Here is a 144,179-nt window from a genome sequence, read left to right as displayed (position 1 = left end):
GTATCCTGTTGAGGTATGCAGGTGTAGAGTGATTCCACATCTAAACTGACCAACAGGTCAGTCTCTACATTATATTCCACTGTTGCTAGAAGCCTCAAAACATCCGCTGTATCCTCTAGATAGGTCGGCATTTTCTTGACCAAAGGTCTAAGAAAAAAGTCCACAAAGGTGGAAAGCGGTTCCAAAAGGGAACCAATCCCTGAAATTATGGGACGTCCTGGTGGTGGTCTAGTGGCTTTGTGTATCTTGGGTAGACGGTAGAAACCAGGGGTGATGGGTTTCTCTGTCACCAAGAATCTGGCTTCCTGTGGTGTAATCCACCCTTCAGTGTTACCCTCATCTATCAGAGTCTTGATCTCGATGAGTAGATGTGGGGTGGGATCTTCAGTCAGACGTTGATAGAACTTATCATTGTCCAATTGTCTCAGGCATTCCTGTCGGTATTGAGCCAAATCCATAATAACAGTGGCTCCCCCTTTATCCGCGGGTTTAATAATGATAGACGGATCTTGCGAGAGATTTTTGAGGGCCTGTTGTTCTGATTTGGAGAAGTTGTGAAAAATTCGCCGATCAGTATCCTGCAAAAGTGACATATCATGTCTGACTGCCTGTTCAAAAGTGGTGACATGGGATGGAACCTGATGACTCAAAGGGGTGAAAGTGGACATCGGACGTAAACCTGTATTAGTAGGTATGACGTCTCCAGATTGGGAGTCCTCCGTTCTCTCTTTAAAAAAGAAATGAAGGCGCACTTTCCGGAAAAATTTCTCGAGTTCGGTTCTCATCAAAAATGGATCTCCTTGATTAGTAGGAACAAAGCCTAAGCCCTTTTCCAGGACTGAATGTTCGACAGTTGTCAGGGCACGAGAACTTAAGTTGACTATCAAATCTCGTTTGTCTCTGTGCTGTTGCTCTGTTGAGCTGCTTTCCTGCTCCGGGTGTTGGGGAACGTCTGGTCGGCCTCCCAATGGACACTCTGTGGTCCCTTTCTTCTGCCTCTGTTTTGTCCCCGGCCACGCCCTAAAAAAGGCTGGTCAGGAAAAAACTGAGGATACTGATATGGATTGGGTTGTTGTGCAAATGGTGGTGGTGGTTGAAAACCCCATGGACCTGGTGGCCACCAAGGACCTGGGTTTTGGTAATTGCCTGGATGTAGGTTAAACATGCCACCTCTCTGGCGTCCACCTCTTTTATATGGTCGTTGTTGTTGTCCACCCCTGTTAGGATATGTTCCAGTGCGACTGGATATCTCCGAATCGCTGGAGTTTGAGTCAGAGCCAGAGGATGAATAATTAGACCCATAATTTCTCCCTTTGCTGTTAAAGCTTGGAGCTACATAATTGTCGCTAGTATATGGATAAACCTTTTCCAGAGAGAATCGCTCTAAATCTTTCTTAAATTTATCCATTTTACTAGTTAGGATATTGTCTTTATAATCCTTATTGGCTTTATTTGTTTCATCAAGGCGTTTCTTGAATAAAGTGCTACAAGTAGCCTTGATCTGGCCTTCAAGTATCTGAATGTCTACGAGGATGGCATCAGCTATTCTTTTGGCCGTGCTGATGATTAATATTAGCCAATCCCGCGTGCAGCGCCACGCGATAAGGGACCAGTCACGTAAAAAAACTTTGTCGGTCAGAAAAAGTCTGGGTGTGTTTGTGACAATAAGGCCCGTAGGGGCGCACTTTCCTCTAAGATACTGTGCCATTATGGTGCCATGGATAGAGGTGCGTGTATGCGATTTCTTCAAATTTAGTAATGTGGGCCAGTCATCCTTAGCTATGCTGGAAGTCTCAGGCAGTGAATCTAGAAGACATGGGTTTTCATCTAGAACAGTTTTGAGCATTTCATCATCAAAAGCCAGCCCTGCAAAGTCAGCCATAGTTCAACAAGGGAGTCTCCAAAATAAATCAACTAAATGAGCAAAGAGAAGGAATATGACCTTCTAACAAGCTGATTCTTAATATTCTGGCCATTAATTTGTAAACAGAAATTACCTCGATGAGGTACAGTCCAAATTGGCGGAGAGCTCCTTAGTTTAGCCTTTTCTGTGAGGCTAGTAACATATCGGGTTATATTCCATCCATCATACGCTCTCTTCTCAGCTATAGGAATCTTACTAATCTGAGCAATCTTAGCCATAGTCACTATTCCCTTAATGAAAGTACTGTGACTAAAGTCTGCTCCACCACCATATGGACTGCCAGGAGGATATCGTAGCTAGTTTTGATAAAGGTTAGAGAACATAGCCAAAAATGCCCAGGCGGGACCTTCATAGGAGAATGGAAAAACGAAATACGGCATGCCTCTCTCTGTATTATGAGGCATGAGCCCACAAACCCAACAATCAGTAGTATTCATCACTAGTTGGTGTTGATGCAATAACTGGATAAATGAATTATTGAAGTATTCGGTTCTTCTAATCTGTTCATGTTCTGAAAGTGTATAAAACCGATGTGGGGAGGCAGTAGTAGGAAAAGATAAAAAGATAGACGTAGGGACAGGTGATGGCTGTAGAGCATAAACAACCCAACTTCCACACGCTAATAAAGTACATAAACATATCAGAATACATAGGGTTATTCCACATGGACTAACCATTAGTTTCTTGAATCTATCTTTCATATTTACAGTCTGATCATTAATTTCCACTTTAATATCCATTACTCTAAAAGTGTTGCTCACGATAATCTTCCTAGATCACTTAGCTGTGATTGTTAGCCATCCTATGACACTGCAAGTCCTGCAGACCCTAGGTCACTACTCAGGTCACAGCCTAAGACTCCTACCGTGACCATGCAACTTGATGGATAGTGGACGAAAACACATTAGAATGTATTTCAAAACAAAAAGGTATAATCAGAAAAATCGTTAAAAAAAGGAAAAGTTCAATTGTCTTTGGTCATTCTCGATCTTAAATTATATCGAGTCTTATTAGGGATTGTCTGGTCCTTAAACAAGGGTTCTGGATCAACCGTGTTCAACCGCTGATGTATTGGGACGGCCTCCTGTAACACGTCGTTGTCTTCTTTCTCAGAGTTTGTGTGGTCCAGGCGTGCACTACTAAACGGTACAAATCTAGGCACTTTTTCACTTTTGTTATCACCTATGCCCTCACGAATCCACTGGTCAAAAGGAAAAGGCAAAGGTACCCTCTTACAGTGCACGCCATGGACCCAGTTCTTTTTCCCAACAACCTTCACTGCCGTACGTGTAGTCAGTAGCACTTGACGCGGTGGGCCCAATGAGGTTCCAAATTCTTTTTTCGCTGAAAGTTTTTCACGCAGACCCAGTCGCCAGGTTGGATGGAATGACCTGGGTCTGCGGAGGCTTCTGGCAAAGCGTTTTGAACCAGTTGATGAAGAACACGTAATTTAGTGGTGAGGTCATGCAAGTAGTCAGTCAGCATTGGGTATGGAATATCAGAATACTTTTTAGTTCGAGGGACTCCCCAGACATTTGCCGGGCGCCCAAAAACGACCTCATACGGACTCAGACCTAAACGGGAATGCACAGTAGTTCTTGTAGACAGAAGTGCTAATGGTAGGGCATCAGGCCAGACGAGACCTGTGCTCGCCTGAATCTTTGCCAATTTGAGCTTGAGAGTACCATTATAGCACTCTACCAATCCTGCTGACTGAGGGTGGTTTGCCGCATGAAATTTCTGTTTAATACCAAGTCCTGCACATACTTTCTGCATAATTTGGACTACGAATTCACTCCCATTGTCAGACCAGACAATGCGCGGCAAACCAAACCTCGGGAAAAACTCCTTCAAAAGGACTTTGGCAGTAGACAAAGCAGTATTGTCCTTTAGGGGGTAGGCCTCTATCCATCTGGAAAAGGCACAAACCACCACCAGAACATACTTGAGATTATTACAACGATCCATATGAATATAATCAATTTGCAATACCTCAAAAGGATACGTAGTGGGAGCAAAATTACCTGCTGGAGTTGGGGTTCCCTTTCCTGGATTATGCATTAAACAAACAATGCAGTGCTTCACCACGTTTTCTGCACATTTAGGAATTCCTTCGTTCTGCCATACTGGAGCCAAGATTTTACAGATGCCCTTTGCACTAATATGGGCTGGACCATGCGCCATAGTAACTACAGGTAGTACATAAGCGTCTGGTAACAGCCATCGTTGATGCTCTGACAATTCCGTCCAACACCTAGTCGCGTCCAACATTCCCGTACTCTCTCTCCACTTACTCAGCTCTTTCTCAGTAGCCTATTCTTGAATCATTCTCACACTTTGTATTGTGTCCTCACACATTCCTCCTTCTCTGACCCATCTTGCAGGGCCCGCAACATACATATGACTCGTAACATCTCTCGCTGTCTCTTTTGCTACTTCATCAGCAAAAGCATTCCCACGGCCTACATTATCAGTAATCTTTTTGTGCGCGCTACACTTGATTATTGCTATTTGTGTAGGCAAAGCAAGTGAGTCGAGAAGATCAGTCACCAACTGGCCATGCTGTATTTTAGTCCCATGGGAAGTAAAGAATCCTCTTTCCTTCCACAAGCGACCAAAACTATGAGCCACACCAAAAGCATATTGGCTATCAGTGTAGACGTTCACTCTCCTTCCTTTTGCCAAGACACATGCTCTCGTTAAAGCAATTAATTCAGCTGCTTGGGCTGAATTCTGTGCAATATGTGCTGTCTCTACTATCGTATGCAAAGTAGTAACAGCATAAGCTGCAGTTGTCTCGCCATTTGGAAGCTTAAAGCAAGATCCATCTACCCATAGGATCCCGTCCGGATCCACAAGTGGTGTATCTTTTAGATCTATTCTACCTTTCGTTTCCTCCTCTGTTCGGAGAAAACAATCATGCTGTTCTTGAATGTCTTTCTCATCCGGTATGGGCAACAATGTTGCTGGGTTCCGAGTATTGCACCGCTTGATATGTATATGGCTAGCCAAAAGCGTTAGCTCATATCCAGACAACCGAGCACTTGTGAAGTGTTGTGTTTTAGTCCTATTCAAAAGAGTATCCACTGTATGTGGTACCATAACAACAAGGGTGTTGTCCAATACCAATCCAGCAGACTGACGAATAGAAATTGCTGCCGCTACTGTAGCTCTTAGACAACTAGGCAGTGCCTTGGCTACTGGATCCAATGTATCCGAAAAATAGGCACATGGCCGTTGTTTGTCTCCAAATTGTTGCATTAAAACTGACAACGCACAACCTTCTCTTTCATGCACATAGAGTGTAAAAGGCTTACTGTAATCCGGAGTACCTAGCACAGGTGCAGAACACAAAGCATTACGTAAATCAGAAAAACTCTTTTGGCATTCATCGGTCCAAGGAAGAGGTTGTGGCGTATCTTTCAACGTAAGTGCCAGCAAAGGTTTAGCTAACAAAGAAAAATTCGGAATCCATTGCCTACAATATGAGGTAATGCCCAGAAAGGCACATACCTCTCTCTGTGTGGTTGGCTCAGACATTTGTGCGATTGCTTGAATTCGTTCTGGGGTCAATCGTCTTCCCTCCTTTGACAAGAGATGACCTAAATAGTTTACATTACATCGGGCGTATTTTTCCCCCAAAAAGCTTTCTAAGTTTCAACCGGGGAAATGCTGTAGTAAATGTTCCCTGCCAGCTGCCTCAGATCTACATATGTTTTGGGAATGCCCGACTGTTACTAATTTTTGGCAGGAAGTAAATACATCGCTTGAGTCAATCCTTAAAATCTCTATCCCCTTCTCTTGGTCCTTGATAATATTTGGACTGAGTGATAACATCAAAGGATTAGAAAGAGAGTTCCTATATTACGCTATATTATTAACAAGAAGCCAAATCTGCAAAAATTGGGTTAACATCAACCCACCAACTCATGCAGAGTGGTTGTCTTCACTTTACATTACATCAAAAGCAGATTTGGCCAGAACAGGTAGTCCCCGTTCAGTGAGATTTTGGAATTTCTTAATTGAGTAGAGTCGGAACAGTTAGGACCTCGGGTTTTTTTTTTTTGGTTTTTTTTTTCCCCGGGTCTGATGATTAAGCCTCTGTCTCCAAGTCCAATGGGAGGCACCCGAAGCCATAGATATATTGGATGATCAGCCCATATCGGGTGTGTACTGGAGTTAGATAGTGTGGGGCTTTACTCCTCAGCTCAGACACCAGACCAGCCTTCCAGGAGAAATTGATGGAACCTCAAAAAAGGCTTCTGGGTCCTGTGGTAGGGATGCCCCTGGATCGATTAAGTGGCATATGAGGACAATTTTTTTTTTTTTTTTAAAAGAGATGACCTAAATAGGTAACCTCTTGGCGGCAATATTGCAACTTAGAAGGGGATGCTTTATGATGTAGATCAGACAAATGCAACAAAGAAACCGTCACATCCTTACAGACATCCTCCGAATCAGCAGCAATCAACAAATCATCAACATATTGGATCAAAGTAGCACCTGGAGGCAAAATGAACGCGTCAAGCTGAGATTTCAAAGCCTGACTGTAAATGGAGGGACTCTCACAATAACATTGAGAAGCACGCTTGAACCAAAAACTTCGGCCTCTGAGAGAGAAGCCAAAAATATCTCTACTCTCCTCAGCAATAGGAATACTAAAGAAAGCATTCTTCAAATCAATAACAGAAAACCATGCCGCCGAGGTGGGTATCATAGTAAGTAAAGCAGTGATATCTGGAACAACAGGAAACTGGGGGACAACAATCTTGTTGACCTCCCGAAGGTCAATCACAAAGCGATACACAGGTGGTTGAGAAGGATCGCTGCGTTTAAGAACGGGGATAACAGGACTGTTACAAACATTGCCTCTAGTTTCTTCGACCACACCCTTCTGGACCAAATCATAGATAATAGCCATCAAAGCTCGTTCACCATCATTAGAGATCTTGTACTGTGGAATGCGTGGCAACTTAACATCAGGCTTAATGGTAACCACATAAGGAGGAATCTGTAACAAACCAACATCGTTCGGACCTGTAGCCCAAAGTGTAGCAGGAAGAGATTGCAACTCAGGCGGAAAACTATCCTTCGATAGATATATAGAAGAAACCAATTTCTCACCCAAAGTAAGACGCACACCAGAGGGGGAACAATACAATGTTGCATGAAGACATTTCAACAGATCCAAACCCAACAAATTCTCTCCGCAACCAGTCGTTAAAATAAGTGGAGCTTCCAGATCGTAAGGACCAATTGAAAGAGGCAAAGGACACGAAACTGGGTTAGCAACTGGGGCGCCGAAAAATCCTACAGAAACGTTCGTTAAGCCAGACAAAGGTGCCCCAGGGAGTTTTGAATGGATCATAGAACTTCTCATTGCACCAGTATCCAAAAGAAATGGCTCTGCAACACCCAAAGCAACTACCTCAACATAAGGCTCATTCTGATCCACTGGAACTGATACGACCCCCTTAATTTTCCATGGCTGTCCTAACTAGAATGAAAATCCTGAACTTCACATTCAACACAATAATCGTCATTGTAATATTGCGCAGACTGAGTATTCTGCTGATCAAAATAATTCGAAGAATTCTGAGGGGGAAAGGGACGCTGCCCCTGAGGCAACGCACCTCACTCTCTACCCCTAGGTGCTGATTGAAAACCACCACGGCCTCTCGGTCCTTGAAATCCACCATTACGCTGCAATAAAATCGGACAGCTATTCTTAAAATGGCCTTCTTCTTTACAATAGGCGCACTGATTAGGACCAAGAAAAGGTCGCGGAACAAAAGGTTCGGGTTTCTGTAGCAATCTTTGAGACTGACTAGGTTGCTGGAACTGACGCTGACCAGAACGAGGAGGATCAGCCTGCTGAAGAAGAACTTTCGTCTTTAAATCCTTAGTCTTCTTCTCAGCCTTATCTTTTTCCTCTTTGTCCCTATTCTCATAATATTGAGCAGTAGCTAATATTTGGGCAGATGAAGAAACAGCCCAAGAACTTTCTGAATCTTTCAACTTATGGGACAATTCAGGAAGCAGATTAAAGACAAATTTATCCACAAATAATCGCTGTCTACCTTCAGGACTCAAATCCTGACCACTATGATCAATAAATGTCTCCTCAAACCGAGTAAAGAAATCAGAAACACTCTCATATTTCTTCTGCTTACACGCAGCTAACTTATCCCAGTTAACGCGTAAGGCAGGCATCATCGTCTTCATTAAAGTTATTATTCTACCAGGCAACTGTGTAATCAAATCATCTGATTTAGCACCACCCACTTGTGCTGTATCTGCGGCAACTATATCAGCCCAAGTACCACCCAAAGCCTGATCATGATCCTCTCTACGAATCCGAGCCCACAATGCTTGTGGAACTACATTCCCCATCAGCATATCAATATCAGCCAAATTCATAATACACGCATCAACAGTCTGGGACAACTCTTTATAATGACCAGCAGGATTTTTACGAGGGTCCGACAAAGATTGCTTAAGGGCTAAAACTTCAGCTTGTTTCCAAGGGACATGTACCCATATACGCTGGAAATTAGCAGGGACAGCTGGAACAACGCCCACTTGCGGAACCTCTTAACTCCATACTGGAGTAACTTCTCTCATAGGATAATTCTTTATTTTCTGTCGAACTGCAGGATCAGGTTCGGGAATAGTCAAGGAAGAATATAAGGACCTAAAGGTAACAAGTGTCTGTATAGCACCCTCAACGTCAGGACCCACAATAAGTCCTTTATCAAACCTGTCCTGTATATCTAATAAACCCTGAGGAGTTAGATCCAACTCCATATTCTCCCATCCTTTAATAAGTGCGTCACACATAACATTAAAAACTTATCTCTGCGTAGGCGCATTACACTGGAGAAAGGTACTCAATATGTCGGGTACACTATACAGCGAACCATTCATCATCCATTTATGAGCAAGGGAGTCAAATACAACTCGTTTCTCAGAATCTGGGATTTGGCTACGGGATTGCCTTCAGGAAAAAGCAGGAGTCCTATTAAACGGGCCAAAGATGGGGGAGAAAAGTCCAGAGACAGTATCAACTAACCGATTACGAATCGGAGAAGAAGTAGGAAGTAAAACTGGAGACGCGGTATTAAGCAAAGGAAGAGAAGGGCTACTCGTTGCAAGAGACACAAAACGCAAAGGAGAGTGAGATACAGAAGTTTGTGGCAAAGGAGGTGCAGGCAGTAATACTGGAAGAGGCAATTGTAAGGGAGCCGGAGCTCCTGGCTGAACAACAGGTTGCTGCACAGGTGGCAATAATACAGGTGCATTAGCACCTGGCGCGTAAGACGGAGGTAATTTCAACAGATGAGACATTAAGGGATCTTCATCAAGATTTTTGCGTTGTGGAGGTAACACAGGATAGCACCTATCAATTGCCATTTGATGCTGTCTATCCAAGACCTCAATCACACAATCAGTCTCATCGTCTTTAAATTGTTGGGCAGCCTGTATAACCGTCATATCTTTCATTTTCCAATTTCTTTTCGCTTGTTTAATTTCTCTCTGCTTGGCTTCCTTACGCCAAAGGCGCAAAGAGTCAAACATTGCCGGCCGGGCTTTTCTTTTAAACAGAATTGCTTCCAAATTATCTAATATGTCAGGCTCAAAGCTACCATTTTGTGGCCACCGTAAGACACCATCTTTCTTCGTGTATCGGATCCATGCGTCATTAAAAGCAATGGGACCAACACCATGCTTAGAATAGAGCTCATAAGTGGGAGTTCCAACCAGAGGAATCGGACATGAATCCTCAAGCCGGAAATCCCTAGTACAACAAAAACAACAAAATTTCCTGAATCCGCTTAGACCAGGCATCTTTAGGCACACGGATCTGTTTACTTACTTCAAGGAGTGAAAGCAAAGAACACAGTACAAAAGTACTCACCCCTCGGCTTCGACTATTGCAACAGACGAATAACAAAAATCAAAAACAAAACAAAGAAGTGGGCGCTACCCACAAATACTTAACTAAATGGTCTTATCACGCCAATGGAGGTCCGTCTAACGTCTCGCGATACCAATCATCACCAGAGGGTCCAAGGCAGGGCGGTAGTCAGGGCAGCAGTTATCAGCAGCCGTTGGAAAGGAGTAGCCGCGCTGTAAAAGACCTTCGGTCCACTTCGACATACAGGGGTCGCTTGACGTGGCTCGCGAATCCTCCAGAATTTTCTTGCGGGGCTTCTCACGACCCTCGGGCTGAACCGCTACCACTGAAACCGCCCCACGTTGGGCGCCAGTTGGAGAACCGGGCCTTATGGGCCGGGCGGCCCAGGGCACGCCTAAATCCCCGAGTTCACCTGCCTTGTAACTAACAGAGACACGAGACACTCCGTTGAGGGTGGAAGCCAGGTTTATTAGCTGCAGCTAAGCACAGTTGTCCCAGAAGTTACACACAGGGTGGATTCTAAGGAGACTGCCACTTCAATCCGTGGCGCACAGTCTTTTATAGGAAACACATTTACAAAATCCCACTCTTTGCACATACAAAACGAACCAATGAGAAAAGTTGAAAAACAAGCTATCAGGTGTCTCAAATACGCCCCTTTCTCAGACCCAGTGTGCTACCCCTCCCGACAAATTAATCAGTCATGGTGTCCACAATCCCCTCTTGCAGGTGACAGGACGTATTTGTGTGCCTCAAAGGATGGTTGTGTAATAGGAGCATACAAGGAGAGAATAGCGAAGGCCAATCGGATAAGATAGTATAAGGAAAGAATAAGAGAGGGCAAATAGTTGGCCGAGGCAGGGATCAATCGAACCAGACATGGATTAACGAACTTAGCCAGACCCTGACATTGGGTTTCATGAACAAGGACAATGGAGTTACTTTTTAATTGAAAAGACACGTAACAGCTGGAAAGCAAAAGCACATCGTTCGCCGTGCTGACTGAGTGAGGGCAACACAAAAATGGCGACAGGACACAAAATGGGGGCTAGATACGAGACGAAATCCGAAATCATAGAACCTCAGATACATGTGTCTTCCTCCTGTTTGCTGGCTGGATGGTAGTCAGAGTTCCATGCAGACTCTGGAGGGGACTCCGAGAAGGGTCAGGATGAGGTTAACGGAGCTTCCTTGAACCAGGACATGTTACGGGAGACTTCTTCTGTCCCTCGTCGGGCCATTACCATGGTGCGGCTCTTGACCACGACTGTCCAGGTCCCTGGTTCATGGGTGGTTTTGACCTTGCCTCCTGGGCGTCGATTCCTGATAGGCACGTTGCACCAGGTTGGAGCGATTGTTGCACGGCCTAACGGCGCATGCTAGCTCGGTCATTCCTATGCTTCCTCCTTTCTTGTGTACTTCGTGTGTCATGAGGCGGAGGTTTCCAACCCGGACAGGCGGGCAGTAGGTCTCTCCGGGCTCCATTTAACATCATCTCCCAGGGGGACTGTAACGTTGTGCTATGGGGAGTGCTCCTGTACTCACGGAGGAACAGGTTTAGGCGTTGTTCTAAGGTGACCAACCGTCCGTAAATTTCACGGACAGTCCGTAAATTGGGCCTCACGTTCGTTGTCCATGAGGAAACCTTTTACGGACGCCTTTTGTCCGTAATTTTGGCAATCACAGGGAGCAGCACTGCTCCCCTGTGAGAGGCCTCACCTTCCTGATGGGGCGCCTCGCGCTTCTCCTCGAGCACAAGAGCAGCCCCTCCCCACCCATTGTCATTCTGTATGGGGCTGATTGCCACATACAGAATGTCAATGGGGCAGTCTGGGCTGGTAAATCATGTGGCGGCCTCCTCCTGCCTCAGTGTACAGCAGGGCATTCTGTAAAATAAAAGGCAAAACACTAATGCTGCTACTTTCGCAACGTGAGAAAACAGTGTATATAAAGAAGCCTGTAAAAAAGGTAAAAAGAACGGGTTATTGTTCTTTCACTGTCATCATTTTTTAACTGAAGTATTTTCAATATTATATCCAACAAAGCCGTGGTTGCTGCTTTTTTTTATTTTAAGCAACTAACAACTATTGACAAAGCCAATAGTCCTAGTTTTTGTTGGTGTAATGATACTTGCTATATTCTAAATATATATATCTGGATGCAAAGACATAAACAACATAATACCAGTCGGGAGGAACACTACGCTAGCGCTGATTTTTAGCCTAGGTGTTTTAAACTACGCCCTTAATTACATCAAACACCCCCTTTGAAGAGACCCCCCAGTTTTTTTTACACCACTTAAAGCCCTGGAAACAACACCATGTCACAGTCATCTCACATCCTGGCACTGTGCATCATGCATGACTCATGACTTCTACGTTTTCAGACTGCCTATGTGCAGGGGCATAGTGAACTTTCCCCCACCCCACCCCACCCCTTGCTTTAGGAACTACAGCAAGGTGAAGTTCTTGATGGGCCTCTTCTGTCTGCAACTCTGTAGACAAAGGCTCAGCTCATAATGTGAAAAGGTGGGTGAGTAAATAAGTGAAGGAATGTGTGAATGGCTGGATGGATGACTGAAAGGATGAATGAAAGGGTGAATGGATAGATAAAAGAAAGGATGGATGAGTGGAAGTATGGATGAGGGAAAAGGTAAATAGATGGATGTATGGGTGGAAGGGTAGATGGATGGGTAAAAGGGTGGATGGGTGTATGAAAGGATAGATGGATGAGTGAAAGCTTAGATGATGGGCGAGTGAATGGGTGGATAGATGAGTGAAAGGATGGATGGATTGAATTGATAAGTGAAAGGGTGAATGTATGGATGGATGAGTGAAAGGGGTAGATGGACAAAAGGATGAATAGATGAGTGAAGAAGTGAAAGGGTGGATGGATGAGAGAACGGACGGATGGATGAGTGAAAGGATGAATGAGTAATAGGATCAATGGATGGAATAAATGAATGGATGAGTAGATGGATGATGGATGGATGGATAAGTGAAAGGGGGATGGAGAGAGAAAGGGAGGATGAATGACTGAAAGGGTGAATGGGTGGAAGGATAAGTGACTGGGTGGATGCATGAGTAAGTGAATGAATGAATGGCTGGATGGGTGAAAGGGTAAATGGCTGGATGGATGAGGGAATAGATGGATGGGTGAAAGAGTGGATGGATTACTGTTCGGATGGATGGGGTGAAAGGATGGGTAGATGAATAATGGATGGATGACTGAAAGGGTGGATGGAGGGATGGATGAGTGTAATGATGGATAGAAGGATATATGGTGGATAGGTTTGCAAATGGTTGAGTATGTTTGGATATAAATGGGCACATAGATGAAAGGACAGAATGAATGGTGAAAGACTGAATAATAGATAAAAGAATGATTACACCTTGTAGCACCCATTATCTTAAGTAGCATTTCCTATACATTGACTTTCACGTAAATATGACTTATTGTCTCTATATAATGTGTGTGATGTAACGCACTCCGACACCCTGCCCTACATAATTGGGATGAGTAACACTATAAGAGAAATTAAATACACATGAGAGACTGTCTAAGTGAAGATGAGGGGCACCATTGAAGGGTGATAGCAAGGCAGGACGGCCGGACTGGGCATCGGGTGTTTCTCTGGGAGGCTGGAAAGGGGGGGGGGGGGGGTGGTTTTGTTACAGGGGGCTGGCACTCCAGAGTTCCTTATATATCCAGTAGTTTTCAATCAACAATAAAAGCGGCTTCACTTATATTCAGGTGTGGTTCACCATTGTCTGGTGATTAATGTACTTGCTGGAGTGAGATGCGAATTTTGAATTGTCTAAGGCAGCAAGCTGCAGCCATTCTGAAAAACCGTGAAGTGCACGATTGGCTCAACCTAATATAAACTTATTTTGACTTGTACTTAGATGGTTGTCTGTTTACTTACATATATACTATTGCACGACCACCTCTGACGTATCTGTAAAACTTACCTTTTGTCCCAAAGTTTTGTCCTGAATTTTGACCTTTTGTCCTGAATTTTTGTCCTGAATTTTGACCCTTTGTCCTGAATTTTTACACTCACCGTCCTGAATTTGCACCTTTGCCAGTTGGTCACCCTAGTTGTTCCAGATTGGCCTGTCTGGCGAGGGCAATGCGCAGCGGTTTGTTCAGCGTGTGCATTAACTGTTCTACGTCACCGTTCGCCTGGGGCCATTGCGGGGTAATCGGTGGTACCTGATTCCTCGCTGAGTAAGGAACTCCGCGAACTCCGCTCCATGAAATGGGGGCCCATTTTCGCTCCTGATCTCGGCTGGGAGGCTGAATGGTGCAAATACTTTCTCCAGGATGGGCGCCACGTGTATAAACGCTGTCGACGGAATCACCTCCACAATCTAGTACTTTGAGTAGGCATCTACCAGGACAAGTATGGTTTTTACCCCTGGGAAACTTCCAACGTCTATGCTCAGCTTTTCTACAGTCAGTGCAGAGTTCTTCCATCAATACTGGAGCCAGGTGCTCCTGCAGGCTGGATAGCCTGGCACTTGCGCACCAGCTCTTCTACCATTGACTCCAGTCGAGGAACCACACCTTCTACCACATCCGGGATTTCATCTTGGTGGTGCCTTGATGTCCACCATGTGCGAGCTGGGTGGCCTGTTGCCGAAGTTTCTGGGGGATCACTAGGCAGGAACCCAGCAGGATACCTCCTTCCTGTTTCACTGAGTTTGTTTCTTACTCTCCACATCTTGCTTAGTTTGTCCTTATTCTCCGAGGACCAGTCGTTTCACTGTCTGAGAAATTCTCTCCAAGACCCACTTTGTACAGCTTGGAGGGTCCTGGTATAAACGGAGTCAAGCTCAGCCGCCTACTGGATGTCATCTAAGGTCATGGCTTGAGGGCATGCCGCTCTTGAGATCATTCTGATGTAGTGCTCTGGTTCGTCGGGGTCCAGTTGCCTTGCCCTGTGTGGGGTGATGAGATAGAAAGTCAGAAGTGTTTTTAGCTCCTGGGCAGTACACCACTTCCATGTGGTAGTGTTGCAGCTGGACAGCCCAGCTCTCGATCCGCGGTGGTCGGTGCGGAGCCGATCCTTTAAACAGCGGGATCAGTGGCTGGTGGCCGGTCACCACAGTGAAGGGTTGGCCGCTCAGATACAGGTGGAAATAATTGCACGCCCATTTAATGGCGAGTGTTATGCGCTCGATTTGTGCATATCTGGATTCGGTTGGATTCAATGACTTACTGGCGAATGCTAGAGTGACCCATCATTCCCGCTCCTTTTCCTGGGTAAGCACCGCACCAAGGCCTACCGGACTTGCATCTACTAGCAGCTCTGTTCTATGGGCTGGATTGAAGAATGCTAGGGTATCCTCACTGAGGAGGGCATCTTTGATGCTCTGTTATGCCTTGTCTTCCCGAGTACCACAGGTCTATTTAGCTTCCGTTTTAGTGAGGACTCGCAGTGGTTTGGCCAGGGTAGCGAGGTCCGGGTTGAACCGCCCACAGTAGGTGGCCATGCAGAGGGAGCTCCTCAATTCCAATGGAGTGCTGGGGGCCGGCGAATTCCCGACGGCTTGTGATTTGCAGGGGTCCACCTGAATACCCTCTTGGTTGAACACATAGCCGAAGAACTCCAGGGAGGGGTGGAAGAATGAACACTTTTCCCGGTGTACTGGCACACCTTGCTCGCTGAGGCACCGTAGGGTGTCTTTCAGGTGTCTGTGGTGCTCTGCAGCGGTCGCTGTGTGGATCAGTATATCGTCACTGAAGTTTAGCACACCGGATACCCCTGACAGCATCTCTCGGATGGAGTGCTGAAAAACTTCATCCACTGATGATATTCCGAAGTTCAATTGTTTGTAGCACTGCAGTCCTAGGTGAGTGCTAAACATTGTTATATACCTGCTCTTTTCTGTTAAGGGTAATTAGTGATACCCGCATTGAGGTCCTACTTGGAGAACCATCAGGATCCGTTTACATCCGCGAGTATATCATCCATCGTTGGGGTGATGTGTCATTCTCATTTGATTGCCCGATTGGGGAGTCTCATGTCGATATACAGCCGTATTGTGCCTGGCTGATGGGCTTTTCGGCGATAACCATCCGCTACACCCACTGCGTTGGGCCAGACACTCTCTCGATCATGCCCTGCCTCTCAAGTTTCTCCAGTTCCTTTTCCATCAACGGCCGTAGGTCGAAGGAGACCCGTTGGTGTCTTAGTGCCACTGGGGTTATGGTCTTGTCAATATGCAGCTTGATGGGCGGGCAGTTGAGACGACCTAGCCCTTGAAATAGTTCTGGGAACTGGTTTAGGATATTTCAGCCTGGTGTGTTCGGACATTCCTTGCGAAGGACACCAGCCCCAGATATTCAGCAGTGTGGCTGCTGATCAGGGTGTCCACCTCGCGGTCTATGATGTGGATCGTCGTCATTACCTCTTGGCCTTACACTGTGACTGGTACGAGCATCTTCCCTCTTAGGGGTAATGGGACTTGGCTTCTGTAGGCGAATATTCTCATTATGGACGGTGTAAGTAGAGGGTTGGGCCTAAGCTGGTGGTACTGTTGGACGGCCATGACGTTCAATGAGGTCCCAGTGTCGATGATTGCCTTGACTTCGGGGCCTGTGATCTTGACCACGCATGTGGGTTGGGGCGTCCAGCGGCGCTTGAGCTCTTGCAGAAATGATATGAGGTAAGTTTCTACGTCATCCTCATCCGATGAGTCCTCTTGCCCTTGGCTTACCCAGCAGGCCCCTTTTGGCTCTTCATTTTGCAATATGTTCATGATTGACAACTGGCATACTCCTCTGGATGTGGCCTCTGCCCTCTGTTGTATCTTCCTCTGGCTTTCCTTATGGGACACACCACTGCAAAGTGGTTAGGGATGCCACAATTGGACAGGTCCGGCCTTGGGAAGGGCATTAACTTGCTTGGTGTTCTTCTCACCCACAATAACCGCACTTCCCTTTTGTCCCTGGTGGTTTTTTTTTCCGGTACGTGTTGTGTTTTGTCTTCACACGGAGGTTGTCGACCCTGTCCATCTTGATGCTTGCTGGTCTTTATTGGGCTCTCGTGAGAGCTTGGTCCATTTCTCTGGCCCATGCCGCAGATAGGTCATGCATCCTCGCTAGTATTAGTATGTTTTTTAGGCTTATATCTTGTTGGCGCAGTATGAGTCCTCTGAGCACTTTGTCCCGACACCCTTGGATGGTCGGCGCTCTGATTTCCTTTGGCTGATCCTCCGCCATGCAGGTGCTGGCCAGCTCCCCCAGGCGGGCGTACAACTCGTCAATTGACTCACCCTTCCATTGGCGTGCTGGCGCAGCTTAAACCTCTCAAAGTCTGGGTTAAGCTGTTGGTCAAAGGTGTGCATTCAATGCTCAAACAGCTGTGTCGTAGTCTGTAGCAATGCCGGTGTTCGGCAGATGCTTGAAGATCTCATCTCCGGCATAATGGAGTAGAAGTGACCTTTTAAACGCTCCATCCGCCTCACTTGTTGCCACAAAGTAGTTGTTTAATCTCTCTATCCATATCTTCCATCGTGGGGACGTGGTCGCTAGGTATTCCAGCTCACTAAACGATGGTAGTACCCCAGTGGGGGCATGCTGTACGAAGGACCCTGGTTGAGGGAGTGCTGGGGCATCATCTATCATTTGGTATTGTTTGGCCACTTTCCCTTGCGCTGCTTGTGGGTGTTTTTCCTCATGTAAATTGTTATTTTTTTTCTATTGTCCTTCACTGGCCCTGCTGATGTGGCGTTGCTTGATAATGATGGTGCTCCCTGTGGCTGACTAATTTTTTCTGTTAATAGTGGTGTCAATTAGCTTCCTCCCTGTGTGAACCGGTGTTCACTTGAATTTGCCTGTGCTTGTTTCAGTAGCTGCTTTTACTAGCTGTTCATACCCTCGCTGCTGACCCGGGGCTTTCTGGTGGTTGGCTTCGTCAGTGAAGATGGTGCTGCTGAGCGCTCCAGCACTCGAGCTGCTTTACACTTTTCACTCTTCCTCGTGTGCAGGGTTGACCTCGGAGCACATGGGATGCTCCCTCGTGGCTCGGCAGGCTTGCTGCAGCCTTTCCCTCACGGCGCAGCAGCCAGTACTCACTGCGCTGCTGCTGCTGATTCTTCCTCCTCCTCAGCACCGGGTGGACACTGAACGCCACCTCCTGCTGTGCCAGCGATGTGGACACCGCATCTTCTCTGGAACGGTTGCAGTGCATGGGCACCGCAGGACATTGTCTGTCAGGCAACAGTCGGGCAGGTTAGTGAGGCACAGGTTACGACCCCCTCATCGCCAGTGTGATGGGGGCAATATATTTAATGGTATACTGGCTAGCGTGATACGCATCGCGGGAACACAACACACCACACAATTAGTGATAGCTCGGTAGATAAACCAAGTGCGGTTCCTTCCCTTTTATTGACCCATGTGAGCCACGCCTGGCCCACGGATGAGGTACTACACCAGTATCTGGCTACGTCACCGGACAACAGGACAGCTGACCTGTTACACTGAGGTGGGAGGGGCCCGCAGCAGTCACAGCACGAGCTGGTAAGTTTGTTTTTAACTGGCAACCTCCATTCCTCAGATTTGACTTAATACTGCCTCTCAGGGACCCAGTTCTCTGCTCTGTTGACACTGTATGGACAGCTTGGAAGACTGTCCCAAGACAGACAGGCCACAGGCAGGCTTTAGTAAACCCAAAACATGAGGCTACCGGGCAGTAGTGGCCAAGTATTTGGCGTCAGGACAGTCAGGAGACAGGGCTCATTATGAGAAAGACACTTGAGAAAGAAAAGGAGGGGAATGAAAAAGTGAAGCAGGCAAATGTACAAAGGACTTAGATGAGGAGAAGGGAAAGAATTTGGTGGAGGTCAGTGATTTAAATGGAGCAAATAAGTGCAGGTACTCACCAAATGGAGTCGTGGACTAGATGTGGAGTTTAGGGCTGGGGATAAGGTTGGGGCTAGGTTTTTAAACTTCCAAGTTATGAATACAAGAAATCTGCATGCTTTGATAGAATGTTAAATGAGATGTGGAAAAGAAAGAATCACCTCAGCAACTCTACCAAACAATAAATATGGGAGAAACCCCACATTCAGACACACAAATATAATATCTGGGCTTGGTGGGTATACCAAATCGATTTAAAGCATTATGAAAGTGATTGACAACCCATAATCAGTGGTGGCCACTCTGCTATGGCGGTGGAGCGTAGCACCCCCCCTGACAGCCTGATACTAGGAAAACGATTATTGTTTTATTTTTAAGGTTCTGAGGACTGGACGAGCCTTGGGGTCGGGTCATCACGAGGTCAGTGGCAGAGGGAGTGGTTGCACTGTTGTCAGTGTGCAAGTCGGTTGGGCCGGCTGTCTCAGGCCAGCCAAATCAACATGCACACTGAGCTGTCTCCAAACCAGTTGCGTTGCTGAGTTGGAGACAGAAAAGCACAGGCCACCATTCTCTCTGGGAGAACAAATTCCCAGCACACAGGACAATAATGATGCTGCTTTCAAACATGAAAGCAGCATCAGGATTGGCCGCTGTGGAGCCTGTGCTGCAGCGAGGACACGGAAAAGAGCGTTGAGCTGCATGCAAGTTTACATTTTTTAAAATATTTATTTATTGTCCGTTTCCCCTCCCTCCACCTCCTCTTCGACCCCTTCCAACCCAGCCCCACCACTCCGCCCGCACACCAGCCACCCCTGCCCAAAAGGAGGATGGAAGTTTAGAGTCACCAGATTCCTGAATTAAATAAATGCTACCATCCTAATGAATACTTACTCTCTAATTTTCCCTTTTTGACAATTTAGGGCAGAGTTTAAAAAATGAATTTATAAGTTGACTGACAGACTGTGCTCTTTGTGACTTAGTCCACTTTATGCACACAACTCTTAGTCCCAAATTATGAGGTCACAAAGTAATTTTCTTCCATTTCCAACACTATTTATGGACCTTCCCGTTTACCCAGCGGTTTAGTAGAGTGGGTGGGGCCGCATCAGCAACGGACGTTCGCAGCACTACGGAGGTATTGCTCACAACGGCCATTGGCCGACGAACGCACGCGAGGGGTTAATATAACTGGTGTTGGCCTCCAAAAGTGACAGTTTTTAAAATACATGTGACTCCACTATGAAAAACCTGCTGCATCATCTGCTCACAAAGCTGACGATATTTTGTTAATTAAATTTCCATAAAATGCAACAGTTCCCCAACAGTATATTCACTTTCCTCAGCCAAGAAAAGGGAAAAGTACTTTCTGCACCCAGGCTTAGAAATTTCTGGAATCTGAAATGCGGCTGCAAACACCGAATTTCTAATCGACACTGCTGAGGGTAATTACTTATGCTGAATACATAAGGATTGTAACTTGGTTGGTCTGGAAATGAAAGAGACGAACTGTTAAAGACCTGGCTGACCCTAACCAACCAATTGAAATAGTTGGAATACGTGGGTTGGCAGGCACAATAAGAATTATGAAGCAGGCGCTGCACTATCATAGCAGTTACCAACATATTTATACTACTCTCTGACTGGCTGAACACATGCTGCAGTTAATCACTCAGAAGATGCGTGATTCAGCTTGAGTTGGGAGGTGTATAGTCAATTTTCATGATGGTGCCGGCCGCAATGGTTGGAATACATGTTTAACAGAACAGCATCTGCGTTGATGCTGCAACTCATGAGTACCGGTACTCTCCTTGTCTGAGGAGAAATTTCAGCACTACAGAGATAAAAATGTAAAAGTCCAGGTACTTAGTACCGGTGAAATTCAGCCCATTTAAAGCATTGGTGAAGGTAAATAGAGGAGACCAACAGGATGGGGTAAAGGCAATACAGGTGAAAGAAAAGAGGTCAAGAGGTAGTATAAAGAGAAAGGAAGCTCAGGAGTCGATGGAGACATAAAGGAGGGGTCTAAAGGAGGAAGGGCATAATAACAGGAATAGCAAGTCCCCTTGATAAATGAGAATATACCAGGAATCGCAAATTCAAGTCTTGCTTCCCAGTAGCACATCAAAGTCTGCTGGTATTTCGCCAAATGACTCCACTGCGAGACGTGTCCAGTCCTGCTCCAACCCAAGTTACTGATAACACAGACCACCCAAGTTTCCTTGTTCCCCATCCATTGCAGGTACTTTCTTTGAAATTTGGGAGTTGTAGTCTTGATTTTATATTGGGTTAAACATGCCTCCAAATCCCAACATATAATGGAAAAACTTGGACTGGATAAGCTACTAACACAAGGAACTAGGAAACTTGTAAGTTCTGATACCTAGACCAAGAGTACCCTGCCCTCAGCCCTAAAGACAACCCTGACTCCCCCAGCCCTAAAAACGTCACCCCCTTCCCAGCCCTAAAGACAACCCAACGCCCGAGCCATCAAAACAACTCTGACCTGCCCATGAGCCCTAAAATGAACCCTGCACCCTAAAACCAACCCTAAACCCCCAGCCCTACAGACAACCCCTACCCTTCTCTGAGCCCTAAATACAACTCTGACCTCCCCTGAGCCCTAAAGACACCCCAACCCCGAGCCCTAATAACAACTCCCCCTAAAAACCAAAAGAAAAGCAATACTAGACCACATCCATGTCTCCCGATCCTTCCTATTCCTGTATCCACCCATCCACGCATCTAGACCACGCACTGCCTTAACCACGCATATGCGTGGTTAAGGCACGTGTGGTAAAGGCAAGCGTGGTTCCACTTGCGGGGAAACAGCATGCGTGGATCAGCTTGCGTTGTAAAGGTCTGTACCACGTTTCGATTTCAGTAACTAGTTCTATTGAATCTGGGTGATATAGTTACAGTCTGTTAAACTAGTGCATGACGTACAAGTAAACTCATGTTTTTGGTATGTGATTTTTCATATTAGTTGGATGTGGAGTGGATAGTTGAGATAATAAGGATGTAAGCCCTGGATTGCACTATTGATGTACTAGATATCTTTAGTTGTGAGGTGTTGGTATTGTGAGGGTTCAATGGAATCAATGAAGTTTATAACCTTTAATTTGAGTGGTATTTCCATACAGAGATATACAATATGAATAAGCCAAACTATTTATATAGAATGAGCATGCTCTATGTTTAATGCAATTGGTCCATGTTGTATAAGTTAATTTGATGTAACGTGATTGAGCCCCAATTCCATAGTAGTCAGATGGGATGTGAAGAATAGACAAGTCAATAAGGAAGGTGCCTTATATTGGCTATAATTAGGTGCTTAGTACTGCCACTGAAGTGGTTTAATACAATGAATGGAATTTATCATTTTTTGAATGGCATCATCATAGTGTCTGTAATAAGAGGACACGAGTGATAACAGTAACCTGACAAAAGTCTAATACAAAGTGTATTGAAGGTCAAGAAAGTTTAAGTGTGATTAAAACGACAGGCAAGTCTGAATGGATGCAGCCAGTAGACACACTTGCTTTTGAGGTGCTCCAGAAGAAGCAGCAGCTCTTTGCTGACCTTAACATGTTAGGATATTCAATCTGCGAAGCAGACACCTTAGAAGTTGTGTACCAACAAGATGTGCAGAATGAATTAGGCACAAGTTACCAATAATGCATGGTGAAATGGCGCACATGTTAAATTCTCTTGCATTTATAGAGTATGCTCCTGTCTCTTGAATTGCATCAGCATGGTTCTATCACAATCAGTTCCAATATTTTCAGCCGAGTCAGGAGCATTTGCTGAATGCAGGGATAAACTCTGTTTCTATTAGACATCATTTTTTTTATTTTGAGAAAGCATTGATAACCTCGTTTATCTTTGTTCTCACTCTCTTAGATCAGCAGTTTTGTTCTTGTATCTATCAACAGTGGTTTTTGCATTTATCTGTTTGACGGTACAAAAGGGGGTGGTAATGGACGGAGCATCTGAACCAATCAAACACTCACACCCAGTCAAAAGATCTGGGTTTAATCCATCGCCGTTCTTTAGCCCACTCTGCCACCCCAGTTCAGACATGGCTATATGCAAATCAGTCTGACCCTGTGCCTCATGGGAACAGTCTAGCCCAAACTGCCAAGCCATGCCTTCCCTGGACCGGAAACAAGCTTCCGAGGACCGGTTTCTGGCATTCCAGCCGTCTTCAGCCCGGCTTGCTTGAATCCAGTGGCAAAGTGAGCAAGGGACTCGCGTCTGAGCATACCCTGCCACAATTATGGCGGCCAAAAGCGGTACAAAAGGGGGTGGTAATGGACGGAGCATCTAAACAAATCAAACACTCACACCAAGGCAAAAGATCTGGGTTTAATCCATCACCGTTCTTTAGCCCACTCTGCCAAACCAGTTCAGACATGGCTATATGCAAATCAGTCTGACCCTGTGCCTCATGGGAACTGTCCAAGCCATGCCTTCCCTGGACCGGAAACAAGCTTCCGAGGACCGGTTTCTGGCATTTCAGCCGTCTTCAGCCGGCATGCTTGAATCCAGTGGCAAAGTGAGCAAGGGACTCACGTCTGAGCGTACCCTGCCACACTTCTGGCGGCCAAAAGGGGGTGGTAATGGACGGAGCATCTGAACCAATCAAACACTCACACCCAGTCAACAGTTCTGGGTTTAATCCATCACCGTTCTTTAGCCCACTCTGCCACCCCAGTTCAGACATGGCTATATGCAAATCAGTCTGACCCTGAGCCTCATGGGAACAGTCCAGCCCGAACTGCCAAGCCATGCCTTCCCTGGACCGGAAACAAGCTTCCGAGGACCGGTTTCTGGTTCTGGGTGTGAGTGTTTGATTGATTCAAATGCTCTGTCCATCACCACCCTCTTTTGTACCGTTTATCTGTTTGACAGCACAAAGTACCTTCGGTGGTCGTGTATTATTAAATAAATACCCATTACTATTACCATAAACACTTTCAGTCAGTGTTTGACACCATTTGCTGCATTCCGGGACCACACTGGCTCCCTGATTTTTCTCTTGAACTGCAAGTATTCAAGTTGTTATGTAAGCACTTGAAGTAGCACTGGTGCAGGAATTTAGAACATTTGCTTAAAAAGTTGTACAAGCAAAAACTGTCTTCGTATACAAAGTAAATGTTCTTGGAGAGTAGCAAGTACTTTCAAAATGGCGAATGTCTCAGCTAATACTACTAGAGATTTGTCAGTGTCTAAGAAATGGCTGAACCTCTTTGCTGTCAAACCCCAATGCTTCTTTAGCAAAATAATGTATTGATCTCTAAACTTTTTTACAGAATAAATACAGACAGTTTGGGAATATCTTCAATCTACCTCCCTCCGGTGCGTTTGCCTTGTTTGTCCCGTGACCTACCATTTATACTCAATACATTTACAAAGCTCTCTTGGGAATAGGTAGAGCAGGGCATAAATACCATTAAATACAGGTTTCCCTTGGCAATTTGTCCTCGATCCCAGCTGCAAAAGATCACTCCTATAGTGTCCCCATTGATTCACCACAGGGAATGATTCTCTCATATCAAGTATAGGACCACATAGGTTCAAACAAGCAATGTTGGTCCCTCTTTTAAAGAAACTTTCTGTGGACTTGTGTCCCATCGAATTTTCATGCAATTTCAATGCAAAATTGACATAAAAAATTATAGAGAAAGCAGTCAAAGCACGAGGGACAAACGTTTTGGAAGTTAACAAAATGTTAGAGCCAATACAGTCTTCCTTCCTGCAACAGCACAGCCAAGTCCCATACCCGCTATCGATTATCTGTGGAGCATTCTGGATCCTGGTAGCGGTAAACAGTCTTTACAACGAAACTTTTACAACGCACTACCATTACAACGCGGTCATTACAACGCAAACCATTACAACGCATTGCGCTGGGGGGCGCTCTAGGATAGGGAATGTTTAATTTTCTATCCAACACCTTCCCTAGTGTCCACGGGGACTGGAGTTGGAATAGAAAATTAAACTTTTCACTATCCAGCACCTCTAAGCGCTATGCGTTGTAAAGGTATGCGATGTAAAAACCGCGTTGTAAAGACAGGCGTTGTAATAGCCTGCGTTGTAACGTCATACATTCCCTGGTGGCATGCCATCCATGATCCTGCTTGATTTCTCTATAATACTCAATGTGGTAGTTAAATGGGGTCTTACTAACAAGGTATTTTTTGTTGGGGTTTTTTTTTTTGCAATAAGTTGTGTCCCTAGAATGGCTTAAACGTTCTTGTCTGAATTACTAGCAGTCTTTCTAACCCCACATTCAGCCTTCTTTCAGTCATCTAACTTGGAGTCCATCAGTACTATTTCCTCGGTTCTATTCTTTTCAATTTGTTATTCCCTTATCAAATTTTATTAGATTATTTAGGTTTTCATTTTGTACTCACAGCTTTTGATAATTGATGAGCCTGGCTTAATGTCTCCTCAGTCTTTCCACAAAGGTCTGTCAGCAACCTCATTATGGATGACACAATTTTATTAAGGATGAATTAACATAATCCATAGGTTCTTATCTTAGGTAAACGGCCTTCAACCTGGTCCTCTGTTTGGTGAATCTTGGTATGGGGAACAGCATCAATTCCACATTCTTGGGATCATTATATACGAGGATCTTTCATTCACTTCTTAGATTAAAAAGCTTAAAAACTCATTTTGCTCTACTGATAAATCAAGAGGATCTTTTCCTTTATCCGTTCAGAAAGTAAGGGACTAGGGATTCAAACAATGATCTCTTCTGAGACAGACTGCAGGAATGCTAGCTTGCTGCGCCTCACCTACCGATGCCAGTCTTCTACTAAATGTTACCTATTACCAGATAGCTATTAACTATTTGTTAGAACTGTACAGGCTTACAGTCCACAAGTGGACTACTTTTTAAACCACTGTGTACGAGTTCAGTACAGCCAATGATGTGGCCTCTGCTGTGTTCGCAATTTTTGTGATCATTCTTCTTCCAAATATCAAAGATACAACACATGTGACTAAGAAAAATAGTATTCCGGCTACTGTCTGGAACGAACACCCAGTTTAACTAAGCAGTATTGCTTGAAGGAAAAAAAACCTTTTTAAGGTTTCCTTTAGATAAACCATTGTCTGTAAATAAATGTTGTGTCAATGTAGAAATGTCTTCAAGTACTGCTACTTACAACCGCTCTGCTCATTCATTCTATCATTCTGGAACTCGATCTGAAGCAGATTACAGGTGGTCCTTCTTATTTGATTGCAGAGGTATTTGGCTATAGTATTTCCTGTGTGCGTAAAGTTGGGTATGGTGCATGAGATTGACACATAGTCGATCTTGGCCCAGTCACATCTCTGCTGGCATCCATGCCGGTTTACGGTACATATAAAATGTTACAGCGCATACTTCATGCAGCTCTGTCCCTACATACTTGATCAAAGAGACATTGCATAGAGGGTGATTTATCTCGACTCCTTTCTCTGTTACTCAGTGGCTGATATGCAATATCACACAGGTGGATCCAGAATTAAATCATTTGAGGGTCTGAACCTTAGAGACATGCTGATATGGCATTCCAGGATGGTGGTGGTGTGTTTTTATTATCACGGGTGTGGTGGAATTGATAATTGTTAGATTTGGCTAAGAAATAACCTCAAACTTATGATTTGTTGAAGCATGGCACTTTATGTTCTATGAATGAGTTACAAAGGAGGACACATCTAGGATGAAGAGACATATAGTTTTGTTGGAGAAGTCCCTACCCAGTTCCTTGCAGTGCGCAGTGATATGCAAAGGCAAAATACTGGATTTTCCAGGTTTAAGAGTAGACTGGTGGATGAGCTTGCACATGTAATTTCTTTAAAGAAAAATTTGGGCACACCTGTGTAAAGGCTGTTTGTATAATCCGGGTGACATATTGCAAGACAGGATACAGCTTTAACAATGTGGGCCAATTCTAGGTGGTCGAATAGCTGTCATTAAATTCTGATCATATTCATAGAAGATTTCAAAACAGAGGGTGCCAGCCCTACATCTGTGGGCCTAACAGAGATCTCTCATATCAGTGTCAAGTTTCCAGACCAGGGGATTTCAGTTTTGTCTAGGTTGAGATTTAGATGTTTATCAGCAATTATTTTTCACAGCGATACTTCAAGGTGCAAGCCTAGAGGCCAGGGTGTCATTCTGGTGCTGGACCATGAAGATGAGCTGTGTTTTATCGAAAATAAGAGCAAACAAACCAACCCAAGGAGATGGCCAAATTAGATTTGGAAGTGAGTGAGACAGTTGAGCACAACATAACACCAGCATCCAGGTAGGAATGTGTGAAGGTGAATGGTGGTTGTACGATAATGAGGTTAAGGTTTGAAAGGCAAGGGGAAAATCAATCCAAGGTTAAACCATAAACACCCACATTGTGGAGTCTGGTTAATAGTGTTGGGAAGAGATCAGCACTATACACAGTAGAAAGGACTCCAAGGATCAGCGAGACTGCCTCATTTGAATCCACCTGCATCCCAAGCCCATTTCTCGTAGGGAATAGGATTGATTTGATACTTTTCCAGGGGTCTAAGCCAAACTGTGCAATCAAAAGAATGTTGTTTTTTCTTAAATGTCAGCATCTAAGTGTGGGCAATCTCAGTTGTCTGTTGGACTGTAATTGGCAGGGTATTTTTGCATCCAGATATGGTTTCTTTAGAAGACAATTAACCAACAAACGTGTTAGTTAATTTGGCATAGAAACAATAACAATTATGGGGGGTGGTGTGGGGGGTTGGGTGTGGTGTGTGTGTCTGTCTGCCTGTACCCACCTCAAAGAACAATCAAAACTCTTGTCCGGGTGAACCCTCAAAGTCATTAAATTAACCTGAGCTCAACCTCCTCGTTGCTACGGCACAGAGCAGACAGGTTAAACCTAGGGTAAAACATTTATGCAGTACCAAAACAGTAATAAAGTCAACATGCAAAACAATAAAAAAAAATTTTTTTAAACCAAATTAGAAAAAAGGAGTACAATTTAATAAACAAAAAGTCAGCTAAGGGTAATGGATGACACAATAAGTGCTGCAATCCACTAATGTCATTTGATAACCCAGGCCCTGGGTGCTAGGTTCTTATAGGCAAGTTAAATATGCCCATTGGGAATATGCCAATTCAACCATATTTAAAGGGGGAGCACATGCACTTTATTGCTGGTTAGCAGAGGTAAAGTGCAGAGATTTCTAAAGACAGCACAAATCAAGTGTCCAGCAAAAGGTGAAAAACAACGCAAAAAATGCAGATTATCTACAATCATGGCATTCTTAACACCTTGGCTGCTAGGCGTTTTCCCCCTGGGTGCTGAAGATCCTTGAATCGTATAGGATCGTGACAAGGTCAACTCGTCATAATACAAAATGTTAGTGGTCATGCTTTCATTTGGGGTTGTCGGTCAGACTATTGTATACAAAATATCATCGGACATACACTTCTTATCCTAACTATAATTTACAGAAATACCCACCCATTAGGTGAGGATTTTCATTTACTAACTCCAATGGGGAGGTACTTTTGTAGACAACGTTAATGTCAGACGATATGCTGATATTAAATTCTGGCACCACACTGCCTAGCTTACCAGAATGGCAGGGGTCTGGTGTTGGTCAGTGCTGCCATAAATGGTCAGATGGCATGATGGACTCATTTCAGAGATATCATGATGTTTCCCTAAGTCAGGACAAAATGACAAATGACATGCTCGTGTTGGCTGGCACTATTAATTCATTTAAAATCCTGCTATTTCACTGAGCCAGTATGGAATGTCAACTGGTGAGGCAGAAAACAAGGTTCCTGATCGATTGAGCAACTGTGACAGAAAAGTTCAAACTGAATAAAAGAACAGGACCCTCTATACTATAATTTGGGACACCAAAGCAGCATAGGCACACAACAAATTATTAAGTATCACCTGTGTATCCACACAAAAACTGATCAAGCTCTGCTGAACACACCTGACAAAACGCAGAATATGCGCAGAAATCAGCCCTACAGACTCTGAAGAACTCACAAAAAAGTCTGAAAACAGAAAACATTTTGGTTAAATTGAAATCAATCGGTATGACCGAATAAAAAGAAACTGATGATGCGGGCATGACTGACGAATGCACTTGTACCGAAGGCATGGATATTTAACTCCGTTTTGCAGGCAAAAAACAATACTCAAAGAAACACTAGTGCACGTGGACAAATCTATAGGGAAAAATTCAGTATATACGTTTTCTTACAAAATCAAATGAAAGAACGGATGATTAAGAACCACTTTCAGTAAACAACTTTACTTTCAAACAGCTCCCTCCAGTCTTCTTTGGATTTGTGTTTTTGATGCGGATTTCAGGGTTCCCATTGAACAGCCAACATAACAGACTTACAAGTTGGACGGGCAAATGTGTCAGTATATAAATGCACATGAGGCAAGCAATACATTGAAAGCTCCACATTGGGCAAACAAAAGGTAGTGTCTGCATTCTAAAAACACTGCTGCCGATGGCAAGTGATTTGTGAGGAGTGTAGAGTTTCAAATAAAACAAATTTCTGCAGAGAAGATCAGCTAAACAGATTTACAGATAAGAATTTGATGTATGAAACACTTCTGTATTTCCAAGCTATGTGATTTTCAAAACCACAGTGTTTTCCCCTGCAATAGTGTTTTGTGATGCCTGAAACTCCTTTTGAGTGGTGTTGAAGAGTTTTTCTGACTCGCAAAAGGGTTTCTGCAATCCATTCAGAATCGAAATTAGTAGGGGCCGATGCAAAGGTATATATCAACAGAAAATGGCAGCGACCAATTGTTCAGTTACCAAGCGTCATCTTTGGGTGGTGACCAATTGCTTTCTCGTGGCTTCATGTGGAGCACAAATTGCTCCAGGGAACAACTACATGTTTACCCTGATGTCTTCCCTGCACACCAATATTTTTTGATGAAGCAGCACTTGTCTCGTTAAGGGGCACGGGCTGCTTAAAAAAAAAACCTGGAATGCAAAGGAACGACGTTCTGCCGTGTCTTGCAAAATGTGCCGTCTCATTAATATTCATGAGGGAGGAGTTTTTGCAACCATTAAGAAATATTAATTGTGCTATGCAACCGATTAGTACATCCGAAGCATTGCAAGGGCAGCTTGCAAACCAGTTGGTGTACAATTTGCATATCCTAGTTTGAGAACTTCCCACAGTATATCAAGAAGCAGTTCTTTGCATACATCGTTGGTGCGCAAAAATTTCCCACCAATTTTAAGTCTACCATAACCTAAAGGTTGTGTTCAACAACATACAGAAACAAGGCATAAAGTGTTCAAAGACCAAAAACACAAATACACTGTTGACCTGGTCTTGTTCTGGGGACCAGGATCAGCAATTGGCTTAGCCAAGATATTTATTTTACAAATACTTGGGGAGGTGGTACATTGACAAGCAGTCACATATTCTTATGTTAAAATGATTTGTTGACCCATATTATTTAGGTATCCACACCCATTGTTCTAGGTCTCAGAACGTCCTGTTTTCATCTGCTTTGTCTTAATCAGAGAAAATGCATGCACCTGGAAGGAATTACGCTGTGCATAGGGTTAAACAATAAACTGGGCAAATCAAAATCTTTTCAAAACAACTCTTGTGATTGAAAGCAACAACTCGACACAAGTAGAACTGCTTATTTCCTTCTAGCTTCCTAATTCAGTCTTTAGCTCTTCTCTGGAATATTGGAAATTAACTCTGAGTGGCACCAGCATCACTGGCATGGTGGTCGGGCACTTGAAGAGAGGAGTATAAACCTCCTTTTCACTTCCCCTCATCAGCTTCCATTTCCTCGATGTACTCGGGCTCTTCGTCATCAAAGTAACGCTCCTCTTCATCACGGGTCACAATCTCAAGGTTGTCAAAGTCCGGGTTATCATCCACTTCACTGTGGAGAAAAAACATCAAAGAAGTAATCCTCCACTTGTCAAAAAAGCATAATTTACCAGATAATACACCAAAAGAAGAGGGAAATTGATGTTGCACTCTTGCCTTGCCTCTGAAAAAAGTGATAGTCTAAACATACATGTTACAATTTATTAAAAAAGCTTAATGGACGTCCAATGGTTGTACATTACTTGAATTTGCAGGTGTGTAAATTACACAGGGAGAACTTTGGAAGGGAAACTAGTGCTTTACTCAGAGAAACATCGATTTCGTGGAGAGGCAAATGCAACGAAAATATGGTTTAGAACCACAAGTAGTAAGCACTGGAAATGAACCAAAAAGCTCTTTCCCACGCTTGACTGTCCACCAGATTTATATCCAACTTCGACAAGAGTGACAGGTGCATAAAACATACAACATTTCGCCAATGCAGGATATGGTAAGAAGGAGGGGCATGTAAAATAAAATATTTACAGTTAAGAAAATAAGGACCGTAAAAAACATAATGACATTTACTCATTCTTAAAAGTGTAACAAATGTGTTAAGTAAAGTGTACTTGTAACATTCTGAATATAGGAGCACACCTCCATAGAACTTTGATATAGCAAAACTGTTGAAAGTTACCCAAATTAGGACCAAACATTACACATTAAGTATTATACTCATCCTTTGAATCTTCCCCTTTAGTCAGAGTTCCTCCCTTTGCCCGTGACTAAGCTGCTTCTATTATCTCACTGGCATTGCCAGCATCTAGCTGCCTCTATACTAGAAACAGATCTTGACTTAGAGGGGCAAAAGCCATTATTTGTAAGGTGTCTAACGCAAGATTCCAATGTAAATTTATTTTGTGAAATTAATTTATATAACATACACATTAAATCATTACAATGAAATGTTAGGATGAAAATTCTAAACAAAGTCTTATCAAATAGATTCCCTCCATCAATGCTATTTGCTACACAAGTCTCAATTTGCAAAACGACATTTGTCACACAATTTTCACGAAATGTTCAATTTTCTAACGTGGCACATACACGGCATGTCCTTTTAAAAAACAATACAAGGAAATTGACATTGGCACTGGTCGTCCTTAGGTAATTAAAGATCATACAAATTGTAATCCAGAAAATGTGGTGTATATCATCGCATGTCCCTGTAAAGAACGCTATGTGAGGATGAAGACCTAGAAGATCAGTGAACATCGGAGAACTATCCGATGTAAGAAGAGTGCCACCCGCATGAAAAAATACTATCTGAAGAAACAACATACAAAGATATCACATGGGTAGTTCTGGAGATGGCATCCCCACGTCCCTTCTTCAATATAACACTCTGGACTGTTCCCATGAGGCACAGGGTCAAGACTGATTTGCATATGTCTGAACTGGTGTGATGAACTGAGATAAAGAACGATGATGGATTCAACAAAGATCTGAGACTGGGGGTGAGTGTCTGAAAAATTTCAGTGCTCCGTCCATCATCTCCTTTTGTTTGCATTGTAAATGACAATGCCTTTTATTTATGTGTTTAAAAAACCTGCAATAATAAAAGGCATTGCCACTTACAATACCAATAAGTTAGAGTTTCTAAAAGGCGAGACCTATTGCATTGCAAATGCTTGTTGTTTACAAGCGTACCATGCTTTGCATTAATTTTAATAGAGGCCACGCCCCTTTTTTTAGACGAGCCGTGTCTAAAGAAAGGCCCATGGCTGCTATTAAAGTTAAAGAGCTGTAGGGGGCACTTTCATAAAAAAAATGCAGTCAAGTTAATAAACACATGTTTTTTGTAAAAGCGTCTGTGAAAGTGCGCATGGTGCGCCGAGTGTTGCAGGAAAGCACGTCTTGCCTGCAGAAGGAGAAACGCATTAAAGAAAATAGTGCTTACAGACTAAATAAGACGTACTGTGTAACAGCCAAAGTTAAAGGGCCAGTACTCATGGGAGGTTACAAATGAAGACAAGGCGGTACTAAGGAGGGACTAACAAGCCTATTAAAGAATCAGAAGCCAGCATTTACGAAGGACAGTGACACAAGCCAATGACAAATATGGGCAGAGAGTGGGCAGGGCTTCAAGTCCATACTCCAATACAGCATGCCTCGCAGAGCAGCGCATGCGCTGCCCAGGCTCGGCCTAAAAACGACATCAAACTACCATCATGATTTGCCCAATAGGTGCACACGGGACCCCAATTCCCGGTGTGCTCATAGGAACGGCCGCATAATCACAAGCGACCGCCCGCTCGTCTATGTGTGTTTCCCTTGGGCCAGTTCTTAACTACCAGCAAGCCGCAATAGCAAGGCACCATCGGGAGTACCAAGACTCACGAATAGGTACTTTAATGAAGTAAGACAGAATGAGTGTGTGAACTTATTTAGCTGCAGTACTTGAAAGAGGATACTTGCAGATTGTTAGACGGACCGGGAGGGTCGGCCGAGTATAAGGGGAGAGGTCTCCGGGGAGAGCCGTCTCCAGCGATCGTACAGACAAGTAACTCCCCCCCCCACAGACGGACACCACACCAGGATAAGGTTCAACGATTCTTTATAAGCAATTCTTTAAGTACGGTAGAATGATACAAGGAGGTCTGGACTCAGGGATCCCCTCGGTTCTGGTCTCTGGATTGGGAAAAGGGGTAGCGGGACAGTCTTGTTACCAATAGATGAAGATAGCTCTCAATCCTCGAGCTCGGCGTTTCTAGATGATCGGGCCGCGGCGGAGCCAGCAGGTCCCGGGATGGACGAAGGAAGCGACGGTCCGCGGCAGAGCCAGCAGGTCCCGATGGAGATGGTAGTTACAAACGGTCCGCGGCCACGCCAGCAGGTCCCGACGACGATGAAGGCTTACGAAGGTTGCGGCAGCGCCAGCAGGCAGGACGATAGTTCGCAAGGCAGAGCTACGGCAGCGCCAATAGCCCGTCAAGGATGAGTTCTTCTCTGCGTCTCTCGACTCCAGGATACAACTGCCTTCCTGCTCGGGAGCTGCCCCAGTTATAGGGCTGGTGCCCTTTGATGTCCGGACCCTCGCACTTGGAGGTCGGGGGGTCCGGGATGAGGGAGTCCAGACACCCAGCAGGGGGGTGGAGCCAGCGCCCGGGGAGGTTGTGGGCGAGCGGTACCTGGCGGGGGAGAGCCATCGACACCTCTTTCTCCCATTGACCTGCCAAGTAGTCCGCTCACCTCCTGGGTGGATGGTGGTGCCGGGATGTCTGAGGCCTGGCCAGGCCCAGGGTTGGGGTCGATCGGGGGCCATGCGGCCTCGTGGTGGAGTGTCCAAGATGGCGCCCAGGCTGGGCGCGCGGGCTGGTAGTGGATCGGGCCCACGAGGTCGATATGTTCAGAGGCAAGGGTCCCGGAGGGGACGGAAAACGTGAAGTGGTGGTGTGTGACACTTGAGGGGCCGGGCTCGGGCCTGGTCGGGCAGAGGGGGAGCGGCCCTTCACGTGGCCTGTCCAACATGCGTCCCCCCCAGCTGAAGGCGGGGATAGTCACCCATCCGCTTGGGGACTCTCCTCGTCGAGGCGGAAAAAGCGGGACAGGCCATCCGCGTTGGCGTGATCTGGCCCAGGCCGGTGTTCAACAGTGAAGTCCATCCCTTGTAGGGAGATGGACCAACGTAGTAGTTTTGGGTTCTCCCCCCGCATCTGCATCAACCACTGCAGGGGTCGATGGTCGGTCTGCACCCGGAAGTGTGTGCCAAATAGGTAGGGCCGGAGCTTTTTGAGGGCCCATACCACAGCGAAGGCCTCCCTCTCGATGGTGCTCCAGCGTTGTTCTCGAGGTAGGAGTCGCCTGCTGATGAAGGCAACTGGCTGATCAAGGCCTTCGGTGTTCAATTGAGACAGGACCGCCCCAATGCCGTGGTCGGAGGCATCCGTCTGGACGACGAATTCCCGGCTGTAGTCGGGGGCCTGGAGCACAGGGGCGGAGCACATGGCGGCCTTCAGTTGTTCGAAGGCTGTTTGACAATCTGGGGTCCAGTTGACCTTCTTGGGTTGATTTTTGGACGTGAGTTCTGTGAGGGGCCCCACTATGGTACCATAGTCCTTCACGAACCGTCTGTAGTAGCCCGTGAGTCCCAGAAAGGCGCGTACCTCGGTCTGGGTGATGGGGGGCTGCCAGGACTGGATGGCGGCAATCTTGAGCTGCAGAGGGGCCACCAGGCCGCTTCCCACCTGGTGTCCAAGGTAGGTTACGGACCCCTGACCAATTTGGCATTTGCTGGCCTTGATCGTGAGGCCAGCTCGCTGAAGGGCCTGTAGTACCGCTCGGAGGTGGTGGAGGTGGTCGGACCAATGGTGGCTGTACACAGCGATGTCGTCTAGGTAGGCGGCGCTGAATCCTTCGAGCCCGGCCAAGACCTGATTGACGAGCCGCTGAAATGTTGCTGGAGCATTCTTCATGCCGAAGGGCATGACCTTGAAATGATAATGGCCATCAGGAGTGGAGAATGCAGATCGTTCTTGGGCCCTGGGTGTGAGGCCGATCTGCCAATAGCCCGCCGTCAGGTCGAAAATACTGAGGTAGCGGGCAGCTCCCATGCGGTCGATTAGCTCGTCTGCCCGGGGGATGGGGTGGGCGTCCGTTCTGGTGACCGCATTCAAGCCCCGGTAGTCGACGCAGAACCGGAGTTCCGGTGTGGTGCCGGGAGGGGCTGCTTTGGGGACCAGTACTACCGGGCTGGCCCAGGGGCTGTCTGAGGGCTCAATGACCCCGAGCGTGAGCATTTTGGTTACTTCTTCCTGGATGCAGGCCCGTACCCGATCTGGTACGCGGTAGGCCCGGTGGCGGATAGGGGGGCTGTCCCCCGTGTCCACGTCGTGCACACACCAGGAAGTGACACCTGGGGTGAGGGAAAACAGGCCGGCGAACTGCAACAGAAGGTCTCGACATTCTTGGCGTTGTTCCAGGGTGAGGGCCTCCGAGAGTCGGACCCCATCCACAGAGCCATCTTTCTCCCGAGTCCGTAGGAGGTCAGGGAGGGGTTCGGAGTCTTCTTCGGCTCCAATGTCTGTGGCCATCAGGAGGCTGAGTTCTGAACGTACAAAGTGGGGTTTCAGTCTATTAGCGTGGAGGACTCGGAGGGGGTTCCGTGAAGATTCCATGTCGATGAGATAGGTGACAGGACCCTTGCGCTCGACTACCTTGAAGGGCCCCGTCCACTTGTCTTGCAAGGCGCAGGGTTCGGTGGGGGACATCACCCATACCGGTTGTCCGGGTTCAAATTCGATGGAGGAGGCATTTTGGTCATACCACTTTTTCATGTCCTCTTGACTGGCCTCCAAGTTTGCTTTTGCCAGCTCTCTGAACCGTCGGGTCTGGCTGCGGAGGGTTAGGAGGTATTTGAAGACATCTGGAGGGTTCTTTAGAGGGGGCATTTCCCAGCCTTCCTTGACTAGACTGAGAGGCCCCCGTACGGGATGTCCATACAATAATTCAAATGGGCTGAAGCCGAGGGACTTCTGGGGGACCTCTCGATATGCGAAGAGGAGGCACGGCAGCAGCACATCCCACTGGCGACGGAGGGGCTCTTCCAACCCCCCAATCATCCCTTTGAGCGTGCGGTTGAACCGCTCAACGAGTCCGTTTCCTTGAGGGTGATAGGGGGTCGTGAATCGGTAGGTGACCCCACACTGTTGCCAGAGGGACTTCATATATTTAGAAATAAAGTTCGTGCCTCTGTCGCTGACGACTTCTCGGGGGAAGCCCACACGGGAGAAGATCCCCATCAGGGCCCGGCCGACTACCGGGGCTGTCACAGTTCGCAGGGGAACAGCCTCGGGGTAGCGGGTGGCGTGGTCCACCAGTACCAGGATGAACCGATGTCCTTGTTTTGTACGGGGGTCCAGGGGCCCCACAATGTCTATCCCGACCCTTTCGAACGGGGTGGTGACCACGGGAAATGGTTGCAGGGGGGCTTTTAGTTTGCGGCCGCTCTTTCCACTGGCTTGGCACGTGGGGCAAGATCGGCAATGCTGGAGTACATCATTCCTCATTTTGGGCCAGAAGAAGTGGGTCACTAGGCGGCTGTAGGTTTTATCCTGACCCAGGTGTCCAGCCAGGGGGACATCGTGGGCCAGGTTTAGCAAGAAGTCTCTAAAACGGAGGGGCACCACTAGCACTCGGCTGGCCCCCAGCTCCGCGATCCTTTGCTCACTGTATAGCAGATCATTGTCCCAGTAAATCCAATGTGTTCCGGAGGTATCCCCTGCGCTCTGGGCGAGGGCTTGTTGGCGGAGTCCCTCGAGGGAGGGACAGGTCTTCTGCTCTTGGCGAAATTGCTCCTGTGTGGGCCCCCCCTCTTGATGCCACTGGTCGAGGCCAGCGAGGTCCGGGGGTTGAGCTGGTTCTGGGGGGACGGCACGGTCGGTGTCTTCGACTGGGGTGACCGGGGGAGGAGGCGCCGGCCATTCGGGTTCCTCCGGTCGGGGATTGGCACGGGTGGCCATGGACCGGGTGGTGACGCACGCCCAGTCCGGGATGCCTAACATCCCCAGGTGTTCTCTTCGTTCTACGGCTGCCCACGGGGAGCTTTCAAGGTCATTTCCCAGGAGGCAGTCTACGGGGGCATCATCCCGGACCGTCACTTTCAACATGCCGGAGACCCCTCCCCATTCGAAAGGGACGCAGGCCATCCGGCATAGACTCTCCGAGTTATCGGCTGAACGGACAGGGCAGAGAATGTTTGGTAGGAACTGTTCTGGGGTCACCAGGTGACAGCGGACGGCTGTTACACTGGCCCCGGTGTCACGGAGGGCTTCGGCCTGGCGTCCATTGATGCTCACCCATTGGCTGTATTTCCGGGTGTTAGCGGGTAGGGGGACCCGCGGGACCATGTCTTTCCCCCCCTAAGCATGCTAGAGCCATGGCGGCTGGCTCCCATTCTTGATGCTCTTGTTCATATTCTTCCTGCTCCTCGGAGATCTGTTCTTCCCCCAGGGCAGCAGCGGCCACTTGGCGGGGTCTTGGGCTCTGGTACTGTGGGCAATTTGGGTCGTTTGCATAGTGGCCGACTCGTTGGCATCGGTGACACGTGACATTGGCTCTGTATCCCGGTCGCGCCGGGGTGCTGCCCCGGTTGGCCGGGGGGGTGGTGCTGGTAGCGGGGGCGACCGGAGCGTTGTCTCTTCCTCGTCCTTGGCCCCCTCCTCCTCCTCGGGGACGGTGCTGACCGTTGTTGTTCCGGTTCTGTTCATAGGATCCATTTCGTCCCACTCTGGTGATTTCCCACCGGTCAGCCTCGGCTGCGAGCTGCCGTGGATCAGTCAATTTGCTGTCGAGGAGGTGCTGCCGGAGCTCAATGAAGCAATTGTTTGATAGATGCTCCCACACCATGAGATTGAATAGTTGTTCGTAAGTTGTGACATTGCTTCCTTTGATCCAGCCCTCGAAGGCTCGGCTAAAATAGTTCACGTAGTCCACCCAAGTTGTACCCGGGATGCGGGTGCAGTCTCGGAACCTCTGACGGTACATCTCGGGTGTGAGCCCATAGCGGGTGAGGAGGGCAGCTTTCATGTGGTCATAGGAGGTCATCTGGTGGTCCGGGAGCTGTAGCAGGGCATCGCGGCCCTCATTGAGGAATCTCCCCCATAGACCGGCTCCCCAGTCGCTTCGATCGATCCGGTGGGCGGTCATAGCGATTTCGTAGGCCTTGAACCATTGCTGGATGTCGTCCTCTCGGAAGTATTCTCGAACGACATCCTTGGGGATGTGTACCTTCTTATCTGTTGTCCCTGGGGTGTGGGGTTGCTCGGGCACCCCTAATTCTTTATTCTGCTTGCGTAAGTCTAACTCAGCTAATTTGCACTCGTGTTCATATGCCAGTCTTTTTTCCTCGAGCTCCCTTTGTCTCTGTTTTTCCTCTCTTTCTTCTCGGAGACGCAGGTGTTCTAAGCTTAGTTTTTGTTCGGCCAACTTAAGTTCAACATCCATTTTGAGCCGGGCCATTTCTAGTTCATGTAGTCGTGTTTTTTCTCGTTCCTGGATCTCGTCTTGCGAGAGACCCGTTCTTCGCTCCTCGGGGGCCGTGGTGTTTTTTTCTACTGCTGCGATGTTTTGGTCGGTGGTTCCGACGGCCCCGGTTTCTGCCCAGGACTCTAGGGCATGCTTGAAATCCTCTTTGGTACTTAGACCGGTGGTAGCGATACCTAGTTCGATGCAGAATTGTTTTAATTCACGATGGTTGTACTCGTCCAATTTCTCCATCTGAAATTTCTCGGTGGATCCGCTTTCTTTCGTTGTTATCGTGATTTCGTCGTGGGGTGAGCTACCTTCTGTACGATTATGCGGTGATTCGGATCGCGCCGCTGGCCACCAATGTTAGACGGACCGGGAGGGTCGGCCGAGTATAAGGGGAGAGGTCTCCGGGGAGAGCCGTCTCCAGCGATCGTACAGACAAGTAACTTCCCCCCCCACAGACGGACACCACACCAGGATAAGGTTCAACGATTCTTTATAAGCAATTCTTTAAGTACGGTAGAATGATACAAGGAGGTCTGGACTCAGGGGTCCCCTCGGTTCTGGTCTCTGGATTGGGAAAAGGGGTAGCGGGACAGTCTTGTTACCAATAGATGAAGATAGCTCTCAATCCTCGAGCTCGGCGTTTCTAGATGATCGGGCCGCGGCGGAGCCAGCAGGTCCCGGGATGGACGAAGGAAGCGACGGTCCGCGGCGGAGCCAGCAGGTCCCGATGGAGATGGTAGTTACAAACGGTCCGCGGCCACGCCAGCAGGTCCCGACGACGATGAAGGCTTACGAAGGTTGCGGCAGCGCCAGCAGGCAGGACGATAGTTCGCAAGGCAGAGCTACGGCAGCGCCAATAGCCCGTCAAGGATGAGTTCTTCTCTGCGTCTCTCGACTCCAGGATACAACTGCCTTCCTGCTCGGGAGCTGCCCCAGTTATAGGGCTGGTGCCCTTTGATGTCCGGACCCTCGCACTTGGAGGTCGGGGGGTCCGGGATGAGGGAGTCCAGACACCCAGCAGGGGGGTGGAGCCAGCGCCCGGGGAGGTTGTGGGCGAGCGGTACCTGGCGGGGGAGAGCCATCGACACCTCTTTCTCCCATTGACCTGCCAAGTAGTCCGCTCACCTCCTGGGCGGATGGTGGTGCCGGGATGTCTGAGGCCTGGCCAGGCCCAGGGTTGGGGTCGATCGGGGGCCATGCGGCCTCGTGGTGGAGTGTCCAAGATGGCGCCCAGGCTGGGCGCGCGGGCTGGTAGTGGATCGGGCCCACGAGGTCGATATGTTCAGAGGCAAGGGTCCCGGAGGGGACGGAAAACGTGAAGTGGTGGTGTGTGACACTTGAGGGGCCGGGCTCGGGCCTGGTCGGGCAGAGGGGGAGCGGCCCTTCACGTGGCCTGTCCAACACAGATATTAAAAATCATGTATAGTGCAACAATTTTGGGGACTTTTACGATGTCGCTCAAAGGCTTTACGACCGACATAGTCAGTTTAAATTCCAGCCGTCAGATTATGATATAGCCAGTCGGAATTGAAACTGGCCGGTCATTCAGGCTGGCTTCCGGTGGCCTGTCAGCCAGTCGGAATCGGCCCATAATCTATAGGGACAGCGGTTTACGCTGTCTGGATTACGATGCATGGTTTCTGGTAGGGTTTCCATGATGGCCTTTCAGACATAGACCCTGTTGGAAAGTGTGTTGGGGACCGAGAGGGCGCCCCCCTGTTAATTCCTGCACCTTGTGGCCGGCACTTTGAGGTGCCTGCCACGGGGTGCAGGGATTAACACAATCACCCATTTCTCTATGGAAGCTTGTGTTACGGCCACTTTACGGTCATAACACAAGCTCCCATAGAGAAATGGGAGAATGGAACCGCATATTTAGAAGGTTTGGACCGCTGACTGACATCGTAATAGGCCCAAGAGTTTCATGTGACTACATGTAGACCCTAGCACTTCACACATAGATATAGTTGGTCAATTTAACCTACTCCAATATCTTATCTTTGTTTTTAATATTGTCCAGTACCTTCAGATTAAAGTTTTATTGAAGTTATACTGCGCCAATTTTTAACATCACTTTTTGACCACACTCAACAAATCAACCCGCTCCACTCTAACTCAGGTGTCACAGCACACCCGGACGGCATTCAGCTTTCCGGGTGGGACCCCTATGATGAAGCATGTCACCAACTAGGTTGGTGAGTGAGGGGTCTTTTAAAACAAGGAACATTTTCCTTGTGCCTTCATCCTTTCCCCCATCTCCATTGTAACCATTACCCGGTTCACTGGTGATACTCCTCACTCTTTTGTTTACATACTACAAGCCTCCCCTCATCCCAGTCCTTCATGAAGTTTATCTGTCCCAAAATTAAGGTAACATTTAGAATGTGGTCAAGTGTGTGAATAAAAGCACAGTTTGTCACCTTGTGAATGAATGAAATAAACATGTATAGAGCGCATAGCTACCCTAAGGCATCCCAGCGCTATCTGCGAATGTGGACCTAGAGGCCAGCTCTGCTAAGTGGTAAGTTAAAGTTAAAATAGCCAGGTTTTAAGTTAAGTTGTTTCCTGAAAGACAGGTGGTTGGTTTCCTGTCGAAAGTCAAGGGGGAGGGTGTTCCACAATTTAGCTACCCTATAAGCGAAGGAGGGGCTACCACTTCTTGCTCTCCTTATGTTTGGAACCGTTGCAAGCAGCATGTTCGATAAACGAAGGCTTCTGTTTGGCTGATATCGGATGATCAGGGGCTCAATGATTACCAGTACCCTTCCCTGAAAGGACTTATGGGCAATACAAAGCGCCTTGAATGTGATCCTTTCTGATATTGGCAGCCAGTATAAAGTCAGTGCGGGTTTGGCTGATTGCCTATGGGAGAGACCCAGAAGCAGACGAGCTGCACAATTCTGAGTGATCTGAAGTCTGTTTATCGTGACCTTCGGGGCTCCCAGGTATAGTGCATTTCCATAGTCCATTCGTGAAAGAATGAGAGCCTGGATCATTATCCTTCTTGCCAAGAACAGGAGAAGGGGGAGAACTCTACGAAGCATCCTCATGATGCCATAGCATGTTGCTGACAGTTTGTCTGTTTGGTATCCAAAAGTCAGTGAGCGGTCCAGCCACATATCCAGAATTGTAATCTGATTTTTCTCCGGTAGGGTGGGCCAAAACATTTTGGCCATAGTGGCCCTATGCTAGAGATAGGAGAGTTGCCTAGGAGCATGAATTAGGTTTTATCCCCGTTCAATTTTAAACAGGAGAACGGAAATCACCAGCAGGTTTTGTCTGTTTTTAAACACTATATGTCCCAATTGTTGGGGTCTGCACAACGTTCAGCAAATGTGTATACATTACTAATGTCTTTATAGGAGCCTATCATTGACCGTCACAGCCATTAGTAGTTTAAAATGGACATACAGGATCCTAGTCCTGAAGAAAGCCATGGATCCACCTGCGCGTTCTTGTTGGGCTGAAACATGTCGATCTAGAGAGGACACAAGTTGCATAATTGTGCCTCAAGTGTCCAATGGTTGTATGGCGTTCTATCGCATTCTGTTGTAGCGCTTGCCTTTACCACACATGCATTATAACGTGAATGGCATTACAACGCAAACCTTTACCACACATATTTTTTCAATGAATATGGCTTTAACATGCATGCTTTTACAACAAACTTTGTTGTAAAAGCATGTTTGATAAATGCATATGCGTGGTAAATGTTTCATTAAACTCTACCTGAAGCCCTAATCCAGGTCCCTAGCGCCCCCTTTCCCCTGCCCTATACCCTAAAACACTACCACAAGGCAACTCCCACAGGCCACCAGCACTTCTCCTGCCCAAAACTCTAAAACCCTACCCCTGAGTGACACCCCGTGGCCCCAGCCCTTTCCCTTACCTAAACCCTAAAACACTACCCATGCGCAACCCCCGTGCCCCAGCCCTTTTCCTACCCTAAACCCTAAAACACTGTCCCTGCATGACCTCCCTTGCCCACTGAGACCCTAAAATGGTAGTCCTCCTGCCCCAAGCCCAACCACCTTACCTCTCTCCTGATGGTTCATGCGGTGCAGGCAGCTCATCTGTGGGGGGTGGTGCATGCCATTGTGAGGAAGTGGAAGAGAGTCTGTTTCCAAGATTATGCCTATAGTTTTTTACTCCACATATGCTTTCACCATACATACCTCTACAACAAAATTCGTTGTGAAGGCATGCGTGGTAAAGCATATATGTAGTAAAAAAATTCATAGTAAAGCCTATGCGTTGTAACGATGGACGCATTGTAAAGCTTGCTCTGCTATAGCATGCGTGGAAAATGCTGCGTTATAATGACTGTTTCCCGTGTTCAATAATTATTTTAAGCACCTCCACAGCACCCATTAATAAATGACAGAGTTTAAAACACGCGTAGGTGGTTGGAGTTTTTACCTATTAGGATCTCCCACTCCTCATGAACATCCCTGAACAGTCCCTCTATAACCAACAAGGGCTGCCTGCCACTAGAGCATTCTATGGGAACGCAAGATGGCCAATGGTGAAGCATGACACCCAAAGGGTGTGTGAGGCCATCTTGTTCATTGGGGCACAAAACATCCTAAAATGAGTAAGAAGGCTCATTAATATGGGTGTCTGGTTCTCATATTTTGAAGGCCGGTCCTGGGTATTTTTGCTTTATTGTGGTTATGTTATTATAAGGGAGGGTTACCCATACAGTTTTTCTCGCTCATTCTCTCAGCCCTCCAAATAAGAAGGTTTTTGTGTATGTTGTTATATTCAACTTTCCACAGTTCAAAATATTTTCAATTTGATAAACTCCCTGGTACCATTAGTTAAATTGCTATGTTTCGGTTAGTTGCCTCGCCATGTCATCTCACATTGTACACAATGCAAAATCCTCCAGAATGGATCTAGATTAGCTAAAAGAACTAAACCCTCTTTTTCAACCTTCGAACTTCCATCCTGTTCTTCATACACTGGTCAACTCTGACATTGACTGAAGGAACAACACCCTTGTGTGAGGAATTAAAGCCAACCTAAAACTACTCAAACATATTTTGCATTCTGTATTTAGACCTGTCTTGGGAAAAAAACTGACCACATTATTCCCATTCTGACAGTATTGCATAGTTCCCACTTCAGGCGAGAATGAAATTCAAACTATCATGGATTTTTTTCAAAATCCTGAGCCTCGAAAAACATGGACAAATCAGCATCTCCCAGAAAATAGCAGACAGCAAAAAAATCCCTCAGAAGCAAAAACACATTTGCAACTCGAGAGGAAAAATCTAAGCAGCCATTTGCAACAGTTCAGTTATTCTCAGGAGTGGCGTCCAGGGTATGAAATACTTTGGATAAAAGCGGAGATGCATCAAGAACGTGTCTCAGAAAAATCAATTTTAATTAACATATTTGTACTATTATTAAACTAGTATTGCTAATCTTTCTTTCTTCACTGTACTTCTCATTTCACTTTCCCTTCCAACTGCCTGCAATTCTTTGCAATTATACCCTTTCTCCTCTACTCTCCTATCCTTCCCCATATGATTTTGGTCCTTGTTTTTCAACCCCCTCTCATTCCTCTACACACTTTAACTCATCTTTTCTTATTTTATCTTCTTGCCTCTGCCAAGCTGGAGATGTCCACTGGCTGACTTATTTAGGCCTGTATCTCTTAAAAGGTGCATAGCCAACATCCTTCTTATTTTTGCTTTATGTATTCCTAGTAAAGGGATCTACCATTTCTATGTGCAGCTATTTATACTTAATCAAAATGTAAAATAAATAAATATGTAAAAGGTCTGACAGACGGTTGGGGTGCTTAGGTGGCTCTGTCACGTCTCCCTGGAAACGAGCTGCGGTTGCTGGAAATGTCTGATCAGCCACAACCCAAATACAAATCTTGAAGTCACCTTTGCCCTGTGTGCCTGTCACTGTGCTGCAATACTGTGCTACGTGGTGAGCCTACACACACCTCTTAAAATTTGATAATAAGCAGATCCCCCAGTTTGTAGCTCTAGGGAGACAAAAAGAGATTATGTTTTAAAATGTTGTAGGACTTGGATTTCTAAATCCCAGCTCCCCAGCAAGTAGTTAGACTCCGCGCACTGTGACGTTGAACATGTACTATTTTTATTGCCCAGCCTATGTAAAACTGAGATAGACCCGGATTAAGACAATTTGTATCACTCTAGGTGCGAGACACTGTAAAGCTGCCTACCGAATCCTTCGGACAGCCACCAGCCCCTTTATAGTCTCAGTTGCTATCTATTCTGAGTCTGGCTATTAAGGAAGAGATCGGGTATTCGGTTATGACCTAAGAACACACTACTCTCAATTAAATGTCCTGCCTTTTTAATTGGTGTTTAAACCTTTTTATGCCTTTATGGCCTAAAATAATACAGATGAACTTATGATGCACTTTATTCAACAAACAGTTTTTATGGCTCACTTGGCCCATGTATTATCAAAACTGTGATTTTAGATGTCATGCAAAAATATGTTTTACACTTGTCTTGTACTCATTGTCTTCTGAAAGTTTTTATTGTTAAGTTTTTTAAGAACTATTATAATAACTTTTTTCTCGATATATGATATGTTTTTATATGCTTTCTTGGCTAGTTCTCAATATAAAATGACTTACTTATATTACTTACTTACTACACGAGTTCTTTTTTTAGGTATAAGAATTTATATTTATTTTAATAGTAAAGGTTTCTGATTCCAGGATCCTTTTTGAGCAGGGTGAATATAAAATTAAAGAAAAGCAGCATCTTGATAAAAACATTACAATAAAATAAAATAAATATACACCTCCTTAGAAGGGGTGAGACGTAAGAGTAATGATTTACATACAAAAGAGGAAAAAAACAGAGGTTGTGCGGGTAAAGGGTTAAAATAAAGTTAAACATGGTGAGATTTCAGAGCTGTAAATGAGAACCATTCCCTTTAAGTGTCCCGAGTGGCCCCCACTTAAGGCTGAGCCCGTTTTAGGTCGAGCCTAGCGCAGCGCGCATGCGCTGCGCTAGGAAAACGGCCTCTTGGAATCTCTCTGGACTTATCACAAGCTTGTGACTTTTTTACCAGCATTATTTCTATTTGGCTTTGCATGTGTCTTTCTAAAAAGACAGCACGCAATTGGGCAAAGGCGGTGCATGTCCCACTTTCCCCAGAAAATGTATCCGACCGCGGCCTACAGCTTGCAGGAGCGAGCACTGGCGCCATCTGTTCAGTATCATGTTTCTAATTAGCGCCGTCGCCACGCGGCCGCGATTGTTTGTTTTTCTCTACGTCATCCAAATAGTTTATTTCGAGTAAAACAGTCATCCAAACTGTTGTTTCAACACTAGCACATGATCATTACCGCTTGAAGAATTTTCGAGTGGCTGCATTTGTAAAGTGTAAAATAAATGTGACTACAGTAACACATTAAAACAGCCCTGCAAAGACACCACCATAATCTTTACATACACCCAGAATACATCTGAAGCCCTCCTGCCTTTGCAAAACGTTTCTAAGACTATCGCCTAGGAGGCTATTAGTAGCCTAACGGCTAGAGCAGTCGACTGGAGAACTGGGTTCGAGTCTCGGCAGAGAAGCTCATCATCCAGTGATTCTATGCAAATCAATTGATCTCCCCGTGCCTCCGGCTGCGCTGGTTTGTTTTTTTGTACGTCACCCAAATAGTTTATTGAGGGTAAACAGTCATCCAAACGGCGATTTCAACCCCAGCACGTGATCATCATTTTGAGTGGCTGAAAGTATAAAATAAATACCGTAAAACGTTAAAACAGCGCTACAAAGACACCACCGTAATCTTTACATAAGCCTCCAGAATTCACCTGTAGCCCTCCTGACAATGTAATTTTTGGTTTAAAAATTGCACTGCAGGGTGCGTGCAAACTACTGCCAATTTAATTTGCAACCCTATTATTAGTATTGTTCATAGGTACCCTGCAGTTTAGTGGTACACAATAACACTTTAAATAAGTATTTCTCAATGCAGGTCTACAATATGCCAAATAAATGTGTTAAAGCTTCCACACACAATAATGTCAAGCATAACTAAAAACTTATAAGGTACCAAAGGCGAGACCTATTGGCTATGCCAATGCTTGTTTTTTTTTTTACCACTGGTGTCCCAGGCCACCGATTCTACTGCTCTCCAGTTACATAACCAAGTTACTGCCTTTGGACATTTAATTCTCTCTGGAAAGTAATGCAATTAGTTACGGCTTACTCTAGAAAGTGGTAGGGCAAAACACTCAAATACATTAGGGCACAGAAAGTAACAGTCAACAAATTGTATTTACATGTAGGTAGAAAGAGATGTTAATATGCACAGAAAACCAGAACTTTTGCACAATAAATCTAGAACATATATACTATGGGACTAAGCTTTAGCTACAGCTACAAATTTAAGAAAGTGTTGAGTCTCTGGCTGTCAGAAAACGTTTCCCCATAACAGATTAAAATGTGTTTGAACACCACATCTCCACCCATTTTGAGCATATGCATATGCTCGTCTCTCTTTTCTTAAACTTCCTCTATACTCTCTTCCGCCCTTCCAATTAAGTTTAAAATGTTTTATCTAGGTTTATTCGAGCTACCTTTGACAAATGTCAGTATCACCCAAACAAACGTCTGCAATACTCTCTTCCAACCTTCAAATTAGGTTGAAAATCTTTTAATCTAGCTTTAGTCAAACTACCCTCGATAAATTTAATCAACTATTTATTAGCTTCTCCCTGCTGGCTTCCCTTTCCTCTCTGTAGTCTCCTTTGTTTCTATGTACAGTTTTAAGGTTTCGCCTGCACATCGCTTGTGCTGTAAACTTAAAAGGGCTTCTTACTATAAACTTAAAAGGGCTTCTTACTATAAACTTAAAAGGGCTTCTCACTGGTTCCTGTGCGTGCCACTTACCATTCTTCCATTTCTATTGGCTGTAGCATATTTTCCTGCATTTACCAATGCTCGGTCCTTAACTGCTTCTCTTATCAGTTTCCAGTCGTCGACATATTGTTAACATCCACTTTGGTGGAAATATATTTTCGTAACGTTTGCCTTTTACTCTTGCCGCATATTTATATAACAATTAATCACCTGCGAGATTTCGTGATTTGCATAAAATCATAGGATGTTGCGTGATGCCGCCGAGACTCGAACAGGGATCCCCAGCTCCCGAGTCAAAAGCTCTGGCTGCTGCGCCACATCCTCTCCACGCCCGTGTTAAATGCCAAGGCGCGCTTTCCTTCTCCCGGACGATGATTCATGAAAACAGCTCTTTATTCACTAAATAGGTGATACTGATATGTTACCAATGCTTGCTAAATATGCCCATGCTTATACCCACTACCTTCTCAATCTAGAATGTGTGTTTTTGAGATAAATTCCTGGCCGTAAACTCCAATCAACTTCATGTTGTAATTTTTGCTTTTGCTTAGTTTTCATGCCGTATCTCGTGGCAGTCTTGAGCGCCGTCTTCAGGGGACACATGGAATGCACACCGTGGCATTCAATGCGAGCTCATGACTACCGCGCCGGGACATATTATGGTTGGAATAGGCGGGAATCCTCAGACTGTGATGGGCAATGCAAATGCTACTTACCAGTATGCATCTGTTCTTGGCATGTAGGGCTGCTGACATTCATATCTGTGCATAGTCCGCCACCTAGTGTTGGGTCCGGATGATTGCACATTGTTGTCCTGGAAGAGTCTTCGAAGTATCACGAGATAGGTGGCTCCTCCCCTGGACTACAGTGCGCATGGGCATCGCCTCCATCCCCAGATTGTTTTTAGCCATAGGCAGAGATGGAGTGAAGAAGTGAGTGATGACCATGCTATGAGCATATGTTTGTATATGAATACATACTGCAGCTGCTACAGGCGCCGGGGAGGAGGGTGGGCGATATGAATGTCAGCAGCCCTACATGCCAAGAACAGATGCATACTGGTAAGTAGCATTTGCAGTTCGAGGCATGTGGGCTGCTGAATTCATATCTGTGCATAGAATACATAGCAGTCCCTCCATTAGCGGCGGCCGCCCGTGCCAGCTGCAGCAGTCTGAAAAAGCGTTTTTAGAACAGCCTGACCAACAGCTGCCTGTTGTTTTGAATGCACGTCTACACAGTAGTGCTTAGTGAAAGTATGAGTGGTAGACCATGTGGCTGCTCTACAGATGTCTTCTAAGGGAATGTTACCTAAGAACGCCATAGAGGCCCCCAACTTCCTAGTGGAGTGGGCCCTCGGTGGTATAGTGAGTGCGCTTTGCTTTAGCGTAGCAGATCTGAATGCACTTTACTATCCATCTAGCTATTCCTGCTTTGGAGATTGCATTTCCCTTGTGTTGTGTGGCAAAAGCAACAAAAAGTTGTTTGGTTTTGCGGAAATCTTTTGTCCTGTCCACATAATACATCAAGGCTCTCTTCACATCAAGGGTGTGGAGCATCCGCTCCGCCAGCGTCTCTGGGTTTTGGAAGAACACCGGCAATTCAATAGTCTGGTTTATGTGAAACTGCGAGACCACTTTGGGTAAGAACTTAGGGTTAGTGCGGAGCACCACCCTGTTGGCATGTACCTGGAAGAAGGGTTCTTGGATGGTGAGCGCCTGCAGTTCGCTAACCCTCCGTAGCGATGTGATTGCTACCAAGAACGCCACCTTCCAGGTCAGAAACTGCAGCTCGCAAGAGTGTAGTGGCTCAAAGGGAGGACCCATCAGCCTTGTAAGAACCACATTGAGGTTCCATTCCGGAGCTGGTGGAGTCCTTGGTGGAATGACTCTTTTGAGGCCTTCCAGAAAAGCCTTGATAGCAGGGACCTTAAAGAGTGACAGGTGTTGCCTATTTTGGAGGTATGCTGCCATAGCCGACAGGTGAATGCGGATGGAAGAGTAAGCTAGATTACACCGATACAGGTGAAAGAGGTAACATATAATGTTTTGAATGGAAGCGTCTAGCGGGTCAATGCTGTGCTCCCCACAGTAGACGACAAACCTCTTCCATTTAGCCGCATAACAAGCTCTAGTAGTGGGCTTTCTCGCCTCCCGAATGATGTCCATGCAATCGGGAGGAAGATTGAGGTAGCCAAACTCTAGGACTTCAGGAGCCAGATCGCCAGGTTGAGCTGTTGCGGATCTGGGTGCTGAATGTCGCCATGGCTCTGCGTCAAAAGGCTGGGAGTGAGATGAAGCCTTTGATGCGGTACCACGGAGAGTTCCAGAAACGTGGTGTACCATGGTTGGCGAGCCCACGTTGGAGCAACCAGGATGAGCGTCATCGAGTGTTGCCTGAGCTTGCGTGCCACCAGCGGTATCAGAGGTGCTGGGGGAAAAGCGTACGCAAATCTGCCTGACCAGTTCATCCACATCGCATTGCCCTGTGATTGGGGGTGTGGGAACCTGGCGGCGAAGCTTTGGCATTTTGCGTTCTCCTTTGTGGCGAACAGGTCTATCTCTGGATGACCCCACCTTTGGAAGTACGGTTGGAGTACTGATGGATGTAACTCCCACTCGTGCATCTGATGGCTGTGTCTGCTGAGCAGATCCGCCATCTGGTTGTCCTTGCCTGGGAGATGTTCTGCCATGAGGAAGATGTTCCTCTGAATGGCCCACTTCCACATGCTCTGAGCCAGATGAGACAGCTGTGGAGAGTGTGTTCCCCCCTGCTTCTGGATGTAGTACATGGCCGTCATGTTGTCCGTCCGGATCAACACGACCTTGTTGCACAGATGTACTTTGAACGCCTTTAAGGCCATGAAGATTGCCATCAATTCCAACACATTGATGTGCATCTGCCTTTGCTGAAGTGTCCATAGTCCCTGCACCGTGTAATGGAGTACATGCGCTCCCCATCCCTGGAGAGAGGCGTCCGTTGTCAGGATGATCTGTGGGACAGGCTCTTGGAATGGTCGGCCCTTGCAAAGGTTCAGTGGATTCCACCAATGCAGAGAGTTGTACGCCCGACCGCTCACCAACACTAGGTCTGTCAGTTGCCCATGAGCCTGAGTCCACTGACGTGCCAGGCACTCCTGAAGCGGACGCATATGTAGTCTCGCGTGCGGGACAATGGAGATGCAGGAGGCCATCATGCCTATCAGCTGCATGAATACCTTCGCTGGAAGCGAGGTTTGGGGTCTGAATCTTTGGATCAGCGCCTGGATACTGGCGATTCTCACTGAACTCGGCTGCGCAGTGGCTGCCAGAGTGTCGATTGTCGCGCCCAGATACTGTCGCACGTGGGCGGGCTGGAGATGGGACTTTTGGTAGTTCAGAGAGAATCCCAGATCGTGCAGGAGGTGAATGGTGCGTGACACGTGGTCTACGCACTGCTGTTCCGTCTTTGCCTGAATAAGCCAGTCGTCTAGGTATGGAAAGACATGGACGTGCTGGCGACGGAGATGCGCTGCTACAGTCGCTAGGCATTTGGTGAAAACTCGTGGTGCCGTGGTGACCCCGAACGGCAGGACTCTGAACTGGTAATGCTGGTCTAAGATCTTGAATCTGAGATACTTCCTGTGTGATGGATGCAGGGGAATATGGAAATAGGCATCCTTCAGATCCAGCGTTGCTAGGAAGTCCCCTCGTTGAAGCAGGGGAAGCACCTGCTGCAATGTGAGCATATGGAAGTGCTCTGAGTTGATGTACCAGTTCAGGGGCCTGAGGTCCAGGATCGGCCTGAGTGATCCGTCCTTTTTGGGGATTAGAAAATACAGGGAGTAAACCCCTGTTCCCCGTTCTTGCAATGGAACGAGCTCTATCGCCCCTTTTTGCAGCATGATTAGTACTTCTTGCTGCAACAAGGTCAAGTGCTCTTCGGACATAGCACGGCCTCTTGGCGGTATGTCCGGTGGAATGGACGTAAGTTCTAGACAGTACCCGTACTGGATAAGGGACCTCACCCACCTGTCCGTGGTGATGGACCTCCACGCCGGCAGGAACTGCTGTAGTCGCCCCCCGACAGGTGTCGTGTGATCGGGGGGAAGTGACAAGACGTCACTGCTTGTTGGAGGCGGTGGACCTGGAGGCATTGTTTCCACGTCCTCTGCCTTTGATATTATTGCCCCTGTAGCCACCCCTGCCCTTGTTGTTGTTATACGAGGACTGGGTGTTACCCTTGTAATATTGCGTGGGCTGGGATGCCTGGCCTCTTGAGGTGCCTCCTGAATTGGAGCGGCGAAAGGAACCACCCCGAAACTGCTGACTTTGTAAAGCCCCCATAGACTTGGCAGTTTCGGTATCTTTCTTCATTTTTTCTAGGGAGGCATCCACCTCAGGGCCGAACAGATGGTCAGGATTCACCGGTTGACCCAGTAATGTGGTTTGTATATCGGGCTTGAACCCGGAAATTCGAAGCCAGGCATGGCGTCTAAGTAACACGCTTGTATTGATAGCCCTGGAGGCAGTGTCTGCTACATCTAGGGCACATTTGATGGATGCATTAGTAATGAGTTTACCCTCCTGAATGAGCATCTCCCCTGCCTCTTAGTAGTGGTCAGGCAAGTGTTGTAGGATGGCCTCTAAAGTGTCATAATGGGCCCTATCATAACGTGCAAGCAGGGCTTGGGTGTTAGAGATCCTCCAGATGTTTGCTGCCTGTGCAGCAATGCGTTTGCCTGATGCCTCAAAGATTTTTGACTCTTTGTCTGGGGGAGGAGCATCACCAGTAGACTGCGAATTCGCCCTCTTTCGTGCGTTGGACACCACCAGGGAGTCCAATGGCAAATGTCCCTTAATATACGTGGGATCCGTGGGCGCCGCCTTATACTTCCTGTCGATGCGAGGATTGACCACCCGCGCCCGGGTGGGCTCCTTGAATACCTCCTGTGCATGCTTCAGCACCCCTTTGAGCATAGGTAGCGTCTTGACTTGCTTCTCGGCTACCGAGAAGGTGTCGACTAAGAAGTCCGCATCCACAGGGTCTGAGTGCAGTTCGACGTCATGGTTCGCTGCAGCTCTCTCTATTAATGCATTAAACGCCGCCGAGTCCTCCGTCGGGGACGTCTTCGCGGCGAAAAGTTGAGTGTCCTGGCCTGACTGCAGGTCATCCGTGTCGCCTCCTGCCGTCCAGGGCACCTGCTCCTCTTCCGGATCCGAGTACGCCGGATAGTTGTACTCGTCGTACTCCTCGTCCACATCAGGCACTGGGGAATGGGCCGGCGAGCGTTCCATGGCTTGTGGAGACAGAGGTTCCATCAGAGCCGGAGAGTCCGCAGAGTACTTTTTGCTCTTAAGTGGAATCCTAAAAGGTTCCAAAGGCGGCTCCGACGTAATCTTTCGCTTGAGGAGCGACAATTTTCCGGTGTTGGCGTCGATGGTCACCTCTCGACGTTCCCCCACCGCGAGCGGCTGGAGCCGAAGCTTCGACACCACCAAGGCAGCTTTCGGCGTCAACACTTCCTGAGAATGTCCGCCCTGCTTAGGCGCGAAGGCCTTCGGCGCCGACTTGGGAGGAAGGGTAAAACGGATGGGCGTTTGTTCCCTGGCAGGCTTCGGCGCCGGCCTAGGCACGACAGTGTCCTGGCTGGGAACCACAGTGGCCTGTTGGATCCGCTTCAAGGATTCTCCCACCTTCTTTGTAAGGGATGCCGAGGGCTGAACCATCTCGAGCGACTCTTCGTCTCCGAGAGCCCGGTCGCCGGCAGACCTCTTCTTCGGTGCCGACGCCCCCTGGCCTGTCGCCCCATCGGCGTGACGCTTCTTCGAAGCCGTTTTCGGGTCCGCGACCCCTTTCGGTGCCGACGCGGCCGCGTCGGAAGTCTTCACCTTCGGTGCCGACCCAGAGGACTTCGGGTCGGCCATTTTGGCGCGGCTCTTGTGGTCGGCCATCTTGGCGTGGCTCTTCGAGTCGGCCATTTTGGGTTTCGTGGAAGTTGACGCCTCCAGAACCTTCTTTACCAACGCCAGTTTCGGTTTCGGTTTCGCATCCGAGGGTGCGGGACCGGTTGGCTTCACTTTCGTTTTCTTGCCAGAAATGTCCGTGACCGGGCCCGGAGGCGGGGACGTAGGACTTAAAGTAAGATCTCGGGTAAGGCCCGAAGGCGATCCCTCGACCTGGGCCGTATGACGGGGGGAAACCCCGGAGTCCGGTTGGGGATGCTCTTCCTCTGAGCTATCTCCCATCGTGGCACAAATCAGTTCGTCGTCCCCTACCTCACCGGAGACTTCGTCGCAGGCCTCCTCGTCCGCGTCGTAGGTCTCTTCCTCGGACGCGGGGCCAGAGTCCGACTCTTGCACGTCGTCCTCCTCCTCGATCGATTCCTGAAAGATGTCATCAGGTGGGGGTGCCGAAGCCGACAACTGTGCCTGGAGTCGATTAGCACGGCGAATCTTCAAAGTTTTCTTACTCCTAAACTTTAAACACGCCATGCAGGTGTCTTCACGGTGATCCGGTGACAAGCATGTGTTGCACACGGGGTGCACGTCGAGGTGCGAATATTTCGAGTGACATAGCGGACACTTCTTGAATGGAGTCCGCTCCATAGCAAATGCGGTAGTGTAGGCCCGTCCGCGTCGAAGCACGTGGAAGGGCAGTAGGAGATTGGAGCTGAGAGTCAGTAAGAGAACCCGAACGCAACTATACCGACGCCCAGCCTAAAGACCTTTTGGTCTCAAGTATAATCGAACAACTATCGGTTCCGAAGGAGGGAACCGAAAACACATCCGAACCCTATGGCGGAAAAAAACAATCTGGGGATGGAGGCGATGCCCATGCGCACTGTAGTCCAGGGGAGGAGCCACCTATCTCGTGATACTTCGAAGACTCTTCCAGGACAACAATGTGCAATCATCCGGACCCAACACTAGGTGGCGGACTATGCACAGATATGAATTCAGCAGCCCACATGCCTCGAACATAAACAACCGTTACTATTAATATTGGAGTGCATGCATTTTATCTACCACACTTCCCAATTGTATGGCAGGACCGGAGGCTTCAGATTATGCCTTCTTCCTTCACTTTATTTTCCACAGCAGCAAGAAAACAGTAAAAACTACTTTTCCCATGAACCCTTGGGAAACAGGAAACTTAAACATAAGTCCTTTGTCAGTCTTTGCACTCCAGCAGCTCCCATCATGCTCCTCTGCTGCTTCCTCTTCCTTCGCTGCTCAGCAGCAAGTTAAGTGGATTTTTTCTCTCTCTCCTGGGTTTTGGGGGCTGTGTGGGTTAGCGTTAATGTTTCTAGGCTAGCGCTAACCTGTTTCTTAATTTCAGAGTCCCCGGTCAATCGCGGGACGCTTTTAGCGCTCCTCACGTGATTTGGTTCCCAGTAGTAGCGCAGTGGGAACCTCCCACCGCTAGGGGGCGAGCTTTTCACTGTGGCCAGCGCAAGGGAAGGACGCTTTTCAAAGCGTTTTTCACGCGTTTTGCCTCAGGTGCCTGGTTTTTGCTCCCTACCACCCGGACTAACACCCCTTTGGGGTCGCAATTAGACTGTTCATATTGTTTCACGCCCTGTGTGGGTTGTATTGAGATCACCGACACCCTCTGGGGTCGAAATTAGTACCAGCCTGTGAAAGAAGGTGGAGTGAGACTTTTTTCCGGGTGGTGCCCTATAAGTAAAAGGGTTGCAGCGTCCCCTGGGGCTGACCCCCCCCCCCCCCCCCCCTTAAATTGTGTGCCTTTGTGCCCCTACAATTTTCTGGGCTCCCGACCAGGTTGAAATTTGGAGCCCGTGAAGGCCTTGATTAATTGCTGTGCCATACCCATGGTACCCTGCAGAGCCTAACTTACCTCATCATGCAGGGAGACCAAGGCCAGTACCCAGAGGAGGACGTTCTGAACTACGCCTCCTGGGATGATGATTTTTACCAGGCGGTAGAGGATTCCATTTACAGGGCAGATAATCAAGCAATAATTCCCTTAGAGCAGCGAATCACAGCGCGGATGGATGAGGCGTACGCAAAACATGCGGCCCTTATTCCCGCGCCGGCGCCGTCGCCCTCCCCCCCTCCTAATAAGAAACCGTGTACTGAAGGGGTTGACCCTGAGGATTTTGCTAGGGTTATAAGCGCCTTTATGGCGCTCGAGGGGTCCTAGTCCATCCCTATGCCCCCAGTTGAATAGCCTCCTCCTACCCCGCGCACTATGTCCCCGGAGCCACAGAGGGATGGGGATTCTCCGGACACAGACGAAGAGGCATGTTCCTTTAGGTCGTGGCTTCCGTCCCAAGCGAGTTCTTCTGCAGGTCCTTGAGACATGTTGGATCCGGACGATATTGTCCACCCCCAGTTTTCGGACTGAGTTCCCGGGGAGAAGGTGGCTCTATATGTGGCAAACCGTTTGCGTAAGCCAGTGGATAAGGACGCCCGCAGTCGCCTTAGAGCGGAGTGTCCTCGACCCACCTTAGAGGGTAAGGTGGCGATGACCCCAGATATAGACCCGAAGATGGCGACATTTTTAGCTAAATTTGTCAAGGACCCTAGGAAAGGTATAGAGAGGTCCTGGCGTACCTGCCAGGACAAGCTACTAGATGCGGTAGTTCCCATGACCAAGATTTTGGACATGGCCGAAGAGGCCAAGGTCTCAGGGGATCTTATATCCCCGGAGGTCCTTTCAAATTGGGCGCAGCGGGCCATTGTTTTTCTGGGCAATGCCAATTGCGCACTCTCTACTGAGAGACAGAGGTCACTTGATTAAAATTGACCGTAAGCTGGGTGACCTTGCCTCTTCTGAGGCTGGCGCTGTGGCGCAAGGAGGTCTACTCTGGGACCCATTCATTAAGGAGCTTGGCAAATTTGTAGCCACTTTACTTCCCTGGACAGAGCACAGTCCAATATAAAGAAAGTTTTTGCCCCTCGGGTTTTTGAGAGGGCCGGATGTGGCAGGGGCCGCTCGTTCGGTCGCGGCAACAGCTCCGATCGGGGGCAAGGCTCCGGCCGCCGTCAGTTTCAATCCAACGACCGATTCAATAATTTCTACCCGACGACAGGACAGAGATTCCGTGGCCGAGGAGGCCAAAGAGGCCAGCAGCAGGGTACTGGAAGAGGTGAATGTGCTGCCCTCAGCGAGTTTGCGGGTAGGGGGTGCTTGGCGCAGTTTTTCCCGGCTTGGGTTGCCCTTACAAGCAAAGCTTGGGTGCTGCAGACAGTCCAGGGCTTCCAGATGGAGTTCCATGGTCGTCTCGGTCAGCTTCAGCCTCCCCGCCCCATTACTTTCTCTCGGCGAGATGCAGATTTAGTGCGCGAAGAGGTTTCCGCCCTCCTCCTCAAAGGGGCGATCTGTTGCGCACAAGAACATCCCGGGGGTTTCCTCAGCAACCTCTTTTTGGTCGACAAGGTCGACGGGGGCCGACGCCCGGTCAAAAATTTGAGGGACTTCAACGAGTGGCTGGTGTACTGCCAATTCAAAATGGAGTGAATTCACCTCTTGAGGGATGTTTTACATCCGTCCGATTGGATGGTCAGGCTCGACTTAAAAGACGCCTATTTGGCGGTGCCAATTTTTCCTCCTCACTGTCGTTTCTTCAAGTTCAAGTGGGACGGCCAGGTGTACGAGTACACCACGCTGCCCTTAGGGTTCTCCTCAGCGCCGTGGTGCTTCACAAAAGGTGCTGCGCCCGGCGGTAGAGGCCTTGCGGGCACGGGGTATCAGGATGATCGTGTACCTGGATGTCATGCTGGTTGGTGTCCCAGCTGCAGGTCGCGGTCGACCTCCTTCAAGGTCTGGGCTTCGTTATCAACGAGAATAAGTCCCTTCTGGTTCCCGTCCAGTGTGCCACCTTTTTGGGGTTCAACATAGACTCGGTGTCTTCCACTCTGAGTCTTCCCGCCAGAAAAATGGCAAAGATCAGGCATGGGTTGCGAAAGTCCCTGGCGAGGCCACTCATATCTCTGCGCCATTTGCCGCGTTTGGTGGGTTTCCGGTCATCCTCGATTCAGGCCATATTCCCGGGCCCTCTCCATTATCGAGCGATGCAGCGTCTGAAGACGTTTCACCTTTGGAAAGGACTGACGTACTCTCAGCTTATCCCTCTGTCGGAGGACGTGAGAGGCGAGATGCAGTGGTGGCTGTCACACATGGAGGCCTGGAAAGACCGTGCGATTTTCGGATCAGTCCCAGATATAGTTATCGAGTCCGACGACAGTCGGTCTGGTTGGGGGGCCAGGTGCAGAGATTTTTCCACGGGTGGCACCTGGTCTGCCCATGAGCAGTCTTTACATATCAACTGTTTGGTGTTGCTTGCGGGGTCCTTTGCAGTCCAGTGTTGGACGAAGGACAGAGTGCAATCATGTGTCCTGCTACGGATGGACGACGTGTCGGAGGTCCGATATATCAATTATCTTGGAGGGACCAGATCCAAGATGCTAGCGGACCTTGCACAAGACTTTTGGCACTTCTGCCTGGACCATCAGGTGTCGTTCACGGCGGAGTACCTGCCGGGCCGGCAGAACGAAGTAGCAGATTGGCATTGGACATTCACTACATCTACCCCCACTCAATGCTCTTCGTAATTGGTAATGTATCCAGAATAATATTTCCCACAAAACATGTGATGTAGGTCCTTATAATATCAAAAAATATATATCATTATTTTTGTTAAGGTATCTTTATAAAATTACTTGTTCAAACATACTGCATATACTAAACAATTCATATTATTGTACATAGATCAAAGCGTAGCCCCAAAAAACACATAAATTGACCACTGCATAAATTATGAATTCAGCGCCCTGATGGAGTGTTTTAGTACATGGTACCTCCGAAACGAGCATCGGCGCAGTTTTTCTGTATCTTCTAAACATTGTATGTATTTTTATTTGTATGTTCATTGTAGCCCATTGCATCACTGTATTGTTTTGCCACTAAATGTTCCTGTTGGTGTTTGTTATTTTGGAGACATGTACAGTCACTGCATGTTTTTTTATTATGTGTTTTTTGGGGCTTTGCTTTGATCTATGCACAATGCTGTGAATTGTTTAGTATATGCAGCATGTTTGAACATGTAATTTTATTAAGATAAAAAAATACCTTAACAAAAATAATGATATATATTTTTTGATAATAAAAGGACCTAAATCACATGTTTTGTGTGACATATTATTCTGGATACATTACCAATTACGAAGAACATTGAGTGGGGGAGTGTTTGTGTTTCTTATTACTATTTGTTCCCTGGTTGCTTCCCCCTTAAATTGTGTACTTTCAGGGACCCTCTTATGTAGGTTTCTATTTACTCTTCACAGTGAGACCTAATAGGGGCCGAACTGATATCACACTCTTTGCCATTTGAATGGGAAACAAAAGCTGAAAAGTCTCTTCATCCCATAGGCATCCTCCAGAGTTCGGGGTAAATTAAAGGAACTGTGACGACTGTTCCATTCAGGGAGTACCAACAGTGATTTAGGAAGGAGGTCTGCCGTCAAGTTTCGGAATCTGGGTGAAGGGGACACCACCCCAATGGCAGATGTGGAGAGGAAAAATGTTTGTGTGCTACTGGAGCTAGACAGGGGAGATACAGACTCTGGAGTTAACCAGCAGACTATGAGTATGCTGTCTAGCCACAGATGTTTGCAGGAAAGTGTACACAGCTCCGCAACCCAAGTAGAGGATTATATTGATTAAGTGGCTCTCGACAGCTGGATTGCAAGGATCTCATGGCTAAAGTCAATCACCTGGGCCTTGTGCAGGTCATTTTAGCAGGCAACGAGTTGGCTTCTTTTCCAGTCAATCATAAAAGCAAGGATTCTTTTTAACTTCAGGTCCCACCCACCGCAATTGAGGTGATCCACAAGGGTTCGGCACCTGGCAAACTTCTTTCCCAAAACTGGTGTGCAGGATCTCCTCAAAGTCCAAATTAATTACTTGCTCAAGGGGGCTGTACTTATTTCACTTTGAAGCACAGCTGTCGTGAGCCTAGGTTAACGTTAAACTTGTATCAAAGTTTGTCAGTTCCAGGAAGATAGTCCTAGGTCAGACGAGTCCGATGTGGTCATGGGCACTTTGAGAATTTGAACCAGAGTGGTGATATCACAGAGCTCAGGTTTCAAGGCTGTCAAGTAGGGGCATACTGCAACATGAATACATTCACAGGCCTTTCTTTAAAGAGTCACTGCAGATTTATCTACATTGTGGAGACAGGAAAGCAATAACTCACCTGTAATCAAAATCCCTGTCCTTTCCATCCAAGAAACACTGATGCATTCGGCTCACAAACTCTTCTCTCATCATAGCCTTCTCATCCCCATCTGGGACACAATCTTCTTCTTCTGGGTGGGTTGACTCTTCTGAAAGAAATACACCCAGCCCACATCAGTGTTGCATATCACCACCAAAATCAATACTGCCAATTCAACAAAATTTAGGAGCCATGATGATGTGGACGTTCACCAATGCATCTAGTGAATGATTAGGCACAGAACCAGAGAGAATCATGGAAGGCTACACAAAATGTTACTTAAGTCAGTTGATAGTGAGGAGTATGCCTTACTATACTAGCACAATATTGAGCCCCACTACTTTTAATGTTGGCTGAGAAGACAAATTTTGTGAGAGGAGTCTGAATTTCTCAAGCCTAGAAGTGAAGTCCTAATAGAGCTGGAGTTCTTGACATTATCTGGTTTACCCTCAAGTTTCTCACGACACATGATCATGGGAGTCTTTATCGACATTTTTACCCAACTATCAGACATAAAAAGGTTAAAGAACACTTAAAATGGAGGTGAAGTCCCCTTTTAATTATTAGCTCACTGAAACGATAATCTAGTGCATTAAGTCTCTTGAGTGGCCTTCTACCTTCAGAGTCTTCCTCCTCCTCTTCCATACATGCATCCTCTTGCTCCTGCTGCCTGTGCAGTCTGCGTTGAAGGATCTGCTCATCGTAAGAGCTCATCATAACTTTGGAGAGACTATTGGCATCAGCCAGCTCTTTGCTGTTCATGAACATGATCTCTTCCTCGGTCAGGTACTGCCCAACATAGTGTTCATACATGAGGGGGTCCCGTAGTCGCATCTGCTCATCACTGAAGTAGTCTCCGCCTAAAATGGAAAGAAAGAAAATGTCTGCACTGCTGTGTGCTAAAAAAGCAGTTACAAAGAAGGAACAAGCAGCACTGTGCCAAAAATGATATAATTTACGAAGGTACTAACCTAATAAAGAGTATGTTGGTGCTAGGTTAAGTAAGTAGTATTTCACCTATATATGCCACGTTGTAAAGAATAATTCTCCATTTCCAATGGCTTTGTGGCACTGCAGTGTTTCTGCAGTGTTCTCAGGATTGTAGCCAGTTTGAACGGACCCTCATGCCTTTTTGTACCTCCCTGGTCTACAATCTGTATAGGCCACAACAGTGCAAGTCTCTGGATGTCCGTGTCCCCCCCAACGAGGACTCCCCATGCCTTACTAGGCATGTCTTTTCCCTTGTCTGAAACCCAGTGAGATATGTCATATTGTGTTCCTAGTATCATTCTTTACCTTTTTTGTATTCCCGTTTTTCCATGGGACTGTCTTTTTCCTAATATTATGCAATTATGGTCTTCTGATGTAGGAAGCTGGCTCTGTATATGGTATTTCCACTAGGTCGTTATACCATGCACAGAGTCCAGGGGTTCCCCAAAAGTGTACAGGGCTCAATGTACAACCCAAAGTTCTCTATTAGTGGTAGTGTGGGAGAGAAGCCTTAGGCCTAACAGAGGAGTGTAAGACACGTATTGCACAACAATAATAAGGGGCACACGACTCAAGAAGGAGATCCAGACTGGTTTTAGAACATTATACGTAGTCTTTTATTTTAAGACCAAAATCTTCGCAATAAGGTAAGTCCATTTTTTAATAAAAATACTTTTCACTTTGATAAATTCACACTTCGAAACTTTTAAGAGCAGCTTAATGTAAACTTTTCAGAACAGGTTAATGTTATCCTATGGGGAAAACAATACAGCGGTTAAACAGGTAAGTCATGCAGTACCAATTCCAGTCTTCGCAGCCAAAAGTCAACAAGGGGCAAGAGTCAGGTGAGTACCAAAACTACACCAGCAGCAGCACAGGGGCAGTCGAGGTCAAAATCAGAGTTTGGCCCAATGCTTTCCAAAAATGAGGACTGGGGTGCCTAGAACTGCATTGCTTGCAGGGAAGTAGATCGGTTGCAAGGGCCAAGCTTTGGGGATTAGGTTGAGCACGTGGGGGGCATATAGCAGCACCCAACATATACCACCAAGAGCACAGGGGTAGCCGGGTAAAATTTCGTCATTGGGCGCCCAGTGCTTCTCAATAGGGATTCTTCTTTTGGCAAACAGGCTGCAGCGGAGCACCGGAGATTGCAGACGGTAGGCCAACGACAGTGAAGATAAGTAGAGATGTGGGGGCTCATAGGGGCACCGTTGGTTCAGCTCACCAAGGCTCTGAGGCTTACGGGGCAGAGGTGCTTTTCAACGACCCAGTCTTCTCACCGGGTCGGTCACGGTCAGGAGGGAACCTCTGGATTCACACTGCAGGCGCTGCCGGGGAATCAGGAAAGGTCAGCCAATGTAGGATGGATACAAGGTCAGGATCGCTGGGGAGACTTCACTGCACCACGGAGCCACTCAGACTCGGACTGTGGGCGTCGGGTGCATAGTGGGCAGGGATCACAGTTCCAGCTCGATCTGAAGCTGTTGGAGTCGGTTTCTTCTGGACAGGTCGGCTGTCCACACGAGATTGGAGTATTTTTGAAAGGCAGAAGTCCTCCAAGGGTTTTCAGCGGTTGCTGGCTGCAAGACCAGTAGCAGGATCGCAGAAGCTGGAGACAGGCCGGTAGGGCTGGGGCCCGGGCAGTTATCTTCAGTCTTCTGTGCAGGCTTGTATTCTTGCTTCTTAGGTAGATATGCCCTCACCTGTAGTACAGTGCACCCTGCCTTAGGGCTGTGAGACCTGCTAGAGGGGGTGACTTACCAATACCTCCAGGCATGGCTGGCTGGCATGGCACCCAGGCAGTATGCCATGTCACCACTGTCGTTTTCTCCATCACAGTGGCATCCAAGCTGCAAGGGCAGTGGCATGGTCCCAGAGAGGGGGGCCCCAGGGGACCCTTTTCAGCTCCCAAGCCCTATGTACTGAGGGTTCCACATACTATGGACTTACAAGGGGTAGAAATACCAATTGGGGATATGTTTTAGGGAAGAAGCACTGGCACAGGGGACCTGGATGACAGGGACCCTGTGTACTACAATTGAAACCACATCAAAATCAGGCAAAAAGTGGGGTCTAACCATGCAAAAAGGAGGCACTTTCCCACACCTCAATATCCATGTGTCCTCGGTGTCTAACATCTATTTTTACATATCGGTATCTCAAGGTGTCTTTTTCTCCCTATGTTTGTGCCACTAACGCATCTCCCTTTTTCTGCCACTTACACAGCCTATGTACACATCTCTCTAGTTCCGTCTCTGTGTCCCATCTGTGCTCTAATCTGCCAGAGCCCGCGAGGAAAGGCCAGTTAAAAGCTGCATTTTGTAGACTTTTTGGGGGAAATATCAAGGGCAGCATCTTCTCCCTCCAAGGATCCAAGTTAGGAGGCAGAGGGGCTAGAATGACCAATCTAGAGGCAAGTGTTTGGTTCTGGTGAGAAGACATACGTTTCTAACACCAAGCAATAATACAAGTTTTTCATTGAAAATGAAAGCACTCTTTAACATATTGCAACTTTACAAACACACCTGGGGAAAAAGAAAATAACACACTTTATCTTTTCATGATTAAACTATAGGCAGACATAAGTATTTTTCTCCCACTGAACATGTATGTGGCTGTCTAACTAAAAGCTAGAAACCCAAAGGCCTCCCATGACCATTTAGAATAAGGACCTGTCATTTTACAACCTCTAGAATACAAAGATATTGCAGACAGGGAAAACACATTACATAAACGTGAGACCAATCTACTGTGATAGGAACGTTGAAAACAACTAACTTGGTATGGAAGGCTCTATCTCCGTCATCAAGACTAACGTTCCTTATTTAAGAATCAAAGTAGCACCCATGTCAATCTCAAAGTTTTTCTTTAAACCGCAATCCCATGAACCCTCTGTCGTCTAGCCAACTGAGTCTGTGGATCTGTCAGTTACACTCGACGAGGTAAATAGTCACCCCCCTAGGGTCGGAGGCGCAGCAATAAGTAATCTTCTTTACGCCGACGACCTGGTTCTTTTCAGTCTCGCGCGAGTCGGGCTCCAAAGGCTTTTGGATAGGTTACACAGCTATACAATCACAAACCAACTCGAGGTAAACTTAAAGAAAACTCAAGTTGTGTCCTTTGGAAGGAAACGTAAAGGCTGTGGTGTGTGGTCATACAATAATAAAAAACTAACAACTGGACGCACATACAAATATCTAGGGGTCCACTTTGATGCTAGGGGTAACTTCTCTAAACAGCGCGATGAAATCGCAGTAAAAGCCACGACCCTACAGGTTTCTTTATCTAAGCTCGCTAAAGAGCTGTCCAGTCCAACACTCTCATTCCTATTGGAAATTCTGAGAGCTAAAACCAGACCCACTCTAACGTATGGGATCGAAATATTCAGGGGCAAGTTAAATACAACCCTGAACCAACTTGTGACTAAGATATACAAAAAAGTCCTCCACCTCCCCAAATCTGCCTCTGCTGCCCAGATCAGGCTAGAACTAGGTTTACTAAATTATGAGGCTTCTAACACTGGCACCTATCTAAACTTCTGTCACAAACTCAGAAAAGCAGCTACAGGTACTTTAGAGTCTTTAGTTTGGTTGGAGATCAGCCAGAAAAACCCCGGGGGTTCGTATGGCCGCCTCTTTACTGACTATTCGCGAAATGGCGGCGGGGGACCTATGGGCCATTAACCCTAGCATGACCGCATTTAAAACTTGCCTTAAAAAAAGCGTCAGAATGTGCTCACTAATCATGGATAAAGGGCATCTCTGCAAACGCAGCCACGCATGGGCAGTCATGAACTCTTATGGGCACATATCCCCCGCTACTTACCTCTCCTGTACCTACTCACTGCATTTAAAGCTGAGTTTTTTGGCAATTAGACTGGGGGTTTGGCGATTTTTAAAAGACCTGCCCTCGTGGCTGCGACCCACGGATGATCTAACATGTAGAGGGTGCGGGAAGACAACCGAAACGCTAGAGCACGTGGTCTGCTTATGCCCTACACTTAGGTGCCAACGCAGACGAAAACTCAAAGCAGAGTGGAACAGGCTGGGAGTTTGGACCTGTAAACAGGCAATAATGACCTCCCTGTGCCCAGAAAATACAGCTCTAAACATAGCCTTTACAACATATATTCGGGACGCATACCGCATTTTTACAGCAAAGGCGAGAGGAGCAGTAACTCCCCGTTCTCTCTCCTGTCCAGCGGTCTAACCCAAGCTGCCTGTTAGTTCCAAGTTTTAAGATAAAAAAAAATAAATAATAAATAAATCCCATTTTAATATATTAGGGTCACCAAGCAGCGATTAATCTTATGGACTGCTCTTTGACTCTAGTGGCCAAATTCTTAAAATTGTGGGGTTTTATGAGTTTTAGTTGTTAAATAGTAGTATATAAAACCCTCTGGTTCCTTTATTAAGTGTTATGGCTGTCTACTCATAAACGTTTTTAATTTTAAAAGGTGCAATATAAATTAAGAATAGGACTCGGTCGATCTTTCCAATTAATTGTGGTAAAATATGTCTTGAACTTTTTTAACCTTAATGTAAAGATTTGAGAATTCATTGTGAAATGCTTTTAGGGATATTTTTATTTTATCCAAATAAAGATTTTCTTCTCAGAGTCTGTGGACTGATCTATTTAAATTAATACATAAACAATCTTTACCAGCAAGAACATACAGTACTTGGTGAGAAACACCTTTCTCAAAATTCCCATATGTACGAACAACATGGGATTAAGACCAGTCACCCGTATAATAGCATGCAACTTGTACAGCACTAGAATTCAAGAGGGCTATACGCACCAGAGTTGAGAAGACACATCCTGATAGGACGATAAGCCTAAACTCCTGCTATTAGTTGGAACTTGTCAAGCCTCTGGATTCAATGGACCTCAAAAGTCCCTAGGATGTATATGTATGTATTGCAGCATTTTTTATCAAAGGGCAGCACATCAAAATGATAGGTATAAGGGAAGCATGCAAAGACTGAACTGAGCTGCTTACAAATATTAAACTTACAGTTGGTTGGCTAGGTCATGAAGATAGTCTTTCAGCAGATCTTAAAATCTATATCATGTCCCAATGTGCTCCTGACGTGGACAATTTAAGTCACACTTTAGGTGCAAAAAGGAAAAATTTGTGAAAGCGGTACAAAGAACATAATAGTTCTGGGATGATAAGAAAAACAAGGAGGCAAAGTGAAGTGTTCCAGTAGGAGTGTATAGTGAAGTCAATGAGCACATAAATGTTGGAGTAAAGACATATAACCCTTCAGCTGACGAGGCTTTTCCGCCCCCCAGTGTCGAGCCCTTTTTTGATGCTTGAGCACTTCGAGCTTAGGTCTTTGGAAGAAAAAAAATCTGCAAAAAGGTATCCAAGCCAAATTTGCATACTTTTTTTCTTCCCACATCTTGGGAATTCTAAGGTACCTATGGTTTGTGGGTTCCCTTAGAGGTAACCCAGAAAATAACCAATATATACCAATTAAAACAAGCATCGGCAAAGCCAATAGGTCTCACCTTTCACATGCTTTACCTGACCTTTTGCCAGTGTTTTTTGCAGATACTCTTACACGGCAACAAAAAATAAAAAATGATATTTGCCAATAAAGAACAGTATCAGCAAAAACAAAAAACACATGGCCCCTGCAAGTGTTTGCAAAGCGCCTCAAAAGCAACTGTGTTTCATGATTACGTATAGGTGATAGTGACTATTTAAATAGTATACACCAGAAACTGTTTCACTTGTAGATATATAGGTGATTTGCACACAATTTCACCCTTACAATAATTTCACAATAATATAGCTACTTGGTTAAGCTTCTCAGTCTCTCTGTGACAGTAAAAGACACAGGGGAAACAAGTTGCAGTGCGTTTTGTCAGGGCGCCAAGGCGAAGTCTTCAGCCACAGAGCTCTAAAGTTCCTGCAATGTAAGGCTTAGTGCTTGCTATCTCGAACAAAAATGCAACTCCCCCTACATCTCATCTTTTAACAAGGAAATGGGCTAAATACTACACGCTTTGTAGTAATAAGAAAATAATTGGTGAAGCCTATAGGTATGGCCTCGGCAAGTTGGTTCAGTGGTTATATATTTTTTTGCAAGCCTATGAGGGAAATAAAACATACTACTACCTAAACATGGTAATTATATGCTTCCAATAACAAGCATTTGCAATGCAATAGGTCTCGCATTAGGAAAGTTTGAGCTATCGGTCTTGTAAATGACACATTTTATATTTATGTGTTGTTTTTGAAAATAGCAAAATTAATAGCTTTGTCATTTGCAATGCCAATACTTTTAACTTTTGCAAATGTGACACTTATAGCATTTGTAATGCAACATGTTTTGTATTTACGTGACTTAGATGTATAGATATTACAAATAACCATGGCTTTTTTTTTTTTTATAATTGATACTTAAATAAAAGTTATTATAATTTATAATGGCAATAGCTTAAACTTTTGTAAATACCTTTTGTGAAGATTATGTTCAGTGTATTTTATTGTGACGAAAATCCAAAAACAGAAGTGAAATATTAACATCTTTTTGTGACATTTGTAATAAAGCTTGAAACATTGAGAGAACATATTTGAACCAGTTGTTGTTGAACGGTTGCACAGATTGATGCTGTGGTGGCGCAGAGAGATGTTGTGGTGGCAACGAGTGATGCTATGGTAGCGCATAGTGATGTTGTGGTGCCCCTAAGTGATGCTGTGGTGGTGCGATAGAGTGAGGGCGATAGATAGATGTGTGTGGTTGTGTGTGTGTGGTTGTGTGTGTGTGTGTGTGTGTGTGTGTGTTTGTGTGTGGGTGTGTGGGTGTGTGGGTGTGTGGGTGTGTGTGTGTGTGTGTGTGTGTGTGTGGTTGTGTGTGTGTGTGGTTGTGTGTGTGTGTGGTTGTGTGTGTGTGTGTGGTTGTGTGTGTGTGTGGTTGTGTGTGTGAGTGGTTGTGTGTGTGAGTGGTTGTGTGTGTGAGTGGTTGTATGTGTGAGTGGTTGTATGTGTGAGTGGTTGTATGTGTGAGTGGTTGTATGTGTGAGTGGTTGTATGTGTGAGTGGTTGTATGTGTGAGTGGTTGTATGTGTGAGTGGTTGTATGTGTGAGTGGTTGTATGTGTGAGTGGTTGTATGTGTGAGTGGTTGTATGTGTGAGTGGTTGTATGTGTGAGTGGTTGTATGTGTGAGTGGTTGTGTGTGTGAGTGGTTGTATGTGTGTACAGTTGTGTGTGTGGTGGGGTTGTGTGTGAGGTTGTGTGTGTGTGGTTGTGTGTGCCACAGCACGTTTCCTTACAAATTAAGCAGTAGAAAAAACACTGCAATTAATACAGTGTACATTTTTAGCTTGTATGCGCTTTGTTCTGCTAATTAAAAAATATACACAGTGTAGAGTTGCTGCCTCATAAAAGCACCGGCCCTTTATTTGTTGCAAGTTATGTACTAGGACAGCGGCTGTATCCGAGTGTTTGTAGGTACACATAAATTGAGTTGGTATCGTAGCTCCACTAAAAGGCAATATTTTTGATCATGTGTATTTTACTAAGTACTGCTATTCCCTCAAAGTAAGAAGCACACAAAAAACCTTTTTATTTAAGAAACAAAACTGTAAAGTTACTTGCATGTTTGTAGTAAAATACATATAAATGTAAAGCTGCTGCCTATTTACAACACCAGCACTTACTTTCTTAACCCCTTTGACGCTCATGACGGAGCGGTTCCGTCATGAGCGTCGGCTAGGCTGTGCTCATGACGGAACCATTCCGTCATGACCACGCCCATTCTTAAGAACGTTCAGCACAGCGCGGAAATTCACGCCGCGCTGATGTGGTTAAAAGGAAGGCTGAAGCTACGTGGTTGTGGTTTTGTGTGTGTGTGGTTATGTGAGTGGTTATGTGAGTGGTTATGTGAGTGGTTATGTGAGTGGTTATGTGAGTGGTTATGTGAGTGGTTATGTGTGTGTGGTTATGTGTGTGTGGTTGTGTGTGTGTGGTTGTGTGTGTGTGTGGTTGTGTGTGTGTGTGGTTGTGTGTGTGTGGTAGTGTGTGTGTGGTTGTGTATGTATGTATGTATTTATTGCTTATTGAGCGCAGCTGTCACCCAAAGGGTATCCTGGCGCTGAGACCTAACCGTGCATCTATTAAAAAGCTACATTACTCTGGGAAACAGGTAAGTTTTAAGGCTCTTTTTAAAAGTGAGCAGATCAGGGCAGCTCCTTAATGCCAGGGGGAGAGTGTTCCACAGCGTGGCAGCCGCAAAACTAAAAGCGCGACCACCCATTCTCGTTCGATTAATTTTAGGGACTTTTGCCAAGAACGCCGAAGATGATCTTAAAGGTCTGGCTGCCTGATACCAGAGGAAGAGAGTCTGAAGAGGTATTGGTCCCAGTCCATGCAGGGCCCTAAAAACAAGGCAGAGAGCCTTAAACGCAATTCTCTGCTGGACTGGGAGCCAGTGCAAATCGGCCAAAGCTGCCGATGAAGAGGCGGACCGTGGTCGAGACAAGGCCAGTTTAGCGGCCATATTCTGTATCCTTTGGAGCTTTAGGACCAGAATCTTCGGGGCACCCAGAAGTAGTGCATTGCAGTAGTCAATCCTACTGAGAATGGAACTACGCACTACCTCAGCTCTGGAGCCCCGTGGAAGAAGTGGCAAGATTTTCCGTAGAGCACGGAGCAGACCCATACATGTTGCTGCCGTTTTGTTTACGGAGGCATCAAGCTGCGAATTGGGTTCGAATAGAACTCCCAGGTTGCGAGCTGACTCTGCCGCCTCCACCGAGCCCGGGATGGACACTGGCCAGAAATCTGCCGGTAGTGTACGGGGAGTTTGGTCCAAGGAGCAGTGGAGTACCTCCGTTTTTGACCCGTTGAATTGCAACGCATTGGCTCGCAGCCATGCTGCTGTGGCTGCCATACAACGGTGAAAGACATCCCTTGAGATAGTCTCTGAACCCTCAAATGAAAAAATCAACTGAGTGTCATCGGCATAGTTGACAACAGATATGCCGAATGACTTTATCAGTGCTATCAAGGGACGGAGATATATATTAAATAGGATCGGGCTAATTGCCGATCCTTGAGGGACTCCCTGTTTCACCCGCCTAGTGGCTGATCGAAAAGGTGGTAATGCCACGGCTTGTTGTCGGTTATCCAAATAGGACGTGAGCCAGTCTAGGGCCAGGCCGCACACTCCCGCACTCCGAAGACGGCCAAGTAGAACTTCATGGTCCACCGTGTCGAACGCGGCCGACATGTCAAGTAGCACCAAGAATGCAGACTTGCCCTTGTCGACTCGCGCTCGCAGATCATCCAACACGGTGACCAAGGCCGTCTCGGTGCCGTGCGCTGGCCTAAAGCCAAATTGTGCAGCATCCAGACACAGATTTGTTTCTAGGAAGTTGGATAAGGCTCTTGTGACCCATCTTTCGAGGACTTTAATCGCAAATGGTAGTAGCGAAATTGGCCTGTAATTAGCCGAGCAGAGAGGGTCCAGAGAAGCCTTTTTCAACAGAGGTGTTACAATAGCCAACTTCCAGCTGTCTGGGACTGACGCTGTGGTCAATGATTGACAGCAGATGGAGTGCAGCGGAGGGAAAAGCTCATCTTGAAAGGCCTTCCAGATCTTATGAGGCATTGGGTCCAGCGGTGATCCTGACGATACACTGCTTGCCAGGATAACAAATTCCTCTAACGAGGGAACGGGAAAGCTGGACAGCTGAGGCATACCTTCCTTGTTAGGTGCCCAATTGGAGTCCAGGTTGTCAGACGGGTCCAAAGGAGAGACTGCGGATGTTACAGATTGTTCAGAATTTTTGAGTCCAGTCAGAATAGTCCTGATTTTCTCCTCAAATGCAAGGGCCAGCGAGTCGCACAGTGCCTGCGAGGCCGGGATAGTAGACGCCGTGCAAGGCGGGTCAGACAAAGTCTTGACCAATCTAAACAGGGTCTGAGATTTGTTAGAGGCCTTCGCCAAAGTGTCTTCCAAAAACTTGGCTTTTGCGGCTCTTAACTGGGCCTTGTATTCGTGCAAGGCTGCTTTATAAGCTGCCTTATCCTGCTCCCTGTATCCTCTCCTCCATGTACGCTCCGCCTGTTTACAGCGAAGTTGTATGTTGTGTGTGTGTGGTTGTGTGTGTGTGGTTGTGTGTGTGTGGTTGTGTGTGTGTGTGGTTGTGTGTGTGTGGTTGTGCGTGGGTGGTTGTGCGTGGGTGGTTGTGCGTGGGTGGTTGTGCGTGGGTGGTTTTGCGTGGGTGGTTGTGCATGTGTGGTTGTGTGTGTGGTTGTATGTGTGGTTGTATGTGTGGTTGTATGTGTGGTTGTATGTGTGGTTGTATGTGTGGTTGTATGTGTGGTTGTATGTGTGGTTGTATGTGTGGTTGTATGTGTGGTTGTATGTGTGGTTGTGTGGTTGTATGTGTGGTTGTGTGTGTGGTTGTATGTGTGGTTGTGTGGTTGTGTGGGTGCCTGTGTGGTTGTGTGTGTGGTTGTGTGTGTGGCTGTGGTTGTATGTGTGGTTGCATGTGTGGTTGTATGTGTGTGTGGTTTTGTGTGTGTGGTTGTGGTTGTGTGTGTGGTTGTGTGTGTGTGTGTGTGGTTTTGTGTGTGGTTGGGTGTGTGTGGTTGAGTTCCCTTCTTCAGCAGTGTTTGAAATGCCCTGTTTATGCCCGTGCCTGGAGGCAGAGGGCATCTAAATACAGCGCACAGGGTCTTTATAAACTGTAGTGTGTGCCAGCCAGAGTACACGGAAGGAAGCCCTCCCAAATATGTGGGAAAGGGTTTTTATGTGGTCAGATAGGCACCGATAGTCAGAGGCTCTACAATGTTTGCGGGGTGGCCTATGTAGCTATAAAAGTAGCTATAAAGAGTGCAGCAGCACTTTGTGCTCTTTGGGCAGTGTGGCCCCTGTTCCTACAAGTGGAGGGCTGCTTTATAAATATTAATTAAAAGACGATGTGTGTCCCGTTTGTACAGAGGACACATGGGTTAGCTACACAGAAAATCACAGACACACACATTTGCAGCAGGCACTATAACCTACTGAGCTATATGCATATTTAACGGACACAAAACAGCGCGGGTCAGGTAGCGCATCCTTCCTAGCCATGGGCTAACAGTCACGTTAGAGGAAAAAAAAAAAAGATTAAAGTGTCCCTAAGCATTACAAAGTCACAGCTGCACGGGGAAAGGCGGGGCGGGTTATCTTAAAATAATATCACTGTATGTAATCTCTGTAGCACCCCTCCTTCCCAATTTCTCACATGTAAGTTATTATTTTACATCTAAAATAACATTGTTGGGGGCGTGGCTAAGATGGCGAGGTGAGCGACGCACTCTCCGCGAGCTCCTCCGAACCTAAGCCCCTAGACCGTGAAATCATGCAGATCTCCCCCCGATCTGCGGTGGAGCAGTGGCGGAATCGAAGAGGCTGCCATCAGTCTGTCGCTGGACCCCCGTTCTGTGTGGGGTTCGCTACCGGAAGCCTCTGGAGAGCAGCGGCGGCCGGAGCGAGGCTGAGGTGCAGCGCCAAGCACAGGGCTGACGAAGAGAGGAGAGGCATCGGGACTGGCGCGGAGCGGTAGCGGGTGTTACACACTGCCCGACAGCAGGAGCCAGTGGAGTCCCAGGCAAGACCCGGAAAAGAGAGACGCCCGGAAACAGCCGGCGGTGACGCGGGAGTATCCCAGCCGGCCGGAAGTCTTCACGCAAGGCCGGGGACGCGGCCTACTAACGGGGCGTCTCAGGCCCTTACCACCGACTGGGCTGCTGCGGAACTGCGGGAAAGCGAGACGCCGACAGAGGTGAGGAACACCGCAGCGGCCGGCTCCCTGGGGCGGTACAGCAGAGCAACCAGCGGAAGGGAGTAAAGCGCGAGCCGATCCCACCATGGCGACGAGGCATCTTGGGAGGCACCCAGGAATACGGCCGACCCAGCGCTGGAGGGTGCATACGGATAGCAGGCCCTCGCGGACCCGGCCAGACTCCGAAGAGCAGTGCGGCGCCTAAGGCGGAAGGAGCCTCGAATAGGGATAGCGGCTGTGAGACGAGGTCTAAGTACAGGGAGTGGCGGTCAGCCTTCCCCATCACACCCTATTTGGCGGGAGCTGGATCACGAAGCCTAGCTCGGACCCGGGAAACCGGCGGGGTGCCCAGGCCTCATCAGAAGGAGGGCCCGACAAGGCACTAGACTATAGAGCGAAGCGATCAGTGGACAGAACCCACTCTCCGGTGCCCTTCCACAACACGCTATTGCGGAGAACGCTGGGACTGCCGGGAGTGACTACACTGGGGAGTTGGAACATACCGAGGTATGCCACCGGGCCCATGATTGACCGCGCCCTGGGTGCCCACGCCGAAGGGAATACCGACGACCTGCTGACGCTGCTGCGGCCTGAGAGGGGTACAGAGGTGTGTCGACCGGGGGTTGCAACCCGGGGAGACAGAAGAAGCCGGGGTCCAGATCAGGCCCACACGGCCCCCCAAAACGACGGAATAGACCTGGGAAGGTTTGGAGATCTACAGAGGAGAAGGTCAGTTTACAGCACCCACCAGGGGAGGTAGGCTGCATATCGGAGTCTAAAGAGGCGGTCCCCCCGGTCGGATACTAACCCGCCCGCCGCCGACCCTCGCAACGGACTTGACTCCCAAGGGAACTCGCTCACACGCCGCCCGCCTCTGCAATGGCTGGCAACAGAGGGAACAAGAAGGGGGAACGGACACTACCCGAAATGTTGGGCAGAGGAACATCGAAACAAGACAAAGGGCAACACTCGCCGGGCCCCTCGAGAAGCCCGCTGGAGGCGGGGGAGAGGGAACCACCAGTCACCAGGTCCTTCCTGGAATCTCTCTTCGGTTCCCTACGGGAAGATTTCCAGACGCTGAAGCAGGAAGTAGCCGGAGAAGTCAGAGAAGTGCGGAGGGAAGTCGATAGCCTGGGAGAAAGAGTGGCTACCATGGAAGGGGCCGGACATTCAAGAGATGAAGAGATGGGGCAACTGCAGCAGGAAGTGCTCTGCCTGCGAGATCAACAATTAGACCTCCAGGCGCACCTCGAAAACCGGTCTCGCCGGAACAATATCCGGGTCCGAGGAGTGCCATCCAAGGAAGAAGGGGAGGACACTGCTGGCTATCTACAGAGCATGTTCAGGGAGATACTGGGGGAGCTAGAGGACTTTCCCAGCAGAATAGACAGGGCGCACAGAGTGGGGTGGCGCGCCGGGCCACGGCGCCGCCGCCGGATATCCTGGCCTTCCTACCGGACTTTCCGCTTAAGGAAAGAATCCTCCGTGAAGCAAGGAAACCGCAGTCGTTGCAATTCAGAGGGCACCCAGTTGCCCTCTTCCAGGACTTATCGGCTATTACGCTCCAGAAACGCAGGACATTTAAAATAGCGACTGACTTTTTGAGAGACCATGGGAAACAGTTCTCATGGGGACACCCTTTCCGGCTTATCTTCCGGTGGAACGGCACCCTACACCAGCTCCGCTCCCTCCAGGACACGTGCGGGGTACTGGGCATTACCGCATCGGACGAAGATGCACATAAGCCACGTCGCAGACGCACCACCAGAGACGTTGGCAGCGGGTCTCGGAGCGCCGATCTTCTGCCTCTTCCGCCCGCCCAGACTCGCCTACTATCTGGGCCGGCATGGACAGCGTGGTACGAGAAGCAGCCAGGAACACGGCCTCGAATGATGTCGCGCAGACAGCCTAAGATGACTCCGGGGGGAGATCAACGCAGCCTTTGTATAAAGCAGGTTTGGGGGGATGGGGGTGGTGGACGGGAGTGTAGTGGCTGGACGTCCACTTCAGTGACTAACCACAGCCTTGTCCCTGCGGGACCGGACTGGGACTATGAGGTTCTGGAACTTGTTGCGGGAGGGGGAGGAGGGAGGAGGGGATTGTTGGGGTCGTTTAGTTGGGGGTTGGGGAACAGGGGGAGGGGGAGGGATCGTCCACTGCATTATGCATGTTTTAGCCGCCCTAGCGGCATCCATACATTTTGTCCTGCTCAGGCAGGAGTCTTCTGCTTTACCTTTCAACACTTCACATGCCTCCCACGTCTCTTAAGATAGTGACTCTAAATGTCAGGGGCCTAAATAACCCAGTTAAGAGGCGGGCAGTATGGTCTTTATTAGAGAGTACCTGTGCGGATATTTGTCTTCTTCAAGAGACCCACTTACTGCCCAGTGACACCCATAGGCTGCGCTCCCACAAGTTCCCGACACAATTTTTTTCCTCCAGCAATACTAAGACCGTGGGGGTGGCGATCCTAGTGGCCCGACATTTCAAGGGGGAGGTCCTCCATAAACATACAGAACACAAAGGCAGACTGCTAGCTTACAGATTTAAGATTGGGGGAATTCCGTTCACGATTGGGTCCTTGTATAGCCCCAATGAACAACAAGAGCGCTTCTTACGGTCGGCGCTGGTGGACGTCACTGCCTCACAGGACAGGCACATTGTCATTGGAGGCGACTTCAATATGGTCTTCGACTCGGCCCTAGATAGGTCAACACAACGTGCTCCACAGGCCGGGGAATTCTCAGCCGGATGTAAAGCACAGTTGTCAGAAGTAGACCTCCACGATCTCTGGCGTTGCATACACCCCACCGATAGGGTATACTCCTACTACTCCCATGCACACAAAACGTATGCGAGACTGGACCATCTCCTGGTTATGACCCAGGTACGGGCATTGGCCTCGACAACAGAGAAGGGGGTGATCTCCATATCGGACCACGCTCTTATCACCACGCTATGCCTGCCGCCGGTAACCTGCCCCCCCCCCAGGGTCTGGCGCCTTAGGGACACTCTACTGCACAGGAAAGAGGTGGTTGAACGCATAACAGAGGCTGCCCGGGAGTATTTATCCCACAATGATACCCCGAAACTTCACTGGCGACACAATGGGCAGCCTTGAAAGCTGTACTTGGGGGGGGAGTTTATAGCCATTGCATTGGCTGAAAATAGGGAAAGGCAGAGTAAAAGGGAGGAACTCACTCAGCGGGTCCGTGAACTCGAGCAAATACAGCGCCGGACGGGGGCTCCCCGGATATGGAAGCAGCTCAAGGGGGCGAGGAAACTCCTGACGACTCTAGATATGGACCGCGCGGAGTACGCTGCGCTGCGATTGCGTCATGCCTACTACACTGGGGGGGACCGCTGTGGCCGCCTGTTGGCGAATAGGCTTCGGGTGCAACACTAATGACAAATGCTGCAGGAGGTCTCCGACTCCAACGGGACGATGGTCACGGAAGACGCCCACATAGCTGAAACCTTTCGAAGGTTTTACGCATATCTCTATGCCGGGGATCCACCGGACGAATCTGCGATGACGGCATACCTGGACTCAGTCGCCCTCCCATCCCTGGCCCCCTCACAGGCTGAACATTCAGATAGAGATATTCGAATCGAGGAGGTGTGTTGGACAGGCCACATGAAGGGCCCGCTCCCCCTCTGCCCGACCAGGCCCGAGCCCGGTCCCTCCAGTGTTACACACCACCCCTTCACGTTTTCCGTCCCCTCCGGGACCCCAGTCTCGGAACATCTCGACCTCGTGGGCCCGATCCACTCCTGGGCCGCGCGCCCGACCTGGGCGCCATCTTGGACACTGCACCACGAGGCCGCGTGGCCTCCGATCGACCCTAACCCTGGGCCTGGCCAGGTCTCAGACATCCCGGCACCACCATCCACCCAGGAGGTGAGTGGACTACTTGGCAGGTCAATGGGAGAAAGAGGTGTCGATGGCTCTCCCCCGCCAGGTACCGCTCGCCCCCAGCTCCCCCGGGCGCTGGCTCCACCCCCCTGCTGGGTGTCTGGACTCCCTCATCCCGGACCTCCCGACCTCCAAGTGCGAGGGTCCGGACATCAAAGGGCAACAGCCCTATAACTGAGGCAGCTTCAGAGCAGGAAGGCAGTTGTATCCTGGAGTCGAGAGACGCAGAGAAGAACTCATCCTTGACGGACTACTGGCGCTGCCGTAGCCCTGCCTTGCGAACTATCGTCCTGCCTGCTGGCGCTGCCGCAACCTTCTGAAACCTTCATCGTCGTCGGGACCTGCTGGCGTGGCCGCGGACCGTTTGTAACCACCATCTTCATCGGGACCTGCTGGCTCCGCCGCGGACCGTCGCTACCTTCGACCATCTCGGGACCTGCTGGCTCCGCCGCGGCCCGATCATCTAGAACGCCGAGCTCGAGGATTGAGAGCTATCCATCCACCCATTTGGTAACAAGACTGTCCCGCTACCCCTTTTCCCCACCAGAGACTCGAACCGAGGGGACCCCTGAGTCCAGACCTCCTTGTACCATTTAACCGTACTCGAAGAATTGCTGATAAAGTATCGTTCAACCTTATCCTTGTGTGGTGTCCGTCTGTGGGGGGGAAGTTACTTGTCTGTACGATCGCTGGAGACGGCTCTCCCCGGAGACCTCTCCCCTGATACTCGGCCGACCCTCCCGGTCCGTCTAACATTGGTGGCCAGCGGCGCGATCCGAATCACCGCATAATCGTACAGATAGTAGCTCACCCCACGACGAAATCACGATGTCAACCAAAGAAAGCGGATCCACCGAGAAATTTCAGATGGAGAAATTGGAAGAATACAGCCATCGCGAATTAAAACAATTCTGCATCGAACTAGGTATCGCTACCACCGGTCTAAGTACCAAAGAAGATTTCAAGCATGCCCTAGAGTCCTGGGCAGAAACCGGGGCCGTCAGACCCCCCGACCAAAATATCGCAGCAGGAGAAAAAGACACCACGGCCCCCGAGGAGCGAAGAACGGGTCTCTCGCAAGACGAGATCCAGGAACGAGAAAGAACACGACTACATGAACTAGAGATGGCCCGGCTCAAAATGGATGGTGAACTTAAGTTGGCCGAACAAAAATTAAGCTTAGAGCACCTGCGTCTCCGGGAAGAAAGGGAGGAAAAACAGAGACAAAGGGAGCTTGAGGAAAAAAGACTGGCATATGAACACGAGCGCAACTTAGCTGAGATAGATTTACGCAAGCAGAACAAAGAATTAGGGGTGCCCGAGCAACCCCGCACCCCAGGGACAACAGATAAGAAGGTACACATCCCCAAGGATGTCGTTCGAGAATACTTCCGAGAGGACGACATCCAGCAATGGTTCAAGGCCTACGAAATCGCTATGACCGCCCACCGGATCGATCGAAGCGACTGGGGAGCCGGTCTATGGGGGAGATTCCTCAATGAGGGCCGCGATGCCCTGCTACAACTCCCGGACCATCTGATGACCTCCTATGACCACATGAAAGCTGCCCTCCTCACCCGCTATGGGCTCACACCCGAGATGTACCGTCAGAGGTTCCGAGACTGCACCCGCATCCCGGGTACAACTTGGGTGGACTACGTGAACTATTTCAGCCGAGCCTTCGAGGGCTGGATCAAAGGAAGCAATGTCACAACTTACGAACAACTCTTCAATCTCATGGTATGGGAGCATCTATCAAACAACTGCTTCATTGAGCTCCGGGAGCACCTCCTCGACAGCAAATTGACTGATCCACGGCAGCTCGCCGCCGAGGCTGACCGGTGGGAAATCACCAGAGTGGGCCGAAATGGATCCTATGAACAGAACCGGAACAACCACGGTCAGCACCGTCCCCGAGGAGGAGGAGGGGGCCAAGGACGAGGAAGAGACAACGCTCCGGCCGCCCCCGCTACCAGCACCACCCCCCCGGCCAACCGGGGCAGCACCCCGGCACGACCGGGATACAGAGCCAATGTCACGTGTCACCGATGCCAACGAGTAGGCCACTATGCAAACGACCCAAATTGCCCACAGTACCAGAGCCCAAGACCCCGCCAGGTGGCTGCTGCTGCCCTGGGGGAAGAACAGATCTCCGAGGAGCAGGAAGAATATGAGCAAGAGCATCAAGAATGGGAGCCAGCCGCCATGGCTCTAGCATGCTTAGGGGGGAAAGACATGGTCCCGCGGGTCCCCCTACCCGCTAACACCCGGAAGTACAGCCAATGGGTGAGCATCAACGGACGCCGGGCCGAAGCCCTCCGTGACACCGGGGCCAGTGTAACAGCCGTCCGCTGTCACCTGGTGACCCCAGAACAGTTCCTACCAAATATTCTCTGCCCTGTCCGTTCAGCCGATAACTCGGAGAGTCTGTGTCGGATGGCCTGCGTCCCTTTCGAATGGGGAGGGGTCTCCGGCATGTTGAAGGTGACGGTCCGAGACGACGCCCCCGTAGACTGCCTCCTGGGGAATGACCTTGAAAGCTCTCCGTGGGCAGCCGTAGAACGAAGAGAACACCTGGGGATGTTAGGCATCCCGGACTGGGCGTGCGTCACCACCCGGTCCATGGCCGCCCGTGCCAATCCCCAACCCGAAGAACCTGAATGGCCGGCACCTCCTCCACCGGTCGCTCCCGTAGAAGGCACCGACCGTGCCGTCCCCCCAGAACAAGCCCCCGAGGGACTCGCTCAACCTCCGGACCTTTCCGGCCTGGATCAGTGGCACCAAGAGGGGGGGCCCACCCAAGAACAGTTTCGCCAAGAGCAGAAGACCTGTCCCTCCCTCGAGGGACTCCGCCAACAAGCCCTCGCCCAGAGCGCAGGGGATACCTCCGGAACACATTGGGTCTATTGGGACAATGATCTGCTATACAGTGAACAAAAGATCGCGGAGTTGGGGGCCAGTCGAGTGCTAGTGGTGCCCCTCCGTTTTAGAGACTTCTTGCTGAATCTGGCCCACGATGTCCCCCTGGCTGGACACCTGGGTCAGGATAAAACTTACAGCCGCCTAGTGACCCACTTCTTCTGGCCTAAAATGAGGAATGATGTCCTCCAGCATTGCCGATCTTGCCCCACGTGCCAAGCCAGTGGGAAGAGCGGCCGCAAATTAAAAGCCCCCCTGCAACCGTTTCCAGTGGTCACCACCCCGTTCGAGAGGGTCGGGATAGACATTGTGGGGCCCCTGGACCCCCGTACAGCACAAGGACATCGGTTCATCCTGGTACTGGTGGACCACGCCACCCGCTACCCTGAGGCTGTTCCCCTGCGAACTGTGACAGCCCCGGTAGTCGGCCGGGCCTTGATGGGGATCTTCTCCCGTGTGGGTTTCCCCCGAGAAGTCGTCAGCGACAGAGGCACGAACTTTATTTCAAAATATATGAGGTCCCTCTGGCAACAGTGTGGGGTCACCTACCGATTCACGACCCCCTATCACCCTCAAGGAAACGGACTCGTTGAGCGGTTCAACCGCACGCTCAAAGGGATGATTGGGGGGTTGGAAGAGCCCCTCCGTCGCCAGTGGGACGTGCTACTGCCGTGCCTCCTCTTTGCCTATCGAGAGGTCCCCCAGAAGTCCCTCGGCTTCAGCCCGTTTGAACTCTTGTATGGACACCCTGTGCGCGGGCCGCTCAGCCTAGTCAAAGAAGGCTGGGAAATGCCCCCTCTAAAGAACCCTCCAGATGTCTTCAAATACCTCCTAACCCTCCGCAACCAGACCCGACGGTTCAGAGAGCTGGCAAAAGCAAACTTGGAGGCCAGTCAAGAGGACATGAAAAAGTGGTATGACCAAAATGCCTCCTCCATTGAATTTGAACCCGGCCAACAAGTATGGGTGATGTCTCCCACCGAACCATGCGCCCTGCAAGACAAGTGGACGGGGCCCTTCAAAGTAGTCGAGCGCAAGGGCCCTGTCACCTATCTCATCGACCTGGAATCTTCACGGAACCCCCTCCGGGTCCTCCACGCTAATAGACTGAAACCCCATTTCGTGCGTTCAGAACTCAGCCTCCTGATGGCCACAGATAATGGGGTCGAAGAAGACTCCGAACCCCTCCCTGACCTCCTACGGACTCTGGAGAAAGACGGCTCCGTGGACGGGGTCCGGCTCTCGGAAGCTCTCACCCTGGAACAACGCCAAGAATGTCGAGACCTTCTGTCGCAGTTCGCCAGCCTGTTCTCCCTCACCCCAGGTGTCACCTCCTGGTGTGTGCACGACGTGGACACGGGGGACAGCCCCCCTATCCGCCACCGGGCCTACCGCGTACCAGATCGGGTAAGGGCCTGCATCCAAGAAGAAGTAACCAAGATGCTCACGCTCGGGGTCATTGAGCCCTCAGACAGCCCCTGGGCCAGCCCAGTAGTACTGGTCCCCAAAGCAGCCACCCCCGGCACCACGCCAGAACTCCGGTTCTGCGTCGACTACCGGGGCTTGAATGCAGTCACCAGAACAGACGCACATCCCATCCCCCGGGCAGATGAACTAATCGTCCGCATGGGAGCTGCCCGCTACCTCAGCATTTTCGACCTGACGGCGGGCTACTGGCAGATCGGCCTCACACCCCGGGCCCAAGAACGGTCTGCGTTTTCCACTCCTGACGGCCATTATCATTTCAAGGTCATGCCCTTCGGCATGAAGAATGCCCCAGCAACGTTTCAGCGACTCGTTAATCAGGTCTTGGCCGGGCTCGAAGGATTCAGCGCCGCCTACCTAGACGACATCGCTGTATACAGCCACCACTGGTCCGACCACCTCCACCACCTCCAAGAGGTGCTACAGGCCCTTCAGCGAGCTGGCCTCACGATCAAGGCCAGCAAATGCCAGATCGGTCAGGGGTCCGTGACCTACCTCGGACACCAGGTGGGAAGCGGCCTGGTGGCCCCTCTGCAGCTCAAGATCGCCGCCATCCAGTCCTGGCAGCCCCCCATCACCCAGACCGAGGTACGCGCCTTTCTGGGACTCACGGGCTATTACCGACGGTTCGTGAAGGACTATGGTAGCATAGTGGGGCCCCTCACAGAACTCACGTCCAAAAATCAACCAAAGAAGGTCAACTGGACCCCAGATTGTCAAACAGCCTTCGAACAACTGAAGGCCGCCATGTGCTCCGCCCCTGTGCTCCAGGCCCCCGACTACAGCCGGGAATTCGTCGTCCAGACGGATGCCTCTGACCACGGCATTGGGGCGGTCCTGTCTCAATTGAACCCCGAAGGCCTTGATCAGCCAGTGGCCTTCATCAGCAGGCGACTCCTGCCCCGAGAGCAACGCTGGAGCACCATCGAGAGGGAGGCCTTCGCCGTGGTATGGGCCCTCAAAAAGCTCCGGCCCTACCTCTTTGGCACACACTTTCGGGTACAGACAGATCATCGACCCCTGCAGTGGCTGATGCAGATGCGGGGGGAGAACCCAAAACTACTACGTTGGTCTATCTCCCTACAGGGGATGGACTTCACTGTGGAACATCGACCTGGGCAAGACCACGCCAACGCGGATGGCCTGTCACGCTTTTTCCGCCTCGACGAGGAGAGTCCCCAAGAGGATGGGTGACTCTCCCCGCCTTCAGCTGGGGGGGACGCATGTTGGACAGGCCACATGAAGGGCCCGCTCCCCCTCTGCCCGACCAGGCCCGAGCCCGGTCCCTCCAGTGTTACACACCACCCCTTCACGTTTTCCGTCCCCTCCGGGACCCCAGTCTCGGAACATCTCGACCTCGTGGGCCCGATCCACTCCTGGGCCGCGCGCCCGACCTGGGCGCCATCTTGGACACTGCACCACGAGGCCGCGTGGCCTCCGATCGACCCTAACCCTGGGCCTGGCCAGGTCTCAGACATCCCGGCACCACCATCCACCCAGGAGGTGAGTGGACTACTTGGCAGGTCAATGGGAGAAAGAGGTGTCGATGGCTCTCCCCCGCCAGGTACCGCTCGCCCCCAGCTCCCCCGGGCGCTGGCTCCACCCCCCTGCTGGGTGTCTGGACTCCCTCATCCCGGACCTCCCGACCTCCAAGTGCGAGGGTCCGGACATCAAAGGGCAACAGCCCTATAACTGAGGCAGCTTCAGAGCAGGAAGGCAGTTGTATCCTGGAGTCGAGAGACGCAGAGAAGAACTCATCCTTGACGGACTACTGGCGCTGCCGTAGCCCTGCCTTGCGAACTATCGTCCTGCCTGCTGGCGCTGCCGCAACCTTCTGAAACCTTCATCGTCGTCGGGACCTGCTGGCGTGGCCGCGGACCGTTTGTAACCACCATCTTCATCGGGACCTGCTGGCTCCGCCGCGGACCGTCGCTACCTTCGACCATCTCGGGACCTGCTGGCTCCGCCGCGGCCCGATCATCTAGAACGCCGAGCTCGAGGATTGAGAGCTATCCATCCACCCATTTGGTAACAAGACTGTCCCGCTACCCCTTTTCCCCACCAGAGACTCGAACCGAGGGGACCCCTGAGTCCAGACCTCCTTGTACCATTTAACCGTACTCGAAGAATTGCTGATAAAGTATCGTTCAACCTTATCCTTGTGTGGTGTCCGTCTGTGGGGGGGAAGTTACTTGTCTGTACGATCGCTGGAGACGGCTCTCCCCGGAGACCTCTCCCCTGATACTCGGCCGACCCTCCCGGTCCGTCTAACAAGGTGATTTCTGCTATCGCCAAACTTAAGCACGGCAAGGCTCCAGGACCGGACAGATCTACGTCCCTCTTTTATAAAACATTCTGTGCATTACTGGCCCCACTTCTCACTCGCCTATTTAACTCGTTTGCGACTCCAGGGACCATCCCCCCTGACCTTCTACGGGCCTCTCTCACAGTCATTCCTAAACCAGGGAAAGACCAGACGCAATGCGGTTCCTACAGGCCGATATCTCTCCTAAATGTGGACCTTAAACTTTACACAGGGATCCTCGCGGCCCGATTAGCCACCCACCTACCGGGACTTATAGAACCGGATCAGGCGGGATTCGTTCCGGGGAGACAAATGGAGGACAACACCAAAAGGATCGTCCACCTTATTGAGAAAGCCTCTCGAATTCCCGGAGAAAGAATGATGTTAGCAGTGGACGCCGAAAAGGCGTTCGACTGGGTGCACTGGCCTTATTTAGAACAGGTCCTGCTGAAAGTAGGCATAGGTGAGAAGTTTCGCTCCATGATCCTTAATTGCTATAAACTCCCAACGGCGGTTGTACGGGTGAATGGCTACAACTCACGGAGCTTTGACATCGAGAGAGTCACTAGACAGGTGTGTCCCCTTTCGCCCCTGCTCTTCGCCCTTTATATGGAGCCCTTCGCCCAACGGATACGTACTAATCCGGCAGCGACTGGGATACGGTTTGGAGGCTTCACTCACACCATAAGCCTCTACGCCGACGATATTATATGGTCGTTGGACGAACCCCGGACTGCCCTTCCAGTATGCATTGGGGAACTAGACTCCTTTGCAGCTGTCGCAGGCTTTAAGATGAACATGGGGAAATCGGCGGCGTTGGACGTGTCCCTTGAGCCGGCCACTAGAGCGCATCTGCAGGGCATGTTCCCTATGCTCTGGTCATCAGACCTGGTGCCTTACCTGGGGATCCAGCTGGCCCCCACCTTACCTGCTATGGTGACAGCCAACTACGCTATCCTGGGCAAGAAGATCCGGGAGGAGCTTGGATGGTGGAATCGCAGCACCATCTCCTGGCTGGGCAGAATAGCTGCAGTTAAAATGACGGTCTTACCCCAGATTCTATACCTCTTCCGAGCCTTACTGCTCCAGCCGCCCGATGGGTGGATTCAACAGACGCAGTCAGATCTTGCGCATTTTATTTGGCAAGGCAGGAAGCCCAGAATGAGGAGATCACTCTCGATGCTAGCCCCTGAAGCAGGAGGTCTCGGGATTCCGGATCTCCGCAAGTACTTCCAAGCAGCACAATTGCGCTATCTGGTGGAATGGAATAGGTGGGAATCAGATAAGCACTGGCTCTTTCAGGACCAGGCAGTGGCGGGCCGGCCTTTGCAGGAAGTGCTGTTTCTACGCCAGGCTAACCGACCCGCGAATCTCTATGCCTCCTTCGTCACCAGAGTGCCCTTGCGGGTATGGGACGTGACAAACATCAAGTACAATCTCACCATGTTCCCCTCGCCACTTACACCCATAGTAGACAACCCGGACTTTACTCCGGGCATGGAAAAAGGGGCCTTTACTCACTGGAGGATTCAGAAAAGGGGGTGGTGATGAACAGAGTGTCTGAATTAAGCAGACCACTCTTACCCAGTCCAAAGATCAGGGCTTGATCCATCACAGTTATTTAGCTCACTGCACCATCCCAGCTCAGAACCTGGCTATATGCAAATTAGTCTGTCCCTGGCCCAGTGCATCATGGGAACAGGGCAGACCAAACTACGAAGCCAATTCTTCACCGGAAAGGAGACAAACTTCCGGGGATCGGTTTCTGGCATTTGAGCCGTCGTCGGCCCGGCTTGCTTGAATCCTGATGGTACAGTGAGCAAGGGACTCATGTCTGAGTATACCCTGCCACACCTATAGTGGCCAAAAACGATTCAGAAAAGGGGGTGGTGATGAACAGAGTGTCAATTAAGCAGACCACTCTTACCCAGTCCAAAGATCAGGGCTTGATCCATCACCGTGTTTTAGCTCACTGCACCATCCCAGCTCAGAACCTGGCTATATGCAAATTAGTCTGCCCCCGGAAGCTTGTTTCCTTCCCAGTATAAGAATTGGCTTGGTAGTTTGGTTTGCCCTGTTCCCATCCTGCACTGGGACAGGAACAGACTAATTTGCATGTAGCCAGGTTCTGAGCTGGGATGGTGCAGTGAGCTAAAAATCGGTGATGGATCAAGCCCTGATCTTTGGACTGGGTAAGAGTGGTCTGCTTAATTCAGACACTCGGTTCATCACCACCTCCTTTTCTGAATCATTTTGTCCACCATAAGCGTGGAAGGGTATACTCAGATGTGAGTCCCTTGCTCATTGCACCATCAGGATTCAAGCAAGCCGGGCCGACGACGGCTGAAATGCCAGAAACCGGTCCCCGGTAGCTTGTTTCCTTCCCAGTATAAGAATTGGCTTGGTAGTTTGGTTTGCCCTGTTCCCATCATGCACTGGGACAGGAACAGACTAATTTGCATGTAGCCAGGTTCTGAGCTGGGATGGTAAATGTAAATGTAAATGTACAGGAATTTATATAGCTCAAATCACCAAGCGGTTTCTAAGCGCTTGCTTACGGAACCCATCCTGGTATTCCCCTGTGAGATAACCCCGGCAGGGTATCCGCAAGGTGAAAGCCAGGCATCCCGCCGCGAGGGGCCGTTGTGGAGATTAAGCAAGCTATTGCCCAGAGTCGCAGAGTGTGAACCCGTGAATCGAGTAGGCACCGGAGCGAGAATTGTCGAGTCCATTGACATTTTAGGACTCAAGACCCCGCTGAGCCGGGAACTGAACCCTGGTCCCAGGCTGACCTCTGCTTCCAGGTCTGCCTCCTCTAACCAGTGAGCCACACTTCTCCACAAGTGCAGTGAGCTAAAAAACGGGGATGGATCAAGCCCTAATCTTTGGACTGGGTAAGAGTGGTCTGCTTAATTCAGACACTCTGTTCATCACCACCCCCTTTTCTGAATCTTTTTTACTCACTGGAGAGCGGCCGGATGCCAGGCCCTATGTCATGTATACGACTCGGAGGGTGTCATTCCCTTCCCGCACTTCCGACAGGAATACTCACTCCAAGAGACCGAAAGGCTCCGCTATATGCAGGTACGCCATTTGGCTCTGCACCCACAGGTGCGGGAAGCGGCGGATAGGCAACTCCTCCCTTATGAGAGGTGGCTCATGACTCGCACATCAGATACGAAACTGATCACGGACCTTTATAAACTACTACAACCGCCTTCATCTTACCTCTATAATCCGGGGAGGGAGCGCTGGGAGCGGGAATTGGGCAGGACACTGAGCCATAAAGAATGGGAGCAGATATCATACAGAGCAAGTCACTCAGCATATCATATAGGACTTACTGAAACATTGACTAAAGTCTCCACCTATTGGTATTATACCCCAGAGCGAATACACGAGATGGACTGTAGTAAGGATAGCGCTTGCTGGAGGGGATGCGGACAGGTAGGCACACTGACACGCATTCTATGGGACGGTCCACTCCTAGAATCTTACTGGAAAGAAGTGATAGATGAGATTGACTCCCATTTCGACACCGAACTGCCACGCTTCCCAGCATATATATTGCTAGGCCTCCCGAATGGGTTGGTGTATCCCCTTAAATCCGACAGGGGCAGACAGATAGCTATTGCATTAGGCTCAGCGGTACAGAACATCTTACTACACTGGCGCACTACCACACTTCCCTCTATCACTGGCTGGCTTCACAGATTGTGGCATGTGTTAGGAATGGAGAAACTATCGCTCACTGTGGCGGGGGACATAGAACAATTTGATGACCTTTGGCAGCCATTCCGGTCTCTGCTACTCACCGAATTCAGGGAAATCACCTGCCCGAGATACTTACGCCTATTAAGGCTTACGACGCCCGAAGAGTCCACCTCTTGAATGACCGCTGAGCTGGTTTCTTCTATTTAGGGGAGATCAAGCTAGAGGGCGAGGGATAGACCTGCGCACTGGACAGAAGGGGGTAGGGGTGGGGGGATTAATGAGGCGGGAGTTTTGGGGGGGTGTTCGGGGAGAGGGACTGTTATTTTATTGCAACACTGCATATCTTTAAGGGTTGCTGTGGGGTGGTCTGTAACGTAGATGCCCTTTGGGACAATTAACGCCATGTATGCAACCCTAGCCGCAATGACCTGATATCATATACACTAAAGTAGGTTTTGTCTACGTGTGTTGTTCCAATAAAAACACTTCAAACATAAAATAACATTGTTTATGGATGTTGCGTAAAGCAAACATATTCTCCGCAAAATGTCTGTAATCGACAGTCCCACATCTATTGACAGCAATATTATACTAATTAAACAAACAGATACAATTAATAAAACTAATGGTAAAACAACCACTGAATTTATCGCAAACTGTAAATATTTCAGCAAACAGTTCTAACCCAGAATCAGATGTGGCTGACATCTGCAAAAGGTGTTGAGGCAAACGGATGGAAGGGTGATAAACCCCCCCCCCCCGCCCTATCCCTTCCCCCCCACACTTCTAAAGAGCACACAAGGAATTCTTAGAGTGGAAGAAAAGGAACCTATAAAAGCTGTGCTTATTTTAACAAAGCACATTTGTCAAAGGCTCAGTGAAAACTGGCACAAGCATAAGGCCCCAGCAACAACATAGGTTGTTTATGGGCTGTTACCAGAGCTCTTATCAACGTGAAAGCAGGAGAAATTATACGTGGAACCGAATGACAGTTTGAACCTGTGCCCAAAACTGAAAATGAGAGACACCGGCATCTGCAGCAGGCTTGCTAACCTACTGAGCTACATGCACATTTAACAGACAAAATAAAAAAAAGACTAGCACGCTCAGGTTGCGCAGCCTTCCTAGCCCCGGGCATAGAGTCACGCTCCACGATATAACATGAAATAGGTTAAAGTGTCCCTGAGAAAAATAAGGTCACAGCTGTGCGTCGAAATGCGGCGCAGGGTTATAAATATGTTAAAGGAGATAATGGAATATGTGTATACAGCGTGAGCTACAACCCGGGGGCTTTGGGCACTTTAGTGCATCGAAAACAGGTGAGAGGTGCCACAAAAGACGCTTGAAGATGATTACAATGCTTTGTTATGCTTTGTTTAAAATGTTCAACAGTAATAAGCGTTGTTGTTTTATCCTAGTAACAGGCAACAATAAATGTGAAATAACAAGAATGATGCAAAGTAATCTGCTTGAAGAAATAAGGCGGGGGAGAAGAGGATAAGCACAAAAAGAAAAGGGTGAAAAGTAGCCGGCAGAGGAAAGGCAGCGCTGGGAGAGGGGCTGGGCAACCATGCCAGCATCCCGATTCACGTGCAGATGGTCCTGTTTATGACCTGCGGAGCACGTGAAGCGGATGGTGGCAAATGGACTCAAAGCGGCTGGTCGCTTTGATGTTCTTGGCTTGCTTTGTGGGATGGCGGGGGAGCAGCTTGGGAGGCATTCCATTGAAGTCTGGTGCAAGGCTGATGGGTTTGACGTGCACGCGCGTCTCATGAACTGCACGTAATCCGCACTTGGTCAAGAGCTTGTTTCACCTCCTATATACTTGCTATTAATCCCTGCGCCGGGATATAATAGCGAGACCAAAAAATGTGAGGTGAAACAAGCTCTTGACCAAGTGCGGATTACGTGCAGTTCATGAGACGCGCGAAACTAAAAACGGTGAAACTAAAAAAAATAACAACCACTTATAATTTTAATAGAGGAGAATGGGTACTGGAAGAGATTTAGAAACCATTGTAAGTTCACAAAAATATGATTCTTATTGGTGCAAAAAAAGTATACCATTTGCTTTGAATTATTGCAATCTGAAAAAATAGCATAAACACACAAGGATTACCAAAATATGAAAAGTTGATGAAGAATAGAAAGAAGAACCATTGACAAACTAAAGTATTCACTCAAGCGTACTTCTTTATATGCAGATGTACACATGTGCACGAGAACCAAAGACAGAAGTTGACCGACACATTTGCAGTTGCTGTTGGCAGCAAGGACCCAGAGCCTGCCATATACCGTAGGCTCTCTCTGCGCTGCACCACAGGCCCTGCTCTCTCTGTGATGCACCACAGACCCGAGGGAAGCCAGTCCTCAGATGTGGAGTTGAGCCAATGAACTTTACCACCCACTTGTTGTCCCTATAAGTATCCCGAGGTGGAAAAGAGAAATCAGCTCCCAACACAACTTCATCCAAACTGACATTTGGAGGTGGCAGGAATCCAGGGTGCGCTGGTTGCTCAAAAAATGCCATGAACGTGGTAGCAAGTAACGGAGAGGCTTCCCGTGTAGAAGAGTTCTAGACAACAGGGGTTACTATCACTTTATATTTACATCGGAAGGATGAACGGCCCAGCTGACATTACTTGAATTCAGAATTGTAACTGCAGATCGCATGTAGGTCAGTAGCAGCGTTTAACTTCAGCTCGTTGACCAATCTGGGTATTAAAATTAGCAACACATTGTCAGCTTGTTGAAGTTTTGGCAATTCCGCCATGTATTCCTTATAAGCCACCCCCGTACTATTCACATTTATTAATGTTTTAATTGTGTGCATTTTTTTTCTTTATAGCAGCTCAGGTTGGAAGTGTTTAGAACTGGATAAATAACGCACAGCGCTACAAATTGCGGCCACTTGAGCGTACATTAGGAGCTTTAAGGAGTGGCGCTGATGACCTCCTTCTCTGCTTGCATGTGCTGTTTCTTTTTTGAGCCCTCATAAAAACGAATCTGTGCAATGGATATTGAAGGCCACCCGTTTTTTAGCTTTTAGTGTACCGAGGCTTTTACATTCTGGGGTATATGTTTGATTGAATGATTTCTGCACCCCACGTCATATCAAAGCACATGATGCGTAGACCTCTTTCTGTAGACCGAAAGAGGCACAACACCCAAAATAGTATTCCATAGTCCCATCACCGGCACCAAAGCGCCGGAGCCGGGATTGGTAAATGTGCTCTGCGGTGGGAACTAGCTCTGAAGTTTTATCGTGATTTACTGAGCCAAGAACCCGATGCCAAGATGTGTCACTTGTAGGTCACGGGTTCGGCTATGCAGATTAAAAAATGACGCACTTTTTAAGTGGCCTACGAAAGAATAAAAAATGTATACCAAAATTCTATGCAATAAACATAATCATAGGATAAATATATCATTTATTTTAAACAAAGACGGAGAAAACACCTGCATTTTAAATTCACGTGAAAGTCCGTGTCTGCCAGGCAGCCACATAGTCAGAATCCTGGGAATGGAACACTTGTGATATCACCGGCACTCCGGCACTCCAATGTGATGTCACGAGGTCCATGCTACCTGCAGAGGGGAGTCCTCCTCTCCAGCAGAGACAAAAGGGATGTTGGGGATGAATGTCGACTCGGGCAGGATACGATCTTCTTTCAGGTTCGTTCCAGGATAATTTTTTAGACCAAATAGTTGGATTCTCTTAAGAAATTAAACTAACTCCGCCCATTGCCGCCCGCCCTCCCTTTTAAAGTGAAACACATGGCATCACCCATAAAGGGGTGATGTTGTCACGTTGACAAGTCTCCATTGTGACGCGCCCTTGGTATAGAAGGCTGGTAAACCAGGCAGGTGCAGCAATGCAGTGAAGGATTCCGGACGAAGAGGACCACTACTGGCGGCTGCAGCTGGTGACAGTGAGATGAGAAGCTGCAGGGGCTTAGCAGGCTCCAAACGAGAAGGGGCCAGGGGTGGGAATAAGGTGAGTAAACGACCCAAACTAAAAGTGAACTGAAAATAGAACTTGAAACCAAATTGAAAACTCCCTTAAGGTAGCGTACAGCGAGCCGGGGTCCGGTTGCTCCGCTTTGCTGGCAACAGGAACAAAGCGATAGGGAGGGGGGGTGGTACAAATGGGCGCTAAAGCTGAACAGGCACAAACAAAAGCATAGTCATGCCAATGGACTTAAATAAATAAATACAAATACTCAATGAAAGTCAGTGCTTTCGATTCTGTGACTGTCCACAAAACAAAAATGATCACGTGCCCAGAAAAGGGGGAGGATGAGGGAGGTGGCGAACAAGAACAACTGGAAGGGACAGGAGCAAAGGTGCACAGACAACAGGTAGCGCTTGAAGATAGCAGCAGATCCTAGATATCCATAGAGGGATGGAGAGGGCTGACGGAAGTGAGAAAACAGCGCAGAACCATTCAATGCCATAAAAACAGAGTGCGCAGGACAAATGATAAATAAACCCAACCGTAAATGCACGTGTAGCAGGGGCAGTCACCAGGAAAGTGAAAACACGCCCAAAGGAGTGACAAAGCGCAGTGTTTCACCAATCAAAAGAAAGCAATTTTGAAAGGCACACGAAGTAGCAAATGGAAACTGATGGGCGTTTACCTTAGCCCACAGAGCGATTACAATATGCCTCGCAGAGCAGTGCACGCACATTGCCTCTAGGTTCGACCTAAAAATGGGAACTCCTTGGGGCATGGCCTCGTCTACCTGTTACCGAGTATACTATGAGACCATCCAAAGTGGAATGCGGGATGGATACTGTTGTATGAGGTGGCCAGTCTATGTTATTAGGGGATATATGCAACTAATGCTCTGTCAATCGCTGGCAAGTTTTTAATAGTTAGTATCTATTTGATTTTCTGCATCATTGTTTCTTGTTTCACCTACTGGGGATATGCAGGGCCCTTATCATCTTTAGTTGCATTCTATATCAAGGTGGGTGTTTATCCTACAAACTGCAACTCTTTTTGTCGTCCGCAATGTACAATTTGTTTTAGTTTTTTTGCACGTGATCGGACTGTGTATTGCTGCTATATATCCCGGAATAAAAACAAAGTAAAAAAGAAATATGTGAACTAACTTATGCTGCACAAGAAAGCATACTGTTTTTTCTACCTAAAAATGGTATCAGCAAAAGGTTCGCTCTGCTACCTTCCCATCTTTCAAGAACAAGAGTTGTAAAACAAAACCCATTGTTTACCATAGTTTTTGCATTTTTTTAACTGGTAGTCCATTTTCTATTTCTTTCCTGTTTCAACCTACTTGCAGGTTCGGTGACAACAGGTGTGTAACTTGTGGGTAAACCTGGACAGCTATACATTTCTGAAAACTACACAAAATTCAGAATGTAGCAATTGTCCTATGTAATTTCTGTTGATTACTCAAGATTTTTCAAAAATAAACTAATCATTGAAATAAAAAAACAATGAAAATAAATACAAACAATAGCAACTGGAGCCAAAGCTTCCATCTGTAATTTTCTTTTCCCCAATGGCAGATATACAAAAGTGGTATAAAAACCTTCGGTTTACAGTGAAGTGCGACTTGAAGCAGGCAAGTGGTGTTCCACTACCAGCACAATGGTTTAACCCCTTCGATGCTGATGACGAGCTCAGCTCGTCATCAGCCACGGGGGCGTGTGCGGATGACGAGCTGAGCTCGTCATCCAACGCGGCTTTTCGAAAAAAGCCGCGTAGCGCAAAAATATGCGCCGCAGCGATGAGGTTAAATACTTTGGAGATGGAGGACGAGGAATTGCACACACCTAGTTAGCACAGTGGGACTAAACACGAGTTCAATTAGTCAAATACATGCATAAACTTGGAGTGCGAAATTGGAACATTGTTCAGATATACAAACGTGACATACCATTCATTATGTGTGCCAGACCCTTGTGGTCCTAGGGATATATAGTGTTGTTCATTGTGCAAAAACACAAGATACTCAAAGCTACCAATCAAGATGCAGGTTGTAAAGATGTTTTATTGTGTACAGACAATTCAGTAATTCATATGGTACAACCTGATGAATTAAAAAGGGGAATGATGGAAGCTATGTATTTTTTTAAATGTGCACAGGATACCGAGGGTTTGATTCATAAAGGTAACTTACAATTTGGGAGAATGTTTAATACTTTTCGGGAAAATATCAGAGTGTAAGTTAGTGCAAAAAAAAAAATCATACAAAAAAAGTGTTAAAAACAGCTCTATACATGGCCAACCACTGGTACTGCAACACTCTTCCATACAAAATAATAGGGGTAGGGACTTAAAATACAACCGCACAGGAAATTGTGTTAAATTACATTCTATTATTTAAAATAGTTACAAATATAAACAGTTCTAAACTAATGTTAAAAAATATTAAAATGACAAATAGCTATTATCTAATTCTTAAATATTTTAATAATCTATTTTTTATATATAAAGATTGTAAGAGTTTCCATGAAAAAATTATAGAAAATGAATTCTATATATCACATTTTTAATAACTATTAAGGCAAATAAAAAAAAGGTTAAGACTTTTTTCAACTTCAGACCTATATGTCTTTTAATTAAAGTTTTCATTAAAAATTAATAGTTCTGGAGCATTTTTTAACCTACCTTTAACGTAAATATGTAATGAAATACACTTCACAATACTCAACAAAAATATTTGTAGTATTTATGTTCAAGTTAACCCCTTTGCCGCAGGGGTAATTCCCTCACGGCGCGGGGGGGGGGGGGGGGGGGAGGGGGGTCCGCGGCGCTGCGGTGCTTGTGACGAGCCCAGCTCGTCATGAGTCACAGTGGAGCTGTGCTCATGACGAGCTGGGCTCGTCACGACCCTGCCCACTGATTAATTCTCACGCACAGGCGGGGAATCAATCGCGCATGGGCGAACCGCGGCAGTTATGGCGAGCCCAGCTCGTCATGAACACAGCTCCACTGTGACTCATGACGAGCTGGGTTCATCATGAGTATGGAAGGGGTTAAATACACTTTTTTTATTTTTTCCTACACTATACCATGTGGGAATCCCACCTGGACTGCAGAGTCTCCCTACGGTAAATTATAGGGAAAATTAAAAATATGTATAAAACTCAAAAATAAATATACAAATATTTTTAGAAAAAATACCAATGTAGATTCATTTTACTTATTTACTTCAACTGCAAAACATTAAAAATGCTACAGCACTATTAAATAATTTTGAATTAAAACTTAAATTATAAGAAATGTTACATTAAAATTATTTTTCTGAATTTTAAATGGAAAAGTAAATATGCATGTAAAGAAAAAACATTTTTCAATGTAATTTCTATTCAAAATGATCTGTAAAATTGAAATTAATGGAGTTTTTTTTAAATAAATTGTATTACATTATTTTTTAACTTCAATACAGGTTACTAAATTATTTAATAATGAATATGTACTACTGTTTTTTTTAATATTAACATTTATTTATATTTTTTAACTATTTTAAATAATGTTATTTAAGTCAACATTATTTCTTATCAATTTTTTTATTTGAAGTACCTATTTCCATTATTTTCAGTTAGAGGGTGTTGCAATTCCAGTGGTTGGTCATGTGTAGTGCTGCATCTACTTCTGTTTTTATGGTGTGGCTTGACAGCGAAGCTGTACCCAGCCAATTATGTGAGTATTACCAGAAGCTTTTGTGTGTACTTTAAAAATTATATTTGAAGGACAGTGGTAGGACATGTATCACTGAATGGTTTTTTTTCTACTGTTATTTTCCAAGACCCAAAAAGCTCTTAAATCCTAATATTCAATCCAGACGGTATTCAACATGCACCATTAAATATGTTATCATGCTGCATTAATAGTGGGGTAGTGCAAACACCAATGAAAGACAAATGTGCCCACTAACAATCCTGCTCAATATCTACTGGCTGCTCACGGACCCCCAAGAAAAGGCTTCATATGAGGGAACTTTTTCAAGAATTCCGGGGCAATCTATAGTTACGTGGCTTAATTCAAGTGAATCAGAGCTTTTACCACTAGAATCATAGGGCTTTAAATTACTACTGGAGCCAAAGCTGATCACCAAGTGTACCCCTTTAGCACTGGACCCTCAAGAGACCAACGCTCAGCAGTTCTCAAGAAGTGGGGTGGAGTAGAAACTCAACTTTCCACACTTCAGACTGCAATTGCTGATAAGGCTATGTTACGCCCACTGCTGTTTTGGCAGGGGAGTTGGTCTACCCCAGAGTTACCCTCCTATGTGAGGACTTTAGATGGTTATCTCCCTGGAAAAGCAGACAAAGCTAGGTTGGCTAAAGGATATGAAACTTCTATTAGCGAATATTGGGCTAGAGGAACAGTAGGCAAATAGGGACTTAGCCTCATTCCCCAGTCAAGACCAAATTAAATTGCAATATTGGGGCGGGGTCGACCAGAGAGCGGCTACTAAGTTAAACGGCGGCCAGTTCGGCTCGGATTTTAGAGATTTAAAATCTGTTGTCCTCCTAGAACCCTAACTAGATATTATCCAGACGTCTTCAGACAGGAAACTATAGATGCAGTTTAGGTTCGGCACGCTCACCCTTCGTGTATTCACAACCTCATGGTGCAACACAATGCCGTCAGCACAATTCTGCCCTTTGTGCACTACCACCGCAGAATCTCCAGCGTGCGTTTTATTTGCTTGCCCTGCCTATTTTCGTCCTAGAGCACAGTGGCTTACACCATCATGCAAGCAGCTAGGGACGCGCAACCATAGTGATACCCTATGCATATTCGGATCCGATACCAAACAAGTGATAGTTTGTGCAGTTGTCAAGTTTCTGGGTTGTATGTGGGGCATAAGGAGGAAGCTACTGAATAGTGGAGAATACTGATTATTATTCACTTCATCTGTTTTTAAACTAATCTAACGCATCTGTGGTATAATACCTCGTGATGAATAGATCTAGGCATGAGATGGCCTCTAGGCCACGTAGAGGATTTAGTCAGAAGTCTATGCTTGCTAGAGGTGCTGATGATCAGGCCGAACGAGAGCTGTATAGTATATGAATTATAATGCATGTTTTGATCCCCGGGCTCATAGTGAGAATATGATACTATTAGTTACCTTTTAGCAGATAGAATGATTTGCATTTCACATTTTTTAGATCGTTGTGTATTTTATGTTCTATTTTAATCTTCATAAAATTGTAAAGCAGAAGCAAAATTATACAGGGCACTCCTAGGGTCCTATGTTTAAATCATGTTTGCTGCTGTTACTATTGGACAAGTACTTTAATCTAACAGTTACCATACCTAAAAAACAGAAGGCATTTCTCAGAGGCACTATTGGGACCAGTACAGATGGTAACCGCAGGGACAGTCCATAATGGTAGATTGCATATGTCCATGGCATTGCAAGGGGAATCCGAGAGGGTTTATAGGTGCAGCCTTTGTAATGTGGCTCACTCGCAGTGCTGCTCGCAACTAGATGTTCACTTGTCCCACCCTTCCGGAGCTGAATTGCCTCCGTACCTTTCTGTTCTTGGTGGAGCAGTTTAAATCCAGCACGTGGAGATGGAGTAAAGTCAGTTCTGATCTGTAGGAGCTGCAGGACCAATGTGTTTGCACTTTGCATGACAAGTGCTGGTGTGTGTAAGACAGAAGCAGCGTTGGGATCGCTGTGCTTGTGGTCTCCGTATACCTGCAGCTAGGATTGTTCCCCAATTACAAAACCCGCCATCAAAATGTCCACCTCAGGTCGTAGGTGTGAATGCCTTGGCTGGTACTAGCTTATGTGCCTATGCTGATCTCTCCTTGGTCTGGTAATTCTTTAAAGTAGTAATGGACAACAGGTGCTGGTCTCAGTAACTCAGATGCTTTCTGGAGCTTGACGCTCATAGAGAACTCATGATCATATGAGTTCCACAGCATCAGGTCGCTTCAAGCATCCAGTCGCTCATCATGTGTGAACATGCCTTGGACTTTCAGACATCCCTTTCGGGACAGTGGTACAGTTTCTGCTGGTGTGGCAGCACAACGGCCGCTTTGTGTTGTTTAACCTGAGCAGCTTCGCAGTCTCCTCTACTTCACAGTAGTTTTTTCGGTCAAGGGAATTTTCAGGTCCCTCCTGAGTAATAAATAGTAAGCCGTCTCCAGTGAAGCAGGGAAGACTTGTGGAGTTTTCCCCACATTACTGGTCTCGAGCTTGGCAGGGGAAGTTGGCAATGAATACTCCGACTATGGTTTTGTACGGGATCTCCCAGTCAACATTGTGGGGTGGGGGGGGGTCGCAGCAGGCTTTTGGTTAACATTTTGACACTAGTACCAGAAGTTGCAGTATCATTTTATTTGCGCCGAGAAACCCTTTTTGGGTATCTATTGCGCACTATAAATTTAAAAACGAACTAACAATAGACAAATTTCAGAAAGTCTGTGTGCATTCCAGCAGTTCAGTTCCGTGAATGATTAGAGATAACTCTGCACTTTTGCTATTTCCACAGAGACTTAGAGCCATGGTTTTTGTTACAAGTGTGAGCAGGTAGGCATGGGGGAGCTGAAAGTCTCCTTTTAGGAGCAATACAAAGCAAAAGCATGAAGGTAAGGGAGGCTGCTGTACTTATATACCAGTTAGCCTGGGTGGGTAGTGTGAGAAGTTGGCCTGGCATATGATGTCCACTAGTTCTAGTTGGCACCTTGTACCAGGCTAATCGACCCTTATTGACGGTGGTTGTAAAGTCAAACTTATAGAAAGCTATCCTAGTGGTAGCATGAACCAGCAGTCTTCAGGCTAAGACTTCAGTAGGTGAGTTAAGCAAGTTGTTTTACCATATATAACACAGGCGCGGGTTCCCATTGACTTTCTATGGAGTTCATAAAAGTTACAAAGTTACAGTTTAAGGACACTTCCGGATAGACTAGGATGGAACCCTTTTAGACTTAGACACTAGGAGGGCCAATACCCTCGAGACTACCAGAGAACTCGTGTTACCTCACCCACGGAAGCCGGGTGCATAGGTGTCTTGCGATGTCGGGTTTTGTCGTCGTTTTCTATGGAGAGCTGCAAAGAAGTGCTGCAGGCGACCAGAGGAAAAGTGTCTGGGTAGATCCAAGGGTGAATACAAGATGTGAAGAACCTGAAAGCAGAGGGGACAGAGTCTGGGTCACTAGCCAGTGACCAGGAAGGAACCAGGAAGGAACCAGGCAATGTTGGGTGCTTTAAGGTGAAGAAGGTGAGTTTGTCTCTTCAGCCAGGAGGTCCAGGAGGCATCGACGATGACCAGGAGCTGGATTCGAGCTGTCCCACGATGGATCTAGATGACTGCAGCGTCGGTATCCGGATTGGACCCAACAAGCCTTGGCAACCGCAACCAACGCAGGATGTCGAGATTGGCTCTGTTGCAGACCAGCAAGGTCTGTGGCGCTTCTCCTTTGCAGGGAAGCTGGGGCGAGCCTGGAACAACCAGGATCGCGAGTCAGATGTAAGATGGCGACTTCAGGGGGCTCACTAGCCAACGGGCAAGGAGCCGGGAAGACGCGTCGAGCACAAATGTAAAGGCGGGGCCCACGGGACACTCGCGGAGTGTGGGGGCCTGGGCTTCAGGTCAAATGATGCTTGTGGCTGGGGCTTCTCGTACCCCAATGCACAACTTACTGAGGCTTCAGGAAAGGAGTGCAGTTAGCAAAATGCAGGATGTCCAAGATGTCCGGTCCCACGTCTCTCGTGTCCGCCACTGGTCTCAGCTTTGCTGTGGATGTGGGTCGGTGTCAGAGAAATCTGGAATCCAGTTCTTGAGTCGCAGAGTCTTCGGGTTCCGGCGGGAGCCTTGAAACTGCAGACCGGCAAAGTTGCTGTTGGTGCCCGTTTGAACAGGGTGGTCACTCCTTGACCACAAGAGAGATGTCTTCTGTCTTCTAGTCAGAATAGAATGTCGAAGGTCCAAGAGTTCTGTATCAAAGTTTCGTTCCAGGATAATCTGAAGTCCTGGGGACACCGCTCCTATACTTATACTAAGGATGGGGGCTGGATTACCTGCCTAGGTCCCTCCTATGGGTGGACCTGAGAAGGGGGTGGTTACACCCCTTTCTCTTTGTCCAGTTTTGCGCCAGAGCTGGGGCTGGAGTGCCCCAGCAACTGTTTTGAACCGGGCTATGCATGGAGCACCTTGTGTGCCTCAGGCAGTGTCTAGATGCATTCACTAAATGCAGCCCTCCCTGCCCCAATACACAAAACCCCTGTCTGGGGAGGTGCTGGCACCTCCCTGGACAGGAAACCTATTGTCCAGGCTGCCCTTGCTGGAGTTTCCCCCAGCAACAGGAGGTCAGACTCGTGTCTGTGGCAGCAGCATCCATTTTGTGATGCTGAGGCTCTGTTTAACTTTAACCGGGTAAAGCAGTAACTTACATGTCTTTTCCCTCTAGAAGGGTGGAATGCTACCCCCGCCAACATAATTGCCAGGGGGTAGTATTCCAAAGTGTTTGACACCTTACACAACATGCTTTGATAAAGCCAAACCAGAGTTAGCATTAACCGCGAGGATTATAATGCACTTAAAAGTATATGGCATGGCTATATCATAGAACAGCTATAAGGAGATTGTTCCGAAAGCTGCAGAGGGGCTCAGCTCATGCTGGGGCCCCCTCTCACATAAAACCAAGCACTCTGCCTCCGGGATTGTCAAGGCCTACCATAGGAGTGGCTTATAGGTGTATATGTGTCTATATATAAAAGGTAGATATAGGTATACTATATGTAAGTAAGGGGTGATTACACCACCTTACCCAGGCTGTGTGAACTGACCTGTGGTGTCAGTTTGGAAGGCCATCCAGGGGTGGCATAATACATGCTGCAGCCCCTGGTAGGCCTTGGATGCACCTATGCCCTGGGTACCTATGGTACACTATACAGGGACTCCCAAAGCTGACCCAATACCCAATCTAGTATGTACCTAAAGTACATGAAGTCCCATTTTATAGTGAAAGCAGATAGACTGGGGCCCTGAATAGCAGGGTCCCAGGCCAACTAAGTCGAAAACGAGCAAAACACCAGGAAAAAAGTTGGGGTAACCATATAGTCAGATTCGACCTTCCTACAGGTAGTAGCCTCGCACAAGAATAATCAGCCAGGAAGGGGCAGAGAGAAACCCCCTAGCTTCAGGGGTGATCTCTAAATCATTAACACTGCTCAGTCTGAATGTTTTAAAAGTCCTCCAATCAACATCTGTTGGCCTTGCCTGTGCCGTCCATCCGATTTTCCATCTGGATGGTGTAGCCAATACAAAATGGAACCCAGTGAAGGTAGGGCTACAAGTATCATAGGCTCCATGCACACTTACTTTGTACACTCAAGTAATGCCGATATACACAAAATCCAGATCCTACATAGATGGGTAAACTATTTTAATGATACCAGAGAGGCGGGTAGGCTGCTCTCCCTAGCAGGAGTCAGGTAAAAAGGCCTGGCCTGCTATTGAGGCATGCTACTAGAACCGTTTAACTACAACCACTGTCAGTCATCTACAGGTTTGTTGAGGTGACAGGAGTTACTGTCTTTAAGTGGAAGGCGCACATAGTGTGCCATACCTACCACACAGTCCAAACTCTAGGTCAGACTTCTGACCCTGTTTACCAGGCAGGTCGCTCCCCTCACCACCACGCAGCCCCCTGTGTGACCACTGACCGCTGCTGCATTGCGTCTGCCTGCGTTAAGATTGACTGTGCCCTCCTTCTCTTCTGTACCCACGAGTGAGTGATTCTCCCCCACTGTACCTGTGTATGTTGCTGCCTTGATTGTTCCCCTTTCCTTTGGTGCCCAGATTGTGTCCCTTTTTTTCTTCAGTCATTCCTCGCGTCTCCCCCTCGCCGCCCGTTTCCCGCCGCCGCGTCCCGTAGCTCCGCCCCCATCGCACCCTATTGGCCACCACGTCCCGTAGCTCCGCCCCCCTCGCACCCTACTGGCCGCCCCGCTCCCACCTCCCAGCTGCTCCTCCCTCCCTCTCCCACTCATATGGAGGCCGCGCAGCGGACGCGCGCAGCGGGCGCGCTGCTGGCGCGCCAAAGGCGTGCCAAAGGCACGCCTAAGGCAAGCCCGTCTGCGCCTGGCCCGCGCCCAGCGCCAGGACCCCTGTCTCCCGCAGACACCAGCCCACCCGCCGGACCTACGACGCCACCGAACTCTACGCACTCAACGCCGGCCAAATCCCGGGCTGCTATCGAGCCACCCCGAGACGCACCCACGGACCCTTCTGCTGCCACTCCTGCAAGTTCACCTGCTTCCGGACCTGCACTACACCAGCACCGACCAAGCCGGGCACCAGTAGCAACCACCTGAAGTGCATCCTGCTCAACACCCGCTCCATCCACAGACACGCCGTCGAGCTCTGGAACCTGCTCGACACCACAGCCCCAGACGTCGCCTTTCTCACGGTAACCTGGATGAACGCCTCCTCAGCGCCCGACATCGCCATCGCCATCCCGGACGGCTACAAGATCATCCGGAGGGACCGCGTCAACCAGACAGGAGGAGGCATCGCCATCATCCACAGGAACACCATCGGCATCACGACCAACACCGACGACACCCTCGCACCCGCCGAACACCTGCACTTCCAGATCCACATCAACCCCAAGACCACACTCAGAGGCACCCTCATCTACAGAACCCCAGGACCACGCACACAATTCAGCGAAGACATCGCCGACTTCATCAGCCCGCACGCCCTCCTCTCCACTGACTACATCCTCCTCGGGGACCTCAACTTCCACCTGGAGAACAACAACGACCGCAACACCACCACCCTGCTGGACAACCTCGGTCTCAAGCAGCTGGTGAGCACCCCCACCCACTACGCCGGACACACACTCGACCCTGTGTTCTCATCCAGCAAGGACATCACCTTCAGCCACGCCACCGGACTCCACTGGACGGACCACAGCTGCATCCACCTCAGCTTCAGAAGGACCACGATCCACCACCACCAACAACAGGTGGCACGCAGAAGCTGGAACAAGATTACAGCCGACCAGCTCACTAACTCCCTGAGCATGAACCCTCCCACCAGCGCAACCAACCCAAGCCAGGAGGCCACCAACCTCACAAAGTGGATCAGCAACTGCGCAGACGACCTCGCTCCTCTGAAGACCCCGCCTAGCAGACCCGGCAGCAAGAAAGCCCCATGGTTCACCGACAAACTCAAGGAGATCCAAGAAGAACTGCCGAGCACTCGAGAAAGCCTGGCGCAGAGACCCAACACCGAACAACATGACTGCCCTCAAGCTCGCCACCCGAAAACACCACCAACTGATCCACGCCACCAAAAAAACTGCTTTCAAGGAACGACTGGACAACAACGCACACAACAGCAAGGAACTCTTCAACATCGTTAAAGAGCTCTCCAACCCCAACGCCGGAAACAACGACATCACCCCTTCGCAAGACCTCTGCAACTCCCTCGCCTCCTACTTCCACAACAAGATCGCGGACATACACAACAGCTTCAGCACTCAACCGACGCACGCCACGACTGAACCACCGCCCCCCACCACCACCCTCCGCGCCTGGACCTCGATCAGCACCGAAGACACCATCCGCACGATGAACTCCATCCACTCCGGATCTCCGACCGACCCCTGCCCTCACCACGTCTTCAACAAGGCCGACGCTGTCATCGCACCCCACCTGCGGGACATCATCAACACCTCCTTCAACACCGCTACCTTCCCGAATAGCTGCAAGCACGCCGAACTCAGCGCTCTACTAAAGAAGCCATCAGCCGACCCCACCGACCTCAAGAACTACCGCCCCATCTCGCTGCTCCCGTTTCCTGCAAAAGTCATCGAGAAGACCGTCAACAAGCAGCTGGCCGCCTTCCTCGAGACGAACGGATCCCTCGACCTCTCGCAGTCTGGCTTCCGGGCCAACCACAGCACCGAGACCGCCCTGATCGCAGCCACCGATGACATCCGAGCCCTGCTCGACAACGGAGAAACAGCGGCCCTCATCCTCCTAGACCTCTCCGTGGCCTTCGACACTGTCTGCCACCGTACCCTAGTGCGGCGCCTCAGCAACGTCGGAATCCAGGAGAAGGCACTGGAATGGATCATCTCGTTCCTCGCCGGAAGGACACAGAGAGTCCGCCTCCCCCCGTTCAGATCAGAAGCCACCGAACTGCGGCGTTCCCCAAGGCTCCTCGCTCAGCCCAACCCTCTTCAACGTCTACATGAGCCCCCTCGCAGCCATCGCACGCCAACACAACCTCAACATCATCTCCTACGCCGACGACACCCAGCTGATCCTCTCCCTCACCAACGACCCCGCCACCGCCAGAGCCAACCTACACGAAGGGATGACAGACGTAGCCAAGTGGATGATGAACAGCCGCCTGAAACTGAATTCGGACAAGACGGAAGTCCTCATCCTGGGATCTTCACCCTCTGCCTGGGACGACTCCTGGTGGCCCCCCGCCCTGGGCAACGCACCCAAACCAACAGACCACGCACGCAACCTGGGCTTCATCCTGGACTCCTCCCTCTCCATGACCAGACAAGTCAACGCCGTCTCCTTGTCGTGCTTCAACATCCTGCGCATGCTACGTAAGATCTTCCGGTGGATCCCCACCGAGACCAGGAAGACGGTCACCCAGGCCCTCGTCACCAGCCGTCTGGACTACGGCAACTCCCTCTACGCTGGAACCACCGCCAAACTCCAGAAGAGACTCCAGCGGATTCAGAACGCCTCTGCACGACTCATCCTGGACATCCCCCGACGCAACCACATCTCCGGACACCTGAGAGATCTGCACTGGCTCCCGGTCAACAAGAGAATCACCTTCCGTCTCCTCACCCACACACACAAAGCCCTGCACAACCAAGGCCCAGGATACCTCAACAGCCGCCTCAACTTCTACGCCCCCACACGCCAGCTCCGATCGACCGGCCACGCCCTCGCCTCCGTCCCCCGCATCCGAAGAGCCACCACAGGAGGAAGGTCCTTCTCCTACCTGGCCGCCAAGACTTGGAACTCCCTCCCGACCCACCTCCGCCTGACCCAGGACCACCTTGCCTTAAGGAAGAAGCTCAAGACCTGGCTGTTCGAGCAGTAGCGGACCCCCCCTCCCCTAGCGCCTTGAGACCCTCTGGGTGAGTAGTGCACTATATAAATGCTTTGATTGATTGATACTATGGAAAGGTCTCGGAGCTCACACATTATTGCTGTGTTTGGTGTGCTGGGGTTCAAAAACACTACAATTTCCTATGGGGAATTTGACACAGTGTGCACTCTAACCAGAACAATGCAGTGGTCCTATCCCTGTGCCTACAAATTCACTCTTGCACATGTCAACTACTAAGCATAAGCAGTTGGTCAGCACAGATAGAACAATCTCACAGACATGACAACTGTACACCTTGCAGTCAGCATGTGCGTTTTCCGATCTTTGCATTATGAAACAAAGAAGACTGTTGGCTCACTGCATACATTTATAAATGCAAGCTAGACTAATTATTAGCACTACTACTGGTTTTAAAATGGGTGCCATGAACATAAAAACATCAAAAAAACAAGACATCTGAACTATTCTCTCTCCATTTTTATGAAATTAATTCAGCTTACTAACTTGTTCTTGCACCAACACTCTGGATAACAAGCTGCTGTCAGTGCACATCGGTAAGAGGGCTAAAAATCAAATATAATCTCAACAGGAAAAAAGAAACAAATGATCTGAATATGTTAACATACCTTTGATCAGCTCTTGCAGGGCAGCATACCTCTTGTTACGGACCCGCGTTCGGTGCACCTTCTTTAACGAGGACTTCCTGATCTCCTGACAGTAAAAGTCCACCTCATAGTTACCTGCCAGATGGTTGAAACATTCAAGGTGCTCCTCCTTGAGAGCCTTCCGGAAGCGTTCCAAGAACACCACCGGTTTGGACTTGTACATTTCCAGGAGAATCCCCAGTTTCTGCTCTTGGGTAAAGTCTGGCTCGTCCTTCTGCTGACTGCGAATCTGTAATTTGCTGTTTGCAATCACATATAACATGTTCATCAAGAGGCCTTCTTCTGCCAGCTCTGCACCATCAGCATCATTTGGGCTCTCAGGAGATACATTCTTAGCAACCATGTCTGTTAGGAAGCCAATTTCACCAGAATCTGCATTACTCAGATTCTCAGGACCCACATTTTCAGCAGCATCAATTAGTCTGGTGTCCTTTAATGCCTGCTGAACAGCCGTCATGCGTTCTCGGTCTCCATTTTCACTTTCCAAGTCTACTCCTCCTGCAGATGCAGTTACATGCGGTTGCAAAATTACTTCATCTGGAAGATCGTCCTTTTCAGCCTGTGCAATCTCCTCAGCATCAGGTGGAGGCGGTGAAGGCAAATCACCGTCTATGCTGGTCAACTGAGCCCGGATCACGAGAATCTCATCATCTAGAATGTGATCTGTTGAGTAGGGAGGTCACAGTGGATTAAAGTTACAGAGAAAAACAACCTCAACATATTTTGTACAGTTCCACAACTTTTCACGTCATAAAGTAAGAAACAAAAACCTGTGACTTTTAATACTACTGGACGCATCAAACTTAATTAAAAAAAGGGTACTTTTGATGGTGAAAGAACTTTCTTCCAGCTAAAGCAAGTTTCTAGAATTAAGATCCAGCCATGTTGGAAGATCAATGACATAAGCTTTTTGATGCTGTGAAAGTTCCCCATTATCTTAAATATTGCCTCTAAAGCTTGAACTATACCCCTCCCGAACCCCAGGTGCCAATGAAAAACTCAATAAGACTTTTGGCAAATTAAAACTCCATCGCTCATTAGTGGTGGCCCTCTGCGTATGCTTAAGGGATGACCACGCAAAGGGGATTTAAATCATTTTTAAACTGACACTGAGGTTCAGCTGTTCTGCAGTAAACCTATAACCAGAGACTACTAAAGCAGAGATCTAAAAATTTGGCAAGGCTGCTATACTGTGACAATTGTGTATGGCACCTCAGCCTTATATTGACTTTGACTTGGTGTGCACACACTGTAGTTAAACCAAATATTATAGAAGTTCCACCTTCTTAACTGTCGGTCACAGAGTACTCCCAAGAATAGCCCCTCGGAATAACTAGCCACATGGTCAATGTTGTAATATAGTGCATCTAGTGCTTAAACACCAAAAAAAATGGGTTGCATCTTCCCCCAACATATCTTAGCAGCATCTAGTTTTCTTGCTGCATCACAGTTTTCACTGCGCAATAACAACATACCTGTAAATAAAAGTCCTATTTTTCTATAAAGATGTAGCACTGGATAGACACAGAATTTATTGAGTCGTACCTTCTGTATCGTGTTGTATCAGTGTTTCTAACCACACAACCTCTGAAAGTAAGTCTTACCTGCCATACTCCACTATGAATGAATGAATGAATGAATGAATACATTTATTGCGTGGTTACTCAAAACCATTACATTAAAAACAAGGTACAAAAGAACGCAACATTTTTTTTTTAAAGGATAAACTTTTCAAAGAAAAACTGTGTATTTAAAATCTGAGGGGCAAAAGGTCCATAGTCTTTCAGTCCAACGTAGGTTTTTTTTAAGCTTAGCCAATTGCTGTGTGTGCTCCAGTTGAGCTCATCGTTGGTACAAGGTGTTATGCGACCTCGGCGCAGATGCTTATCTGGTCGCTTAACAGGGAGTGGACATCAGCTTCGTGCGGGTCTGTTGGACGAATTTACCAAACATAGCCATCTGCTTCACTATGTTCAGTGTATACAGTTGATGGACTGCCTCCTTTGCAGTTCGCGTACCCAGTTGTAACAAGATAGGCCTAAGATAAAGTCTGCGAGCTTAGCGCAGGGCAGCAAAGTAGGAGGTGGGTCAAAGACTCACGTTTATATTTGCAGAGCCGGCACTCCATGATCGCCGTTCTTGTCGACTCGGTGGTGTATAATTCTTTGAGGGGTAGAGGGTGTAGTCTGAACGCTAAAATCCTGTGTAAAGCTTGTCGACCCACAGCGTGCGTGAGGTGAAGTTTAGGGTTGTGTTCTGTGTGTGGGAGGCTTTGGGACTCGTGGAAGCCTCTTTTTGCCAGCGATTCCAAGTCCACGGTGTGAGAGCAAAGGCGGACTTGCTTTTTTATTATATTTTTGATGGCAGAGTACTTGATTGTCTCGGGGTCCCAGTTCTCTAGTGCTAATTTCAGGAGGTCTGTGGCCGCGGCGAGGGTGGCTGACCAAGGGTTGCCAGGTTCCAAGAAGATACTTTTTAAAACTGCCTTCATTGTGTTCTCTTGTGCCGTTGTTGTGAGATAGAAGTATTTACTCAGAGAAGCCATCTCTTCCAGCTTTTGTTGGTTCAAATTGAATTCTATTCGCACTAGAGTGTTCTTGGTGCAGGAAGGTAGATGGAATAGCTTTTTATGTGCAGTACAGTGGATTTTTTCTAGGTCTTTAGCTAGTTTCCCTGGAAACGCCGGTTGTGCACAATTAAGGGATGGCATTAATTTTGCCCTCAAAACTCTTTGAATGGCCGTTGTTGTGGGGCTATGTAGAGTGGCGTATAGCTTGCAGAGGGTGTAAGTGATGCTATTCCCTTTGGTTTGAATTTTGTGAAAATGGACTCCTGGGCGGCCTGTTTTGCTAAACCAGACTCCCAAGTAGTTGTAATGCTGTGTGTAGTCCAGAGTCAGCTGGCCAAGCCTCCATTTTGCTACTTTATTTTGGGGGTAATGCCCAAAAATTACTATTTTGGATGGGTTGGCCACCAGCTTATTTTTAACATTGTAAATTGCCGGAGCCGTGAGTGCTTTTAGTAAGCCCATTTTAATGTGATCCAGAAGTACCAGGTCGTCAGCATATAGCATTAGTTGAATCTTAGTGCCCCCAATCCTAGGTGTTGCTAGAGTGGCTCCAGTCAAAGCTTGGTCCATGTCTGTGGTGTATAAATTGAATAGCAATGGGGCTAAGACGCACCCTTGCTTTAGGCACCGGTCCGTTTCGATTTTCTCTGTAGCAGAATCGCGTGAGAGTTTAATTCTGACCCACGTCCTTAGATACAGTGATTGAATTGCTTTTAGTAGAGCTGGATTAATGTTCCAGCGTGCCAGCTTCTACCAGAGGGTGGGACGATCTACGCCATCGAACGCTGCAGAGAAGTCAATAAAACAAGCGAAGAGAGGGAGGCTTTTGCGAGACACAGCTTGTTGAACTAGATATGAGAGAGCAGTTATGTTGTCCATCGTTGATGCCCCAGGTATAAACCCTGTTTAGAAGAAGGGCAAAAGGCCTTTAGTGCTGACCCAGCTTGATAGTTCCGCCAGAAGGGTACTTGCACAGGCCTTGCCCTCGATGTCCAACAGGGCAATCATGCGGTAATTTTTTGGATCGGATTTCGGCCCTTTCTTATGTATTGGGTGCAAGAGCGACTCTCTCCAGGAGTCTCGAACATCTCCCAAGAACCGACATTCTGTGTATAGCTGTGTCAAATTTTCTGTCCAGAAGTCTGTGTCCGCCCTGAAGAGGGAGCCAGGCAGGCCGTTAGGGCCTGGTGCCCCATTATGTCTAATTTTTTTAGGATTGTGCAAACAAAAATTTTTCCTGGGGGAGCGTTGTCGTCCAATGTTTCCGATGTGTGAGCGGTGATGTCTAATTCTTCGCTCGCGTTAAGGCCTTTATTTGAGGAAGGTCTACTTCGATCTTCTTTTTACAGTGTTTTTACATGACCGACCCAGGTGCGTGCCTCAAGAGAGTTCTCTCTGTGATTGTCTCCTTGAGTTAGGGTATTTAGGTATCTCCAGAACTCTTGGGATTTGCAGGGTCTCAGCAGGTCAAAGATCTTCAGCCATTTTGCCTCGATGCATTTGCGTTTCGCGGCCCAGACCTTCTTCGAGTGACTTTTTGCGGCTTCTTTAAATAGCCTTTTGGCCGATGCAGTGCCGGTTTTCCAATAAGCTCTGCGTTTGGCGTTTAGTTGTTTGGCACTCTCTTTAATTGCTGGGATAATTCCCAAAGTATGTGGTGGATGTCGAGGGATTGTGCTTATTTTATCTCCTCGAAGCAGTGAGGCTAATTTGCTGGCAGACGATCCCATTCTTCTATAGCGCCCCTGTTATTTGCGCTAAGTGGCCAGCGTGGCCATTTTTTTTCCATTTGTCAAACTTATTGGTTGGCGCTGGCCCCCATTTGATTCTTCTTGGTAGCTTGTGCAGTTCTTCTCCATTAGATGCCCCAATGCAGCGTAACGTATGGCGTGTGTCTGCCATGAGGTTCAATGTAGTTGTTACGGCAGCATGGTCACTTTCGTTTCGCGGGAGCACTATGTAGTTTGTCATTAGATTTTGTATTTTTTCGCTTAGGATGATATAGTCTATTGTCGTTTGATTGTTGTATGTGGAGGCAAAGAAAGCCCCTGGCTTGATCCTTAAAAACAGATAGTGTGGTGTTAACAGGTTGCAGGTCTGTATTAGGGCATTGTAAGCGTCTGTATCCCCGGAATGGTTGCTTGGTGTTGCAGTGACCCCTATATTGTGTGTGTTGAGGTCCCCGAGGATGATGGATTCCATTGGTGCAAACTGTAAGAGCAGAGCTTCTATCTGACTTATCAGTAGGGTCAGTTTATCCTTAGCGCCCGGCCTAAGAGAGTTGAAGTAGACATTAATTAAGAGTATTGGAAGTGGGCCGTTGGTCGTGGAGACACCTTTCACAATGCCCGCCAGAAACATGTTTGATGTGGTTTTTATTTCTGTAAAATGAATTTTCAGCAAGTGCTTGATGTGAATGGATATCCCTCCTGAGGGTCTTCTAAATATATTGTCTTTAATGGCTGGTTTGGAATATTCTGCGTACCCTCTTATTGATATTGGTTTTGTTGCCCATGTTTCTCGGGTGCAAATTAAGTCGGCTCCTTCCAAGAATGCCAATGCCGCTCGGTTTTGCACGAGCTTTGTAATCCCAGCGACGTTCCAAGTAATGATGTTCAATCTACCAATGCTGAGCGTCGGGTTGCTGTGCTTCGCTGAACCATTTTTCGGCCGGTGCTGAGCGATCTCCTTGCTTACGGAGGGACGTGTGTTAGGGGCTGGGATTTAAAGCCCATGGCAACCAAGACCAGTCTTTGCTAGTGTTCCCCTTAATTGAACAGGAGTGGGTGGCCTGTCCCAAACTTGTTGTTATTTTGATGAGACTTTCATTGGTAAGGCTTATATTCGTGCCGCCTTTGGTCCCATGGAGGATGGACTCGACTTGTGTCGCTGAATAGGACAAGGCGTTCATGACTGGCTTCTTTGAGTATTCTGATCCTGGCGGGCTGATGGGTACTTCAAGTCGCTGTTTTTTAAGATCATTGGGTATTTTAGCGCAGGCTGTGTCACCATTTTTAAACCCCAGCTTTCCAGTAGCTTTTGGTTTCTTTCCAAGGCCTCAGCCGTGGCTAGACTGGTTAAGATTAGCTCTGTGGTCTCGTTTGCCTCATTTGGGCCTGGGGTAAGGAAGGAAACACTCTCAATGTCTGTTGTTTTTGTCTTTTCTAGACCTGGAATGTTTGCACAGAGTTTTAGAAGATTGCTGCGGTTAAGGATGTCCCACTTGCCCTGTGAGACATATTCAGGGTACAGCAGTATTTTCCGGTCGTAGTGGTTTGTAGATGACAGATTTTGTAGGGTGATTGCCTCCTGCGGGTCGTAGACCTTCGTAGAGTTTGGGGTTGCCCGTGCCAGGGTGTCCAAACAAGCTTCTCCCCAGTTTGATGTGACCGCCGTCTGCTGCACTGTCTCGAGCGTGGTCTAGATGGCCTGAGTTTCATCTCACTGTTCTCGGTAGACTCAGTGTTGCCTTGAGATGCCCTATGATCTGGTGCTGTTGTGGTAATTTGTTTATTTGTTTTTGGGGTTTCTTGGTTCCTGCTGCTCGTTCTTATATTCAATGATTTCGTGAGCGAGGGGCTTTTTAAGTTGGCTTCCCGATCTCTCGGTAAGTCCTGATTTCCTTCCCCGGCTTGTTGTCCTTGTGATTGGTGGGCACGCCAGCTTTGTTTTTGTTCACACGTGTCCATAGGGTCTAACTGGTGGTCTGAGAAGTGATCCACGGTGGTCAAGTTGATTTCAGAGTTGATTTTACCCAATGCTTCTGAGCCTACAGTGTTTTTGTCTATGGTTTCAGTCTTGGTTGAAATATTGGTCTCATATTGGTCATTGATGTGGGCAACAGTTTCCTGATTTTCGGGCAGTAACTATTTCCGAATGGAACCATTGCTGATGGATTTGTTTTTTCTCTGTTTGTGCAGGTTTTTTTTGTTTATGCTTATTTTTTCGGGAAAGATGATAGGTGTCAGGGCTTACTTAACAAAGAGAGAGGGGGACCAAGGAGCTTGACCAGGTCCAGTGTCCATGCTCCTAATTTAATACTGCTTACAACAAAGGGGACACTGTTCCTAATACAAGGTGCAAAAAGTCACCTACGTATGCGGGTGCAAAAAGTCACCCATATTTGAAAATCAAGAAGGAAAGAGAAACAGGATTCTTAGGTAAAGTGACCCACAGTGAACAAAGAAAACATTTAGTGTACTCTGTTGCCCTCACACACCTCGAGAGGTGTCATGCTTCATCATCAGGCAGTTGCTCCTCGTAGGGCCGGGGCTGCAATTCCCTACGGGCCCCCCGAAGGGTCTCTTTATCGGAGATCTTTTTACGACTGCCGGATGGTGCATGTGGGTGTGCGGGGTAAGGGGTCATGTGAGGGTGATAGAAAGTGCGTGCAAATATTGTGTAAAGTACATAGTGGGTAACCATGCAGCGAATGTTTGTAAATTGTACCCAAAGCAGTCTAAGTTGCTAAATAAAATCTAGCCCCAAGGGCATACTATGCCAGGGTATAGACATAGGTCAACATGTTTCGTGCCTGTGTCGCCTTAAGGGTCGTTGGCGCTTCGTCAGGACCAGAATATTTGAAAATATGTGGTGCACGTGGAAATAGATTAAAATACCCTCATAGTCGACCAGGGCGGGCAGTAACCTGTATACCCGACATCTGGCTACAGCTGCATGTTGTAACCGCTCCTGGTCAGTACCTAGAAAAGAAAATGGACAATAGAATTGTTAACTCCCTGTGATTATTTGTTACTTTTACAGCCTGTTAATGCGGGGTGTGTTTGTTGCCTGCTGCCAGCGGAAACGTTTCCTCAGTATAGCGAGGTGAGCACGCATTTAGAGTCTATAGCATCGGGGCATTTATTCTCGATGAGGCCCTGCTAGCATCATGTTTTACAGTGGTTGATACCTTGGTTTACAGAGTGGCAACAGTCACGAGTGGGCCCCTTCCTTTACTACTATATAGTATAGGATAGGGGCGTTTATTCCCTACTAGGGCGCATTAGATGCACTAAACCATACCTTGCTGGATCTGGGATTCTGTAGTTGCGTTGTGCGAGCCTGTGTCCCTTGTGTCTGCTACTCTGGTTGTTTTCAAAATTTGTTTGTGCACACATTGGTGGCACATTATGTGGCGTCAAGATGTTTCTGATGCGTAAATTTGCATTCTATTGTCCATTTTCTTTTCTAGGTACTGACCAGGAGCGGTTACAACATGCAGCTGTAGCCAGATGTCGGGTATACAGGTTACTGCCCGCCCTGGTCGACTATGAGGGTATTTTAATCTATTTCCACGTGCACCACATATTTTCAAATATTCTGGTCCTGACGGAGCGCCAACGACCCTTAAGGCGACACAGGCACGAAACATGTTGACCTATGTCTATACCCTGGCATAGTATGCCCTTGGGGCTAGATTTTATTTATTTATTTAGCAACTTAGACTGCTTTGGGTACAATTTACAAACATTCGCTGCATGGTTACCCACTATGTACTTTACACAATATTTGCACGCACTTTCTATCACCCTCACATGACCCCTTACCCCGCACACCCACATGCACCATCCGGCAGTCCTAAAAAGATCTCCGATAAAGAGACCCTTCGGGGGGCCCGTAGGGAATTGCAGCGCCAGCCCTACGAGGAGCAACTGCCCGATGATGAAGCATGACACCTCTCGAGGTGTGTGAGGGCAACAGAGTACACTAAATGTTTTCCCTGTTCACTGTGGGTCACTTTACCTAAGAATCCGGTTTCTCTTTCCTTCTTGATTTTCAAATATGGGTGACTTTTTGCACCCGCATACATAGGTGACTTTTTGCACCTTGTATTAGGAACAGTGTCCCCTTTGTTGTAAGGTGTCAGGGCTTGCCAGCTTTAGGTTATTATGATGACCATGGTTGTTGTCAGGATTGGAGCTGATTTTAGTTCCAATGTCGTCAGCCCTGCCTAAAAGCTCGGTCGCTGCCCTTACCTTGTCTTGCGAGAATTCTATGTCGCTAGTTTGTGCCTCTTTTATATTGGAAGGCTCCTTGGTGTTTTGCTGAGAGTGTGAGTTGTTCCGTTGGCTTCTAACTTCGTTCTTAAGGTCGTCGATTAGCGTGTTCATTATGTCTGGAAGTTTTTCTAGGTTGAGCAATATGGGGCTGCAGCCGCAGCTCTCTGGTTTGACTGTTGATGTGGTATTAGCCTGGGCTCTGTGTATTAGTGAGTTCAGATGTTCCAGTTTGGAGTCTATCCCTGAAATCAGGCCAGCAACTGTTTGTAGGATGTTTCTTTGAGTGTCAAGTTTGTCTGCGTGCATTATTGCAGAGTTTGCCATTGAAATCAAGGCTTTGTTAATTAGTGCTAAGTGATTTCCTATTAATGGGGGCTTCTGTTCTTTTTTCACTCCCCCACTTCGAGGACTGAGGATCCAAGAATCTTTATCTTGTGCAAAACCACTGAGACTTAAGAAATTAGTTTCTGGTGTTTGTATTGTTTCACTAATTGTGTGTGCTTTGATTTCGTTGGCTCTGTTGATTCCATTTGCTGCGGGGCTCGATTGCGTGTCCCTATTCTTTTGAGGGGCTGAGCTGAGTGGACTATTATAGATGGGCAAGGCTGGTACCGTATTTGTTTCTGATATTTCTGGTATTCTGTCTCCTCGGAAAATGATTATTTCTGGCGAAAGTGGAATGGCTGAATGCCCGGGTGAGTGGGGTCCTATTGATCTTTCAGCGTCTGCTAGCGTGCTGACGATTCTGGTGTTTTTTTCCATACGTGGTATGCATAGTGGGCACACTGCCCCCCTAGATTCATCAGGTGCTGTGTAGTGCAGGAATTCTCTTATATCTCTGTTGCCGTCTGTGCCAGTTGTTCTCTTTGTAGTGCCGAGACTGGTCTTGTTGGCCATAGGTTAGTCTGGACTGGGAGCCCTTCCTGATGGAGTTGCGGGTGCTGATACTGCTAGTAAATCTCCTATTTGCTGGTACTCCTTGGGGCCTGACCCTGGTTTGGAGCTCCCTCTTCCCAGGGGGTAGAGTAGCTTTGCCTTTTGCCGCCTTGCTGATTTGTGGTAGCGAGGCTTCTCTTGGTGTTGGACCAGGTTTGAATTTCTTGTCCTCATGTTTGTGAGTACACTGGGTTCGCGAAAGGGAAGATTGATGTAGGTACAGGTTATTAGAATTGGAAGTTGAGAGTTAGAGTGAAGCCTCTTTTTATTAGGTGATTGGGCTATTGGGGCTGCTAACCTATTAGCTATTAAGCTGTTGAGCTATTCAACTGACCTTGCTGCGTGAGGCTTTTGACCGCGTTTAAGTTCTGCCTTGCGGCTCCTGCCTGCGGCGTGCAAGTGGTTTTACGCTTACAGCTGCGTTGAAGAGATGCCTCGTGGCTCCTGCTGACTCAAGGCAATGGTTGTCGCACCACCGCACAGAAAGTTCCCACTCGCCACTTCGGGTCAGTATTGGGGGAGCCGGCAGGCGGGGCGAGGCAGGCGGGAGGAAGCCAAAGAGCCGAGAGGGAGACCAAGCCAACAGGTCCCGGTCCCAATCCCGGCCCCCAGTTTACAGTTTGCAGCCCAGCTCAGCTCCGTGCCTCTGCTGCTCACCGGCTGCTCACCTCTGCCGCTCACCGGCTGCGCCTGCGGTTTCCCCTGCGGCTTCACTTGCGGTGGCGGCGTTATTTTCTCAGCCTCAGCTCTGCTCCACTGCACGCAGCCTGCTGCTCGTTCCGCTCTGCTCCCCAGCTCCTCGACGCGACGTTCGGCTGACTGCAAAACCTGGAGTTCTGGATCACCAGTGCATTTCGTCCCTTTTCTCAAGACTTCTTCAGGGATCCAGTTAATGCAGTGTCTCAAACCGGGCAGAACTCCCGACACTCCTTGGAGCGGTAAACCACCGCCACCACCGCCGCTGCAACACAGTCCCGCTCCGACCATTAACCGTTAACCAGAAAAACAGTAGAGTGCTGGCAGGGCCTGTTCTCTGTCAATACTTCAGCTCTCCTTCCGCTCCTCCAGCTCCTTCAGTGCCCCCGGAGCCCAGCTAGAGCAGACGCTGACCACACACGCCGGTCTCGGGGCACCATGCACAAAGCTCTGGCAGTGTTCAAGAGCCGGCAGGCAGCAGTGGTCGCGGGAGCCTTGGAAGCTGCGGGGCCACGGGGCCCGGTGGTAGAGCTCAGCAGCTTCTCAAGTAGCTCGGCTTAGCAGGGCAAAGCGTGGTACCGATGAATGCGATGAAGCGCCGATGAAACAATGAGGAGCGGAGCGGCTTCCTCCACTACCGGGCTCGCGCTCGCACCCACTCGCACTGCGTCTAGCAAATCCTGGACTGGAATCTGCAAGAACGGACCAAAGCCAAAGTGCAAGTGCTCCGTTTGTGAGTACTCCTCTACCCAACTGTCCATTGCTCAAAATGAGCAACTGGGTACCCAAATTGGTTGTAGTGCAATGGGTGCCCTGTGAGATCAAAAATGTAGCAAATATGCCTTTTCAGCATGGTCAGCCCAGAAGTTACATCTTTTGCTGGCTTAGAACTCTGTTCACGTTACCAATGCTAACCATTAGTTAAAGTGCGAGTGATTCCCTGCTAAAACATGGTCTGTATATAGACTGCAGTTAGCCAATTAACCTTCCTATAAGACCATTGTAAATAATTTCCTACATACATCTATGAAACTGATTGTTTAGTGTCATATGTGGGCTGATGTGCGTATTTACGCCACCTATAAATATGTGACAAAATCTATGCCTACCAGGAGCACCACTGTGATGTGGGTGGCTGGGCTGCAGCTTAAAAGCACTGGAAGGAAAATGCATTTGGTACAGTGGAAAAAGTCTATTTTTATAAAGACATAAATCACCCCTAGATGTGTGCCTTTTAAGCCCACAGAGCATGGTGTTAATTTATAAAAACAGACACACAATATATTGGGTTTAGATTGTCCTAATAGCGAAATACTACCCCAAAGGTATTTCACTTTGTAAGCCTGGACTGACCTTTCACTATTATGCTAGGTTGAATTAAAATCATTTTTTTCCACCTCCACTTAGGAAAGGACTAAAAAAAATGTTTCAAATGATATCCTGCTTAGTTTTTAAGTTCCGACTTAAGGGGGACATAATTTAGAAGAAATGTACTTTAGGCTGCCTGCGCCAGAACTTACAACCAGCTGTGCCAATTGTCACACCTCCAGTGCTGGAATACACGTCATTCACTGGGAGATTTATCTAACCTGGCTCAGAGGAAAATGGCATGCATCTGACCCAGGAAATTCCAATGGTTGTTAACTGCTTAGCACTTAGCAGGGATAAACTACCTGGTAGTAGACAGGAACAGTTGACAGAACAACGGGGCAGCTTTAACACTATTTTGACTTGGAGTTGCAAAGGAGGGTTTCTTTTTATTTATTCCCAGCACCCTTCTAGACAGTCAGTCAATCACTGTAGGAGGAAACATACATCTTTGGCTGGGAGACTTAACAACCCTGGCGCAAAGGACACTGGCTTGCCTTTGGCCCAGGAAAGACAAATGGGTGTTAACCCCTTCCAGGCTCATGACGAGCTGGGCTCGTCATGGTGTAGCCTCCTCAAACACTGATGACGAGCCCAGCTCGTCATGAACAATGGGTTTTACAAAATATCAGCATCGGTGCAGAATTCCACTAGCACGCATGTGGTTAACTGTTGACCACTTACCGGGACAGGGATTAGCTACCTGGAAGTGTAAGGGTACAGATGGCAGAATAAATGGCAGCTTTTGCAATACATCTTTTGGTTTGAGGATGCAAAGGAGGGACTCTTTTTTTCAGGGAACACCTAGACAGTCAAGTTCCAGCCCCAGCAGGAGGTAAAATAGTTTTGATCCGGCCATGTAGAGGAGTGGACAAGAAGCTGAAGTTAGGACTATCTGGTGGCAGCTGGGTCCCACCATATTGAAACAGGAGCTCCTAGGTAATTTTCCAATAAAGCAAAGATGAAGTGCTGCAAAAAGATGTGGTGGCACTATGAGAAAATTGTTAGGACTAGGCAGCAGAATTCCTCCAATAACAGGCTAGAGTAGAGGATAAATCTGGCACCTTGACCACAACCTCCTGAGAACATTTATGTACCTAGGAAGAAAACATCTAAATAATAAGATTTTGCTGGAAGAGGAATCATGCTTTCTGGCTCCTGACGGAGGAAGGACTCACACAAGGACCCCTAAATACAGCGAGCACCCAGAAACTGGAACTGCTCACAAAGTGCCAAGTGGTTGGCCTCCTGTTTACCTGCTTAAGGGGCATAAAAAGAAGGACTCCTGACTTCAAGAGGGCCCATTTGCCTAAAGAGGATTAGACCCTGCAGGAGACTTGGCTAAAGAGAGATCTGGTGCCCAGAAGCCTGCCCTGAGGAGCTAGGGGCAGCAGGACTGACCAGAATAAGGTTTACCAGCAGGTGGAGACTAAAACTGAAGCTAAAACCTTTGACCGGGACCACCCGTTTGATGTATACGACCTCCGCTCCATTGTGACCGGCATGAAATTGTACCTAGGTCCCAGTCCACCACGGACTGTTGTTTTTCCAGAGGGCTTGGCGTTTTTTAAGTGCTTTTACCTTAAATATTTAAAAATGCATACCTCTGGTTCCCCTTAACCTATTTGGATGATTTTGGTGTATTTTTGCTAAACTTTTCTCTAATTTTCTAAATTGGTTTGAGAATCTTCTGGGTTGTTTTCTGTACTTTGAAACTGTTGGTACTGCTTGAACTTAGCACACACTTTTCTGGGGAAGGCTTGCTGTTTGTGCCAGGGCTACCTGAGGGTAGAGCAGAGATTCTATCATAACTTAGTTCTGACGTAACCAGAGTGGGTTTGAATCAGTAGGGGTACTTATTTTGACCAATCCCATTTCTGACAAACAACAAATGACATTGCCATCAAATTATTCAACCAAATTCCTGACTGATCCAGTACCCAAAGAAAATACATGAGGGATGATTCAAATATAACTTTATTTTTTACCAACACCCTAGTAATCAAGTGAGCACTGTCTGCTATTTTTTAAGGGTAACTTTTTTTGCCATTTAGCATTTGATTTACAGTATATAGTACAGCAAGCCATTGTTTGTCCAGTACCATCAGAACTTGTGGTTCACATTTTAATGTGAAAGTACCACCTCATCACAGGCTCGCTCTTCTCATTCAAACCCTCAAAATATGCTGGTCTAGTACCCTCATAAGTTACAAAGCAGCAGCTTCTTTACCATTTAGTGAGCTCTTACGTAAACGAATATTAGGTTTCTTTGTATGCTATACCCAGGGCTTTAAGTGGGATGAAAAAACTGGGGGGTCTCTCAAAGGGGCGTGGCTTTTAAACACTTGCGCTAAAATTCTTTGTTTAGTATAGTGTGCCGCCCAACTTGTATTTTGCTGTTTCTGGCATTGCATCCAGATATGTGATACAATAAGTAACATCATACCTACAACAAGTAAGGACTATTGGCTTTGTCAACGGTTTTTAGTTACATAAGATAAATAAGCTGCAACTATATCTTGTTACATATAATATTGAAAAAGCTTTCAATTAAAGTCCTGTTGACCCTACCACAATGTTGCTGCTCTTGCGTTTCAGAAAGAGAAGGGAAATCCAGAGAGAAAATGACTCTCTCTAAAGGATTTCCCTTCTCCCATAAAGCTCACCTGGCATGACGTCATGCCGTAACTTCTCCATTAGTGAGAAGTGAGCAGTGTGGGCAGCGCACATCCATGTGCTTGTCTCGAAACGGGTCTCTATCTGGCTGTTTTGTGCCCTGGCACTTTTTTCCGTACTGCAGTGATAGTAAACTGCTGTCTCTGCAGTCTGGAAAAAAACGGACCGCCTGTGCCAGGGCTCAAAACAGAGCCCGATAGAGACCCGTTTCGAGGCCTCTTTTAAAAAACTCCCGGTGCTCAGACCCCTTGAGACCCGGCCCACTTAAAGCCCTGGCTATACCATTTGCATCTGAAAGGAGAACTTCAGAGTGATCTAGTGTAGTAAACTCAAATGATGGCAGAACACATGTAACCGAACCCAAAAGAAAAGTAAATCAAAAATCGAGTTGGCCCAAAGTCTGTATAACAAGTAGTATCTTAAGCATTTTTAAATGAAGAGGCTATCGTCATTCCTCTGGAAAGGCGTATTTGTTAATCAGTCCTGTCTATTTCTTATAACTGCCAAGCTCTGCCTGCCTAATTTGCCTTCTTATATAATGGAAGGTGCATTTTAAAAAGCAAGCCTTCTCGCAAGATCCGAGAAGGGTGACCGCTCAAGAAAGAACTGAAGAGTTAGGCAGACCCTCCCTTCAATAAGACAATAACACACCGAGGGGCTTATTTACAAGCCCCTAGTGCCACTATTGCGTCATTTTTAACGGGAAAAGTGGCGTACGGGTCACGCACGGGCAGTCCTGTCAAGTATCACGCAATAGGTGTGACGTTCACACATTTCAGTGCGGTGATCCGCATCACCGCACTAAAATGCATTGTCACGCATTCTGGCAATTGATTACCGAGACCCGGGAGCCTGACCTCAAGTCGTGCCTACTAGCTGTGTGGCGCCTGGCACCCATGACCTCAAGAGTTTTTTTTTAACAAGCTATAGGGTGGCTGGCTAGTTTGAGGCAGTGCTGCGTAGAAGTGCTGCAAAATTATCATGGTGCCGGCCGCAGCGCTCTGAACGATGCCTGCTGCAGCTAAGTTAGGCACACTCTCGGCCGACGCATGTGGCGCCAAACTTAAATTTACGTGACAGTGCTGAATGGTAAAGTAGACAGTGAGACGCAATGGGGGGACCTTGAGTCAGGGTCCGTCCTGCTGCCACCTGCGCTTCTTGAAATTTAAATGCACAGTTCCTGTTCCTGACCTCGCTCGGGGTGCGGGGACGAGGTGATGGATCTCCGCCGTGGACGGTCAGTGCAGCAGGGCAAGTCAGATTGAAAGCTGCTGACACCACCGTCTGTGGCTCATGGCTTCAATCTGGAATCGGATCCCACATGCACCATTCCGGCCCCAGAGCAGCTGACCCACGAGCGAGTATCACTGAGACAGCGCTGAGGGCCAGTTGCAGTGAAAGTGGGTGCAGCAAGCTGCTGTGCTCACTGGGTGCAGCATCATTAATGGCACAGCGGCGGTCGTAATATCTCATACGACCAGGACCCAGAAAACCGGGCCTCAGCACCACCAGCCTGGCTCAGCTTCCCATTGACGATCATAAATAATCAGCAAGAGCCTGGGAGAGCAGGTAATCTATTATCTGTAATTATCAATCACGTCTTTTTTAAAACACTTTCCCGTAACTGCGATATATAAATTGCCGAAAGTACAGTACTGAGCTATGTGACTAGGTAAGTGTAGCGTAGTATTGCGCTTACATTTCTAGTGCTTTGCGATATTTATTTCCTTATATACTGTGCCTCAGCATGGGCCCCAGAAATTCTTGCTGTCGCCTGGCAACACTAGAACTCCTCTCGAACACTGCTCTGAGTCTGGGAGAGGGTGAGCAGGTCGTGTTTAGGGCAGACATACTTAGCATGGAATTACAAATCTAATGAAAGGAATTTTTTAACAGAAACAAATGAAGCATCGTTAACTCAGAGAAAAACTTCCCATTAATGCAAAAAATACAAATATGCATTCCAGTGACTAGTTTTGCATTCGTGACTGGGGACAGACTGACTTCGATACTGTGCAGCACGTGAGAGAGTATGCAGCCGACTGAGCAGACAGAGATACTTCTCAAGGACTTCTGCAGATGCATTATTTATTTTATTTTTTTCTCCACCTAGGTGCAGCACTGTAGTGTTGTCACTACTAGAGAAACGGTATTATAAAACGAACACTACCACAGTTATTTTGCAGAGGGGTTAAATATCCCTGTTGAAAGCTCTTGATTGTACCAATGATACATTGCACATTCCCAAAACTACGATCAGTTTAAAGGGCACTAGGTTAGTGGCCTTCTATTTCTGTGATTAGCTTCAGTTTTAAGATTTTCTTAGTTTCTTGTTGCTCAAATGGGTGTAATTTCTGATATTTGTATGGTTACCCTTGTCTTCATTGCTTGATTTTGCTCCTGAGCAAGTGTCACTCCCTGTGGTTGAAATGTCACTCATAATTACACTGAAATTACAAAAAAATGTCACTCATAGCAATCTGAAACCTTGGCAGCTATGCACGGGGCTTGTAAATAAACCCCCGAATTTCTACTCAGTATATTTATTTGTTTAGTCCCTCATCGGTCATCACTGCTTTAGCCACACTTTTATCTGCCTCTTCTCCCATCCTTGTCTGGCATCTCCCTCTGTCACTCAAGAAGTCATACCCTCCTCTTATTTAGACCCAGGCCACGTTGGCTCTGATGGCAGCTGGTGTATATTACCGTTAAGTTTTAAGATTCGGGTATCGCCGATAATGCAGCGCAGCACACCACTTGGTTCACGAATGTTTCTGTAACCCTGCTTACGACCTATGTCTTTAGTGCCCTGTTCCTGTGCCCGGCGTACACCCCGCCCTTGTCCACTTGGTTTATATGTTCATTTGTTTTAGATACCCTGTATCGTTTGATCTCCGAAACCAACTACTCGAATAAAATGATCGGTGTTTGGTGTCTTTACGTAAACCTCTTAACAACCCAATCCTCCACCCTCTGGTGTTTTCTATCACACAGTTTCTCGTACTCATCCCTTCCTTACCTTCCATTATCCGCCAAGGGCCACAAGGCTAACACATTCCTCGCATCAAAAATTGCCTGCTTGATACAGGACTTCCGGAATTGATAGAACATGTCCGTGCTGTTTTGGTTCCCCCGGTCAGCCGCAAGGAAGAAATATCACGAAGGTTCCGGTGTGAAAACAGAAAAAATACTATCATTGCTTAACACGGCAGCCATGCTGGAAGGGAGGGAGGAGATTGGCGTTTGCTGCTGTAACTATGCGTTCCTTGCAGTGCCAGATAGGGCTGTGATTACAAACCAATGGAACCACCTTAGAGTGAAAACGTGTCCCGTTTCTTGCAGTAATAGTTTCACCTACAAATAAGGGAACATGGTGACGCCTGCAAATAAGGTGGCGTTTATTTGTGGACAGCAATTGCAGCTTTTTAGAGCAAGCAGCGGTTGAAGTGCATGAAAAACAAGCATTTACAATGCAATAGTTTTGCCTTTGTTAAAGTTAGAGCTATTGGCATTGCTCTTGACATTTTTTTTATTTATGTTTTTTTAACATAAATAAATGGAATTGTAATTTACAATAGCAGGGCAGGGCACGGGGAAGGGGGGCGAGGAGAGACAAAGGAGAGCTGCGAGCTCAGGGAAGGGGGGGCGAGGAGAGACGAAGGAGAGCTGCGGGCTCTTGTTGTAATGCTTGCATGGATGAGTTGGTGCATGCATGGGTGCATGCATGGATGGGTGTATGGATAGATGCATGGATGGGTGGATGGATAGATGCATATATACAGCCAATCCCTCAACAATTTATGCAATCCACCAACCCATCCAACCAACAACCCATCCATGCATCCACCCATACATCCATGCATCATGCATACATACATCCATCCATCCACCCACTGTGTCCCACTCCGACCCCTCTAAATATAACTCATTTTTTCTATATATAGAGATGACTGTATTCACTAGTATATGCAGTAGACCTTTCTACTCTAACATTCCTATGTGACTCTTGCAGTACATCTATTCATATCCCTTCCATATGTATATAGAAATATAACGAGAATCAACAGTCTCTTCTTTGTGTGACTACATCTAGTACATTTCAATTGTTTTCCTGTTTGTATCTTTTACTTAACGCATGTAAATCAAAGTCCTTAGGTTTGGCAACTGGTTCTTATGTAAAGCGCGCTGACACCTTCGGGTAAAGTTCGCGCTACATAAAATCACATTAAATAAAACTTTACCCCACAAATCCAACCATCCATTGTTAAGAGTCATTTTACACCAATGTGTGTGGAAATTTACCTGCTCGGAAACACCCGTGCTGTTCTATTGAAATTCTATACCATTCTTTAATAATTTCAATTTTTTTACGTAGGACGGCCGTTCCGTAGGAGTTGTAACACTGCCTCAGCTGGCCAAGGCTAGACCTCTTGATTTTGCCAAAAATGTTCTTTTATTTATAAAGATGTTTTCATGCCATAGCTGAAAGTGATACAATACATTGTGGGTCCATTTGAAGCGACTCGAGGGGATTTTGCAGTAAGTGCACGCTGTATCACAAATATGTACCGTGGCTTGGATCTTTCATAAAGTGAAGGAGGGCTCAGACACCGAGGGCTGCTTCACCACATAGTAATTAAAACATTTTAAATCAAGCGGAAACATGCATTAAAGAATACAAAGTGAAAAAATCGCATCTTAAATTCCTTCCGCTTGGCATAATATGAATTTGGGGTAAAACATATATATTTACCTTTTCTTCTACACTTTCTAAGGTGTGGTTTTAATCCTTACGTGGGACGGTTTTAGGACCGCCGAGTGGATATTAATTTGTTGGCACAGATGCACACGCACGCACAAGTCATTCATAAAAGTAGCAGTACAGCCGCCGTCTCCCCAGGCTGTGCTCCCAGTCGGGTTTTGGGGGGAATCACAAACAATGATGTTTACAGGGTTTTGGGGTTTGCATCGCTGGAGCTGTGTTCTGGTAAATTGATTGTACTTTGTGTTAAGGATTTTCGGGGCCCTGGGCAACACGTACGGGACCAGCTGAACTCCCAGTGAAGCGGTTGCTCCTTGATCACCTCCTGACCTACAAGCGCCATTGGGGTATCGTAGCGCTGACTTTCTGACACTGGCAATATCTTCCTTATTGGCATTTCCCACTCGTGCTTAAGCGCCCAGTCCCCAGCGTAGCGCTCCGCATATGCGTAGTTCATAGCAGTTCTACAGTGTTTGTCTTAGGCGTATTGTGCTGTCACTGCAATTATTAATCTCAGGATTTCTATTATTGTTTATTACCTGTGTGCATAGCGCCGCCGTTTTCACTGATCGCATCTGCTATTGTGCATTGACTTTGGCCTCGCATTGCGTCGTGTTGTTTGTTTGGAAGCCCTCCATTTTGTTGTTCCTGCAGCCCGTCCCTCCCCCTTCGCTAACGCCTCCCAGCTCACCCTCCCACCCACGAAGCACTCTGAAGCACTCGGCTGAGGTGCCCCTGTGACCAGCTGAACTCCCAGTGAAGCGGTTGCTACTTGATCACCTCCTGACCTACAAGCGCCATTGGGGTATCGTAGCGCTGACTTTCTGACACTGGCAATATCTTCCTTATTGGCATTTCCCACTCGTGCTTAAGCGCCCAGTCCCCAGCGTAGCGCTCCGCATATGCGTAGTTCATAGCAGTTCTACAGTGTTTGTCTTAGGCGTATTGTGCTGTCACTGCAATTATTAATCTCAGGATTTCTATTATTGTTTATTACCTGTGTGCATAGCGCCGCCGTTTTCACTGATCGCATCTGCTATTGTGCATTGACTTTGGCCTCGCATTGCGTCGTGTTGTTTGTTTGGAAGCCCTCCATTTTGTTGTTCCTGTAGCCCGTCCCTCCCCCTTTGCTAACGCCTCCCAGCTCACCCTCCCACGCTCCGCCCCCTCCACCATCCATTTATGGCCAATGCCCCCACGCGCAGCGTCCACGCGCTACGTACACGCCGAAGGTGCGCCAAAGGTATGCCCGTCTACGCCCTTCAGCGCCTGGACCGCGCCCAGCGCCAGACCCCCTGCCCCTCGCGCTGCCCAGCCCTCCCGCATTACCTACAATGCCTCCACCCTCCTAGCCCTTAACCCCGGTCGCGCCCCCAACTGCGTCCAAGCCGCTCCTGGACACACTCATGGACCTTTCTCCTGCTACTCCTGCAAATTCATTGGCACCATCTACAACCCCGCTACGATCACACCTCAGATTCCCGACCCCAACCACCTACAATAGATCCTGCTCAACACCCGCTCGGTCCACAGGCACGCCATTGACCTATGGAATCTACTAGACACCATCTCTCCAGACGTCGCCTTCCTAACAGAAACATGGATGAACGCCTCCTCCGCCCCAGACATCACCATTGCCATCCCTGAAAACTATAAGATCACACGCAAGGACCGTACCGGCCACACAGGAGGTGGAATCGCTATCGTCCATAAAAAATCAATCCACATCTCTACCAGCTCTGACGCCAATCTCGCCAACTCTGAACATCTTCACTTCCAGATCCACATCGACCCCAAGACCACACTCAGAGGCACCCTCCTTTACAGACCACCAGGACCCCGCGCAAAATTCAGTGAAGACATCACGGACTTCATCACTCCTCACGCGCTCCCCTCCAAAGACTACATCCTTCTGGGAGACCTCAACTTTCACCTTGAAAAGAACAACGACCACAACACCACCACCCTCTTGGACAACCTCACCAACCTTGGACTTAAACAACTGGTCACTTCCCCCACCCACATAGCAGGTCATACTCTCGACCCTATCTTCACCTCCAGCAATCACGTCTCCTTCAGCCACACTACGGCTCTCCTCTGGACTGACCACAGCTGCGTCCACTTTACCTACAACAAGCCGAAACCCATCAACAACCCCCAACCGACTCTGCAAAGAAACTGGAACAAAATCACCAGCGACCAGATCTCCTCATCGCTCCTTCTAAACACCCCAGCCCACTCTTCTAACCCAGACCAAGCCGCCACCAACTTCACCCTCTGGTTATCCAACTGCGCCGACATCCTAGCACCACTGAAAAAACGTCAAAGCAAACCTGGCAGCAAGAAGGCCTCATGGTTCAACGATGATCTTAAGAAATCCAAGAAACTCTGCCGCTCCCTTGAAAAGGCCTGGAAAAAAGACCCAACCACCAGCACCAAGGACGCCTTCAAAAACGCCACCCGCATACACCACCAACTAATCCGAAAGGCCAAGAAAACCGCCTTCAAGGACCGACTAGATAGCAACGCCCACAACAGCAAGGAACTTTTCAACATCGTCAAGGAATTTACCAATCCCTCAGCCAACTCCAACGACATCACCCCCTCCCAAGCTCTCTGCGACTCCCTAGCCTCATTCTTCCACAACAAAATTGCAGACATCCACAACAGCTTCGACAACCAACCCGGCGACCAACCCACCCAACCATATGCGGAACATTCACCCCCCTTGAACACCCTTAACGACTGGAACCCAATCTCCACTGAGGACACCATCCGCCTGATGAACTCCATCCACTCAGGATCCCCCACAGACCCATGCCCTCACCACATCTTCAACAAAGCAGACTCCGTCATAGCACCACACCTCCGAGACGTCATCAACTACTCCTTCAAATCCGCCACCTTCCCGGAAAGCTGGAAACACGCTGAACTCAGCGCCCTTCTGAAAAAACCCACAGCGGACCCCACCGAACTCAAAAATTACCGCCCCATCTCGCTCCTTCCTTTCCCGGCCAAAGTCATCGAGAAAGCTGTCAACAACCAGCTCGCCGCTTTCCTCGAAGCCAACAAATCCCTTGACTCCTCACAGTCTGGCTTCCGAGCAAAACACAGCACTGAGACCGCCCTCATCGCAGCAACAGACGACATTCGAACTCTACTGGACAATGGAGACACAGTCGCCCTCATCCTCCTCGACCTCTCTGCAGCCTTCGACACAGTCTGCCACAGCACCCTTTTACAACGCCTCAGAAACATCGGAATTCAAGGAAAAGCACTTGAATGGATCACCGGAAGAACCCAGAGAGTCCGACTTCCACCATTCAAGTCCGAGGCCACTGAAGTCATCTGCGGCGTACCACAAGGATCTTCACTCAGTCCCACCCTCTTCAACGTATACATGAGCCCCCTCGCGGCCATCGCCCGCCAACACAACCTCAAAATCATCTCCTACGCGGATGACACTCAACTGATCCTTTCACTCACCAATGACCCCAGCACCGCCAAAACTAACCTACACGAAGGCATGAAAGAAGTTGCCGAATGGATGAAACACAGCCGTCTGAAACTGAACCTAGATAAAACAGAAGTCCTCATCTTAGGTACTTCCCCCTCTGCATGGGACGACTCTTGGTGGCCGGAAGCCCTTGGAAAAGCACCCATCCCGACAGACCACGCACGGAACCTAGGCGTTATCCTGGATTCCTCACTTTCAATGAACAGACAAGTCAACGCCGTCTCCTCATCCTGCTTCAACATTCTTCGCATGCTCAAAAAAACATTTAGCTGGATCCCCACCGAAACCAGAAAAACAGTCACCCATGCTCTGGTCACGAGCCGATTGGACTACGGAAACACCCTCTACGCAGGTACTACCGCTAAACTCCAGAAAAAACTCCAACGAATCCAAAACGCCTCAGCCAGGATCATATTAGACATCCCGCGTAACGAACACATCTCTGGTCACCTGAAAAACCTCCACTGGCTACCCGTCAATAAGAGGATCACTTTCCGACTTCTAACCCACGCACACAAAGCACTCTACGAAATCGGACCAGAATGCCTCAACTCACGACTGTCCTTCTACACCCCCTCCCGCCAACTACGATCCTCCAGCCAAGCCCTCGCCACTGTACCTCGTATCAACAAGACCACCATGGGAGGTAGATCCTTCTCATACCTGGCAGCTAAAACATGGAACTCACTTCCCACTTACCTTCGCCTTACCCAAAACCACCTAGCATTCAGAAAGCAACTTAAAACGTGGATATTTGACAAGTAATCCTCCTCCCCTCCCTAAGCGCCTTGAGACCCTCTGGGTATGTAGTGCGCTATATAAATTTTATGACTTGACTTGACTTGTTTGAAAGAATGTTGAATTGTATTACACATTGAGTACTAATTGAAGATAGCATAATCAGAAAAATATAAAAGTATGAAGGGAATGGAGAGTAACCGAGGTGTTAGAACTGGGGGTCTCTAGTTGGCAGAGGTAAGTACCTTAGACCAAGTAGGGACCCATGCTTCTAGTCAGGGTGAAGGAATACACACAGTAGATAACCTCCGCTCTCCCTCTAAGTAGCTTGGCGCGAGCAGGCATGCTTATCCCCAAGGCAATGTGTATAATAATTGCACTCAACACAACAATAATACCCAATCCACCACAAACTCAGACCACACAGGTAAGTATATTTTTATAAAAATATATAACTTTATATAGTTTCAGCAAGGTAAATCAAGCAGTTGCACGATAATCACTTCATTATAAAAAGGTTGCACTTAATTCTTAATGGTTGCAAGTAATTTCAGGAAGTTCTTATATCATCAAATGTCCCAAGCCCCTCCAACCAGTTATTAAAAATAATGCCACTGATTGAGGAATGATGCGCTTTAAAAACGAGCAGTCCAAACAATGCCACTGTTAAAAATATGCCACTGATTTGGTGATTAAAACGCTCTCAAAATGAGCAGTCCAAGCAATGCCACTGTTAAAAATATGCCCCAATGATCCCCTGGCCTCAGGGACCACAAGCGCTTCAAGCGCGTCTCACCCGGTATCCTGGAGGAGGGGGGACTTCTTTCCCCGTGCTCGCGGTGACGCGGGGCCCCCAGGGGCACCTCGCGGGGGAAGGCTCAGTACTGCTCCCGCCCGGCCGGTCTCAGGACGCTCTCCGCCCGCTCTGGGTCCTTCAGAGAGCAGCGGGGAGCAGAGATGGCAGGCCAGGGGCTGGAGCACTTGCGGAGATCCCTCGGCGAGGTCAGGTCACTTCTTCCCGGGCCCGGCGGTGATCGCGGTGATTCTTCGGCTCTCCCAGCCGCCTCCGCCCAAGTAGCCAATCCCGTTGCGGCTCTCCAGACGAGCCTCCAACAGCACTAGGGAGTCAGCCAATGGCAGTGCGGCTCCCGGGCAAGTAAACAATGACGCTCCGCTACTTCGGCCAATCACGGCCCACCTCGCTGATGACGCTGCGCCGCACGGGCCAATCCGGTCGCGGCGTTAGTGAGGGGGCTCGGCTCCCTCCACCAATGGGAGCGCGGCGGCTTCGTTCTTCGCCGGTTCAGCGCCGATCAGGATGGCGCTTCACGCAGAGGTTTTCTGGCCCCGGGCAGCGGCGGTGATCAGGCGGCAGATGATTTTAGAGGGCGCGGTCACGGCCAGACCGCCCTCATAGCCTCACAACCGCTCTGGAGTGGATTCTGCGAGGGGAGGCACCACAGACCTCAGACCCCCGCCGGGAATGTGCCGATGAGCACACCGATCCCTTCTCACTCTCAACACTCGAGCACCACCCGCTCCAGGTCCACAACAGCACGATCTTGCAGCTGTTTTCTGGCAAAGCTTTAGGAACCTTTAGCCCTGGGTTCCCAACAGGAGGCCAGGTCTTCTCAGGCCCTTGGAGATTCAGTGGAGACACAGCACACAGCAAAGTCTCTGTAGTTTCAAGCAGGCAGGGTCACAGCTCACAGCAAAGTCCCTTTCTCCTCCTCAGCTTCAGTTGCAACAGCAGAACAGGTCAGCCCTAGAGCACACAGCAAGGCAATCTTCCTTTAGTTCTCCAGCCGTCCTTCTTCCAGCAGAGGTTCCTTCTTGATTGTAGAATTTTAGAATCTAATCTTCTGTAGTAAGGGGTCCTTCCCTTATACCCCTGAACGCCTTTGAAGTCCTTTGTGCAAGGGGGTCCTTGGCTCTGGAATGTTTCTGGTGTTCTTCTTCCTGACAGCTTCAGGGCCAGAGGTGACAGTGAGCCGGCAGGGGAGTTAGCCAGCACGGTGGTCAGGCAGGCACAGCCCAGCACTATCAGGCGCTTCTCTCTCCCCTTCCCCAGGCAACAGATGTCGCCTTTCACCCCTGGGCTGACTCCAACCCCCTCCGGGGCCCTGCAGCTCCTGTCACGCAGGCATTCCACACACACCGGCCCAAGCACACAGAAAGGTTTATACAAAAGAACAGCCACTTTCTAAAAGTGCTATTCTCAACCCCAGGATCCAAAAACAACCTTCACTAAAAGATGTGTCATTTAATTCTGAGTTCAGGGATATCTTTCATTGATGTTCCATCTTGTTCCTATAGAGAGATAGGATGGGAACCAATGGGACCAGCCTCCCCATGTTAACCTAGGGAGCCTTACAGCCCTACAGCAGTGAGCACACCAAGTGGCTGCTGCTCTCTACCAGAGCATGTTACCTGCACTAGTACATGCTCTACCCTATCCATACACTGCACCCTGCCCAGGGGGGTAGCTGGAGCCTTCCATAGGGGTGGCTGATGTGCACAGACAGGGGAGGGTTAAGCCCAGCCAGTGGGGACACTGGCCAGGCGGACATGGCAGTCCACTGACTGCACACAGGCCCTGCGCTGGCAGGCCTGAGACACCATTTTAGAGCTACTCATGTGGGTGGCGCAACCTGCGCTGCAGGCCCACTAGTAGCATCTGTCATCACCAGCCCTGGCACACACAGTGCACTTTACTAGGGACTTCATGGTGATACAGACATGCCAATCAGGTATACCCAATCAATATGACAATTTACAGAGGGAGCACTTACCCTCTGACACTGATCAGCAGTGGCAGAGGGTCCAAAGCATCTAAACCAGCAAAAACGAAATCCAGCACAGCATCAAAAATACATGAGTCAGAGGCAAAAAGATGGGGGAAAAACCACGCCAAGGATGTCAGGTCTAACACGTGTCCCCTCCAGCTGAAAGTGGGGGAGAACTACCCAACCTCTTGGGAGTCCTCATCACTAAGGCGGAAGAATCTGGACAGACCGTCAGCATTGGCGTGTTCTGTACCAGGGCGGTGCTCCACCGTAAAGTCCATCCCCTGTAGGGAAATGGACCACCTCAACAGTTTTGGATTCTTGCCCCTCATATGCATTAACCATCTGAGGGGCCTGTGGTCGGTCTGAACACGGAAGTGAGTCCCAAACAGGTAGGGCCTCAGCTTCTTCAGAGCCCAGACCACAGCGAAAGCTTCCCTTTCGATTCCATCCATCTCTGTTCCCTGGGGAGTAGCCTCCTACTAATGAAAGCCACTGGTTGGTCTCCACCCTCATCATTGACCTGGGAGAGTACTGCTCCCACGCCTTGCTCTGAAGCGTCAGTTTGTACAATGAACTCACTTGAAAAGTCAGGTGCCTTAAGCACCGGGGCTGTGCACATGGCAGTCTTGAGGGTGTCAAAAGCAGTTTGACAGGCCTCAGTCCAATTCATTTTTCTGGGCTGATTTCTAGATGTCAGCTTTGTCAAAGGGGCTACAATGGTGCCATAACCTTTGACAAACCGTCTGTAATACCCGGTGAGACCTAAAAAGGCTCTCACCTCAGTCTGCGTCTTGGGGGGTTCCCAAGCCAGAATGGTATCAATCTTCGCCTGTAGGGGCGCCACCTGGCCGCTCCCCACCTGGTGTCCCAAGTACACCACAGATCCCTGCCCTATCTGGCACTTACTGGCCTTGATAGTGAGGCCTGCCTTCTGCAGAGCCTTCAACACTGCGCAGAGGTGTTGCAAGTGTTCCTCCCATGTGGAGCTGAACACAGCAATGTCATCCAGGTATGCTGCGCTGAATTCCTCCAGCCCTGCTAATACCTGGTTGACCAGTCTCTGGAATGTGGCCGGGGCATTTTTCAACCCAAAGGGCATGACACAAAACTGGAAGTGCCCCTCGGGTGTGGAAAATGCTGATCTTTCCTTGGCCCCCTCAGTTAAGGCAATCTGCCAGTAACCTGAAGTCAAATCAAAAGTGCTCAGGTACCGGGCAGCTCCCAACCGATCCACCAGCTCATCAGCTCTGGGGATGGGGTGCGCGTCAGTCTTGGTGACCGCATTGAGCCCACGGTAGTCCACACAGAAACGGAGTTCTGGGGGGCCACCAGGTGTAGCAGCTTTCTTAGGCACTAAGACCACTGGGCTAGCCCAGGGGCTGCTGGAGGGCTCAATTACCCCTAGCGCTAACATCTTCGAAACCTCTTCTTTGATGCTAGCCCTGACCTTGTCAGCCACTCTGTAAAACTTCTGTTTCACAGGCAGGTTGTCACCGGTGTCCACATCATGGACGCACCACTTGGTGACACCTGGGGTCAGGGAGAACAGGGGGGCGAACTGGCCCAAGACTTGGCGACAGTCTTTCTGCTGCTCTGGGGTCAGGGTGGGTGAGAGTACCACACCATCCACTGACCCATCCTGCTCCTTGACTGCCAGGAGGTCAGGGAGAGGATCACTGTCCTCCTCCCCTCCAGCATCTGTAGCCATGAGCATAGTCACTTCAGTCCTCTCAAAGTGGGGTTTGAGGCGGTTCACATGTAGCACCCTCAGGGGTTGCCTGGGAGTCTTCAGGTTAACCAAATAGGTAACCTCGCTCTTGCGCTCCATCACCTCATATGGCCCAGACCATTTGTCCCGGAGCGCACAAGGCTCCACCGGCGCCATCACCCACACCTTCTTCCCAGGTTGGAACTCCACAAGAGAGGTGTTCTGGTCATACCACCTCTTCATTTCCTCCTGGCTAGCCTCCAGGTTCTCTTGAGCGAGCTTCCTGAAGCGCTTGGTCTGGTTGCGAATGGCCAGCACATAGCTGAACACATCCTGAGGGGTTTTCCCACGGGATTTCTCCCACCCCTCCTTCACCAGAGTAAGAGGCCCTCTGACAGGGTGGCCATACAGCAACTCAAAGGGACTGAACCCTAAGGATTTCTGAGGCACCTCCCTGTAGGCAAACAACAGGCATGGTAACAAGACGTCCCATTTCCGCCTCATGGGCTCCTCTAGGCCCATAATCATGCCCTTCAAGGTGCGGTTGAACCTCTCAACCAACCCATTCCCTTGAGGGTGGTAAGGAGTGGTGAATTTGTATGTCACCCCACACTCCGCCCACAGGGACTTCATATACCTAGAAATGAAGTTTGTCCCCCTGTCCGAGACCACCTCCCTTGGAAATTCCACACGGGAAAAGATCCCCATCAGGGCACGGCCCACCACTGGGGCTGTGACTGTCCTGAGCGGGATGGCTTCCGGATACCAAGTGGCATGGTCCACCAAGACCAGGATAAACCTGTTGCCTAGGGCTGTCTTGGGATCCAGGGGCCCCACGATGTCAATGCCCACCCGCTCAAAAGGGGTGCTCACCACGGGAAAGGGTTGGAGGGGTGCCACGCACTTCCCTCCGCTCTAGCCACTGGCCTGACAAGTCTGACAAGACTTACAAAAGGCAGCGACGTGCTTCTTCATCTGGGGCCAGTAGAAATGGGTGACAAGCCTGTGATAGGTCTTGTCTTGCCCCAGATGTCCTGCGAGAGGCACGTCATGAGCCAGACCCAGTAGGAAGTTCCTGAAGCGCTCGGGCACCACGAGCACTCGGGCTGCGCCGGGCTCAGCGAACTTAGGCTCACTATAAAGTAAGTCATCCTCCCAGTAGATCAAATGCTCCTTGGACCCCAGGCCTGCGGCCTGGTCTGCAGCCTGCTGCCGCACACCAACGAGAGAAGGGCACTCCTTCTGAGCCTGGCAGAATTCCTCCCTGGAGGGACCACCTTCTTGCTGCCACTGGGACAGCTCAGGCAATTCCCCTAGTTCGGCCACCTGCTCCCCTGTAGGTTCCAGGGCATCCCCCTCTGGGTCTGCCTCCTCCTGGACCGTGGGAACAGTGGGGGCCGGTTTCCCGCGCCCTCTACCCCTTCTTCTCTTGGTAGGTTCCTGGGCCATTGTTCCAGGCTCCAGCTCTGCTAGACCGCCCTCTCTGGCTGTCATGGCCCGGGTGGACACACAGATCCACGCAGGCAAACCCAACATCTCCAAGTGAGTCCTGTGCTCTACATCTTTCCATGGAGAGCTCTCCAGGTCATTACCTAATAGACAATCTACAGGCAAGGCATCACTTACAACAACTTCCAATGTACCGGAGACTCCTCCCCACTCAAATGGAACACGTGCCAACTTGCAGTAGCGCACTGAACTGTCAGCTGCCACCACAGGACGGAGTACATTGGGAATGATCTGCTCCTCAGACACCCATTGACACCTGACAGATGTCACACTGGCCCCGGTGTCTCTCAGAGCGTCTATCTCATTTCCATTGATGGTCACCTTCTGCCCATATTTCTTAGTGTTTAAGGGCAGCAAGGCTTCCTGGGCCATCTCTTGGTCTCCTAAAGAGACAAGGGTCATCACTGCTAACCCCTCCTCCCCACTAGAAATCAAATCCCCTCCCAAAGCTACACTGGCTAACGCCGGTGCTGGAGCACCAATGGGTGCTGGAGGTTTCTTTGGACATTTGGGGGCAATGTGCCCCACCTCCCCACATGTAAAGCAGGTAGGCGGGGGCCTGTTGTCCTGCTTGCCCTTACGGGGCCAGGACTTCTTAGACTTGGGGGGTTGAGACACCTTCTCCTGGGAACCAGTTTGGGGCCCTTTAGAAGACTCCTTTTGATTACCCGTGTCCCCCCCACTCTTCTGCTGGGGACCCTGTCCACCCTTGGCTGGGGTACTTACCACCCCCTTGTGGACCCTGGTGCTAGTCCACAGGTCCGCCTCTTTAGCAAGCTCACTGTGATCAGTTAATTTGCTATCCAAAAGATGCTGGCGCAGCTCGGGGACACATAAACTACTTAAGTGCTCCCTACTAATCAAGTGGCACAACCCCACATAATCAGTAACTTTGCTGCCCTTTATCCAACCTTCCAGTGCACGCGTGTACATACTCACACACTCCACCCAAGTACTTGAATCAAGCTTCTTGAAGTTCCTAAACTTCTGGCGGTACTGTTCTGCAGTGAGCCCATACCTGAGGCATAAAGCCTCCTTCATGTCAGGGTAGGATAAAGTACCTGCTACCTCTAAGGGTGCCAAGACATCCCTCCCAGAGGCCTCAAAATGCTTCCACAATCCTGCCCCCCAATTCTTCTCAGGCACTTCATTCATCTTTAAGGCAAGTTCATACGCTCTGAACCACGCATAAATATCCTCACCCCGCTGATAATTCTGTACCAGATCCTTTGGTATGTATACCTTACCCGCCTGTACTGGTTGTGTGCTGCCACCATTAGAACTGGACACCCTCTCTTTATATTTGATGTCCAACTCCTTCATGCTCCTCTCATGAGCCAATTGGAGCTTCTTCTCCTCCAAAGCGAGAGCATGCCTTCTCTCCTGCGCCGCTCTCTCCTGCGCCTCTTTCTCAACTTCCAGGCGCAGTTTCTTCTCATCGGCGTCCGCTCTGAGTTTCAAAAGCTCAATCTCATGAGCCCTAGCTCTCTGATTATCCTCCAGCTCCTCTGGAGAAATAACCCTACTGGAATGGTTGCTGCCAGCCTTAGATACTGACCGCACTGGCAAATCACTGAGCAAAACAACATTCTCCTGTGTGCCGTCCACTTCAGTAGCTTCTTCTGAGACATGTTTGGCCTCCCACCAGGCCCTCAGAGCTTTCTGTAGCTCTTCCTTGTTTGCGCTGCCCTTCACTGGGCATCCAAGCTGTTTGCAGAATTGCTTCAGGAGATCCTTTCTGTAGTTGTACAACTCCTGAATTTCGAATTCCACTTCCAATTCTACTCTCACGCTTGCCGCTTTCAAAGACATGATGCTTCCTAACCTTTTCAACAAAAAGGTTTCCCCAAAAAGAAAAAATCTTGCGCAACCTGTGCTGCTAAACTAGACTAGTGATGTACAAGTAATCACTGCCGGTCAAGTGCAACTATTAGTTCAAAATCCGCACCGCTGTCCAACAATGTTAGAACTGGGGGTCTCTAGTTGGCAGAGGTAAGTACCTTAGACCAAGTAGGGACCCTTGCTTCTAGTCAGGGTGAAGGAATACACACAGTAGATAACCTCCGCTCTCCCTCTAGGTAGCTTGGCGCGAGCAGGCAGGCTTATCCCCAAGGCAATGTGTATAATAATTGCACTCAACACAACAATAATCCCCAATCCACCACAAACTGAGACCACACAGGTAAGTATATTTTTATAAAAATATATAACTTTATCTAGTTTCAGCAAGGTAAATCAAGCAGTTGCACTATAATCACTTCATTATAAAAAGGTTGCACTTAATTCTTAATGGTTGCAAGTAATTTCAGGAAGTTCTTATATCATCAAATGTCCCAAGTCCCTCCAACCAGTTATTAAAAATAATGCCACTGATTGAGGAATGATGCACTCTAAAAACGAGCAGTCCAAACAATGCCACTGTTAAAAATATGCCACTGATTTGGTGATTAAAACGCTCTCAAAATGAGCAGTCCAAGCAATGCCACTGTTAAAAATATGCCCCAATGATCCCCTGGCCTCAGGGACCACAAGCGCTTCAAGCGCGTCTCACCCGGTATCCTGGAGGAGGGGGGACTTCTTTCCCCGTGCTCGCGGTGACGCGGGGCCCCCAGGGGCACCTCGCGGGGGAAGGCTCAGAACTGCTCCCGCCCGGCCGGTCTCAGGACGCTCTCCGCCCGCTCTGGGTCCTTCAGAGAGCAGCGGGGAGCAGAGACGGCAGGCCAGGGGCTGGAGCACTTGCGGAGATCCCTCGGCGAGGTCAGGTCACTTCTTCCCGGGCCCGGCGGTGATCGCGGTGATTCTTCGGCTCTCCCAGCCGCCTCCGCCCAAGCAGCCGATCCCGTCGCGGCTCTCCAGGTGAGCCTCCAACAGCACCCGGGAGTCAGCCAATGGCAGTGCGGCTCCCAGGCAAGTAAACAATGACGCTCCGCTACTTCGGCCAATCACGGCCCACCTCGCTGATGACGCTGCGCCGCACGGGCCAATCCCGTCGCGGCGTTAGGGAGGGGGCTCGGCTCCCTCCACCAATGGGAGCGCGGCGGCTTCGTTCTTCGCCGGTTCAGCGCCGATCAGGATGGCGCTTCACGCAGAGGTTTTCTGGCCCCGGGCAGCGGCGGTGATCAGGCGGCAGATGATTTTAGAGGGCGCGGTCATGGCCAGACCGCCCTCATAGCCTCACAACCACTCTGGAGTGGATTCTGCGAGGGGAGGCACCACAGACCTCCGACCCCCGCCGGGAATGTGCCGATGAGCACACCGATCCCTTCTCACTCTCAACACTCGAGCACCACCCGCTCCAGGTCCACAACAGCACGATCTTGCAGCTGTTTTCTGGCAAAGCTTTAGGAACCTTTAGCCCTGGGTTCCCAACAGGAGGCCAGCTCTTCTCAGGCCCTTGGAGATTCAGTGGAGACACAGCACACAGCAAAGTCTCTGTAGTTTCAAGCAGGCAGGGTCACAGCTCACAGCAAAGTCCCTTTCTCCTCCTCAGCTTCAGTTGCAACAGCAGAACAGGTCAGCCCTAGAGCACACAGCAAGGCAATCTTCCTTTAGTTCTCCAGCCGTCCTTCTTCCAGCAGAGGTTCCTTCTTGATTGTAGAATTTTAGAATCTAATCTTCTGTAGTAAGGGGTCCTTCCCTTATACCCCTGAACGCCTTTGAAGTCCTTTGTGCAAGGGGGTCCTTGGCTCTGGAATGTTTCTGGTGTTCTTCTTCCTGACAGCTTCAGGGCCAGAGGTGACAGTGGGCCGGCAGGGGAGTTAGCCAGCACGGTGGTCAGGCAGGCACAGCCCAGCACTATCAGGCGCTTCTCTCTCCCCTTCCCCGGGCAACAGATGTCGCCTTTCACCCCTGGGCTGACTCCAACCCCCTCCGGGGCCCTGCAGCTCCTGTCACGCAGGCATTCCACACACACCGGCCCAAGCACACAGAAAGGTTTATACAAAAGAACAGCCACTTTCTAAAAGTGCTATTCTCAACCCCAGGATCCAAAAACAACCTTCACTAAAAGATGTGTCATTTAATTCTGAGTTCAGGGATATCTTTCATTGATGTTCCATCTTGTTCCTATAGGGAGATAGGATGGGAACCAATGGGACCAGCCTCCCCATGTTAACCTAGGGAGCCTTACAGCCCTACAGCAGTGAGCACACCAAGTGGCTGCTGCTCTCTACCAGAGCATGTTACCTGCACTAGTACATGCTCTACCCTATCCATACACTGCACCCTGCCCAGGGGGGTACCTGGAGCCTTCCATAGGGGTGGCTGATGTGCACAGACAGGGGAGGGTTAAGCCCAGCCAGTGGGGACACTGGCCAGGCGGACATGGCAGTCCACTGACTGCACACAGGCCCTGCGCTGGCAGGCCTGAGACACCATTTTAGAGCTACTCATGTGGGTGGCGCAACCTGCGCTGCAGGCCCACTAGTAGCATCTGTCATCACCAGCCCTGGCACACACAGTGCACTTTACTAGGGACTTCATGGTGATACAGACATGCCAATCAGGTATACCCAATCAATATGACAATTTACAGAGGGAGCACTTACCCTCTGACACTGATCAGCAGTGGCAGAGGGTCCAAAGCATCTAAACCAGCAAAAACGAAATCCAGCACAGCATCAAAAATACATGAGTCAGAGGCAAAAAGATGGGGGAAAAGCCACGCCAAGAATGTCAGGTCTAACACGAGGCAACAACATAACCTGTATTTGTCAAGCTCCCGCTGGGTGTATTTTAGCACTGAATATAGCAGATGTTTATTATTACCCATCTGTACTCATGTTATAGACCTCAGAAGGATTAAAGGCGGAGTGGACCCGCCGGGATTTGAACCTTGTGACATGAGGTCGAGCACAGGGCCCCCACAATAGACACATTGTCCACTAAGTCACCAGACCCGGACTTATAAGGAAATACGGCTAATAATGGTTCCGAAAGATGACAATTCATCGTAGACATTGGGGTGTGACCCCAATTATATAGCGAGTGCGTCACATCTGAAGAACGCCACCCTGAGCATATCGACAGACCATGAATGGGGGTGGGGGGGTGGGGGTGGTTGCTGTCTTTGACTAGATGTAACGTGCGTTACAATGGAATATACATATGTAAAATCCTTGCTATGGTGTCATGTATGACTCGTGCACACAGTTGAAGCTGGGTAGCAATAATATTTTATACACGTCATTATAGCTTATATAAAAAAAAAAGTATGTAGAACTCATCCGATTAGTCAGACAGAGCATGTTTTTGGTTGACACAATAAAGGAACGGAATTTGACATCTGTTCCCGTCTGCTTTATACATATTGAAAAACTCAATAAACAAATGTGAAACAAAGTATGTTAAACTCACACAAACTTGCTCACACAAAGCAAATATATGCAATGCGGGGGGGGGGGGCCAAAATCCCTAAGATTACATTGGAGAGGTTGAGAGGGAGAGAAAAAGGAAGAAAAATAAGAGGTGACGAAGAAAGAGAGGAAGAGTGAGACAGAGAGCGACCACCTTCCGGGGGTCCTTTAAAGCCAGGGGGGCTGGGTTATTCTCAGCTTTGCCGAGGCCTTAAAAAGTTTCTGACTTAATAACATTTCTGCACAGTTTTATCAACAGAAGCGAACGATACATTGCTTGCAGCAGGAAACACGGGTGTAACGAGGTTCCCTGCGGCGCAGGGGGGGCATCCAGCCCACCTCTCACTCCCCCAGAAGTTCGGGGGACCCAATTCAAGCCAATGACAATAATTATCTTACCGATATGGGGGGCTGTTCATATTCCGTAACTTGGGGGCAATCAGTGTACGCTACGTCACTGGCAGCAACCGGAGAGGGGTCGAACCTGAAGTACTTGTGAGCTGGAGTGTTGAACAGCGCTTCACACCTCCTTTCACCAGGAGCTGTGTGAGCCCCGCTGCTCATCCGTGAGATCTGAAGAGGTCTGTGCCGAGGGGCACGCTGTGCCATCTCCAGCCTCCCCAGAGGGGCTCCTAGGAGTGGGGGAGACCACCCAGCCTTCCGCTGGACACGGCCGGCAAATGTATGTGTCACCAGCGGCACTCCTTTCATCGAAGCTTGCGACGTGAGCTCTGACACAGACCTCCACAGCGGGTTCCTTTAAGTGACAATGTATGCCCCCGGGTGGGTATGGCTGCACGTCTCGCTGTTTCGCATAACTGTCGGTAACACAGCGCCTGGAAACTTGCGGGTGATAAGTAGCGCTTTGCAAATCCGTCGTTTTATTGATTGAACAGGGCTTAATGTTAATCCAGTTATCGGAAGGATGAACGGCGGATTCCGCTGAGCCAGGATCGCATCTTTGTTAGGTGACCCGAAGGCTCTTTTATAAGTACAGAGAACCTTTTGAGAGTGGGCTTCTCCATGGAGAATAATATTTTCCCCATAGAGAATAAAAAGTTTTAAAGTGCAGCTTCACTATTGCAAGTTTTTTGCATAAATGTTCACAGTGTTTCTTTACACACGCGGAAAGCGCTTTGCATGTTAATAGATTCGAATCAATACAATAATTCCAGGATTGACCCTGGGAAACATTGGCTGTCAATGTCAATGGCTATTCTCTGTGTAAGATATCACTGCACGCGCTACTAGCATTCGGAAACAAAATATCGCCGTGATCAAATGAAAGACTGGCCTTAGCGTGGATGTTACACTTTGTGAAACAGGTTTACTGCAAGGGAAAGAGGGGCAGCTGGACACACCTGCTGAGCCGGGACCCGAAGGCAATCAGGCAGGGGCACAGTGGAAGGCGGGTGCCCTCAATCCCGGACCAGATTCGGGGGCGTTGACGAGAAGAGGCTTTCGGCTGACGTAGCCAAAAGCCAAAAATTCTCGGGAACGCCCCCGAATCTGGTCCGGCATTGACGGACAGAGCCCTCTCCCAATGGCTAGCCTCCATTTATGGAGCTAGCCAATGAGAGGAGAGGGCGTATTCCCGACCCCACACACACACATCAAAAGGTTTTTTATCGCCAGTCAAAACCTAAAAAATATGGAGACTGTGATTGGAGCGAATGTGGCGTAACAAGCAGAGCTGCCGACTTTGGCATTTGAAGCCGGTGTCGGCTCAGCATCCTGTGATGCTGGACAAACAATCACTTAAGCTCCCTGTGCCTACAGACAATTAACTTGTAAAGTAACTGCTGTTCATGTAAAGTTGTCGAGTTGGCTCTATATAAAACTGCAAAAAAAAAACCTTAGTGCAATAGGGCAAGGCAAGTGAATGGGGGTGGGGGCCTTTGACATGTTTACAGAGCATAAATATTCTGCTGTTATTTTGTTGACCTTTCACATTCAGGTGAATGCATAAAAAATATAGCTCATAAATAAAAGCAAGTTAAAGTAATTCAGTAGAAAATGCACTCATACTCTCTTACGTTATGAAAGCTAAATAAACAAGCATTGACATAGCCAAAAAGTCTCGCCTTTGGGACCTTATAAGTATTTAGTTATGCAGCACAATATCCTTACTGTAACAACATTAACTGTTGCTTGGCTAAACATTTATAAGATCCCAAAGGCAAGACCTATTGGCTATGCCAATGCTTGTTTTAGTTGTTTTTCAGTACTCCATGGAGCGCGTGCTCGCTTGTGTGCGTGTTTGTTCTAACCCCCTCTCTGCATTCAAAAGAAGCCAGCACTCGCGTTCAATGTGGATTATCCTGTTTAATATCTGGCACCATTAATTTCAATAAAAAGAAACGGGAATGCTTTTTGGCTGTCCTCGCAGCCTTTGTCAACCTCACAAAAACACACTAATTTTACACAATATAAATGCTTCCCACAGGTGTTGCCAATTGCGTCGAAATAGAAGAGTTACTGACGTTTTCCCAAACTTGCAACTTTTTAAAGGTACATTTCTCTTTCTGTGCAAACACCTGTGTTCGAACAAAGAATTGCATTTATGTAACTCTACAGTTTTAAATGTAATTTTTTCTCCAATCGGTAAACAGTAGTGTGAGCACTGCATTCTTCAAAAATAAATGCCACTGTTGTATTCACTACATTGAAGTGCTGGCAAAAGTTATCATGCACATTTCAAATAAGATAACAAGTGAGTGTACCTCAATTTTATGGCAAGACCGGAGGCTCCTATTATGCTTTTCTTATCTTGCTTTAATTCCTCAGCAGCCAAGATAAGTGAAAATACTACAGTTCCCAGGGGGCCATGTAACAAACTGGCCAATGGGAACAGAGAAAAAACGACATAACTGACAAATGGTAGCCAAGTACAGTATTAAGAGACACCACTGACTGCGCAGCTTCCTCTTTTCTTGCTGCTTGCAGTCAGATAAGTGCCCTTATCTTTTGCTCCGCTTTTTTTCGCATTTTTTTATATGCGTATGTGCCTGTTTTTTTTGTACATTGCTCGTATTTCATATCTCTTGCCCGCGTGCACATTCGGCGCTTTCTGCCGCTTTTGCTGCCCGTTCTCGGCGCTTGACGCCGCTTACTCCTTGGAGTCCCCCCTCCCTGTTCACCGCTCCGGTGGTTTCTTCCGATTGTGCGCGCTGCTTCTTTCACGCTCAGCGCTCACCTGGTGCTGTTGTTGGTGACGCGAGCGGTTCTTTTTCTGTCACGGCAACTTTGTTTTCCTGGTTTCTGCCCCAACACGCTCCCAGGGCCGCTCCAACTGCCCTTCTCAGCCTCCTGAGTTCTGTTTGCTTTCCGGAGCATTTTCCCTGCTGAGGCACGCCCCCGGTTGTGCTCTTTGGACTGTCGGCCCCTCCCTCAGGCTTTTGTTAACCTTTGCCTGTCTCTCCTGCCAAACTATACCTTAATATGGAAATGGATAGCTCTCCTGAGCCTGTGCAAGTTAATGAAGAAGGTGAAGCCTTCAAAAAGGATCTCAACCAATTTATAAATAATTCTGTGGAAACTGCTGTTGAGGTCTCTATGAGACGCATGTCTTAAAGTATGGAGAATACCATGATAAGCCTAGTGTCCAAGGCTCTGGCCCATTCTGCGGGGGAAAGCAGAAAACGAAAGGTGGTCGCCTCTGCTTCTATTCGTGCTTCGAAATCTGCCTCTGGGTTGACTAGCGAGGTTTCCTCGCATTCGATTGAGGACAGAGTGCCTCCCAGGCCTCCTGTAATGGAGGGGTTTGTTGGTTCCGAGGGCAAACACAAACAGAAAGTGAAGCACACAGAGTCACCAAAAAAGAAATTGGTTATTTCCACCATTTTGGAATCCGATGACGATGATGACATTCCCGACGCAGATGATTTATTTAATGTTTTTGATTATTGACCCCCCCTCAAAAAAGGCCAAATCTGATTCTTTTACTTTGAAGCCTGTTTTTGACTCAGAAGGGCTTCCTATGTTTGACCCTTCGTCCATTCGCCACCCGAATTCTACTGAATGGTTGCTCACCTCCCATGTGGGAGAATATATTTCGGACAGACTTCGTCTTCCTCTAGCGTCCACCGTCAGGTCCAGACTAAAATCTGAATGCCCTAAGCCCTTCCTTCCAGAAAAAATTACTCTCGTTCCTGCCATCGACCAGCCGCTGCTTACTTTCTTTTCAACATTTGGCAAGGATCCCTGTAGGGGGGGGTAGACAAAGCCTGGTCTACTTGCCAGGATAAACATTTGGACGTGGTGGGGCCACTAGCATGCATTTTCGATATGGCCGAGTCGGCCTGCCTAGATGGTTCTTACCTCTCAGTGGAGGACTTGTCCATGTGGGCCCATCGTGCCTTCTGCTTATTGGGTAATGCTAATGCTGCCATCACTCACGAACGGCGTAAGGGCCTTCTTATTAAACTGGACCCCAAATTGGCCAATCTTGCCCCTTTGGACCCAGGTTCCAAGGCGAATGGACTCCTTTTCGGAGAGAACCTTATCCGCGACCTTAGTAGATTCGGTTCTACTTTTGCTTCCTTGGACAAAGCACAACAGTCTATTAAGAAAGTCTGCGCTCCTCTGGTTTTTGGACGGGCCGGCAGAGGCAGGGGTCGCTCTTTCGGCGGTCCCTACATCAACCAAAGCTCCAGAGGTTCCTACAACAATTCCCAGGAATACAAATCCCAGTTCTACCCTCAGCGGGGTAGAGGTTACAGAGGCAGAGGGCAGAAGAACTATCGCAACAACAACTCCAACCAGCAAGGTAAGCCTGTCTTCCCCTCCTCCTGTGGGGGGTCGGTTGAGACTTTTCCTTCCCAAATGGAAAACTATCTCCACAGATCCATGGGATCTAAACACAGTCCAAGATTATCTTATAGAGCTGTATTCACCGCCTTTCCAGTCTTCTCTTCCCCCTCCACTAGTTTTCTCCTCAGACATGGCCCTTCTGATCTCCAATGAGATTCAGTCT

At 48.4% G+C, this 144,179-nt stretch overlaps 1 protein-coding gene across 1 annotated transcript; it reads right to left on the bottom strand.

Moving 5' to 3' along the window:
* Positions 1–30,051: 30,051 nt before the first annotated feature.
* On the bottom strand, positions 30,052–122,080 carry CCDC97 (coiled-coil domain containing 97). Its single transcript, XM_086938625.1, has 5 exons — positions 121,847–122,080; positions 104,542–105,243; positions 60,319–60,561; positions 59,681–59,810; positions 30,052–30,640 (listed from the first exon to the last, which is right to left on the bottom strand). Exons 1-5 carry the CDS (start codon positions 121,851–121,853, stop codon positions 30,517–30,519), a joined length of 1,206 nt encoding a protein of 401 aa, XP_086794751.1. The 5' UTR covers positions 121,854–122,080; the 3' UTR covers positions 30,052–30,516.
* Positions 122,081–144,179: the final 22,099 nt, after the last annotated feature.

Source organism: Lissotriton vulgaris, chromosome 9 (assembly GCF_964263255.1).
Source record: "Lissotriton vulgaris chromosome 9, aLisVul1.2, whole genome shotgun sequence".
Taxonomy (NCBI): domain Eukaryota; kingdom Metazoa; phylum Chordata; class Amphibia; order Caudata; family Salamandridae; genus Lissotriton; species Lissotriton vulgaris.
The sequence above is the reverse complement of the archived record's forward strand: the minus strand, read 5'-3'. Positions and strand labels throughout refer to the sequence as shown.

What these genes read in the sequence shown, in the direction of transcription:
- CCDC97 (XM_086938625.1), bottom strand. An exon ending in CCTGCAAGAGCTGATCAAAG is followed by an intron (nt 60,562 to 104,541) that starts GTATGTTAACAT and finishes TTTCCATTTTAG; the next exon opens with GCGGAGACTACTTCAGTGAT. An exon ending in GACAGGGATTTTGATTACAG is followed by an intron (nt 30,641 to 59,680) that starts GTGAGTTATTGC and finishes TTTTCTCCACAG; the next exon opens with TGAAGTGGATGATAACCCGG.